Raw genomic sequence first — 144179 nt, 5'->3', positions numbered from 1 at the left:
GAGGCCACATTTTTGCAGGACTAAAATACACTCTTAGAAAAGTATACTGTTAAATAACACCCCACTTCAATATGTGGTATTGGGGGGCCACTGGTCTATCACACCAGTTGTTGAAAAAAAATTGGCCAGTGAGTTTGGCACTGTGTGTACCAGACTTTACTCAGCAAAAGAGGCAAAAGAGGCAATATTGTTGCAGGACACAAATACACTTGTAAAAGTATACTCAGATAACACCCCACTTCAATATGTGGTATTGGGGGGCCACTGGTTTATCACACCAGTTGTTGAAAAAATTGGCCAGTGAGTTTGGCACTGTGTGTATCAGACTTCACTCAGCAAAAGAGGCAATATTGCTGTAGGACACAAATACACTTGTAAAAGTATACTCAGATGACACCCCACTTCAATATGTGGTATTGGGGGGCCACTGGTCTATCACACCAGTTCTACAAATAATTGGCCAGTAACTGTTGTCACTGTGTGTAGCACAGTCAACACAGCAAGAGAGGCCAAATTTTTGCAGGACGAAAATACACTCTTAGAAAAGTATACTGTTAAAAAACACCACACTTCAATATGTGGTATTGGGGGGCCACTGGTCTATCACACCAGTTGTTGAAAAAAATTGGCCAGGGAGTTTGGCACTGTGTGTATCAGACTTCACTCAGCAAAAGAGGCAATATTGTTGCAGGACACAAATACACTTGTAAAAGTATACTCAGATAACACCTCACTTCAATATGTGGTTTTGGGGGGGCCACTGGTCTATCACACCAGTTCTATAAATAATTGGCCAGTAACTGTTGTCACTGTGTAGTATTGCTGCAGCAATGCTCAGTCACCACACCTGTCACAATGCTGCACAGTGCACAATAATACTACTAATCCACTATAATATGCTTTCTACAAAGAATATTATACTGTGGATTAACCCCCTCCCCCCCTTATTTACTTTTTTTTTACTTTTTTACTTTTGTGGACATTAACAGAGCGATTTGTGTCACTGCTGACGATTAGGGATGATCGAACTTTTGAAAGGTTCGCTTCGACCAGAACACCCAAATTTTCCAAACGTTCGGCCCGGATTTCAGAACCCCATTGAAATCAATGGGACCCGAACTTCGGTAATCAAAAAACACAATTTTTAAGCCCTAAAACCCAATAAATGCCCCTAAAAAGCGCCTAGGGTTCTGGGTCATGCCCCATTAACTATTAATCACACAAAAAAAAGTTCTTAAAAATTGTTATTTTTGATAAAAAAGCCAATTATTGAAAAAATAAAAAAAAAAGAGAGATTTTTTGATTTTTACTTTGGATTTAGTATCTGGGGGGTCTAAAAGGTGTGCATGTGAAGTTTCAGCTCTGTAGCATGTCCAGAACCATGAAAAAAAAAAAGATAATTTTTCAGTAGAACAGGGATGTGGGCGGGACCCTCCTTTAACTTTAACACCTATATGATCTTTTTTTCTGGTTCTGGACATGCTACAGAGCTGAAACTTCACAGGTACACCTTTTAGACCCCCCAGACACAAAATCACACAAAAAAAGTTCTTAAAAAATTGTCATTTTTGATAAAAAAGCCAATTATTGAAAAATTTAAAAAAAAAAAAAGAGAGACTTTTTGATTTTTACTTTGGATTTCGTATCTGGGGGGTCTAAAAGGTGTGCATGTGAAGTTTCAGCTCTGTAGCATGTCCAGAACCATGAAAAAAAAGATTGTTTGTATTAGAAAACTTTCAGCACATGAGGTTGGCTCCGCTGCTGTAACACCTTGCCGGTTTAATAGAAGGCATTTTTTTGGGTTCTTTGCAGTCAGGAAAAACATCTGAACTTGTGTATAGTGGTACTGTGCACAAGTTCTGATGTTTTGCCTGCCTCCAAAACCCCCCAAAAAATGCCAGCAAAAACACACCTGGGCATTTTTTTTTTGGCGCTAGCGTTTTTTTTGGCATTTTTTGGGGTTCTTTTGAGGCAGGCAAAACATCTGAACTTGTGTATAGTGGTGTATATACACACATCCATATATTTATATACACACCTAGACATATATAGGTGTGATAGTAGCAGAAATATATGCTTGCGCTAATTAAATCATTTACAGTAATATATTTCTGCTACTGTGGACATTAACAGAGCGATTTGTGTCACTGCAGATGACGATCTCTAACTGCCCCTACAGCATAGACTGGATAACATGTCCCTATACTGAAGAGACACTGGACCTATACCGAAATACCAGCCCTGAAAAGGACTTTTGTGGACATTAACATAGCGATTTGTGTCAGTGCAGCCGATCTCTAACTGCCCCTTAAGCACCGACTGGATACCTCTCCCTAACCTGAAAAGAGACTGTAGAAGGCCTATACCGAAATACCAGCCCTGAAAGTACTTTTGTGGATCTTCACAGTGCTCTCCCTGATGAGCACAGCAGACCTCTCCCTACACTGGCAAAAAGCGGAATGGGAAATGGCCACCAGGTCAGGTCTATTTATAGGGTAGGGGGACTGTCCATGTGCAGGAATGTTTCAATTGGCTGTCCCGTTCAACCTGACGGCTGTGTCGTGGGTCAAAGTTCTCCCCAATGTAAACTAATATGGTCGCCGCGAATGACGCCATGTGTTCGCAAATTTGGCGGGTAGCGAACAAGCAAAATTTGCCGCGAACCGACCGCCAGGCGAACCGCAAGGCCATCTCTAGTGGTAGCTAGGAGCCCATTGGTGTGTGCCCTATTCAATAAGCAAGAGGTCCCATATTTATTTATTCAGAGGTCGCTGTCATGGAATATAACTTCTATGTGCAAAGATTTGGAGCCTGAGAACAGCTGGACCCCTGGTGGCGGTACGTATGAGTGGCCTATAATCTGCCTATCCTAGTGGAAGACATCACTTCGGTGAAGATTCAGATCAAGGATCAGGTGGTGAAGCGGGTCAGCACAGTTGTGACCCACGGTCCAGTTAAAGGAGTTGTAAAGTTAGAAAGTTTTTTATCTTAATGCATTCTTTGCAATAAGATAAAAAACCTTCTGGGTGTAGCAGTCTCCCGTGCACCTTCTAATACTGACCTGAGGTCCCTCTCTGCCTAGCGATGTCCACGAGTCCCTCGGCCATTCGGGACTCTCCCTACTGATTGGCTGGGACACAGCCGCGGCGCCATTGGCTCCGACAGCTGTCAATCAAAGTAAGTTGGCCAATCAGGAGAGAGAGAGGGGGCGGAGCCGAACGGCAGCTCTGTGTCTGAATAGACACAAGGAGCTGCAGCTCGGCTCAGGTGCCCCCATAGCAAGCTGCTTGCTGTGGGGGCACTTAACAGGAGGGAGGGGCTAGAAGCAGGGAAGAGGGAGGGACCCGAGAAGAGGAGGATCCGGGCTGCCCTGTGAAAAACCAACTGCACAGAGGAGATAAGTGTAACATGTTTATTATTTTTAAAAAATAAAAAACTTTACAATTACTTTGACTCTGCAGTGCCTGTGGTGCTGGGCTTGAACATTTTGAGGGACTTGCCCATCCTGCTAGCCAAATATGAACACTCTGGCCATCAGGCCCATGGCTGCAGTCTGCAGGCAGTATGGCTCAAGGTACTTCAGGCTTTTGAGGCAATCGGATCAATAGGGGTGGTCCTACCGCTCCCAAAGCAAAAGTTAATCTTGGCACCCATACAAGAGGTGGTCTGGTCCCTCCCAGTAGGAGCCCACAGGAAGCTACAGTGGAATAGTTGGCAAACTGCACCTTATCTAAGGATAACCACGAAAGACTGTTGGTGCAGCTCGTCAACCTAGGAACACCTCAGCAGGCTGTGTTGGCTGACTTATACACTGTACCTCATCACTGTATCCCTGAGGCCCAAAGTGTCATTTCTTCAGTGTTGTCACATGAAAAGATATAAAAATATATTTACAAAAATGTGAGGGGTGTACACTTTTGTGACATACTGTACATGTCTTGCTCATGTTCCAAATCACTGTTTTTGAGAGTCTTTAAAATGGTAGCAACTTTATTCTCCCTGAGCTTGGCATTTCTTTGGCATAGCCTCATATGCATTTTTTGGTAGAGCTTTCATATGCAGTGTATTTAGTGTTTTAGATTAACATTTTCAGTATGTATTTTTTCAGTTTTAAACATACGCATATATATACAGTATATATATATATATATATACAGGGGGTACGGAAAGTATTCAGACCCCCTTAAATTTTTCACTCTTTGTTATATTGCAGCCATTTGCTAAAATAATTTAAGTTCATTCTTCTTCCTCATGAATGTACACATAGCACCCCATACTGACAGAAAAACACAGAATTGTTGACATTGTTGCAGATTTATTAAAAAAGAAAAACTGAAATATCACATGATCCTAAGTATTCAGACCCTTTGCTCAGTATTTAGTAGAAGCCCCCTTTTGATCTAATACAGCCAGGAGTCTTTTTGGGAAAGATGCAACAAGTCTGTCACACCTGGATTTGGGGATCCTCTGCCATTCCTCCTTGCAGATCCTCTCCAGTTCTGTCAGGTTGGATGGTAAACGTTGGTGGACAGCCATTTTTAGGTCTCTCCAGAGATGCTCAATTGGGTTTAAGTCAGGGCTCTGGCTGGGCCATTCAAGAACAGTCACAGAGTTGTTGTGAAGCCACTCCTTCGTTATTTTAGCTGTGTGCTTAGGGTCATTGTCTTGTTGGAAGGTAAACCTTCGGCCCAGTCTGAGGTCCAGAGCACTCTGGAGAAGGTTTTTGTCCAGGATATCCCTGTACTTGGCCGCATTCATCTTTCCCTCGATTGCAACCAGTCGTCCTGTCCCTGCAGCTGAAAAACACCCCCACAGCATGATGCTGCCACCACCATGCTTCACTGTTGGGACTGTATTGGACAGGTAACAATAAAAACAAGAAAGTGGGATTTTGAATGAGGTTACCTGGACGAAGGAATTTATTAAAAGATACACAACATATAAACATGTTTGATTGACATAGTACACACAGAGATGTAGCACAAAATTGATACAATTGAATACAAATAAATTGCAATACTTATCGGATCACATACGGATCTCTCTAACATAATTGAGTACAATAGGACCTCATGATCTCTGTGTGCTCATAGTTTGGACGCATGGCTTGGACTGGACCTACCCTCATTTTCATAGACATACTCTATTCGATGCAAGCCTTGGGTAAATTTCTCTTTTCTTTCTCTGTCTTTCACTATTGATCTATCTACTCACCTTCTTGTCACATGGCCCGTCCCAAGCACCTTCTGGTCACCCTGGTCTTCAATAGCGCAGTGTGTCTTCTTTTACAGTTCTTCACCATCTGTTTGGCACTTTCCCCCTTTCCTGGCAGCTCATGCGTCTTTTTATGGCGGGATCAATTATCACTTTAACTCATGCACAGATAATAGCACACTTTGTCTAACACAGTCAACTTTCTTTGGGCACTTCCCCTCACATTTTGGTTTCCCTATGGGCTTTACCAGTTTATCCTGGTTTTCTCTATACCTATGTGTTATCTTCCTGGTGGCTTTTTTGGCACTACTTTGTGGGTTATGCTAGTTATATTTTTGACAAAGTTTGGTTCTGAGATGATTCTCTCAGCATATCTTTTCTTATAGTATTATCATTCAAATTTTATACATCTTATAGACCCTGCCTGTTGATCTACAACGTGCCTCACCATCAAATGTATAAGCAATACACCTGGAGCTCTCCAAGTAGCTCTGTTATGGTCCTCTTCCTCCCTGTGTCCCCTTGCCGGTTTCTTTCCGCGCCTCAGCCCCGGGTCAGGCGTCTCCCGGATCTCCTGTGGTCCCTTTTTCCTGGACTGGATTGCTCACGAATCGGGATACTACTTCAGGTAGTGTCCTTTCTTATATACACCCTTCATTTTTATTAAACGAATCAGTACATTAATACAATCTTTACTTTTACTTTCTAGACATATATCTAAAGCTCCTGATGAACGGACGGAGGTCCGTGAAACGCGTCGAGCCTACGATCACTCAGATATATATATTTTTATACGTCTTCATGCATTATGACACATCTTAAACTATGAGCACACAGAGATCATGAGGTCCTATTGTACTCAATTATGTTAGAGAGATCCGTATGTGATCTGATAAGTATTGCAATTTATTTGTATTCAATTGTATCAATTTTGTGCTACATCTCTGTGTGTACTATGTCAATCAAACATGTTTATATGTTGTGTATCTTTTAATAAATTCCTTCGTCCAGGTAACCTCATTCAAAGTCCCACTTTCTTGTTTTTATTGTTATGTGATATTATAGGGATGGAGGTCACTGGACAGGTTATGTGGTGGGACATAGACGAAATTTCTCCTTCGCATGTATTGGACAGGTGATGAGCAGTGCCTGGTTTTCTCCACACATACCGCTTAGAATTAAGGCCAAAAAGTTCTATTTTGGTCTCATCAGACCAGAGAATCTTATTTCTCACCATCTTGGAGTCCTTCAGGTGTTTTTTTAGCAAACTCCATGCGGGCTTTCATGTGTCTTACACTGAGGAGAGGCTTCCGTCGGGCCACTCTGCCATAAAGCCCCGACTGGTGGAGGGCTGCAGTGATGGTTGACTTTCTACAACTTTCTCCCATCTCCTGACTGCATCTCTGGAGCTCAGCCACAGTGATCTTTGGGTTCTTCTTTACCTCTCTCACCAAGGCTCTTCTCCCCCGATAGCTCAGTTTGGCCGGACGGCCAGCTCTAGGAAGGGTTCTGGTCGTCCCAAACGTCTTCCATTTGAGGATTATGGAGGCCACTGTGCTCTTAGGAACCTTAAGTGCAGCAGAAATCTTTTTGTAACCTTGGCCAGATCTGTGCCTTGCCACAATTCTGTCTCTGAGCTCTTCAGGCAGTTCCTTTGACCTCATGATTCTCATTTGCTCTGACATGCATTGTGATCTGGAAGGTCTTATATAGACAGGTGTGTGGCTTTCCTAATCAAGTCCAATCAGTATAATCAAACACAGCTGGACTCAAATGAAGGTGTAGAACCATCTCAAGGATGATCAGAAGAAATGGAAAGCACCTGAGTTAAATATATGAGTGTCACAGCAAAGGGTCTGAATACTTAGGACCATGTGATATTTCAGTTTTTCTTTTTTAATAAATCTGCAACAATGTCAACAATTCTGTGTTTTTCTGTCAGTATGGGGTGCTATGTGTACATTCATGAGGAAGAAGAATGAACCTAAATGATTTTAGCAAATGGCTGCAATATAACAAAGAGTGAAAAATCTAAGGGGGGTCTGAATACTTTCCGTACCCACTGTATATATATATATATATATATATATATATAATGTAGATTTTTTTCCCCTTTGATGGCTGTTATAATAGGGTTTTGTAGTTTTTTCAATAACTCTTTTAACCCATGAGTTTCTTTTTAGATTATTTTATTGAATTGTTTGTTTCCGTGTACATTATTTCAGTTATATACTGTACAGTATATATATAATGGTGCAATAGCATCTAACCATGTAGAATCTGATAATATTACTTTTGCCAATCAACCCATTGCACCTGATCACTTAATATCTGATATTCCCTAATCTTTTCATCTTCCTTTCATTGTATGTATGCATGTTTGTGAATATGTGGGTATTTTTGGATGCACGTATGTGCACACGTATGTATCCATGATGTTTTAGGATTTTTAGGCTTATACATTCATCAGTCACAATTTATATTTACATTATATCATGTTTTATTGTAGCCCTGATAAAGAGGGAGTTATTTTGACCCCCGAAATGTGTTGGCTGTCTTTGAACAAGTAGTGCCCCCCCCCCAAACCTCCAGAGGCCTGGTGATGACCCCCAGAGACAGGAAGGGCCGACATTCCTCCTCAGGGTGCAGGTTACTAGGCATAGTGGGTGGTGTACAAGGTAGAAAGATGGGCAAGAGTCACTTTTATGCTTGAACAAAGAGAAGTTTATTTCTCACAACAGGAAAAATCTGGGAGAGAGGGTGAGGGCACAGGACACCCTTAGTCAAAAACAGCAGCAGACTTGCGGATCGGCAGACTCCTTAGACAAAAATGTAGAAAAGGCAAACCGCAGTACAGAAAAAGAGCCTTTAGGCTGGAACCAGCAATCTGTACTTTGTACCTATAGCAACAATATTAAATTTACAGCATCGTATGAAATTTTCTTGGATGAGTTTTCTCTTGAAGTTTTCCCAGCCACTTCATAGTCCCCGTCTCATGAAGAGTCATCTCTGGTACTTCCTCATTACTCTATCCTTCACTGTATTGCCTCCAAGTAGTGAGCAGGCTCTCCCTTGCAAAGCCTTGAGCACATGGCTAGGCCTCAGGCTTTAGATCCACCCAGCAGCAGCTGTTCCAGAAAGGACCAAGACCACCTGATGACTGCCTCCAAATAAATACCTTCTCCCAGCATAAATATCCTTAACCTAGACTCACTGTAATTCAACAAACGAATGCCAATGGTAACAGTGCCACAGATTGAGAAAAGGGAGAAACCACAGCTAAACCAGGCTTAGGAAGAAAATACAATGATCACAAAGACTACAAATTACCCAGGCTAGATAACACCTAGCACAGCTAAATTTATTAGCAGCCCTGTTTAGGACTATGGTGCTACATTCTCCCCCTGCCAAGGAGATGACGTTCTCGGAGACTGCAAAAAAACATATGCTTACAAGCCTGAGAGCGGATGCCCTGGCAAAATGTGGCTAGAGAAGGGTACAGGAAAGGATAAACATTGAATTACAAATACGTGTGGCATTCCACACGAAAGCAGCTGAAAAATTCAACAGACAAATTACATTATATCCTTAACTATCTATCTGATTCTAACTACACTCTAAGTAGGGTAAAGCAATGTTGTTATACCAGCTTAAGGTACTGTCTCTCCTCAGCCAAGGAAGACATGGTGTGTATAAGAATTTGGCAACACACTATAGTATAATCTATTATTAAAGCAATATCTTAATATACAGTACTTTACTCTTTTAGCAAATAACTATACATAGAAATACCAACATTATGAAAGAGGCCCCACTCCCTAGAGAGTGACACATTCTTCCAAAAAGTATATGTACACATTATACCCAAAGCATTCAATTCCTAAGCATATTATGATAAAATAAAGAGCTTACTGCTCACTAAGATTTGTCCTGCTGACACCATCTGGTGACAGCAAACAGAAAAAGTTTGCATGCAAAATTTTGTAGTCCATGAAGTATAGGTTTCAGATGTAGGCTTGCCCCAAGGCAAAAAAGCACAGCCTACCTGACTACCTAGCTAGAATATCACATTGTCTCTGTAACCTCAGAGTCCAATGGGCACAAACTTAAAAATGTTCCTCTTATCCAGATATCAAGTGAACCGACCAGAATTAACTGAAGATTCATACTGCCTCTGTATCCCCAGAGTTCAGTAGGCACAAACTTTAGTGTGAACATTCTTTTTGGCTCTGTCACACCAAAGTCAAACAGACACTTTCCTTGGTTTTACTGGCTCTGTCAAACCAAAGTCCAGCAGATTATCATCCTAAAACAACAATTTGTTCAGGTGAAGAAGAACTTCCTGTGGAACTAACACAGCCAAACTGAGCAACATAGCTGTGTTCCATGCTGACTCGGAAACAGGAATGAACGGCCTGTGACATCACCAGTAGTAACGGGGATCAGGTAGTTGAATATGATTCCCAGATGATCCAATGGTAGTGATGTAATGCTGCACATCAGCTTGGTTAGGCCTTCTGATAATGACACAATCTGGGTAAATGTAACAACCATAGTCCCAAGTCTGAAAGATGTTAGTGTATCTTCCTGCATGTCTAGGTGACAATTTCTTTACATCACAGTGAGCAGGAATTTTTAGATAGTCTCTGATAGCGGCATCACGTCTGCATTGTATTTCAGCCACCAGAGTCTCTGACACATACGGGTATAGGGTAGACATACTTCTCAGCCACCTTTTTTTTAATCACAACTCGTTGCAACTTGGACAATTTTGGTAGAAGTTTAAGGTCCCCACAGCCAGGCAGCACTGGAGTATCTGGAGTGCACATTCGACAGAATGACCTGCTATTCTGTCTGGCTTTTGAGGAGTACTTGCAGATAAAGAGGACACTCGCACAGCAACATTAGTGGTTTTTAAACAGTGAGCCTACCTCTCCTCTTGCAGAGAACTTGCAAGACAGGGAACAGGTGATGTGGATGCAGACAGCTCAGGCCTAATTCTGGAGGTATAGGTGGGTGAAAGAACATCCTCCTCTGCAGGTTCAAACTTTTGCTCAGCATCGCTATCAGACCATCCCCGACCAAAGGACACAGTGTCAGAAAACATTTCAGAAATTCGATCAGATAGGATATCAGAATCTGACTCTGTGGAGAACCCTTCAACCGGGAGTAGGTTAGGCTTTGAAAGTGCAGCAGCAGTCTTTCCTGACTCTGCTCCTATGGTGGCTACTGGTTTCACTGTCCCAACAGGCACACTGCCCTCACTCACATCAGGCTAACCCGGCTTAGAAGGCTTCTTCCTAGGAGGTTCCACCAAAAAGAAATGTAGGTGACCTTGACCGTGGGCTGTGGGAGGTCACTGATGTCCCTGGCTTTGGAGCAGTCACTGTAGTTAAAGTAGCGGCCATTTCAGCAGAAAAAATAATGGTGGCAGTGACCACAGGAGCCTATTCTGGAGCAGTGGTGGTGACACACTTGACCAAGTCCACTTGTAGCACCCATAGTGGTAAGACTGGCAATACTACCTCTAGTAGTGATTCCCCGCAGTGTCCACAGGTGATCCAGGGCCGTTTATTGGTAACCAGTCCTGAGAACTTTAAACACAACAGCCCAATCACTTTGTAGCCTCCCGCGCAATGACCTCTTTGAGCCTGACAGGACCAGGACCGATACCCGGTGCAAAGACTTTGAAGTCAGAGGTAGAGACTCAAAGATGAGCCATGCTTCTCACTATGTAGCAGTCTCGCAGCACGTGGATCAAAGATGGTTGTGCACATGACTGTGATGTCATTCTCTCCACGTTGGCTCAGTAACCCCTCCCCCTGCCAAGGGATTGGTCTGGCTGCTCTGCAGGAACTTCAGCGCCTGCCTCAGCACAGCAAAACTCTTCTTAAGTCTGCCCTAACCCCTTCAGCACAGGCGTAAAGTGACAAAAGACCAGGCTGACGCACTCCCAAGTGCAAAAAGACAATTTGGTTCTTCCCCACATGGTTTAAAAGGACAAAAACAAATTCTCTGAGGAACAAAGATATTACTTGCCACTTTCCCACAGAGCCAAACTAAATTTCTGTGTAATTGCAGTTCATTGCTAGGGGCGACCACAGCAAAAATAACGTTGAGCCCCGCGTTGGGCACTAAAATGTAGCCCCCCCCAACCTCCAGAGGCCTGGTGGTGACCCCCAAAGACAGGGGGGCTGACATTCCTCTTCAGGGTTTTAGATTACTAGGCATTGTGGGTGGTGTACAAGGTAGAAACATGGGCGCCAGTAACTTTTATGCTTGAACAAAGAGAAGTTTATTTCTCACAACAGGAAAAATGTGGGAGAGGGGGTAGGGCACAGGACACCCTTAGTCAAAAACAGCAGCAGACTTGCAGATCGGCAGACTCCTTAGACAAAAAATGTAGAAATGGTAGACAGCAGTACAGAAAAAGAGCCTTTAAGCTGGAATCAGCAATCTGTACTTTGAGGCATAAGTTGTCTCCTATAGCAACAATATTCAACTTACAACATCGTACAAAATTCTCTTGGATGAGTTCTCTCTTGAAGTTTTCCCAGACACTTCATCCCATAGTCTTCATAGTTTTGATTCATGTAAGGCTAGCTTAAAGCAGAAATTCACTGAAAAATGGAAATTCTGCTCTTACCCCTCATCCCCCCCCTCTCTTTTTCTGCTTTTGGAACATCATTTTTTTGGGGAAAGGACCGGGAACCTAGTTTTGACAGGTACCCCATCCTCACTTCCACTGGAATCACCTAGATATTACGCCTGATGAAGACATGTGACCCTGTGTCGAAACGCGTTGGGGAGGGGCAAAGACAGTGACGGTACCCGGCAGCTTGGTCGAGATAGCAGCCTGGAGTGTGAACTAATGGCTTGTATACACAGATGAGACCATCAGAGGGGAGTTTTATGCACATGTAGACTAGTGCACTGGAAGCACCAGAAATCTATGAGTACCTTGCATTTTGTTTTTAATGAAGAGATGTTTTAAGGGTATAAGCACTATTGAGTTTTTATTCATCTGTGATACCGGAATAGGATTGAGAGGAGAGGGGTGACGAGACATGGAGTAATCATTGAGGGCTTATTGGATACCTATTTCCTAGCGCAGGAGTGGCTAAAAAGCACATTTTATTCAAGCTTAATTGCAAGGTCGCATTATTGAAGGTGAGGGTGATTTGCTTATTCATACCTCACTAAGGGAGAAGGAAGAGTGTGGACTTTGAACAATTAAGGAGATCGGTGATGGGAAAGATTGTCACAGTTCATCTTTAATTGCACAGATGTGGACTTATCATTTCATCATACTTGTATTTAAATTTCATTTTGATCACATGCATGGTTTTATATAAGCACTTGCTCTATATTGTATACACTCAATGACTTTTGATTGTTTGCAGGAATTAATCTGTATATAATTAATTTGTGTGATATAGTTTTGTTTGCAGCGCAGCACTATTTGAGATTGAAACTTGCACAGCACTTATGAGATGGTGATTGGTGCCTGCAGCTCTTGATTGATACAGTTTTATTTGTAGTGGCTCACAGGTTCTTCTGTTATTTGTAGCAAAATACAAAACTCCTAGACTGGCCATTTAACGAGCAGAAGAGTATGTGCATCTGGCTGTGTGAAAATACTCTGTATCTGGCTGTGGAGTAATCAGTGGGAGACCCGGGCAAACTAATACTTACATGCTTATTGTTATTATTATACAGGATTTATATAGCGCCAACAGTTTGCGCAGCGCTTTACAGTGTGGGGGAAGACAATACAGTTACATACAATTCAATACAGGAGGAATCACAGAGGGCCCTGCTCGTTGGAGCTTACAATCTAGAAGGGAGGGTAAAGTGAAACAAAAGGCAGTAACCGAGGGGGGTGGGCAGATGGATAAAATGGAGGTAGAGTTGTTAGGTGTGGGTAGGATAGGCTTCTCTGAAGAGGAGGGTTTTCAGAGATCGCCTAAAAGCTAATAGAGTAGGCGATAATCGGACAGATAAGGGTAAGGAGTTCCACAGGATTGGAGAGGCTCTGGTAAAGTCCTGGAGGTGAGCATGGGAGGAGGTGACAAGGGAGCTAGAGAGCAGGAGGTTTTGAGAGAAACGAAGAGAGCGATTAGGTTGGTATTTTGAGACGAGGCTAGTGATGTAGCTGGGGGCTAAGCTGTGGATGGCTTTGTAAGATGTTAGTATTTAGAATTTGATTCGTTGGGTGAGCGGAAGCCAGTGGAGGGCTTGACAGAGAGGAGCGGCGGACACTGAGCGATTGGTAAGATGGATGAGTCTGACGGCAGCATTCGTGATGGATTGAAGGGGGGATAGCCTGTGTAGAGGTAAGCCAATGAGAAAGGAATTGCAGTAGTCGAGGCGCAAATTGACCAGGGAGTGAACTAGGAGCTTTGTTGTGTCTTTGGTTAGAAAGGGTCGTATTTTGGAGATGTTGCGGAGGTTAAGGCGGCAAGATTTGGACAGCGATTGGATGTGGGCCTTGAAGGAGAGTTCAGAGTCCAGGACAACACCTAAGACCTTGGCATGCGGGGAAATTTGTTGTCCAACAACAATGTATAGCAAGATGTAAATCAGTTTTTATCTATTTATTATTTAATTTGAAGCTCTGCTCCAATTGTAAAGGATCAAAGTGATTGTAAAGGATCACATTTTATTTTTTTAAATTATACTTAAAGTGGTACTAAAGTCTTGTGTTTTTTTTTCCTTTAAAATTAACAAACATGTTATATTTAACTGCTCTGTGCAGTGGTTTTGCACTGACTGTGGAAACTCCACACTGGACCTCATGCAACTTGGATTCTGTGCCTCTCCACTCCCACTCTTCCTCCAGACTCTGGGACCTTGATTTCCAAATGAAACACAAACTTTCTCACACACAGTGATGAATTAGATTTAGTGAGAGAGAGAGAGAGAGAGAGAGAAAATGGGGAATTACACGATCAAAAAAAAAAAAAAACAATTTCCCCGCATGGGAAATATGCATTAAGGCTAAATAACTAATGCATTTAGCAAAAAAAAAAAGGGGGGGGGGGAAGGGGATTGTTATAGTGCAGTAAGAAAATATGAGAGCTAAAATAAAATAAAAGCTTTAAAAAGTTATTGTAGAAGACTTTTTAAGAAAAAGTCATACAAACATTTCAAACATTTTAGAATAGGTATAAAAAAAGTATTTTAAAATAATTTATTTGCGCTTTCATTTTATTTTAGCTATCAAATGTTCTTACTGCACTATAACAATCCCCTTTTCCCCCTTTTTTTGCTAACTGTATTAGTTATTTAACCTTAATGCGTATTTCCCATGCATTTTAGGGGAAAGAATTTTTTTTTTTTCATCATGTAATTCCCTATTTTCTTCACCCCCCCCATCCCCCCCCCCCAATGTTTAGAGCTCTCTCAGGCTCTCCTAAAAAAAAATCAGTCAGTACATCCCCTGGCTGTGCGGAGACGCATACAAAGCCAGCATCGGCTTTGATCGGGTCTCTGCTATGTTAACCTGCACATGACATCACTTCCGGTTTTCCTGGCTGTCAACGGCGCCATTGTTTTGAAAATTGAAAGTATTCACAAACGCTGATCTTGGTGTTTTGAATGCTTTCAAGTGCAAAGTAGGGATCTGAGGTCTTATTGACCCCAGACCCCTCCATAAAGAGTACCTGTCACATGCCATTTGTTGTCACAAGGATGTTTACATTCGTTGTGACAGCAATAAAACTGGTAAAAACAGTGTAACAAAAAAAAATAACAACGATACATTAATAACAATAAAAAATAAAACAAAAATGAAAGTACCCCCCCAAGCTAACGTACAAAGGCGAACACGTGCCTCGGTCCCGCATGCAGGCAAAAGACAATCGTCCCACACATGTGAAGCATCGCCGTAAACATCAGATCATGGGCCATAATTCACACCAGACTTCCTCTGAAGATATAAAGTGGTAACATGTAAAGACTTTTACGTCGCCTATGCATGGTAAAATTTACGTCGTTTGCTGCCGCTGCGCGGGTGTGTGTATTTTTAGTATTCAATAGTTTTTATTGAATTTTTACAAAAGAGTAAAACAAAAGAAAGGGGTAGCATACAGAAAAGTGCCACACACCACAACAGTGTGTGTAAGCATATAAAACATTGGCACATCGGCAACAGATAATGCAATAGTGAGATACATGACATTACAATACACGAGGTCCCGTAGCTGTGCTGCTTCAAAGGAGGCATGTTCTGAGTCTATAAGACCAACTAGGCCGGAGGACAAACGGGCAAGCAGAGGCCCCGTTCCACTTAGATCTGTACATAGTGGAGCGGACCAGCCGCCCCCCCCCCCCCTATGCCAGATCATGCGCCTGCCATTGTTTTAAATCTTGAGCCATGGAGTCGAAAAGGGGTGTATAATTCACACCAAATAAAGAGGTGATGTCAGGTGTCAGCCGAACCCCCAAGCCCGCTGCCACAGTAACAGCATCAAGGTTTATGTTTAATGCTTCCGACTTGAGCTGGTTAACCTTCAGACCGGAGACCCCCTCAAATCGTGATAAAAGCGCAAACAGGTTGGGCAAGGTGGTGACAGGATCCATGACAAAGAGCAATAAATCATCGGCAAACAAGCCACACTTATGACTCAGACCAGAGCTCTCGACACCATGTATGTTAGGATCAGATCTTCCCCTCGCAATCTTCAACGAATCCAAGACACCACCATGCCCAACAATATTGGCCGGCGGGTTATAGTATAATGCCCCCAAAATATTAAGAAAAGTCGGGCCACAATTCCACTTCAAGAGGACTCGAAAAAGAAAAGTCCAAGACAAAGAATCAAAGACCTTGTGAAGGTCCAATGACAAAAACATTCCCTGGCAGGGAGAACCCCCGTCCCAATTAGATTGTAGCACAGTGGTCAAATCCACTGCTCGTCTGATCTGATCCGCCGCTTGTCTCCTGGGGACAAAACCCACCTGATCAATATGTATATATTGTGCCAAGAAAGTGTTAAACCTGTTGGCATAAATTTTCGTCAAAAATTTAAGATCAGTGTTGATCAGGGATATGGGCTTATAATTAGTCGCGTCGGTATGGTCCTTGCCCGGTTTAGGTATATAGTTTAGGTTAGACATATATTTGCTCTATTGGCGTCCGCATCAAGAGTTGCACCCTCCCGCAATGCTTGGAAAAAAGTAAGCAATTGTGGGGCAAAGTGGGCAGTAAATTTTTTGTAGTAGGCGGCTGAGAAGCCATCCAGACCCGGGGTCTTAGAGGGTTTCGCTTGCTTGATCACCTGTAGGATCTCCGCCATCGAAATGTCCCCCTCTAGGAGCTCCCGGTGGGAGTCCGAGAGGGAAGGAAAGTGGACATCCTGAAGGAAATCGTCCACAGCTTCTGTCGTTACTTTCCCCTGAGCACTATACAAAGATGAATAGTACTTATGGAACAATGACATAATGGTCTGCGGATTTTGGGTCAGCGTACCGTTCGCCCTCCCAAGCTTGGGGGGAGCTACCTGACGCAATCGGGGAGTTAGCTTGCGGGCCAGCATTGTCCCCGGTTTATCCTTCAGAGTGTAAAAGGTGGCTTGCGTCCACCTCAAATGTTTTTCCGCCCTGGTAGTCAAACAGAGATTCAGTTCCAACCGTACTGAATTTATCTTATCTCTAAGATCCAAATGTGGATTTTGTTTATGGGTGCGTATTAGATCAGACAACTCCCCCTGCTTTTCCTTAATAAGAGCGTGTGAGTTACTTTTTAATCGGGAAGCAATTCGGAGTAAATTCCCCCTAATAGTGGCCTTATGGGCCGCCCAATTAATGACCGGAGAAGTATCGGCCGGTTTATTAGAGGCAAAATAATCTTTAATGTTTTGTTCAATCTCAAAGCATACTGTAGGATTGCTCAAAAGTGATTCGCTCAATCTCCAGGTAGCAGGTCCCCTCCTGACAACCAAGTTGTCGCAGGAAACCCACACCAGGGAGTGGTCTGACCATGTAACATCCACTATTTTACGGTGTTGAAAGAGGTGCGCCGACCCAGGGTGGATTAGCAGATGATCAATCCTGGAATAGGTCTGGTGAGCATGTGAAAAGAACGTATAATCCTTCCCCGAAGGGTTTAATTCGCGCCAGAGATCAATCAGATTATCATAATGCAACATTTTGGCTAGTTTGGAACCTATCTTAGGATAATGTCTAGAAGAGGATGTTGGTTTAGACGTTTTATCAAACATGGAGTCTAGGGCAACATTAGAGTCGCCCTCATAGAGTACCAGGCGCTCCAATTGGGGGGTGAGCGTATGTAACAAAGAGCAAAAGAAGGGCAGCTGACCAGAATTAGGGGCATAATAGGAAATTATAGAAACTGGGGAACGCTCCAACCCCCCCACCACTAGTAAGAATCGTTCCTCAGGGTCGCTGATCTTTTTTTCCAAGGTGAAAGACACCCGTCTGGAGAAACAAATTGCCACCCCTCCCGTTTTGCCCGGGCCATTAACTAATAGAATGTGGGTTAATGGTGGTGTAAAAAATTTGGATTATAATTTGGTGGGAAATGCGTCTCCTGTAGGAGAAGCACATCCGCGTGTAGGGACTTGTAGTGTTGAAAGGCCTGCCGCCTCTTAATCTGAGAGCTCAGACCCTTCACATTATGTGTGACAAATTTCACAGGAAGCTTAACAGTAATGTCAACCATAGCGCACAGGGAGTTATACCAACGTACTCACCCGACCTCAAGGCAATTCGAAGAGATAGCTCAAGTCGCAACCCCAATGCAGCAGTCGGGAGCCCGGCACCGGGAGGACGAAAGAAACAAACAGAACAAGTAAAAAAAAGAGGGTTAGAAAAGACACAAAAGAAGAGAAGAAGGAGATCGAAGACTGAGGAGTCTCTCAGGAATAGAACTAACCTGAAAATAAAAATTTGTATAAGTTAGACAAGAAACCAACAGTAATATAAATAACTGTATACCACCAAGGGATATACCCTGGCGAACCACCAACGTAGCACTCTGCCAAGCCCAGGAGTGGGTTTGACTTTGTCTCACCCGCGAAGGGTGGGAAACAAAGACAAACAAGGTGCATGACCACCACCGCCAGCCCTCACCCGCCCAAAACATATATAGCATTCATCAGCAAATTAGTAACAACAGCTGTGGGAGTCGATGACCCAGAGACCCCAGGCCCAAAGCAACACAGAACACCCCGAGGCTGGTTGGTCTCCGGTCCCAAGGCCCCCGCCCCCACATCTAGCAACAGTATGTCAGGGTTTCCCGACCGAAAAACCCCACTTAAGATCCCGCCCAAGGATCAAGAACTAAGAAAACAAAAGTCAAAAAGGAGCACCAAAAAAGGTATCAAAAAGAGAGATTGAGTCAAAAAAAAAGTGACTGAAGATTAAGGAAAAAATTATTTTGCACAAGGTCACCGAGGACCTGGAGTCTCTATCAGTCCATCAGGGGGGCTTGCTTTTCATCCTGGCTTGGCTTCTGGTAGACCGCCACACTTGAGGCAATGAACTCTGTGAGGCCCTTGCTGCAGAAGATTTGGATTGAGGAGTAAGGATGATCGAACTTTTGAAAAGTTCGGTTCGACCAGAACACCCAAATTTCCCAAAAGTTCGGTTCGGATTTCAGAACCCCATTGAAATCAATGGGACCCGAACTTCGGTAATCAAAAAACACAATTTTTAAGCCCTAAAATCCAATAAATGCCCCTAAAAAGTGCCTAGGGTTCTGGGTCATGCCCCATTAACTATTAATCACACAAAAAAAGTTCTTAAAAATTGTCATTTTTGATAAAAAAGCCAATTATTGAAAAAATTAAAAAAAAAAAAGAGAGATTTTTTGATTTTTACTTTGGATTTAGTATCTGGGGAACCATGAAAAAAAAAAGATAATTTTTCAGTAGAACAGGGATGTGGGTCGGGACCCTCCTTTAACTTTAACACCTATATGATCTTTTTTTCTGGTTCTGGACATGCTACAGAGCTGAAACTTCACAGGTACACCTTTTAGACCCCCCAGACACAAAATCACACAAAAAAAGTTCTTAAAAATTGTCATTTTTGATTAAAAATACAATTATTGAAAAATTAAAAAAAAAAAAAAAGAGATTTTTTGATTTAGTATCTGGGGGGGGTCTAAAAAGTGTACATGTGAAGTTTCAGCTCTGTAGCATGTCCAGAACCATGAAAAAAAAAGATAGTTTGTATTAGAAAACTTTCAGCACAGGAGGTTGGCTCCGCTGCTGTAACACCTTGCCGGTTTAATAGAAGGCATTTTTTTGGGTTCTTTGCAGTCAGGAAAAACATCTGAACTTGTGTATAGTGGTACTGTGCACAAGTTCTGATGTTTTGCCTGCCTCCAAAAACCCCCAAAAAATGCCAGCAAAAACACACCTGGGCATTTTTTTTTTTTGACGCTAGCGTTTTTTTTGGCATTCTTTGGGGTTCTTTTGAGGCAGGCAAAACATCTGAACTTGTGTATAGTGGTGTATATACACACATCCATATATTTATATACACACCTAGACATATATAGGTGTGATAGTAGCAGAAATATATGCTTGCGCTAATAAAATCATTTACAGTAATATATTTCTGCTACTATCACACCTATATATGTCTAGGTGTGTATATAAATATATGTATGTGTGTATATATACCACTATACACAAGTTCAGATGTTTTGCCTGCCTCAAAAGAACCCAAAAAAATGCCAAAAAAACGCTAGCTAGCAAAAACACACCTGGGCATTTTTTTTTTTGACGCTAGCGTTTTTTTTGGGGTTCTTTTGAGGCAGGCAAAACATCTGAACTTGTGTATAGTGGTATATATACACACATACAACGGAAAATTCCTATCATACTTACCGTAATTTTCCTTTCCTGATAGTCTCCATGGCAGCCTACGTGTGGGTTAACCCCGCCTCCACTCCAAGGGTATAGGACCCCCCTCCCATAAATTTCAGCTCTCAGGTACAGCAGGTGTTCCATATCTTAGCCGAATCCAAGAGGAGAGGGTGGGTACTCCGGCTGCCATGGAGACTATCAGGAAAGGAAAATTACGGTAAGTATGATAGGAATTTTCCGTTTTCCTGTTTGTCTCCATGGCAGCCTACGTGTGGGAAATAACTAGCTCACTCCACACGGGTGGGAATGCTTTAGCAAAGAAAATTTTAATTCATGCTATTTGCAGACAAAACAGTCAAACCAAAATTAACTGAGGACAGAGAAGCAGGCTCTACACAATAGTGGGTCATAAAAGTATTGACTGATGACCACGAAGCCGTTCTGCAAATCACATCTGGAGCCACGTGCCGCGAAGCCGCCCAGGAAGTAGAGATACTCCTTGTAGAGTATTCAGCCTGGGTATTAGTACTACCCGATCCGGGAAAAAAGTCAAGAATGGTTCTTTACATCCGAGAGAACTTAATTCAGAGACCCTTTTAGCCGAAGTAATGGCTACCAGGAAGACAGTTCGGATGGTCAGGTCCTTGATAGAAGAAGAGGAATCTATGCCCGATTTGGAGAGGGCATTTAGGACAAGAGGTAGATCCCATTTTGGGAACCTTTGTCTTCTCTGAGGATTGAGCCTGACTGCTCCTTTGAAGAATTGTTGAATCAGTGGGTGTTGGGCCCACATGACCCCGGAGAAGGCCGACAAGGCCGAAACTTGAACTCTAAGAGTTGCCACTGAAAGGGGCATATCCAGACCAGCCTGAAGAAAACTTAGTATTTCTTGAATCCCAGGGACTGAGGAAGACATACCTTCAGGATATGCAGACTCCATGAATCTTGCCCAGATTCTACAGTATACTTTATTAGTACTTGGTCGTCTAGCATTCATCAAGGTGGAAATGGCTGTAGATGGGCAGCCGAGCGATTCCAACCTTTCCCTCTCAAGAACCAGACCGTCAACCGGAGAATTGCAGGGCAGGGGTGCACTGATGTTCCCTGAAGAAGCAAGTCTGGTCTGAGGGGAAGAGGGACCGGGTCCTGGTAACTCAGTTGTAGGAGTAGCGGAAACCATGGCCTGTTCGGCCAGAAAGGCGCCACCATCACTATCTCCACATCTTCCGCTTGAAGTCTTTGCAGGAATTTGAGAATGATGGGTACTGGAGGAAAGGCGTAAGCCCTGCTGAACTCCCACCTGTCGGTTAGTGCATCTGTCCCGTAAGCTTGAGGACACTTGCCTCTCGTGACATACTTCTCCAACTTGTGGTTGCAAGGGGAGGCGAACAGATCGACTTCGGGAGATACTCCCAACGACAGAATCCATTTGAACGACTCCACATGGAGAGACCATTCCTTGTGGTTCAACTGGACCCTGGACAGAAAATCTGCTTGAACATTCTGTGAACCTGGAATGTAAACTGCCGAGATGTTTACTAGGTGAGTCTGGGCCCAGGACATTATCGGGTCTAATTCTCGTAGCAGAGAGAGACTCCGTGTCCCACCTTGTCTCCTCACATAAGACACTGCCGTGGTGTTGTCCATCCGAATCATTACAGATTTCCCCTCTAGCAGGTGTTGGAAAGATCGAAGACCCTGGTAGGCTGCTCGGAGTTCCAGTATATTGGAGACTGGAGTGTGTCTCTGAAAAGACCATCTCCCCTGTGTCATCTCTGTCAGACAATGAGCCCCCCAACCTGAGTTGCTAGCGTCTGTTGTGATTATAGTCCATGAGACTGGAACCAGAGAATGACAGTTGAGCAGATTCCTGCGTTGCAGCCACCAAAGAAGACTGTATCTCATGCTGGAGGATATATGAATGTACTGATCTTTCTCTTCTGTGTTCCATTGTTGTAGGAACCCTTTTTGGAAGGGCCTCATATGCCAGAGAGCCCATTTGACCATTGGAGCCGTGGACACCATGGTGCCAATGATTTTGAGGCACTGAGAGGCTTTCAGCCGAGGAGAGGAAAGAGCCGGAAGGATTCTCTCCCTCACTACCGGTATCTTCTCTAATGGGAGAGAGATTGAATTCTCAACGGTGTCGAATTGCGCCCCAAGATAGACTAGGCGCTGAGTGGGCTCCAGCTGACTCTTTTGTAGGTTTAGCAGCCAGCCAAACTCTTTGAGGGTCGATATGACCTGATCTCTGTGTGCCAATAACTGATCCTTTTCTTGAGACAGAAGCAGAAGATCGTCTAAGTAATGATGTAGACGTATACCTTTCAATCTTATGAAGGCTACCACTGCTAGAAGAACTTTGGTGAATACTCTGGGTGAGGTAGACAGGCCGAAGGGTAGGCAAATGAATTGCAGATGCTGATTCTGAACACAGAAGTGAAGATATTTGTGGAAGTCGGTTGCCACAGGTACATGAAAGTACGCATCTTTCAAATCTATTGAGGCGAGCCAATCTCCCGGCAGTACTGCCCTTTGAATAGTTGAGAGTGTTTCCATCTTGAATTTTTCGTTCTTTATGAACTTGTTCAGGTATGTGAGATCTATAACAGGCCTCCAGGCCCCGTTCTTCTTCTGGACTAAGAAGAGGGGTGAGTAAACCCCTTGAAATTTTTCTTGTTCTGGAACCGCTCCTTGAGCCACCAAAGCGTCTACATAGGCGAGCAAGACTTCTCTTCTCTCTTCTAGACAGGGTAAATGAGTTGAGATGAATCTTGGAACTGGATCTGCCAGAAATGACCATCTGTGGCCTGTAGAGACCGTCCTGACGGTCCAAAAGTCCGTGATTGAGGCTGCCCAGACATGCTGAAAATGGAGAAGACGTGCCCCCACCTGACATGCCTGGACGGGCCCAATCTCAAAAAGATTTAGTGGAATCTTGTCCAGCAGGCGCTGGATTTTTTGATGACCTCCGAGTAGAGGATTGACCACCTCTCCAGTTTCTTCGAATATTTAGATTAGGCAGGTAAGAGCGTGCATCTCTTGATCTCTCCGTGTATTGCCTCCTAGGTTGAGGCTTCTTCTGACCAAATAGTCGTCTGTCTTGCGGGAGGAAACCTGACTTTCCGCCAGTAGCCTTGGCAATGGCGCTGTCTAGTTTGTTTCCAAAAAGGGAAGTACCCTCAAAAGGGATCTTACACCATGCCTGTTTAGAAGCTGGATCTGCAATCCACGGGCGAAGCCACAAGGCTCTCTTTGCTGTTACTGAGGATAGCATTGATCTGGACAGAAGACGCAGAACATTGATAGATGCTTCTCCTAAAAACACTGAAGCCAGCTTGAGTTTGTGAATAGGGGAACTTTCTACGGCTTCTTCCGAGAGACTTCCAAGTTTGGATTCTATATCGGAAACCCAGACTTCCATGGCTTTAGACATTGTTGCTAATGCCATCACAGGTTTGCAGGCCGCGCCGGCCATCACAAAGATCCTCTTTAGGTCCAGATCTATCTTCCTATCCAAAGGGTCTTTGAAAGAGATCGCGTCATCTAGTGGCAAAGTGACATGCTTTGCTAATCTTGTAACTGCCGCATCCACAAGAGGAGCAGATTCCAGACGGGCAACATCTTCAGGTTTAAAGGGATATAATTTCCCAAGTTTGGAGGATAAGAAAGACTTACTATCCCCTTTACTCCATTCTTCAGTAATCACCTCTTGTAATTCAGAGAGGGAAGGGAAGTTGATACGCTCCTTACCAAGGTGCTTGAAGAACTTCCGCTGCTTTTTCTGAGGAGACACAGGATCCTCCCATCTGAGAGCTTCTTTAATGGCTCTGATCAGGGGTGAAACTAGGGCGAACTCAAAGCCGCCTACAGCCCCTTCTTCTTCCGAATCACTGTCAGATGATTTTGCAGAAGTAATGCTCAGTTGAGAGGGGCCTTGATCTTCCTGCACTTCCGCTGGACCAGGTGGGACCGCTGTGGTGGGACCAGGTGGTGGGACTGTACCCCATTCTTTCAGGGACTGTCGTACTATTCTCTTCACTAGAGATTCCAATCCTTGATCCTTTTGCCCCCTCTCACCGGCTGCATGAGCAAAACATGGCTCACATAGGGACTTGTCCTCCGGGACATGCGCCCCACAACCCCAACAGGCTCTCTGGCATGTGCGGTGACTCTGGTATTGTGTATGGTGTCTGGGGGAGGAATTAGAGCGTCTCCCTTGCTGCCTACTCCCTGATGGAGATTCACGGCGTTTAGATCTGGAGGATGAACTCCCACAAGGTCTGACAGGGTCTCTTTCTTGTGGTAAATCAGGCCTGGAAGAGCTGGTGAAAAAAGAGAAAATCTGGGAGACACTGGATTTAGCCATGACCTAGGGACCAGCAAGCCCTCCCCGCCCCCCCCCCCTCTGAAAAATGCCAGCACCCACCTGTTGTGAGAGGGCTGGCCACAGGAGGGCGGTGACGCAGGATCCATACTTCAGGCCAAACAACCAGACTGATAAAGAAAGGTAATACATATCAGACACCATGTCAGAGATACATTGTGAGGTGACAACCCTCCGCCCCCCCCCCCCTCTGCAGTCAAGTCTCCATTGCACATACCTGTAGCAAGGAATCCAGAGACACTGGGAAGCTGCCGCAACGCCCACAGTACATTCCCAAAGTACAGGGGAATCGTCAGCTGTTTAAATCTCCCGCCGGAATGACGTCAGCGGTGATGCAGACACGATCGCTAATGCGCATGTGCGAACCAAGCCTCAACTTCGCTCGCGGTGCACTGCGCATGTGCGGGACCACGAAGCGTCTACCGATTGGACGCTAGAAGCAGAGGAGGAAGAGGAAGGGTTTGTTGGAACGCAGGAAGGGTTTGCTGGAACGCAGGAAGCGTTCCAGCGCCATTGGGCCAAACAAACATATTGTACAGTGATAGGAAAAGAGACAGACAAAGTGCACATAAATAACAAATACCGCTGCCATGAAGGGAAGCAATGCGAATCTTCAGACCCATGTCAGAGAATGCCGATCAAGCTTCAGTCAACCGCAGAGAGCAGGGGATTTTAAATGTCACTCACCCGCCCGTGGCTGGGCTCTGGACATGCAGACACCATCCAAAGTATCCTAAGGTAAGCTGGACGTAGTAAGACATCAGAAGTGTAGGTCCTTGGAGGAGGACAAAAAATGAACACCTGCTTTACCTGAGAGCTGAAATTTATGGGAGGGGGGTCCTATACCCTTGGAGTGGAGACGGGGTTAACCCACACGTAGGCTGCCATGGAGACAAACAGGAAATATATTTATATACACACCTAGACATATATAGGTGTGATAGTAGCAGAAATATATTACTGTAAATGATTTCATTAGCGCAAGCATATATTTCTGCTACTATCACACCTATATATGTCTAGGTGTGTATATAAATATATGGATGTGTGTATATACACCACTATACACTGGTTCAGATGTTTTGCCTGCCTCAAAAGAACCCAAAAAAATGCCAAAAAAACGCTAGCGTCAAAAAAAAAAAATGCCCAGGTGTGTTTTTGCTGGCATTTTTTGGGGGTTTTTGGAGGCAGGCAAAACATCAGAACTTGTGCACAGTACCACTATACACAAGTTCAGATGTTTTTCCTGAGTGCAAAGAACTCAAAAAAATGCCTTCTATTAAACCGGCAAGGTGTTACAGCAGCGAAGCCAACCCCCTGTCAGAAAGTTTTCTAATACAAACAATCTTTTTTTTATGGTTCTGGACATGCTACAGAGCTGAAACTTCACATGTACACTTTTTAGACCCCCCAGATCTGAAATCCAAAGTAAAAATCTCTTTTTTTTTTTTAATTTTTTCAATAATTGGCTTTTTTATCAAAAATGACAATTTTTAAGAACATTTTTTGTGTGATTTTGTGTCTGGGGGGTCTAAAAGGTGTACCTGTGAAGTTTCAGCTCTGTAGCATGTCCAGAACCAGAAAAAAAAAGGATTGTATGTATTAGAAAACTTTCAGCTCAGGGGGTTAGCTTCTCTCCACACCTTGCCGGTTTAAAAGCAGGCATTTTTTTGGGTTCTTTGCAGTCAGGAAAAACATCTGAACTTGTGTATAGTGGTACTGTGCACAAGTTCAGATGTTTTGCCTGCCTCCAAAACCCCCCAAAAAATGCCAGCAAAAACACACCTGGGCATTTTTTTTTTGACGCTAGCGTTTTTTTGGCATTTTTTTGGGTTCTTTTGAGGCAGGCAAAACATCTGAACTTGTGTATAGTGGTATATATACACACATACATATATTTATATACACACCTAGACATATATAGGTGTGATAGTAGCAGAAAGATATTACTGTAAATGATTTCATTAGCGCAAGCATATATTTCTGCTACTATCACACCTATATATGTCTAGGTGTGTATATAAATATATGGATGTGTGTATATACACCACTATACACAAGTTCAGATGTTTTGCCTGCCTCCAAAACCCCCCAAAAAATGCCAGCAAAAACACACCTGGGCATTTTTTTTTTGACGCTAGCGTTTTTTTGGCATTTTTTTGGGTTCTTTTGAGGCAGGCAAAACATCTGAACATGTGTATAGGGGGTATATATCCACATATATGTCTGAATATATACCCCTAGACATATATAGGTGTGATAGTAGCAGAAATATATTACTGTAAATGATTTCATTAGCGCAAGCATATATTTCTGCTACTATCACACCTATATATGTCTAGGGGTACATATTCAGACATATATGTCTATATATACCCCCTATACACATGTTCAGATGTCATGTCTGACATCAAACATGTCCTCAAAAAAGCACTGGCAGTGGCAGCCCCTGCAGCATAAAAAATGCTTGGCTGGTGAGAAGCTATATGGGTGTGCCGAAGCTATTCAGAGAAATGATCTTTTCTCTATAGCGGTCACCCTGCTATGGAAGGGTTTTGTCACCCTTCCATAGCAGTCACTGTCAGTTAACCCTACACTACACTACGGTCCCCTTACACTTAACACTTTCCCTACAGAAACTAAATTTTTGAAGCTAACTTAAGTGTAAAGGAGCACTAACTACACTAGATATCCCTTTCCTCACACTAAAAATAGCTAAATGACACTTTTAAAGTAAAATTAACAGAACTGCTTCCACTCTCTTCCATGTCCAGTATAACAATGCTAGGAATATGGCGGGGCGATCTTATATACTGGGGGGCATATTCACTAATGATTGGTCTAGGGACCCCCTAGTCACTCCAATCACATTCCTAGCATTCTCCTGCCCCCTCAATTGGCTTTTGCTAATGGTTCTGGTCCAATCACGGGCTTTTAAAGCCCATTTCCTGAAGCATTGCATTTTGGGCGGTTCTGGTTGCCGAATTCTGAACTTTTTGGGCAAAAAGTTCTAAATTCGGCCGAACCTCGAACACCCAATGTTTGGGCCGAACCGATGGTCGACCCGAACTGTTCGATCATCCCTATTGAGGAGTAGAGGGGGGCCCATCTGGATCCGTGGAGACTAAGCCTAGTCGCTTCAGGAGGGCTTCCCCCTCAGGAAATGTGGCAAAAGAGTGTTTCTTGTTACGATAAGTGAAGTTTAGTCGAAAAGGAAACGCCCAATAATACTTGATATTCTTAGCTATAAGTGGTTGTAGCAACGGTTTCAGGTTCCTGCGTTTCTGAATTGTAGTTGGCGATATATCAGCGAAGATCTGGATTTTGTGGTTGCGAAGCTGTAAATCAGCGATGTCCCTAGCTCTGGACATAATTTGCTCTTTAATCTTGTAATAGTGAGGTTTCACAATTATATCACGTGGGAGACCATCATCACGTGGCGCCGTCAGGGCCCTATGCGCCCTACCCAATTCCAGATTTTGGGGGGGTAATATCAGGGATGAGGTGCGCTATAAGCTCCTTGGCGATAGCTTCGGCATCACTAAAGGACTCTGGGATACCCCGCACCCTAAAATTATACCGACGAGATTGGTTTTCCAGATCATCAATTTTATTCAGTGCCTCGTCCAGCCTGTTGTGTAAAGTTTCAATGCATTCTGTGTTCTGGTTTGTCCTAGCCACAGTGTCTTCCAAGGCAGATTCAATAGACCCCATGCGGGAGCCCAGTGCCTGAAATTCCTGTTTCAGGTCAGAGGTGATGCGCAGGCTAGCTTTTTCAAGGCCCTGTTCCAATAAAGTAGAAAATTTGGCCAGTAAAATAGGGTCTCCTGAATATTCCACTGGTGGATGAGGGGCTGCTGTCTGTGCACCTGATAATGGGGGAAAGCTGTCTCCTAAACTCCCCTGACTCAATGCAATGTCACAGAAGGCCCTGTCCAGGTCAGATTGAGAAGAAAAAATGTCCCTCTCTGGGGAAAATGAAGATGCCTGGGAGCCCCCTTTATCCACATCCGCAGCCGATCCCTGCTGCAGCGGTGCTGGGAGTGCTGACATACAGCCTTGCTGCAGTTTCTGGGCATCGGTCGGGGCTGCCGCCGCCATCTTGGCTATGCAGGCTGCGGCTCTAAGAAGCTCAACAAAACGTCCCGGGGGCTGCTCCAGCTTACCCAGTGCCTGATTGCGGGTCCCGGGGGTTTAAGACGTCCAATCTGGTGCTCAGGAGGTGCGGGCGGGATCGCTGGAAGCACGGACGAACTCTAGCAGACCGGCGGGGATCGGAGCTGAAGGATCACGCCGCCGCCATCTTCAGCTGCGCGCATGCACCTCGGTGTGTGCATTTTTAAAGCGTGACATGTTTGGTATCTATTTACTCGGCGTGACATAAGATTTTATATTTTACAAAAAAAGTTAGGTTATATCATGTGGTTTTTTTTTTTTTTTTGCATAAAAACTTTAAATATTGTATTTTTTCCCAAAAATTGTGTTTGGAAAACCACTGCACAAGTCCCACGTAACATGAAAATTTTAAAAACCCACCAATTTATTCTTTAGGACCTCTGTTTTTTTTTAAAAAAAAACTAATGTTTGGGGGTTCTAAGCAATTTTTTAGCAAAAAAAAAAAAAAAACTAGAGTTTTTTCAACTTTGGTGCAAAATTAGCAACTTGCATGTGATGGAAAAATTTTCAACCTTTTCTACACTTTCCGTAGACCGTTCCTTATGTACTTAAACTTTACTTTTTCTCCCTCTGAGCATTTTAATCCCATCATGCAACGGGCCAGGATCTCTGTAATCTGTCAGGCTGGAATGTGTTCTTTCTCCTTGTGTCCCAGATAAGAACTGGAATGTGGGAATGGAGGAAACCAACAACAAAAGGTGAGCTTCACAATTTTATTTCATTTTTCTGCAGCTCTCCGCTACTCTTGCTAGCCCTGCAAAACTTTTTATGAACCGATTTATGTTCATAAAAGGTACAAATTTACTATGGGGTAGACGTTATTGAAGACAAACGTGGTTATGTTTAAAGTCCAGATTGGGGGAAGGGGATGATTGATCTGATTTTTTTTCTTCTTGAAATTCACAAGAGGTTTAGCAGACTTTTTGCTGTGTTAAAATGTTTTCCCGCTTGACTCGGTTGTTATTTTAAAGCTTAAAAATGGGACATGTGGAATGGAAATACAATTAAAGAGGTTTACTTTTGAAAAACCAGGTCCACTATATTAATTACTAATAACTGTTCAATATGATTTTTATTTCATTGGTTTTTATATGTGGGCATTTGATCATTGTTTGCATAGGAATAAAGGTAATTTAGATATTTTTGTACATAACAGTTGAATACTACATTTGTAAGGGGGAGTATTCTCTATAAAATAGTAGAGGGGAGCATTACATTCCATTATTTCTTTAAAGCTTAGATATTTCTGTTTTCACCCATGAAGGCTTTTTTTTTTATTTTTCACTTTTTTTTTTTTTTTTAGTATTGTTAGCTAGGTTTTCTTTGTTCTTTATAAGGTTAAACAGCATAGACAGTTTGTACGCCATTTTTTTTTTTTATTATTTTTTAATATAACAAAAATATAGTATAAAAATAATATAAAATATAATATAAAATTAATATACTGTAAAAATATTATAATAAAATATAAAAATAATATAATAAAATAATATTTTGGAAAAAAATATATAATAAAATATAATATAAACATTATATATTAAAATAAAATAAATTATATATTAAAATAAAAAGAAATATTGTAATATAATGTAACATAAAAATAATATTTAAAAATGTAATGTAAAAACAATATAATGAAATATAATACAAAAATAATTTTATATTATTTAAAAAAATAAATCTTAGTTAAACATTCTGTTTCCATTCATACGGCAATGATGTTTTCTTCAAGTCTATTGTTTTGGGAAAACAATCCATTGATGTGAATGAGGTGTATGAGGGACACCCCAGTAATACAAGCCTCTGTCAGTGGCCAAACAATTGCACATACCAATGCCGAAAAAAAAAAAAAGTAAAAAAATAGGGAAGCCTTGTCCTACTTGTATACAGCATAGGGATTAAGGTGGAGAACAAAGACTAGCAGAATGTACTCCATTAACTGGTGTCAGTGCTGCATTGTGCATTCAAGCTACAGCAGAAGTGCGTCTCAGCAAATTGGAAATGGCTCACTGTGCATGTGCCAATGCAATTTCCTTCCCAGGTCATCCAAAAGAAAAAGATAACTACTAGTAAAAAAAGGTGAACCATCAGCTATCAAAATACATGCAGTGTATGGTATAGCAGTACCAGTGGATGGTATAGCAGTACCAGTGGACCACAAAATAATTTTGCATGTAGTCTAAAGAACTATGGACAAGTATTATGGGGTAGCAATAAATGAACCCTATTAAAATATTTAAAAAAGTGTAAAAAAATATTGAAATGAATAAAACAAAAAAATATGAATTTTAAATAAAGTAGGCTTGTTTAATTTCTGTCTGTCCCAGCTCAGTAGATTCACCCTCTCTATTGGTCATGTTTATCATTGTGTCAGAAAGTAATGTGAAATCCAAAATTGTGGGTTGTCACCAGAATAGGAATAGATGTGACATGTTCTAGTTGGTATATTTGCTTCGGTGATAACTTTCTATGTCTCTCACTTTGGAAAGATTTTCTCTTGCTTCCTTTTGTCTCTACAAAACAGAGAAGACTCTCCAATAGGGGAAAAAAAACAATTGGAGATTACCATTCCCTACTCCATCAAAATTAAAAAAGTTTTGGCTTCAGATGGACTTTTAGTAGAACTGAAGCCAAAACCTTTTCTATTTTGGCTAAAGGGTGGGCTATACCCCTGTTAGTTAGTTTTTGCCATCTGTTTCCCATTGTAGAGATTTCCTTTAACCTCCTGTCCCATAGTCAAAACAAAGTGGGAGGTAATCCCTCAAACAGGAGGAAATCCCTGGTTGTCACCAGAACTATTATCCTCATTGAAATTTCTCCTCTGTTCCTGTTCTGGTGACCACTCAAAGGTTGGGATTTTCTTTCAGTGATAATAGTAAGTAGGGCAAACAGTGAGTTTAAATGTCCCTAATGGGATACACAGACAGCAATACAAACTGACAGGTGTTCTAATCCCTCTCCACTCTATCCAAAGCTAAAAAAGGTTTTACCTTCAGTCATACTTGCAGCTTGTTTTTAAACAAGCAAAGAATTTTGGGGGAGCATACCCATGTATTTCTAAAGCTGGTGCAGCTATGAACCAAAAGACCTGTATATTAAAAAAGAATAAAAAGAAAAGGGGACGAATGGCCTCTTTTATTTATGGGGAAGTGGCAGGTGAGGATAGCTTAGAGTAAGGAATAGGCTGAGTTAGTGTTTAGGCAGCTTAGAGCCTGTCAGATGAGAAGAAAGCTGATTGGCTATAGGGGATAGTTAGTTTACCCAGTATCCAGGGAGAATAAGCCCCTTACCAGTTTGAGCCGGGTTTTTCCCGCCTAGAAGAGTTGAATCTGATTGGTCAGAAGAGTTCAAGAGGTCCTATTTAAGGGGCCCCCTCACAGATGAATCGTCACGTCGCCAGTCAACAGGAGAAGTAAGAAGTCAGCCCAGCGGCGAAGATTGGGTCCGGCGGTGTCTCGAGCTGCCGCTCGTCGCGGAATCCGGTAGAGCGGCGGGAGAAGATGGAGCGGGACCGGCATCGAGAGCGGCCGCCGGAAGTGAAGTCGGACGGGGATCGGCTGACGTAACGGTCCCGGACGGAAGAGCGTCATCCTCGGCGACGACGGGCGGAGAAGACGTCACGGGAAGCGGTGTGAGCAGGCGCGTCACACCCGGAAGAGCCGGCCAGGGGATCGGGCCGGTGAAGAGGCGGCGCAATCCGCGCCATCGTTTCTCCCCTCCGGTGGAGGTCCGAAGAGCCGGGAGGGGCAGCGGAGCATCGCCAAGGAGCGGCCAAGCGGGAAGACCTGCTCCGGGTGACGGAGCGAGGGCCCAGTCGGCGGTGGCAAGATCGGTCGGCGGGACGAGGAGCTCGGAGGGGATCGCGCCGGCAAGATCAGGTGAGGAGATCTTCGTGGAGACTGTGGTAGCCCCCTCCCTGGTCACTAGGCCCCCTCGAACACTGCACATGGAACCGGATCACACCACCAGGGGCGCTGTTGCTCAGGACAGCGCACCCCTGCCTGCCATGTCAGGATTGTTACAGACTTTCCTGAAGGACTTTAAGTCCTTATTAGAAACCAGCACAGGTGCTGGGTCGAGTACCCCTGCTACTGTGCTGCCATCCCCAGCTGCCATGTCTGCCCCCACTACTACTATATCGGGCGACATGGTGGCTCCCCAGCCTGCTCCTTCACCTAGAGATGTATGGATTCCCCCAATGGGCAATTTGGAGGTTGAACCTCATAGGCCCCAGAGTTTACATTCCGATATGTCAGCTTCTTACCTCCTAGCTAAAGCGCAGAATCTGCCGGAGACTTCCCTTAGGGAAACTCTCACCTGTGAGGTGTCCCCGTTAGGTTTCCACTTATCTGAGTCCGTTAAGGAGAGGATCTGGCAGGGACATTTTATGGATATGTTGTCGCTATTACCTTCAGCTAAAGATTTTGTTGCTAGGGCTGATAAGAAGGACGATGATGAGCGGAGGCGCCCTATTTCCAAGTCTTTCAACAACTGGTTGCAGGGCTTTTTTATTTTTTCGTCGGTTATGTGTGAACGTTTCCCTGCTAAAAGCGTCGGGTTGTTTCAGCATGCCGATATTATACTGGAAGCGTACAAAAATTTCGGCGGAACCTCCTGGTTTCAGTACGACGTGGCTTTTCGCCAAAAGCTGGCGGTGCAGCCCGCTATGAAGTGGGGAGTAAAGGATGTCAGCCTTTGGCTGGACCTTTTTCTCCCACAAAGGTCAATTTTTCCCAGGCAGCCCTTTCCGAGTCAGCAGCCCCAAGCCTCCTCCTCGGGTTTGCAGTTTAGAAAAGGAGTGTGCTTTAACTTCAATGAATCCGTCTGCAAGTGGCCGGGTTCATGCAAGTACAGGCACGAATGCGCTTTTTGCTCTGGGGCCCACCCCATCGCAAAGTGCTTTAAGAGGCAAGGGGGTCAGGCCACGGGTGTTCTGCACAAAGGCGGTAACCCCAGTGAGCCTCACCGCCATGCTCCCGTGGCTTCAGCGTTACCCAGACAGGGCGAAAGCCAACCTCCTCACTGAGGGTTTTACAGATGGTTTTCCCCTGCCCAAGTTTTACGGTCAGGGTTGTAGGTTGGTGGACAATCTTAGGTCTGTTGAGGGTTTGGAATCAGTCGTGGAAGAAAAGGTGAGTAAGGAAATTGAATTGGGTAGATTCGCTGGCCCTTTCTCGGTCCCCCCCTTTAGGAATTTTAGGATCTCCCCTTTGGGCATTGTCCAAAAGAAGGAGCCTAATACTTACAGGCTTATTCATCATTTGTCGTTTCCTTTCGGGGATTCTTTAAATGATGAGATAAGCGAGGATTTAGCTACGGTCCAGTATTCCTCATTTGACGATGCCCTAGTGAAATTAAGGGGCCTAGGGAGGGGGGTTTTGATGGCCAAGGCTGACATTAAATCGGCTTTTCGTCTGCTGCCGGTACACCCGGACGCATTTAATTCCCTGGGGTTTTTCTTTTCGGGCAATTTTTATTTTGACAGATGTCTCCCTATGGGATGTTCATTGTCATGTTTTTATTTCGAATGTTTTGCAACCTTTTTGGAATGGGTCGTTTCGACATTTTGTGATTCGACCGACATCGTTCACTATTTGGACGATTTTTTGTTCTTGGGGCGGGCGGGATCTACAGACTGCTTGCGCTTACTGGATGGTTTTGTACAGTTGTGCGAGCTTTTTGGGATCCCGTTGGCTCATGAGAAAACGGCTTTGCCGTCTACCTGCATTCAATTTTTAGGTATCACCATCGACTCCGAGGTAATGGAGTTTAGGCTCCCGCAAGAGAAAGTGTCCAAACTCAAACATTGTCTATTGTCTTTGATCCGGAGGCGTAAGGTTCGTCTTAAGGAGATGCAGTCCTTGCTTGGTTTGCTGGCATTTGCTTCCAGGGTCATTCCCCTGGGTAAGCTATTTTCCAGGAAGCTGTATGCGACGATTGCGGGTCTCAAGTCGCCCAATTCTCATGTGAGGTTAACTCAGGAGGTCAGGGAAGATATGTTGGTGTGGTTCCAGTTTTTGTCGGATTTCAATGGCAAAAATGTTTGGCAGGAGGAATTTATCCTGGACAAGGACTTTTGTCTTTTTACGGATTCAGCGGGTTCGGTTGGCTTCGCCGCCATTTGGCGCACACACTGGTGCGCCGACCGCTGGTGTCCGCGATGGGTTCAGTTGGGTTTCACACGCAACAGCGTTCTTCTGGAGCTCTTTCCAATTGTGGTGGCCCTGGAAGTCTGGGGCCATCACTTTCGGAACAGGAGATTGATGGTTAGGACAGATAACAGGGGGGTGATGTTTGCTATCAATTGTTTATCTTCAAAATCCCCTCCTGTTATTGCATTATTGCGTTATCTTGTGTCTAAATGCTTGTCCTTTAATATTTGGATTAAGGCGACTTTCGTCCCGGGCAAAGATAATGTTTTGGCGGATGCTTTGTCTCGCTTACAGATGGAACGCTTTTTTACGCTGTTTCCGGAAGCGGACGAGCTGAGCTGTCATTACCCGAGCCACTTGTGGTACATAGTTTAGACTTGGTGGCAAGGAATGTATTGCGCTCTTTGGCTCCGTCGACCATGGCAGGATACCAATCTGCATGGTCTCTATGGGTGTCGCATCTTCAGTCATCGGGTGTATCCCCGGATAGTTTTTCAGAACATTTGGTGCTGTCATTTCTAAATTTATTATTCCATAGAGGGTATGCATGGTCTCACGTGAACAAAATTTTGGCCGGAGTATCGTTTTTCGTTAAGTTACGGAATTTCCCTTCATGCGTTTCATTTTTTACGGTGCGTCAAGCCATGAAGGGATATCGGAAGGCGACTTTTTTGCCTGATTCCAGGAAGCCTGTCACTGTCTCACTTTTGGTGAATTTGTGTTCAATTACGTCGTCCGTTTGCTTTTCTTATTATGAGTCGGTCCTTTTTCAGGCGGCTTTTTCGTTGATGTTTTTTGCGGCACTGAGAATTTCTGAGCTAGTCCCGACTAATAGGACGTTTAGCTCCGGTCTTTTTGTCTCGGACGCAATTTTATCTGACATGACCTGTAGCATTTTGATACGTTTCTCTAAGACGGATCAGTTGGGTGTTGGGAAGCGTGTCGAATTGCACAGGTTCCGCAACTCGTCAGTATGTCCGGTGCGTTTACTGAACAAATTTTTGGCTATTAGAGCGGACGGTTCCGTATTCTTGTTCAATCATCAGGATGGTAGGCCATTAACTGGCTATCAATTTAATGCTGTTTTTAAGAAGTGTCTCGTTCAGTTGGGGCTGGATAAGGAAAGGTTGACTTCCCATTCCTTTCGTATCGGTGCCGCTACTGAAGCTGCGAGATTGGGTCTTGATGATCAATTTGTCAAAAAGTTGGGTAGATGGAAGTCGGATGTTTTTCAATCTTATATCCGCCCTGACACTGTTTGTTAAAATTTTCAGGACGATGCCTGACCATATGGATCATCGGACACTCTTTCGTGCACTGGGCTCGTGCACGAGCCAGAAGACGTTCCTACGGTGAAAACCTTGGCTTAGATCCCAATTTTTATAGGATTCAGTGGTTTAGCAAGAGAGGAATGCTGTGGTCGGAATTTCGTCCCGAAATTTTTAGACTTCTGCAGTTTCTTCCCCCCCCGGATATACTGGTAGTACACCTTGGGGGGAATGATGTAGGTAGAGCTAGGACTTTGGATCTGATTTTTGCAATCCGGGATGACCTACAATTGTTAAAGTTGTCGTTTCCTTTTATGACTGTGGTTTTTTCGGAGGTCATCCCGAGACTTGCCTGGTTCAAGCACTGTTACTTGAGACCATTTGAAAAAATTCGTAAGCGCGTCAACAGGGCTCTGGAAAAGCTGCTGCGCGTCGTCGGGATTTTATCTTTCAGGCATAGGGAGTTGGAGGGTGGTACTAGTGGGCTGTACAGGTTTGATGACACCCACTTGTCGGATATTGGCCTTGATACTTTTAATGCCAACCTGAGTACTAGCATTGAAGAGGCCGCGTGTTGGGGGTGTGCCAGGCGGGTGTGAGCCGCCTGCCTGTTGGATGTTTTGATATATTTATTTGTTAATGGCAACCTGGGTCGTTGGGACCGGGTTGTTTTTCTATACTGCTGTTTTATTCAAGTTTAAAAAGATTTATCGATCTTTATGTGTGAAATAATAAACGGCCGCGGCCTCTTTAATTCCAAAGTTAAAGTCTGAAGGTGTCTTATTTAATATTTTAAGATAAGGTTAAGAAATCCTGCCTACTGCCCCATAAAAAGAAAAGGGGACGAATGGCCTCTTTTATTTATGGGGAAGTGGCAGGTGAGGATAGCTTAGAGTAAGGAATAGGCTGAGTTAGTGTTTAGGCAGCTTAGAGCCTGTCAGATGAGAAGAAAGCTGATTGGCTATAGGGGATAGTTAGTTTACCCAGTATCCAGGGAGAATAAGCCCCTTACCAGTTTGAGCCGGGTTTTTCCCGCCTAGAAGAGTTGAATCTGATTGGTCAGAAGAGTTCAAGAGGTCCTATTTAAGGGGCCCCCTCACAGATGAATCGTCACGTCGCCAGTCAACAGGAGAAGTAAGAAGTCAGCCCAGCGGTTCCCCCCCCCCCACCCCCCCCTGTTTTTGTTTGTCGCGGTCAGTTTGTTATTTTAGGGTCACCTTCGGTCACAGCGAAGGGGGACGTTATTTTATATTTGTGATTGGATGTTTTGATATATTTATTTGTTAATGGCAACCTGGGTCGTTGGGACCGGGTTGTTTTTCTATACTGCTGTTTTATTCAAGTTTAAAAAGATTTATCGATCTTTATGTGTGAAATAATAAACGGCCGCGGCCTCTTTAATTCCAAAGTGTCTTATTTAATATTTTAAGATAAGGTTAAGAAATCCTGCCTACTGCCCCATAGCGCACACATGCAAAAGAAATTACCAAATTTGAAGACAATCCATAAATAAAAATGGGGATTTGGTCCCACCATATGGCCATATAGTGCTCAAGCCCACCACTGCGTCAAAGTACCCCATTATCAGTGGGTCCTACACTATCCATGAAAAAGAGATGAATCCAGCCTTTCTAACCCTTGGAAGGGATGAGTTTGGTTTGGTCCAAACCCATAAGTTAAGCCTCGTACACACGCAACGATTGTTGGCCGGGGATTTTCGGCCAACGTCCGATCGGCCGATTGTCGGCTTGTTAGTATGATGCTTCCGACAACCGACTGCAACTTTTCGGCCAAACAAAATCTGGTGTGCATGCTTTAAAATTTTTGTTGGCCGTCAACAGAACGGGCGATTTTCCATCAGTCAGTACAGATTTCGGCAGACAAAAATCAGATGAGCAAGACTGGGCATGCTCAGAGAAGAAAAAGCACACGGAAAGTAAACCAGCACATGACATCACTTCTGAAGTTGGTTGTTGTTGGCGAGAAAATTTGTGTGCAGTCTAGAGCACATTTCAACCAACACAACAACACTGGACAAAAGACGGCCGTTCGGTCGGCCAACAATTGTTGCGTGTGTACGAGGCTTTAGCTGTCATTATTGAGACAATGACCTGGAGGTAGAAGATACCGCACCCTGCCGTGGCACGTATACAAAGTGGCAGGAATGTTTGTAACAACATTGACCTAATATGTTGGCCCCTAAAGCTGATCTTTTCCCCATTACTGACTTACCACACCTTGTATCTGTGTGGAGGTGGTCATCTTGGTAGAAGCAGGGGTGGAGTTCCATTTTTTTATAACTTCACATTATTCTCCAAAACCAATCTGAATCATTCCATAACCTTCAGGCTGGGTTCAAACTTATGCCAATTCGCAGGGCAGGAGACTGTGACTGGCTCTCAATAGAGCCATTTCACACACCTCCAGGGCAGCCGCCGTCCCCATTTGGAAAGGATCCTGTGCGTCTTTGGTTCCGAATCAGGTGCAAATTCAGGCAGAAATTCAGACTTGATTCGCATCTGATTCGGTGAACAGGGACGCATTGGACCCACTGCCGTGAGCTGCGGCCTCAGCATGTATGAACTCAGCCTTAATGTGTCTACTGAAATTGCTGACACCAAAAACACACACTTACAGTGGGCCAGGTAAGGTTATGATGGTAAATAGCAGCAGAAAACTACCTGTGATGAACCTCCTAATTACAATTTTGGATTTTAACCACTAGTTGACCAGCTCACTGCGAGCAGGCAGCAGCTGCAGGCACCGCAACATACTGGTATGTTGCAGTGAGCAGGTGCACGGGCATGTCCCGCTGTGTCCACGGTATCATGTCATTGTTATGATTGGTCATAGTGATCACATGATTAGAATGTCAACAAAACTGTCATAAATGGCTTACATCCATGACTGTTTTGCTTAGTATTGTGATACTGCGAGTGGCCCAAAGCTTTTACGTGGTACCTGGGCCAGTCACACCACCCTGTACCATGGTATTAGCTGTAGCCATTCACAGATCACAATAGTATTCAAGCTGTCATGAATGAAAACCATTAAACCATTGCTTATACACATTTAAGGATAAAGTGTCCCCAAATTCCCCAAACAGGGAGATTAGGGGAATAGGGGGATATTTAGCGTGCCTAACAATGTAACCACAAAGAACAATATTGATAAAAATATACTATTTATTTAACACAATTCAAATATTTTTTTACTGTCTAAGATCATGTAGTACACGCTACCAGGCATGTCATATGAATAACAGAGCTTCAAAATATTACGAAGAGTGGTAGGATCAACGCGTTTCACTCAAAAACGGGCTTCTTCAGGATCCACTTCATTTTCCAAGCTTTCTAGCTGGTAGATAATACAGGCAATACATTATTCTAACACGGTGTTGCTATAAATTATTAATTTCATATGCTAGAAAAAATGAAAAAATAATCAGAACATTATACAAAAAATAGGGACACCCAGAGGGAGAGAAAAGAGAAAATAAAAGGATTGAAATAAGGATTGAACTCCAATTGCTTATAACAGTAATCACCATTGTTATAAGCAATAATAGTATAAAAAAAATCCCTGATCAACCCCCCAGAGTAGTACAGTATAACTATGGTGACGCTGAACTACTCTGATGCCAGGATGTAAAAAGTTAAAAAAAATATAATTTTTTTTTTTAACATACTGTCAGCAGTCAGTATTCCTGATCACCACCACACTAGTCATATGATGATGTTACTGCATCGGTAACAGTATGTAAAAAAAAAAAAAAAAAATTGTAAAAAGGAATGTTATTTAATTCTTCACTGTTCAAAAAATTGAAATTACAACTTCAAAAAACTCACTATGCCTTTTACTAAATGCTTCAGACTGTCTATTTTCAAAAAAGAGGTAATTTGGGGGTTATTTGTACTTTCCTGGTATTTTAAAAAAATTAGTACATAAGAATTGATGAATTCTCAAATATATATTTGCGTATATGCCATAGTTTGTAGACGCTATACCTTTCACACAAACCAATGAATATACACTGATTTGGGTTATTTTTACTAAAGAAATATAACAGACTACATATTGGCCTAAATTTATGAAGAAAGATTATTTGCTTGCAAAATTTTATAACAAACTAAAAAAAGTGTTTTTTTTTTTTTTTTTTCATAATGTTCAGTATTTTTTCGTTTTTACAGAAAAAAATAAAAACCGCAGTACTTGCCGTCCGTCCGCCGTGTATTTACTATGGCAGTGTGGCTCTATTGCATGAAACGACTTACTTGGCTAGAGGGGATGTCAATCAGCATGTCTTTCGGCCACCAGAAATCATCCCCGGGAGAGGCAGAACGGTGGTCTGCCTGTGTAAACAAGGCAGATTGCCATTCTGCAAGGGGACAAGATGGAGATCTTGTGTTCCTGCTAAGGAACTCAAATCTCTGTCTTCCCCCAATCAGTGTACCCCCTACAGTTAATAGGCACCCCCTAGGGACACATTTAACCTTTTGATCACCCCTGATGTCAACTGCTTCCCTGCCAGTGTTATTAGTGCAGTGACAGTGCATTTTTTTTTTTTAGCACTGATCACTGTATTGGTGTCACCGGTACCTAAAAAGTGTCAAGTGTCAGTTAGATGTCCAACTTGTCTGCCGCAATGTCGCAGTCCAGCTAACAATTGCTGATTACTAGTGAAAAAAATAAATTAGCTAAAAATATTGCATCGTTTGTAGACGCTATAACTTTTGCGCAAACCAATCAGTATACACTTATTGGGATTTTTTTAATCAAAAATATGTAGCAGAATACATATTGACCTAAATTCATGAAAATGTGATTTTTTTACATTTTTTTTTTATTGGATAGGTTTTATAGCAGAAAGTAATATATATATATATATATATATATATATATATATATATATATTTATTTATTTTCAAAATTGTTGGTCTTTAATTGTTTATAGCGCAAAAAATAAAAACCAGAGGTGATCAAATACCACCAAAAGAAAGCTCTATTTGTGAGCAAAAAAAAGAACATAAATTGTCAGTTAAAGCAATTGTCAGTTGAAGTAATGTAGTGCCATATCACAAAAAAATGCCTGGTCATTAAGGTGGAAACCCTTCCGGTCCAGAACTGGTTAAGACCACCAAAAAAAGCTCTATTTGTGTGAAACAATTATATAAGCTTAATTTTCATACATTATTGCATGACCAAGCAATTACCAGGGAACCTCTCCATGCCAGCTGAATGCACATATGAGGCCTCTCAGTGTGTGGGCCTTCACGCCCAGTGGTCGCATATACACAGCCCTGTGCAAACCACTTACCGTGCTGAGAGCACGGTCCTAGCACAGTAGGCGGCGGTTACCAAAAAGCATCCGATGCATGAATGATTGGGAGCTTTCTGGTAATATGGCCGCAGTGACAGCCAATCACAGCGGTCACATGACCCAAATGCCTCCTGGGGTTTAGAACCCTTAAAGGGCTGGGAGGTGGCTGACGCAAAGAGGTTAAAGTAGCACAGTGCTCAATAGCAAAAAATGCCCTGGTCATGAAGGGGATAAAACCTTCCGGAGGTAAAGTGATTAAAGCCCAGCTCCAGCCAAAATGTTTTCTTTGGTTTTGGATAGAAAGAGGAAGCCGCAAAACTTTCCATCAGGTTTTTATTTCTATGTGCGTCACTACTGGGGACCGGTGCCAGATTAAAGTCTGTGGAGGCCCCTAGGCAGGCGAAAGCTTGGGGCCCCCTCACAGGTTTGTGGAGGTTTCTTGTGCCCACACTCTAGTGGGATAACATTGAACTAAGTAGTGTGCATGAAGGGATGAGACACAGCTGACCACTAGCTCAACAGGTGGAGAGGAATGTGAACGGCCTGCACCCTTATGGCCGGAATACACAATTAGAATATCGCCCGATCATTCGACCACCGACTTTTGAAAAAGTATTTGTCGGTCGAAAACGTTGCCAACATACACGGCCCGAATATCGCCCGACCGGTGCCCGCCGACTATCGAAACAGTGTTTTTTGGACATGCGTGATGAGGTTAAACTGAACGACCTCAACATCAACTATAGAATATCGTTCTTTCGCAAACGAGACGACAGAATTTTTCGGGTTTTTCAAACGGTATTTTTCGTTCAGAATATCGATATCGCTCATTGATGGCTGGACATTAACAAGTAGAATATCGGCCGATCACTCGCTGAACGGAAATTTGCGTCCGATATTCTTATCGCGTATTCCGGCCATTACACTGCTGTGAGACACCAGATTTTACCACCAGAGCACCATGAGTGGCACTACAAGAGCTTACAAGGTATTTTAAGTACAGTAGTGTGTATGTCAACCACTAGATGGCGATGACCATCACTACTGTACATTACCCATTCAAACCTTGGATTGCGAGCAGAATTCGTTCCGGAAACATGCTTGTAATCCAAAGCACTCTTATATCAAAGCGAATTTCCAAATAAAAAATAATGGATGATTCGTTCCACAGCCATTTATTCATAAGTCTTTCAGTTTGTAGTCCATATAAAAAGATTATAGCAATGTGATAGGTTGTGTAACCATAAAATGTCCATTCACAAATGGCAGCCTCCACAAGAGGATTAGTAGCAAAATCCAGCCGGAGCTAGAGTATAAAAGAGAAGAGAGGCGCCTCCAAGTATTTAATGAAGGTACAACATTTAGAAACTCTCATGGTTGATGATTTAAAAAGGCACATCTAAGAATGCAGGAATCCGGGGCAAAGCTGTCCACTTAGACCAGGCATGTCCAACCTGCGGCCCGCAACTGCAGCCAATGCGGCCCACTGCCCCCTGACAATTTGTATTTTTTTCTGGGCAGGAAGGAAGTCGAATCGGGGACAAGGCCACAGTGGCTTCCAACCAACTGTAGGAAGAGGCTGCAACTGCATTGGATGGGCATGCACTGGTGAGGCTGCATTGGATGGGCATGCACTGGTGAGGCTGCATTGGATTGGCACTGATCAGGCTGCATTGAATGGGCACACACTGGTGAGGCTGCATTGTCTGGGCACTGTTTAGGCTGCATTGGATGGGCACGCACTAGGCTGCAAGTGCCGTGCGATCTCCCGGCTGCTGCGAGAGACTTAGGATGTCTGCAGTCAGTGACAGAGCCACTGTATAGTTCCAGCTCTATCACAGGCAGAGTGATATGAAATGCACTCCACTTGTGACAGGAGCCATACAGAAAGCAACAGCTCTGCTCTCTACTGCAGCCGCTGCATTATTCAGCAGTACCAGCATGACCAGAATTACCTGCCAGCAGTAACCACCAGCATTACCCACCAGCAGTAACTGCCAGCAGTACCCACCAGCAGTAACCACACCAGCTGTTCCCGCCAGCAGTCTGTAAAATAAGTAGAAAAGGTATGTGCATTAGCGTGTGTAAATTGTTGCAATATGTTTTTTAATAACTAGTTTTGTCATAATATGTCATGTCCTTGTCCATACATGTATGAATAAGGACATGACATTTTCTGGCTGCCTAAGTCACATGTGCTAGGGGTGGACATTTAATGGTTACACAACCTTACCATCACATTGCTATAATCTTTGGACTACAAACTGAAAGACTTATGAATAAATGGTTGTGGAACAAATCATCTGAGTTTCCATTATTTCTTATTGGGAAATTTGCTTTGATATTGGAGTGCTTTGGATTACAAGCATGTTCCCGGAAACAAATTATGCTTGTAATCCATACTGTATGTGTAATGTATATGGAAGATGGACTATGTGGACAGCTTTACCCCGGATTCCTGCATACTTAGATGTTTCTGTTTTAATCATCAACCATGTGAGTTGCTAAATTTTGAACCTTCATTAAATGTAACCATTTTGCTACACTTAGAGGCCTCTCTTCTCTTTATATTCAGTTGTGATGTAAAGCTACTTCCTTCTTCAGTGATGATCACTGAAACAGCAATGTTTTGAACTGTCATGAGTGGTGTGCTGCATTCTCCTCAGCTGGATGACGTACATGTAAGTGATCCAGCCTGCCCATGTCGCAGTAAATGTACTGTGGCCGGACGGCAACCACTTAATGTAAATCTTTAATTTCTTTGCGTTGATTACTTTTTTTCTAAATTTTGTAGAACAATGCTTCAATGTAATTTTCTTTCAAGATCAAATGAATATTATTTTGATATATTGTGTCAAGGCCCTTAAACGTCATGGGGCCTATAGGCCAGTGCCTACTCTGCCTATTCGGTAATCCATCATAGCTAGGGACAATTCGCCTCAATCTCTGTCAGGACAAGAAAGCCTCTGTCAGTATTTTATTTCTATGTGTGTCCCCATAGGGGATATTTTCCCTAAATCCCTGGCAGGATAAGAAAGATAAGAATTTACAGACCAAACAAAAACACAAGGTTGGTTTACTAAAACTGGAGAATGCAAAATCTGGTACAGCTCTTCATAGAAAGCAATCAGCTTCCAGGTTTTTTTTTTGTCAAAACCTAATTGAACGAGCTGAAATTAGAAACTGATTGACTACCATGCACAGCTGAACCCGATTTTGACTGCTCAAGTTATTTTTTTATTTTAATGGAAAATATCGCATATTTATTTAAAGAAAAGAAGTTAAGATTATCAAAATTATTTGAAATTCATATTGTTTTTTGGCCACTGAAAGTGACCTGGTACAGGCTGAGGTAGTAAACATCATCCAGACCTGCAATGGTGGGTTGTGTCCCACAGTGGCTGGGGACACACTACAGGGGGGAAGCACACAGTTATCACTTGTTCTGTTGCATCCTGGCAGCTTTGAAATTTGAGACTCTTTTGGCCCCCTCTTCGTGGGACTCCTCACCCTTTTCCTGAATGTTGGGCAGAGCCGGGTGGTCAATGCTTGTTATGGGCACAGAAATAGAAAACGCTTCTTTCTCTATGACAGTTGAAAATGCCTCTGATGGTCCGAACACAGGCGACAGCTTTTTATGCATCCAGTTGTCGTCCTCGCTGTGGTAATTGAAAGTGCAGTCTTCCATGCTTATGTTCCTTTGGTACCCTCTTCTGTCCTCAAGCTCATGCAAACCATTCTCGCTGATATCGCTGCACACACTGTTCTTGCGGCTGCGAGACTTCATAATGGATTTTCGAGGGACATACCCTCCGTTCACCAGGTCAACTAACACTCTGTATATGTCCACTGGCATCTTTATAACTACCAATTCTGGAGTGACCGTTCCTATTACTGTTCTTTCTTTTCCTTTTGGCTTCTTTTTTCTTTTCGCTGAATTTCAAAGTAGTGTTTTTTCCAGTGTTTATTCTCACCCTTTTTGGTTCATCCATATGGGAAAAGTAGATGGTGGAAACTGAGTTTTTACAGCTTGCAGAGTCTTCATCATTGCTGTGTTATGAATAAGAACTGTTCACACAGCCTGAGATGAACAATTCCAATTTCGCAAGACTGGCTGCAGCGAGATGATCTTTTTTCACGTTTAGATCGGTCTTCAGGTTCTCCTTATCGTCTTTGTAACAGGAAAACCTGCCGAGGGGAGAATCTACCGTTACTTCTGCAAGTTCTCCTCGCAGCTCCTCTTGTTTCTCCATCTCCTCTATTTGGGCCCAAAGCGCCACATTGTATATGAATATGTCTTTGGACTCTTCTTCTCAAAAATCCACCTCAGAGCTGGTCTCAGCCTTTGGTTTTGAGTGAGGTTTGTGCGCTGTACAGTGTTTGCCTTTCATGGAAACCGTCTCTTCACTGACTTCTTCCCTGATATCAAAGTATTCACAGGATGCCTTGCTCATTTTCTCTAGGTACTTTGTGAACTCCATTACGAACTCAAAATTCTTCATGACCTCCTCCAGGTCTTTCTGTGCTTTCATGACATGTTTTTTTCTGTGGTCAACTAAGCCCATGGCTTGTTTGGCTGAACATTTCGCAAACCTGTTGTACCTGGGCAAAACGGTGACTTTGTTGGTTTGGATGCGTCGCCCTGGCATAAATGCTAGCGGGCCAAAGGGTACCATGATATCATAGGACAACTTCTCGGGCAAAGACCCAAGCCTCTCCTAGAGAAAATCATAATTGCTTTCTAACTTCTTCCAGTGCTGAATTCTTCCTTGGCAGCTGCTGACTACCTTGTTCTGCTCCTCCTGCAGTCAGGTCACCTCCCTGGAGCTGTACAGCCTCCCCCCCTCCTCTGGGTGCTCCATGTTCCACCTACCCCGGGGGTTCCTCACTCTCCGGACAGAAGCCCCTGACATCATCCTCGCACGAAACCCAGCGAGGAAAGCATGGGCAGTCCCAAGTGGAGGCAGGGGGCGGAGCAGCTGCGTCCTTCTTCAGTTTTAGTAAATCAAACTCAATATCAGTAGAAAGAGGATAGTATATAGTTTTATTACTGTCTGCAACTTTGTTCACTGGTGACAACTGCACCTCCAATATCTTGTACAGAACGGGAATTTCTATATATGTTAACCGCTTCCCGACTACCGTCCGCCTTTTTATTGCGGCAGGATTGCTCTCCTGCGTAAACCGACGCTGAACTACGACGGTCACGCGCGGGAAGCTAGGGGGCGAGCGCGCACCGCCGGCAGCATGCTCCCGCCCCCACTCGGCAGGGGGGAAGCCGATGCACGGGTCAGGCGGCTCCGATTGCCGCCTGACACCCACGATCAAGGGTATGAAAGCAACAGACTAGGTTCACAGGAAAAGTGCTGGGTAGAAGAGGCAGCTGGGGATAACGCTAGAGAATAGGGAAGGTAAGGAAATCTTGGGCACATGTTATCTTCTATATAGAAAGGGTTGGGGCAAAAAATAAAAGTTACTCTTTAAAACTGGAACAAAAGTGATGCCAAAGAGTTATAACTTTAGTTAATAAACATGCAAAAAAACCCAAGGGATGGGACTAAGAAGGCAAAACCTCATTCAAAAAAGCAGAGTACTAAGTATAATATATAAAAACGTAAATTCTTCTTATTATTAATTATTATGTATACATTAAAATAGTGGTATATCAACAAAAGATACAACCATGTATAAAAACAAACCAATGGGGCTCATGGTAAAAAAGGATTAGGATAGGATAGGATTAGGATATAGCTGGCGAAGCATATATGGTCGGAAATGGCCCAGCGCGTTTCGAGTAAAGATACCCTTCTTCAGGGATCTATCATTAGGCAGATAAATGCTTCCTATATAGATCATAGAGTAAACACAATATTATAATAAGAATATTTTAAGTATTGTATATCTTATAGTGTTTAGCTTTTAAGTCTAAAACCAAATACAAGGACCTATACATACCAAGAATATATATCGCCTGTCTAAACCAAAGAGCCTGATAGGCTCCCCTCTTTTTTTGGGATTCTTGTGGGAGTTATTTGTCAGCCTTACCACGCTGCTGCAGCTATCTATCCCCTTTGAGACATCTATCTTAGCCTTCCTAATATGCTATGACCTAGATATTCCCTTTGAACCATTGGTGTGCAAATACCTGTATTCCTGTTTCAGGCTCCTTGGTTTAGACAGGTCGATATATATTCTTGGTATGTATAGGTCCTTGTATTTAGTTTTAGACTTAAAAGCTAGTAAACACTATAAGATATACAATACTTAACATATTCTTATTATAATATTGTGTTTACTCTATGATGTATATAGGAAGCATTTATCTCCCTAATGATAGACCCCTGAAGAATGGTATCTTTACCCTAAACGCGTTGGGCCATTTCAGACTATATATGCTTTGCGGTATCACCAGCTATATCCAAGAATCCTTCTTTACCATGAGCCGCATTGGTTTCTTTTTATACATGGTTGTATCTTTTGTTGATATGCAACTATTTTAATGTATACATAATAAAATGTACTTTTTATATATTATACTTAGAACTCTGCATTTTTGAATGAGGGTTTGCCTTTACAGTCACATCCCTAGGGGGTTTTTGCATGTTGATCTAAACAATTAGGGACGATGGCTACCCTCATTCAGGTACAGCATGATGTGGTAATTTTTTCTCTATAACTTCAGGTCATTGACCATGGGATAGGTAGTAAGGAGAAATCGCTCCAATGGAGACGTGAACAACAATAAGACTGCTCTTTTAATAAGAAGGGAAACATTAGCACATTTGTTTTTTTTATTACAGTCTTTGTGGGTCCCAGGACAAGTAGCAAAAAAATCTACGTCCTGTGTAGTCACCAGGACAGAAAGTAAGGGAGAAATCTACAACAGGGATACAGACAGCAATGAAAACCCTAGATGTTCTAACCCAGAAGTGTCCAACCACAGATCTAGAGAGTTTGGCATGCAACCCAGGAACATCTGGAGATACGCTGGGGATGCCATGCAAGCAAAGAAGCCACGGCGGCTGACACAGACAAGCCTGGCAATTTCAGATCTGTAGGGACGCTGTGCAAGCATAGCAATGACAAGCCAGGCAAATTCATGTCTTTAGGGATGATGGGAATGCTGGGCAAGCATATTATTGACAAGCCAGGCAAATTCATGTCCATAGGGATGCTGTACAAGAATAGCATTGACAAGCCCATCTGGAGAGATGCCAGGGCTGCCTTGTTTGCAATAGCACTGACAATAGGGAATGCAGGGACACCAGGTGAGTATATGCTACATGGCCAGTTCTACTGTAGGGGGGTGCTGGGATGGGCTGCATCCCCCCCCCCCCAAAATCCTCCCTTCCACAACCCCCCTCTACCTCCCACACAGCACATACATAGGCTACATTCATGCCAGTGATTAGGGCCAGTGCAAATTGTAGCAGCAGTTCCTCCCGTGGCTCTCAGCGAGTAGTTGGGGCTGTGCAGAGAGCCGCAAATAGGTGGACCTGCTGGCGACCTGTCATTATAGTCAAATGCCTGCTAAGAGCTGAAGGAGGAACTGCTCATCAGCTATCCTTATTGTTGTTTATCAAAAACAGTGTCAAATATTGCACTCGTTTTATGTTGTCGTATTTTACTTTATTAACTTATTATTAGATGGGTACATTATCTACTGTAGTGATAGTTAACTTGTGCTTTGCCCGACGTTTTCTACTCAGTCATCAGCTCATCGTGTATTTAAAGAAGAAGTAAACCCTCCTCTGACACTTTTACCTATAAGTAAGCCTATAATAAGGCTTACCTATTGGTACTGTAAATATCTCCTAAACATGTACCGTTTAGGAGATATTTACCTTACATGCAGCCAGTGACGTCACTGGCGCATGCGCTCTGAAGGAACAGCCGCTGGTGCCGTTTCTTCAAAGCCCCGTGCCGTGACTGTCGGCTCCCGCCCGTCATACAGGTAAGCGGGCGGCACGGCGGGGGCTTGTTCTAAGGTAAGTATTTCATAATGAGCTAGTATGCGATGCATACAAGCTCATTATGTGTTTCTCTTACAGGTTGCAAAAAATAAAAAGTTGTATGGGTTTACAACCCCTTTAATTTGTGGCTCAAGACAATTCCTCTGCTTCCAATGTGGCCAAAGAAGGTCAAAAGGTTGGACACTCCTGGTCTATCAATTCCCCACTGTAGCCAAAACAAATTACCTACTTAAACCTCGTACACACGATGAGAAGGTTGGACAAATGATCATCCATTTTTTTTCTTGCATGCTAGTCTCATATCAAAAATGAAGAGGTTACTAAAGTAACTAGAATTCTCGTACAACATAATACAACTTCAGTAGTGATGTAAAGTGTTGTAATGTAATGTATTCTTTAATGTTTTAATGTTTCGTGGTCTTGGTCTTCCGAATTTTTTTTTTTTTTTTTTTGGGGGAGGTGAACACTGTACTAATAAATGATAATGGCTCGTTCTGGCATCATGCGGGGAAAAAACGTAATGTTTGTCCCCTCAGATAATTTTGCATGGACTGTCATGATCGGCTCTCGAAAGCTGTGTACTAATGACCCGATTTTCTGATTGTGTGTACTATGCATTAAACCCCTTCATGACCAGAGCTTTTTTTTGCGATTCAGTACTGTGCTAATTTAACTGGGAATTGCGTGGTCATGCAACACAAATTAAATTTAAATAATTTCTTTTCACACAACTAGAGCTTTCTTTTGGTGGTATATATTTTTAGCACTGTTTTGGATAAGCGCATTTACAATCTATACATGGTATTTTCCATTGTTATGTGCAATATATTTAAGTGCTGCTATTCCCATATTGGTTTGAAGTCACATATATGTACATATTTGTTTTGATGCCTGACAACTTGATGTTTCACATATTATTTATATACTAGCGCAAATATTACATTATTTTCTAATTTCTGTTATAAAATATATCCAATAAAAAAAATGAAATTTATTGATAAAGTCAGGCCAAAATGTATTCTGGTATAGAATGCAAAAGAAGGTTTACCCACCTGTTCCATGGTCTAAAGTTCCATTGATGGCGAACCTTGGCACCCCAGATGTTTTGTAACTACTTTTCCCATGATGCTCAGCTACTCTGCAGTTCCAAAACATCTGGGGTGCCAAGGTTTGCCATCATAGACTGATCTGCACTTTCTTGTAGACCAAAAGGCCTCTTCACATCAGACATTTTTGGTTGTGTCAGACTCCAGAACCTCTGTCACTACATGACATTGACCGAGGTCAGTGAAAGAGGTTACAATGGGGGGGGGGGGGCATTTACTAAAATTCGAGCACTCAGAATCTGGTGCAGCTGCACATGGCAGTCAATCAGCTTCTAACTTCAGCATTTTCAATAAAGCTTTGATGATAAAACCTGGAAGCGAATTGGTCTCTATGCACAGCTGCACCAGATTTTGCACGCTCAAGTTTTAGTAACCCCCCAATGTGTCAAACTGAGAATCTTCTTGCAGCTGTAGCTATGGAACATAATAAAGGTCACGGGAACGGTCGTATAAATCCTTTTCTTTTGCACTTTTGCCTTTTTTTTTAACCAGCAGAGTAGTGTTAAGGTTCATACTGTCACTTTAATCACTTGTCAACCGCAATACATATATATACATTGTGGCTTTGAAGTGGGGTTACTAGGATTATGGCTGAAGCCATCACCCATAACCCCAGTACCGTTTTTTGCATCTGGTGGATGGCTTTTTTATGAACCACTGGAATGCTTTCTGAAGCGGCAGGAGGGGATGCCCCCCGCCGCAGTTTCTCGGGCTTTGATATTTTGGTATATCTAATTAATACTGGAAATGTAAAATCTTAAAATTTGATATAATATGTCGTAATTTCTTACCATATCCCCCAGCAATAACAGGATCCCCTGATGAAGCTACAAGCGAAACGCGTAGCATTCCTGTGATACTTTGAGATACCCGTGGGACCTGAATACTTTCAATATCTATCGCAAGATTTGCGCATATATTTAAAACGGGTATTTGCATAAATCTCCCTGGTGCACCTTTGTTATCACTGGGAGAGATTTTGTTTCACAATGGGGAGATATTGTTCTGTATTTTTATACATGTACTTTCGTGCATTGATTTTATATTATATTTTTAATGATGTTACAATAAACTGATTTTTTACTGATTTTAGCACTTGAGTTCTTCCATGGGGTTATCAGTGGCTACCTTTTAAAGTCCCATCTTCCTTTTCTAGAAGGGATATTTACATTCCTTGTAATAGTTTTAAAAGTGATTTTAAGAAAAATTAAAGGGACAGTGTAAAAATAAAAAAATAAGGAAAAAAAAAATTGAAAGTGCTCCCAATCCTCCATGCTCGCATGCAGAAGCAAAAGCCTATATAAGTCACGCATGTAAATGGTGTTTGCACCACACATTTGAGGTGTCGCCATGAACATTAGAGCGGGAACAACATTTTTAGCGCTAGACCTCCTCTGTACCTCTTAACAGGTAACCTATAAAGGTGTTTAAAACGTCACCTATTAAGATTTTTTTTTTTTTAAATCAGAAAAGTTTTATTGAAAAAAAAAAAGTACAGTGCAGATCATGAAACATTGTATACATGTAAAGCAGGACAGATACAGTTCTATGAAGTATATCTGTACGCACTTAACAGATATAAATCATGAAAGAAGGCTCAAAATAGGATAACAGGCTGCCTATTGAGATTTTTAAGTACATAGTTTGTCGCCATTCCACTAGTGTGCACTATTTGAAAGCATGACATGTTAGGTGTCTATATACACGGTGTAACACCATCTTTTACATTTTACAAAAAAAATGGGATGTATATTGTCTTGCTTTTTTTAAAATTCATTAAATTGTATTTTTTCAACAAGTATATCAAAAGAGAGGCAACAAGTGTATCGAAAAAGAGGCAGAGCTAATAAATTTTACAAAATTTGGGAGCCCTGGTTATCAGTTCCTTGTTTAACCCCCTTCTTTTTAGTGTCTTATAGATTACTGCAGTGCTAACCGGTAGGGTTGAGCGAACCCGAACTGTAAAGTTACTGTATGTTCGGTATCGAGTTCAGTGTTTGGCAATGGCGCATTAAAAAAAGCTTCAGGGCAGCCAATCAACAAGCGCTTAACTTGTGTGCCCTTAGAAGCCATCACAGCCATGCCTACTAATGGCATGGCTGTGATTGGACAGTGCAGCATGTGACCCAGCCTCTATATAAGCTGGAATCACGTAGCGCCGCATGTCACTTTCCTCTATCTAGCGTAGGGAAAGCCTGCGGCTGCTGCTTTAAGGGGGAGAATAGGAGTGGACAAAATTTGAGTTGAGCGGACACCTGGATGCTTTATTCTTTAATCAGAACTCAGACAGCATGCGATCTACATAGATTTTGTTGTGTGGGTGCAGTGCACAATCTTTTTACTCTGCCCTGAGCCCAGTGACAAAGAAAAAATACTTTTACTGTTAGTTAGGTGGGTGGCGGGGGGGGGGGGGGGCATTTTTATGCAAGCTCAATGCTCCAGCACTGCATATGTGCTTTTGTGACATTTTTTTTTTACTTATACATTTTTATTGGAATTTTAATTTAACAGTTTCAACGATAACATTTACAATTATTTGTTACTTCTGACTCTTTGCTTGGTACATGTAACAACAGTTAGGAAAATGAAGAAAATTACGAAAATTACAGGAGCACAAGGTAACAGTTAAAGGAGAAATAAATACAAATAAAATATATATATATAAAAAAAATAATAATTAAATAAAACACAGCATGCCCAATCCCTTTTGCTTTTGTGACATTTTTGACACCCTTTTTTGGCAATACCCTCCATCTGGGGCCTCTGCCGTATTATTCAGTGTGCATTTTAAGCTATATATCTATAATTTTCTGGGATTTTGAAAACACCCTTTTTGGGCTAAAATCCACAATTTAATAGCCCTTGCTGCATCTGTACGTGTAGAATTGAAGCGTTATATACTGCTGTCATATTGTGTTAGTAAAAAAAACACCCTTTTTTGGCAAGATACACAATTTTACAGCCCTTGCATGGTGCATCTGTGATTAAAAACAAGCTTGAAATACTTAAAGAATTTTCATGCTTTGAAAAAACACCCATTTTTGGCAATACCCTCCATCTTTGGCCTCTGCCGCATTATTCAGTGTGCATTTTAAGCTATAATTTTCTGGGTTTTTAAAAACACCCTTTTTGGGCTAAAATCCACAATTTTATAGCCCTTGCTGCATATGTACGTGTAGAATTCAAGCGTTATATACAGAATGAGTACATGGGAGGACCATCGCAGCACGTCTCGGATGATGACGAAACACAGGTGCCAACTGCTGCGGCTTTCGGAATTGTGCAGACCGACAAGGAGGCCAGGGGTGAAGACTGGGTGGAAGATGATGTGGATGACGATGAGGTCCTCGACTCCACATGGAATCAACGTCATGCCGGTGACCTGTGTGGTTTGGAGGAAGAGGCGGTGGTCGCACAGAGCCACCAGCACAGCAGAAGAGGGAGCAGGGTGCAAAAGCGGAGCGGCCGTCCCCTAGACAGTACGCCTGCTACTGCCCAACGCAGCAAGAGACCGAGCACACCAAAGCCAGCTCAAAGGAGTTCCCCAGCGTGGCAGTTCTTCAGACAATGTGCTGATGACAGGACACGAGTGGATTGCAGGCTGTGCAATCAGGACCTGAAGCGAGGCATAAACTTTCTCAACCTGAGCACAACCTGCATGACCAGGCATCTAAGTGCAAAGCACGAGCTGCAGTGGAGTAGACACCTCAAAAACCAAGAAAGGTCTCTGGCTCCTACTGCTTCCTCTTCTGCTGCAGTCTCGGCCTCTTCATCCACCTCTGTAGTGACAGTGGCACCTACCCCCCTGCAAACAGAGGATCTGCCAGCAATGCCACCACCTGGGTCACCAACCATCTCCACAATGTCCCATGGAAGCGTTCAGCTCTCTATTTCCCAAACAATGGAGCAAAATAGGAAGTACCCACCCCCGATCCCTGGCCCTGAATGCCAGCATTTCAAAGTTACTGGCCTTTGAAATGCTGTCATTCCATCTGGTGGAGACGCAGAGTTTTAAAAGCCTTATGGTGGTGGCTGTCCCACAGTACATCGTGCCCAGCCGCCACTACTTTTCCAGGCGAGCCATCCATTCCCTGCACAACCAAGTGGGGGACAAAATCAGGTGTGCAATGCGCAACGCCATCTGTGGCAAGGTCCACCTAACTACAAATACGTGGACCAGTAAGCACGGTCAGGGGCGTTATATCTCCCTAACAGCACACTGAGTAAATGCAGTGGCGGATAGCAGTTTGGTGCATGTCCTTCCCCCACCGAGTTTGCCTCCTGTTCCTAACTCCCCCTACTCCGCTTCTTTATCCTCTACCGCCTCCTCATCTGGTCAGTGTAACACCTTCACCACCAACTTCAGCACAGCCAGGGGTAAACGACAGCAGGCAGGTTTAAAACTTGCCTGTTTGGGGGAAAAACCCCACACTGCGCAGGAGTTGTGGAGGGCCAAGGGCCCGTTACAAGGACAATGTACTGTCCTTAATTCACTCACTGGAGTGTGATCGTAAGATGCGCGAGTACAAGCGCATGCTGGTAGACGCGATGCTGGTTGCATTGCCACCTGACAGCGGGGGCACAGCGGAAGCACAAGGCGAAGGTAGAGGAAGAGGTAGCCAACGCAGCTGGGGCACCACCAGCACCTCAGAAGGCAGGGAAGCATGGCTGAAATGTGGAAAAGCTTTGTCAACACTCCACAACAACCAGCACCACCAGCTGATATGGAACGTCTTAGCAGGAGGCAGCATTTCACCAACATGGTGGAGCAGTATGTGTGCACACGCCTAGACGTACTGAATGACAGGTCTGCCCCCTACAACTTCTGGGTCTCCAAATTTGGCACATGGCCTGAGCTTGCCCTTAACGCCTTGGAGGTGCTGGCCTGCTCTGCAGCCAGTGTATTATCTGAACATGTATTTAGCACGACAGGGGGCGTTGTCACAGACAAGCGCAGCCGCCTGTCCAGAGACAATGTGGACAAGCTCACGTTCATTAAAATGAACCAGGCATGGATCCCACAGGACTTGTCCGTACCTTGTGCAGAATAGACATGTATACCGGCCTTACCCAGCCATTGTTGTATTTTTGATCTTTCTCACTCTTTTGGGGTGTACCCTAATGGGATAGTAGACAGGACTCCCTAGATTATTAATAAATAACAGATGAGATAATACATTTACAATAATGAGACACCACACAACATCTGGTTGGAAAATTTTTAAGGCCGCAGCTGTTTATTATTCGTTTACTTAAACAAACGTGATAAGATTTTCAACAATACAGTAAACCCCCATTGGGGGGGTTACATTCCGGACCCAGCCGCGAAAAGTGAAAACCCGCGAAATAGAAAAACCCTATTAAAATGCATTGTAGGCATGTTTTTTTTTTACTGTCACTGTACGTGTAAAAGCATTTTAAGGTCTTTAAACACACTTTTAAAACAATAGAAACTCATTTAAACACATAAAAGATACTGAGAGACATAGCAAGAGCTATGGAAAACACAAAAATATTTAATTTTTAATGATTTATATAGTAAAATAACATTACAAAAAAAACGCAATATATCGGGACCGCAAAAACTGAACCGCGATGGAGCGGGGGTTTACTGTATTATAAAACACGGAAAACAACCCGGTCACTACGACCCAGGTTGTAAGAATAAACAAATTCAACTTAAAAATATACATTGTCCCCCTTTGCATAACCCTACAAACCTTTGCAAAGGTGACCCTACAAATAATACTGGCCGCGACAAAACAAGGAAGGGAGGGAGGGGAACACCACAGCTCCGTTCCAGTGAGGTGGCTGAGCCCTTAGCTGAAGGGGTCCCTCTTAAATAGCCCTAAACCGGGGGTTTAGGTGGGATTTTTCAGCGGGAAGAGGGGAAAACTCAACTTATCTCCCCAGATACAAGGGAATTTGAGCGAGAAGAGGGGGAACCGGCCCAATCTCCCCAGATACAGGGACAAATTTGTCTATAAACTTTAGCTTTCTTCTGAGTAACCCAGCTAATCTAAAACTGCAGGAATTTTAATCCTATTAAGGATTTTAACTTTCATGTGCTGGAAATTGCAGACTACAACAGTTTTATATAAAGCTATTTTAAGTTTCAGAAAGGTATCAGCATAAATATATAATGCTGTAGGCCTTTTACTTGCAGACAGTACAATATGTTCCTGAAAATATATGATAAACCATATTGTCTTTATTTTATTTTGTAACAACCTATAAGAAAATTGCTTGTGTGCAATAATTTATTTATTTCACAAAAATCAAAAACAAAATACATCCCTGAGAACACAAAAGTATAAAAAATGATAAAAACATTACAACAAAAGTCATATATGTGCTGCACCATATGCGTCAATGTGACCTTCACCTTTTTAATGCTGTCCAGCAAATACTGTGAGGAGGGAGGACCGGGGCAGAGTCGCTCTATGTGTGTCTATAGACATAGGCAGCAGCGCTGTGCAGCTTGGGAGTGAGCCCACAGGTGTGTCCCCATAGCAAGCTATAGGGGGTATACAGAGAAGAGGAATATCCTGGAGCGCGGGGGGGGGACCCCAGGGAGACCGCAGAAGAGGTTTAGGTGCTGCACTGTACAAAACCATTGCATAGAGTAGGTAAGTATAACATGTTTGTTACTTTAATAGAAAAAATTTTAAACTTCAGGATATCCATATTAGGAGATGGATTGTGGGCTGAGCAAGAAGGGGAGGATCAGAGAAGACAGGATCAAACAGCCTTTTTTACACAACACCAAGGATTAACCCCTTAGGTTCCGCAGAGAGTATAACAAGCACGTTTTATTGCAAATACAGACTGATTTTACTGTCGTGGGCTTAGTAACACTTTAAGCTTAGTGCAGCAGGGGTTAGCAGCGGCAGGATTCCTCTTGCGGGTCTGTAATCAGTGTCCTTGGGACTTGGATGCCTCCCTCAGGCAGACAGTCTCCTCTCTGAAACTTCCAGACTGGATCCTCAGTAGAACCCCTCTCTCAGCTCCAAAAAGAATTCACAGTAAGATAGGCCCCCAGCTATGCAATGCTGGGACCTCAATAAGAATCACCAGAACTTGCTGGACCGCAGTCCATGAACTTTATAGGCACCCCAAACATTAATATATATATATGTAGCAGAATTTCCAGCCTTTGTGCTGGATGTGGGTCTGCCAGGGTTAACCCTAGTAACAACAGCACATTTAAGCATGTTCTCCAAGTGTGAGCACTGAGACAAGAAACAGTCCAGTATCTTTGGTTTTTGTATTTATTTTAGGGACTTGGATGGGAGAAGGGAATGAGTGGGATACTCCTCTGGCTCGACTATCCACTGTATTGGGACAAATGAGAAAAATGCCTCTTGACGCTAACTTGACGCCGGCCAACGCCGGTTGGCGCTTTTTTACGCTGACTTGCTGTCTTGTTAACACCGAACTGACTTTGACACTCCCTGGTGACACAAAGTCCTTTGCACAGCTCCCTTTAGCCCTCCTGGCTGAGGTAGCTACTTGTAACACTGCTGCAACTCTTAACACTTCAGGGCTCTCACCGGCACCCTCTCTCACTGAATTCTCTTCAGGGCTTAGACTCAGGCACCCCCTGTCTAAGCTTCCTCCTGGTTAGCTGGCTCCTGGATCCCTCTGACCTCCTGGAGTGGTCTCCTATCCTAGGTAGACCCCGGGGCAGTTCACAGTACTAACGACTCTGCTTTCCTGGAAACTCCAACCCCAACAGCTCCACTTGGTCCTCAGCACACTGGATACCTCTCTGCAGCTCAGCTCAACCTTCCATCCTCTAGGCCGACCGCCAAGGACACCTTTCCTCACAGACAGCCGTCACCCTCCTCCTGGGACTCTGCTTCCCACCAAAGACCTTCTGTCATGTGCTCCCCTCAGACTTATACCCCCTCCCAGGATGCATTACGGAATATTCTGCCCTCTGGGATAGATACAAGCCCTGGTGTGCTATTGGTCGGGTTTCCTCCACTGTCCAATGAGAGCCCTCATTAACCACTTTACCACTGGAGGATTTTGCTGTCTTACGTCCAGGCCACTTTTTGCGATTTGGCGCTGTGCGACTTTAACTGACAATTGCGCGGTCGTGCGATGCCATACCCAAACTAAATTTACGTCCTTTTTTTCCCACAAACAGAGCTTTCTTTAAGTGGTATTTGATCGCCTGTGCGATTTTTACTTTTTGCGCTATAAACAAAAAAAGAGCGTTTATTTTGAAAAAATAACAATATTTTTAACATTTTTTTATATGAAATTCCCCCCCAAAAAAATGTAAAAATCAAAATTTTTTTAAATTTTTGGCCAATTTGTTTTCTGCTACCTATGTTTGGTAAAAAAAAAATCACAATAAGCGTATTTTGATTGGTTTGCGCAAAAAGTTATTGCGTTTACTAACTAAGGGAAAGATTTCTGTCATTTTTGGTGTTTTTTTTTTAACGCATAATGGCGGCGATCTGCGAGGACCCTTGACTGACATTTTTGACACTTTTGGGGGTACAAGTGACATTACTGCAGTAATCAGTGCTATATATATGCACTGTTACTGTAAAAATGACACTGGCAGGGAAGGGGTTAATTTTATTGGAGAGGGAGGGGTTAATGTATGCCTGGTGGGGGGGGGGAGGTGACTGAGTGAGTCAGGGACAGATCGCATGTTCAGCTATGCTGAACACTGCAATCTGTCACTCCTTGTCACTGAGGAGATCCGCCCGCTCTGTTTAGACAAGCGGGCGGATCTCCAAACTAGATTCCCCGACGATCGGGGAAGAGCAGTGGCGATCGCCGCCGCTCCTCCCCTGGCCCGACTTCCGCTATGAATGAAAACAGCAGGAGCGCGCCTCCGGCGGCGCGCGAGCGCTGCCTACAGGGGGAGGAGTCCAGCGACGTAGGTCTACGTCGCTGGACGATAACGAACCACTTTGCCGCAGTACAGTCAATGTGGCTGGTCGGCAAGTGGTTAAACACAGTAGGGAGATTCCCCAAACTCAACAGACACCTGAGAGCACATGACAACCTACCTGAACAATTAAGGCCCCCCTGATAAGCAGGCAGGGTCACCCATATACTTTTCCTAGCACCCACCTAGGAGAGTGCTACATATATATATATATATATATATATATATATATATATATATATATATATATATATATATATATATATATATATATAAAAAAAATACAAAAGTTTATTAATGCACAAATTAAAAACACAGTAGCATTCTGCACCCTATGTCGAATTGGATGGTGGTTTAGCTCATAAATAGCAATATAATAATCAATCAGAGCTGTATACATGATAGAGGACTCCACCATCCTTTTGCATAAAGCTTGACATGTTTCACGTAGCTGCGCTTCTTCAGGAGCAGAAGGTGCAAACATAGAAATGCTACAACAGCATTGGCAGGGCAGTAGCCCAGATGTCACACATAAGGAGGGGTAAGTAAAGGTTCAGGGTCCCATATAGCATCAGACATCAAATAAGTATCAAGTTTAATGTATCTATAGGTATAGGAAGCAGCACTTTATGAATAAATCTGATCATTTCCAAGTGTGAAACAAGCTAGAGTTCATCATATCCACCCCTTTGGGGCGAATATGCACCAACCATACCACCACAGAAGACTATGTGAGAACGAGAATTCTAGAACCATTATTCATAGCTAACTCTAAATTGATAACCTGTAAAGGCTTTTAAACTGTCCCCTACGGAAAATTTTGGGAAGTATTTTACTATTTCACAGGCACGCACAATTTTAAGACTTGACATTTTTGTTATCCTTTTAACCACTTAAGCCCCGGAGGATTTGGCTGCTCAAAGACAAGGCCCTATTTTGCGTTTCGGCACTGCGTGATTGTAATGGACAATTGCGCGGTTGTGCGATGCCGTACCCAAATGAAATTGACGTCCTTTTTTTCCCACAAACAGAGCTTTCTTTCGGTGGTATTTGATCACCTGTGCGATTTTTACTTTTTGCGCTATAAACACAAAAAGAGTGACAATTTTGAAAAATTACAATATTTTTCACATTTTTTTTATATGAAATTCTCAAAAAAAATGTAAAAATCAAAATTTTTTTAAAATTTTAGGCCAATTTGTTTTCTGCTAAATATTTTTGGTAAAAAAATCGCAATAAGCGTATTTTGATTGGTTTGCGCAAAATTTTTTGCGTTTACTAACTACGGATTTATGATTAAGATTTATGTCATTTTTATTGTTTTTTTTTTAACTAGTAATGGCGGCGATCTGCAATTTATTTTGCGGGACTGCGACATTGCGGCAGAAAGATGGGACCCTTGACTGCTATTTTTGGCACTTTTGGGGGTACCAGTGACATTACTACAGTAATCAGTGCTATCAATATGCACTGTTACTGTAAAAATGCCACTGGCAGGGAAGAGGTTAACTTTATTAGTGATCAAGGGGTTAAGTGTGTCCCTAGGGGCATGATTCTAACTGTCAGGGGGCGTGGCTTGTTAGATCATCACAGAGACATACGATCCTACATAGCAGGATCGCATAGCCTCAGTGATGATCTAAGGGAGAATGACAGACGGCTGTGTTTACATTAGCCGTCTGTCTTTCTCCCTCTCCTGCGGGAGATTGCGAGTGGCCGGCGGACATCAGAGCTGCCGATCACACACGCGGGGATGTCCGTGAACGAGGGGGGGGGCGGGAACGCGCCGCCGGCGGCGTGCAATTGCCCCCTGGTGGCTCGTGGGCGAGTGACGTACCCATACGTCACTTTGCCCAGGAGAGGCTGACTGCCGCAGTATATAGTCGTGCGGCAGTCGGCAAGTGGTTAATCAGCATAACCCTATCTTTTTTATTTGACCAAAAATGGGCATTATATTTTGTTTGTGTGTACCAAAATTATTATTTTTTATTTTTTTCTAAAAATGATGCATTTGCACATAAACCACTACACAAATATTGTGAGATTGCAACTGCTGCCATTTTTATTCCGCAGGGCCTCAGATTTAAAAAAAAAAATATGTATTTGACCACTTGAAGACCAACCTTTTTCTGGCACTTTTTGTTTACAAGTTTAAATCTGTATATTTTGCTAGAAAATTACTTATAACCCCAAAAAACATTATACATTTGTTTTTTGTTTTTTCAAGCAGAGACCCTAGGGAATAAAATGGCGATCATTGCAATTTTTGTATGTCATACAGTATTTACGCAGTGATTTTGCAAACACAAATCTTTTGAAAAAATTCAGTTTAATGAATAAAAAAAAAAAAAATTATATATACCCCAATTTTATTTGGGTAATGTGAAAGATGGATGGTACCCTGAGTAAACAGATACCTAACATTTCAAGCTTTAAAATTATGTATGCTTGCGGAATGACAACAAACGGCGGTACTTAAAAAAGGCAACACCTTTCAAATTTTTACAGGTTACCTGTTTAGAGTTACAGAGGAGGTCGAATGCTAGAATTATTGCTCTCGCTTTAATACCTGTGGCAATACCGCACGTGTGGTGTGAATACCATTTACATATGCGTGCGCGACTTATGTATGTGTTGGCTATTTTCTTATTTTACTATTTATTAATACACTGTCCCTTTTTTTTATTCACTTTTATTCCTATTACGAGGAATGTAAACATCCCTTGTAATAAAAATAAGGATGGAAGGTCCTCTTGATGGAGAGATCTGGGGTCAGAAAGAACCCAAATCTCCCCTTTACCTTTTAAAAGCAAAAAAAAAAAAAGTTTTTTGATCTTTTGCTTTAAAAGAAAAAAAATGTTTACTTCCACCCTTGACCGAAAGACGTCCCGCCAGTCCTCCAAGGCCATGGAGTTAAGATATATATATATACAGTGCCTTGCGAAAGTATTCGGCCCCCTTGAACTTCGCGACCTTTTGCCACATTTCAGGCTTCAAACATAAAGATATAAAACTGTATTTTTTTGTGAAGAATCAACAACAAGTGGGACACAATCATGAAGTGGAACGAAATTTATTGGATATTTCAAACATTTTTAACAAATAAAAAACTAAAAAATTGGGCGTGCAAAATTATTCAGCCCCCTTAAGTTAATACTTTGTAGCGCCCCCTTAGGCTGCGATTACAGCTGTAAGTCGCTTGGGGTATGTCTCTATCAGTTTTGCACATCGAGAGACTGAAATTTTTGCCCATTCCTCCTTGCAAAACAGCTCGAGCTCAGTGAGGTTGGATGGAGAGCGTTTGTGAACAGCAGTTTTCAGTTCTTTCCATAGATTCCCGATTGGATTCAGGTCTGGACTTTTACTTGGCCATTCTAACACCTGGATATGTTTATTTGTGAACCATTCCATTGTAGATTTTGCTTTATGTTTTGGATCATTGTCTTGTTGGAAGACAAATCTCCGTTTCAGATCTTTTGCAGACTCCATCAGGTTTTCTTCCAGAATGGTTCTGTATTTGGCTCCATCCATCTTCCCATCAATTTTAACCATCTTCCCTGTCCCTGCTGAAGAAAATCAGGCCCAAACCATGATGCTGCCACCACCATGTTTGACAGTGGGGGGATGGTGTGTTCAGGGTGATGAGCTGTGTTGCTTTTACGCCAAACAAAACGTTTTGCATTGTTGCCAAAAAGTTTGATTTTGGTTTCATCTGACCATAGCACCTTCTTCCACATGTTTGGTGTCTCCTAGGTGGCTTGTGGCAAACTTTAAACGACACTTTTTATGGATATCTTTAAGAAATGGCTTTCTTCTTGCCACTCTTCCATAAAGGCCAGATTTGTGCAGTATTCGACTGATTGTTGTCCTATGGACAGAGTCTCCCACCTCAGCTGTAGATCTCTGCAGTTCATCCAGAGTGATCATGGGCCTCTTGGCTGCATCTCTGATCAGTCTTCTCCTTGTATGAGCTGAAAGTTTAGAGGGACGGCCAGGTCTTCGTAGATTTGCAGTGGTCGGATACTCCTTCCATTTCAATATTATCGCTTGCACAGTGCTCCTTGGGATGTTTAAAGCTTGGGAAATCTTTTTGTATCCAAATCTGGCTTTAAACTTCTCCACAACAGTATCTCGGACCTGACTGGTGTGTTCATTGTTCTTCATGATGCTCTCTGCGGACGGACCTCTAAACGGACCTCTGAGACTATCACAGTGCAGGTGCATTTATACGGACACTTGATTACACACAGGTGGATTCTTTTTATCATCATTAGTCATTTAGGTCAACATTGGATCATTCAGAGATCCTCACTGAACTTCTGGAGAGAGTTTGCTGCACTGAAAGTAAAGGGGCTGAATAATTTTGCACGCCCAATTTTTCTGTTTTTTATTTGTTAATAAAGTTTGAAATATACAATAAATTTCGTTCCACTTCATGGTTGTGTCCCACTTGTTGTTGATTCTTCACAAAAAATTACAGTTTTATATCGTTATGTTTGATGCCTGAAATGTGGCAAAAGGCCGCAAAGTTCAAGGGGCCGAATATTTTTGCAAGGCACTGTATATATATATATATATATATATATATATATACACAGCCCTCAAAGCCTATGGTGAGTGTGGAGCCAAATCGGAGGGTGGGGGGGGGGGCGCTGCCAGCAGGCGGGGTTAAAAGGGAGCCGATTCACCTCCGAGCGAAGCTAGGAAACTGTGAGGAAAGGAAAGCTGGCCGGATCACACAGAGAGGGAAACTCCTTCTCTGACACAGCTTGTGTCTGAAGTGCTGGCTGCTGTCAAACAAAGTCCCACCTCCTAGACCGGCTCCTATGATAGACAGCACACTGATCCAGCGCTGGGAAATTGAAGTAATGTGATGTCTTTCATAGGAGCCAGTCCAGGAGGTGGGGCTGTGTTAGACAGCAGCCAATGTTTCAGATACAAGCTGTGTCACAACGGGAGATCCTCTCTGTAATCTGGCAAGCTCTCTTCCCTATGATTTTCATGCAGAGATAGGCTGCGTTCATGGGCACTGATGAAGCTGCCTTCATGGGCACTGATGAGGCTGCTTTCATGGGCACTGATGAATCTGCCTTCATGGGCACTGATGAGGCTGCCTTCATGGGCACTGATGAGGCTGCCTTCATGGGCACTGATGAGGCTGCCTTCATGGGCACTGATGAGGCTGCACTGATGAGCACTGATGAGGTGATACTGAAGGGTACTGATAGGCTGCATTGATGAGGACTGATGAGGCTGCACTGATAAAGTTGTTGTTGTAAATATTTATTTTTCTAACTTAATTATGCATAAAACATTTAACAATATAATTATATGAGATAAAGGTATGATGTTAAGATGTTGAATTAGGGATGGGGCAGGGATTAGGTGGGGCAACTGGTGGCAAAAATCTCTTAAGGCCTGGCTAGTAGCTCAGGACTTGAAATTTTGAGCCTCTGTAAAAAAAGTGGTAAACACTGCAATACCTCAATATAATATACAATACCTCAAAATATGCACTCATTAAAATAAACATTACAATTCAAAGAAAGTATTTTTTCAGGTGGCCATATACATTAGAGTGCTTAAAATGTGTTTACGCACATAAAATTACATTCTGTACATCTCTCCAATACATCTACTGTAAATTTCCCACCATATCCAAAGACAGTACAGTACATTACATTTTTTACCTGGAGTTTACTATGCTTTAATTTACTACACTTTAACATACTCACACCTTTTTTTTTTACCCTCAATGTGCACTATAATTTCATCATCCTTTATCCGTGAATGTAACACTCACCAGCCACTTTATTAGGTACACCTGTTCAAATGCTTGGTAACACAAATTGCTAATCCCCCATCACATGGCAGCAACTCAATGCATTTTGGCATCTAGACATGGTAAAGACAAAATGCTGAAGTTCAAACCGACCATCAGAATGGGGAAGAAAGGGGATTTAGGTGACTTTGAACATGGCATGGTTGTTGGTGTCAGACCGGCTGGTCGGAGTATTTCAAAAACTGCTGATCTACTGGGATTTTCACGCACAACCATCTCTCGGGTTTACAGTGAATGGGCCAAAAAAGAGAAAATATCCTGTGAAAGGCAGTTGTATAGATGAAAATGCCTTGTTGATGTTAGAGGTCAGGGGAGAATTGGAAGACTGGTACAAGATGATAGAAAGGCAACAGTAACTCAAATAACGACTCATTACAACCAAGGTATGCAGAATACCATCTCTGAACACACAACACATCGAACCTTGAAGCAGATAGGCTGCAGCAGCAGAAGACCACACCAGCTCCTGTCAGCTAAGAACAGGAAACCGAGGCTACAATTTACACAGGCTCACCAAAATTGGACAATAGAAGATTAGAAAAACGTTTCAGCTGCGACATTCAGATTGTAGGGTCAGAATTTGGCATAAATAACATGAAAGCATGGATCCATCCTGCATTGTATCAACAGTTTAGGCTGGTGGTGTACTGGTATAAGGGATATTTTCTTGGCTCACTTTGGGCCCCTTAGTACCAGTTGAGCATTGTTTAAACTAGTGATCAACCGATATCGTTTTTTCATTGCCGATACCGATATTTTGGCCATCGCGTATCGGGGTCAATATTTTCCTACATTTGAAAAAAATATGTTTTTCGTTTTTTTTACTTGACAGGTACTCTTGTGGAGGGATCTGGGGGTCTAAAAGACCCCAACCCCCTCCTCTGCAATTAAAAGCATTCAAAACGCCAAGTTTGGCTGTTTTGAATGCTGTCATTATTTTTAATCTGGCGCCGTCATGACATCACCTCCGGATTTTTGCATGGAGACCCGATCAGAGTCTAATGTGGCTTTGATCGGGTCTTCGGCGGCCATGCAGATTGGTTGCCCGGGTCACCAGGTGGGACGAGAGACCGGGGCAAGCCGTGTGAGGGGGGCGGATGTCCCCTCCCGCTTCTTGTAATCACAGCTGATCGGCTTCTCCGCCTCATTGGTTGTCATTACAAGACAGCCGACTGTCGGCTATGGACGCCGATACCGGGGTGATGCCTCTAGCTGCAGGCATCACTCCGGTACAGCACTTTCCGAAATATCGGCAATATCGCCCACCTTGGTGGCCAATTCCGATATATCAGGGAAAGTGCATATCGGCCCTCGATATATCGGCTTTGCTGATAATCGGTCAATCCCTAGTTTAAACGCCATGGCCTACCTGTGTATTGTTCTAGCAGGATAATGCACCAGGTCACAAAGCTCAAACCATCTCAAACTGTTGAATCTATACCATTAATATTTAAGGCAGTTCCGAAGCCAAAAGGTGGTCCAACCTGGTACTAGTAGGGTGTACCTAATAAAGTGGTGGGTGAGTCTACATTTTTTCCTTATCATTTGGACCAGGTCTTGGTACATCCAAATGATGGTGCATCTCAACCAGCATGACATCTACATAAAACAAACATATCTGTACTTGAATATAAAACCCAAAAATAAAGTAGAGGGAAATATCCCATGGGGAAAGGGGACCCAATTCTTTTCCACTCTATATAAAATGGGGGAAAAGGTTTGGCTACCCTTTTCATGAGTTCCACATTTAATTATTTTATTGTTTTGTGCTTTTCCATGTACTAGCATTGATGCATTGAAATTTCATGTCCATGCATAAGCGTGAATCTAGTTTTCGGACCACAATGACTCCTTTATAGAGCATTGTAGAGCCCTGGTTCTTAGAAGTCAACATATCCCAGAACAGTGAACCTTACAATTACGCTGTAGCATGCTGGACAGGTGGAGTGTATGACTGATAAAGTCGCGTCATAAGGCCGACATAAAACTTTGTTCACGCCCCTTGATCCATTCCTGTTAATGATTCAAGAGGAAGACAAACGTAGGCAAGGAATGTTTACCCTCTTATGTATCAGTGTGAGGCCTACACGGAAGTAATTATCAAGACAGCAGAACCTCCGTGTCTAAATCTCGGTAAGAACATGTTAATTAAACAGATATTGTCGTATACAGGGTACCTTGGGCAAAAAAATAAATAGGTAATGGACAGGTTTGATGCAGCAGTTCTAAAACTTTCAGGATTTTTATGTGCTGTTTTATGTCTATTATGTTATCTTTTTGTTTAGCAGCAGCCGTCATAATTTTGTAAAAATGTGGTGGTTGTAAACATTTATTATGAAAATTGTATTGGATATTTGTATTGGAACAGACTCTTGTAATTATTTGCAAAACAACCCTACTTGAAAAAAGAGTTTTAACATGGTTATGTTTTTCATGAATTAATATGCTTGTGTTTGTAATTGGAAATGGAGAACATATTTTAGAACCACTTTATGTCAGCCAATGCTATACAATTTTTTTGTTTTTGATAGATATATATACATATACACACAGCTGCAAGAAAAAGTATGTGAACTCTTTGGAATGATATGGATTTCTGCACAAATTGGTAATAAAATGTGATCTGATCATCATCATCTAAGTCACAACAATAGACAATCACAGTCTGTTTAAACTAATAACACACAAAGAATGAAATGTTGCCATGTTTTATTGAACACACCATGTAAACATTCACAGTGCAGGTGGAAAAAGTATGTGAACCCTTGGATTTAATAACTGGTTGAACCTCCTTTGGCAGCTATAACTTCAAGCAAACGTTTCCTGTAGTTGCAGATCAGACATGCACAACGGTCAGGAGTCATTCTTGACCATTCCTCTTTACAGAACTGTTTAGGTTCAGCAATATTCTTGGGATGTCTGGTGTGTATCGCTTTCTTGAGGTCATGCCACAGCATCTCAATCAGGTTGAGGTCAGGACTCTGACTTGGCCACTTCAGAAGGCGTATTTTCTTCTGTTTAAGCCATTCTGTTGTTGATTTACTTCTATGCTTTGGGTCATTGTCCTGTTGCAACACCCATCTTCTGTTGAGCTTCAGCTGGTAGACAGATGGCCTTAAGTTCTCCTGCAAAATGTCTTGATAAACTTGGTAATTATTTTTTCCTTTGATGATAGTAATCCGTACAGGCCCTGACGCAGCAAAGCAGCCCCAAACCATGATGCCCCCACCACCATACTTCACAGTTGGGATGAGGTTTTGATGTTGGTGTGCTGTGCCTCTCTTTCACCACATATAGTGTTGTGTGTTTCTTCCAAACAACTCAACTTTGGTTTCATCTGTCCACAGAATATTTTGCCAGTACTGCTGTGGAACATCCAGGTGCTCTTGCGCAAACTGTAAACGTGCAGCAATGTTTTGTTTGGACAGCAGTGGCTTCCTCTGTGGTATCCTCCCATGAAATCCATTCTTGTTTAGTGTTTTACATATTGTAGATTCGCTAACAGGGATGTTAGCATTTGCCAGTGACTTTTGTAAGTCTTTAGCTGACACTCTAGGATTCTTCTTCACCTCATTGAGCAGTCTGCGCTGTGCTCTTGCAGTCATCTTTACAGGACAAAATATATACAGCACTATATAAAATCAATAAAGTGACAATGTGCTTAATAAAAGATAAAATATAACAATTTATCTTAAAGGTGCATATATAAAAAGTTCATAAAATATATTCCACAATTAAGGTGCAATAGAAAGAGAAGTCCAATCCACAAAATATCCAAAATGTGAGATGTATATAAGGTGCTTGATAGGGGTCTCAATAATATAATAGTGCTCGAAAACACCACCACCGTATAGCCACAAGATGGCCTCTCACCTCATTGAGATGATTTAAATGCAGAAAGATTCAGATCTATGGATACCGTTTGCTGGGCAGGTACTCTCATGGGCTCCATATGCAGGAAAGATATGCAAAAAATACACACACAAGATCTAAGTGCTCACTGCTACGAATAACCCTTTATTAAGAAAATAATAAAATCCACTCACATAGATGGCAAAATATGGCTTGTGCGGACCGTGCAGATGGTTTACACATAAGCTATGAGGAGCCGTGCTGGATAGTCGCCGCTTGTCCGTCAGAGCCTCCGCCCCCTATACGCGTGGCATCATACGCTTGCGTGTCACGACTTCGAAGTCCACGGTCCGCACAAGCCATATTGTGCCATCTATGTGAGTGGATTTTTATCATTTTCTTAATAAAGGGTTATTCGTAGATTGTCTATCGTTGTGACCTAGATGATGATCAGATCACATGACCAATTTGTGCAGAAATCCATATCATTCCAAAGGGTTCACATACTTTTTCTTGCAGCTGTATGTGTGTATATATATATATATATATATATATATATACTGTATATAAACACACATTATATATATATATATATATATATATATATATATATATATATGTAGTACAGACCAAAATTTTGGACCCACCTTCTCATTCAAATAATTTTTTTTATTTTCATAACTATGAAAATTGTAGATTCACACTGAAGGCATCAAAACTATTAATTAACACATGTGGAATTATATACATAACAAAAAAGTGTGAAAAAACTGAAAATATGTCATATTCTAGGTTCTTCAAAGTAGCCACCTTTTGCTTTGATTCAAGATGTAGTCACCTGAAATGGTCTTCCAACAGTCTTGAAGGAGTTCCCAGAGATGCTTAGTACTTGTTGGCCCTTTTGCCTTCACTCTGCGGTCCAGCTCACCCCAAACCATCTCGATTGGGTTCAGGTCCGGTGACTGTGGAGGCCAGGTCATCTGGCGCAGCACCCCATCACTCTCCTTTTTGATCAAATAGCCCTTACACAGCCTGGAGGTGTGTTTGGGGTCATTGTCCTGTTGAAAAATAAATGATGGTCCAACTAAACGCAAACCGGATGGAATAGCATGCCGCTGCAAGATGCTGTGGTAGCCATGCTGGTTCAGTATGCCTTCAATTCTGAATAAATCCCCAACAGTGTCACCAGCAAAGCACCCCCACACCATCACACCTCCTCCTCCATGCTTCACGGTGGGAACCAGGCATGAAGAGTCCATCCGTTAACCTTTTCTGCGTCGCACAAAGACACGGTGGTTGGAACCAAAGATCTGAAATTTGGACTCATCAGACCAAAGCACAGATTTCCACTGGTCTAATGTCCATTCCTTGTGTTCTTTAGCCCAAACAAGTCTCTTCTGCCACTCGTTTTCCTGTACTTAGCTGCTTTTTTCTTGCTATAATACAAATTCCAACCAGGGCCGTCTTTATTCTTGACTGGACCCTGGGCAAAAATTTTCTTGGGCCCTCTTGAATCCACTTATCAACTATTTGGGGGCTCAAGGGGCAGCTGCTTTGCGCCCCACAACAATGACTAGACCCGGGGCAGCTGCCCCTTTTGCCCTGTGTTAGACAGCCCTGATTCTAACAGTCTATTCAGTAGGACTATCAGCTGTGTATCCACCTGACTTCTGCACAACACAACTGATGGTCCCAACCCCATTTATAAGGCAGGAAATCACACTTCTTAAACCTGACAGGGCACACCTGTGAAGTGAAAACCATTTCAGGTGACTACCTCTTGAAGTGTGACTCTACAATTTTCATAGTCATGAAAATAAAGAAAACTCTTTGAATGAGAAGGTGGGTCCTAACTTTTGGTCTGTACTATATATATATACACACACACACACACACACACACACACACACACACACACCTAAATACACACACACACCCAAAGCAAATGAAGTGGGTGCAGGTTGCTTTGTCCATTAAACATACTTTTTGAAGTGGTGGCAGGTTGTTGGTTGTTATAATATTATGCATGTGGAATGTTTGAATCCTTGAACTGAAACCATTAGATTAAGGGTGTAAAAAGGAATCAGAAGAACAGTGTTCTCAATGTAAAGCTGAGATCAAGAGCTCAAATGTTCAAACTGAAACTAGCAGGAGAATTCTAAGAATAACTTTGGGTTTGATGCACACTGGACTTAAAAAACACCAGGTCCCTTGGCAGAAAAAAAACTCTTGTATAGAGCGTTTTTGTACACAGTTTAGGCAAGTTTAGGAGTGTTTACGCTTTTTTCAGCCAGAAAGCTCCAATCAAAAATGCAAAACCAGAAGAGTTTTTTTTTTTCCTGCCTCTAGACGCTGCACTTAAAATATGCCTGTAATCGTCCTAATGTGCATGGACACATAGGATAACATTGAGCTGCAGCTACAGACAAAACACAAAACTGTAGAAATAGAGATTTTTTTAAGGCAGTGTGCAGGGACGCTTAGAAAGCATTATTTCACCAAAAGAGTAGTGTATGCTAGGAACAGATTTCGAGCGGTGGTAGTGAGTGCTATAGCCAAAAGACGGCTACTGGGCGGTCGTCCAGTTCTGAGAGGGTGTCAATAAACGTCCTCCCAGAACTCCGCTTTGGGCACGCTCTGTGACTAGTGTGTCCTTTGGACATGGCTGATCACAGATCAGGTTCAAGGGACAATCACAGCGGCCCTTTACCATATGACCAGCTGTGTACAATCACAGCAGATTACATGTAAACAGACTTGCCAGTTGTCGGAATTCCTTTATTCCCATGCTTTGTCTGTGGGAAGAAAGGAGAGCCATTAGTCGGCAAGCCTGTCAGAACATCGTTTTCACTAAATCAGGGCACTGATCATCGGTGCCCCTCTTAAACAGCAGCCTGCAAAACTTTGCAGCCAAAAGAAACCTCCGCAGATGCCAAAGTATCTACCTTATAGAATTTTGTGAAGGTATGCCCTGACGACCAAGTGGCCGCCTTGCAAACTTGCGATATTGATGCCTGATGACGGAAGGCCCAAGAAGCATTCAGTGCTCGAGTAGAATGAGCCGTGACAGGGAAAGTGGTACCTGGCCTTTAATGGAATAGGCCTGAGTCACCGTCTGTCTGATCCATCTGGAGCTGATAACCAAAGAAGCAGCCAGATCTTTTTCGATTTTTGATTCCCCTAGAGGTTCTCCTCCTAGTGAGTAACTTGCAATAATATTCTTAGCCCCCAAGTTCATCACTTTACATTTTTCAACATTAAACCTCAATTGCCATGTAGTTGCCCAATCCTTTATTTTTTTGGACCTTTTTGTAAAGTATCAATATCCTGCTGAGAAATTATTGCTCTGCTTAGAGGTTCCCCCAGAGGTTCTCCTCCTATTGAGTAACTTGCATTCATATTCTTAGCCCCCAAGTTCATCACTTTACATTTTTCAACATTAAACCTCAATTGCCATGTAGTTGCCCAATCCTTTATTTTTTTAGACCTTTTTGTAAAGTATCAATATCCTGCTGAGAAGTTATTGCCCTGCGACAGCAAATACAGAGATTGATCCCAAACCTCTATATCATTTATGAATAAAGTAAACAGAATCGGTCCCAGGACAGAATCTTGGGGTACCCCACTTACCACTCCAGACCAGTCTGAATACTCATATTTTATCAACACCCTTTGGACACGCTCCTGGAACCAATTTTCTATCCATGTACAAACCCTGTAGTCTATGCCTTTGGACCTCAGTTTGTAACTTAAATGTTTGTGGGGGACTGAGTCGAATGCTTTTGCAAGATTCAGGTACACCACATCCACAGCCTTCCCTTATTAAGATGACAGCTCACTTCCTCATAAAATGTTAACAGATTGGTTTGGCAGGAATGACTTTTCCTAAAGCCATGCTTATTACTACTAACGATACTGTATTCACCAGTGAAATCTTGTATATACCAGTAGTCTTATTCCCTCCAATAGTTTACATACTATCGATGATAGACAGACTGGCATGTAGTTTCCAGGTACAGGTTTCTGCCCTTTTTTAAATATTGGTACCACGTTGGCCCTTTGCCAATCCGCTGGCTATAACCTGACCTAGTTTTTTGAGGACTCTCGGGTGTATATCATCTGGTCCTGGTGATTTATTTGCATTTAGCTTTTCAAGTCTTTTTCGGACACTGGCTTCTTTAAGCCACAAGGGTACACTCTGTGATGTGTTACTAATAAAACAGTCATAAATACTATACCCTCCTTTTCCTTAGTAAAAACTAAGGAGAAGAATACATTTAGTACAGATGCCTATTCTTTGTCATTTGTAACCATCTTCCCTTCATCCTCCCTTATGGGACCAATATGCTCCGACTTCGCTTTTTAACTATTAATATATTTAAAGGATTTTTGGGGATTTTTTTAATCTCCTCTGCTATGTTTCTCTGGTCGTCTAGCTTAGCAACCCTGATTGCGTTCTTACACTTCCTATTGCATACCTTGTAATGTTTGAATGCCAACAATACCCCCTCTGCCTTATACTTGTGTACTGGGCCTTTTTCCCACCTTCCTGCCCTGGCCAATTTTCAGCTTTCAGTGCTGTTGCACTTTGAAGGACAATTGTGCGTACATGTACGCAAATTGAATTTTTTGGAGACAGAGCTTTCTTTTGGTAATATTTAATCACCACTGGGTTTTTATTTTTTGTTAAAAAAAAAAAGAAAAAAAGACCGAAAATTATAAGTAAATATTTCAACTTTTTAAAGTGCAGATTACTGCATTCAGCTGCTGTCATATACAAACATTTGCGTGAATATAGCAGAATATTAATAAAACAATCTACATACACGTGTCTACATTTGACATTCTGCTAAATATTCAAAAGTGCTTCATGTTCAGAAGTGCAAACGTATAATTTATTTAGGTGCATATTGTATAAAAAGTGCTAAAAACTGTTCCATCTCCTGTGTATACAGTTCACCAAGTGTGCTTTCTAAGTACAGCCCCAATTCCAAAAAAAATTAGGATGCTGTGTCACGACTCTCTAAGATGCTCTTATTATACCCAATCATGTTACTGCCTAGCTGACAACCTTATTAGTTGCAAAATGTTCTTCCAGATCTTCCTTGTTAGTACCACTTACTTTGCCAGCTTTTGTTGCCCTGTCGCAACTTTCTTGAGACACGTTGCTGCCATCAATTTCAAAATTGCCATGTCTTTTTTGTAGCACTACCTCTGCAGAGGCTGATGTAAACTGGCTCCCCAATTCCTGGCACAGCCAGGCAACACGTATTCCCCACTTGCATCCAAACACAAGAAGTCAGCGCCTTGGCTTTGTTTTTATGTTTTATTAGGGGTAACAACTTGGATGGGGTGAAGGGATTTATGGGATGCCCAACTTGAATCAAGGAACAACTCAAGGGGGACAACTTCCTTCCTCTGTACAAAGGATCCTGGGCTGCTTTCCTTCCTGTACACACACAGTCTTTTGTGGATCAATAGCAAAATTCCATTACAGACTAGGACAGTGATGGTGAACCTTGGCAGTGGCACCCCAGATGTTTTGGAACTAAATTTCCCATGATGCTCCTGCACTCTGCAGTGTAGATGAGCATTATGGTAAATGTAGTTCCAAAACATCTGGGGTGCCATCACTGAACTAGGAGATCTTAGCCCCTCTTGAAAATAGCACAAAATGGAGGCAAACTGGATGCAGGAGTATACCCCTTCCTAATGGAGAACTGCTCCCAGCTCCACTGTTTGCAGGCACTACCAGCCCTCCAGGCTTCTCTGAAGATCTCTCAGGGCAAGGACAATGCTGTCATTTTAGAAAGCTCACTAGATGTGGCAGTCTCTCCCCTTGAAAATCCCTGGCTGTGCCGATGTACTCACTCTGTCCTCCTTGCTCCCACTGTTCTCAAGTGAGATTCCTAATCAAATCATGATGTTTAAGGGATCCTACTAAGCCAGCCAGAGCACAGCCTGTGGCTGTCTCCTGGCCAGTGGTCCTCAACTGAAATCCTCGGGGCCCACTAACAAGCCAGGTTTGCAAGATAACTAAATTACACCACAGGTGATCTCATTTGCTGCTCAGTGATTGCAGTATTCTAGTCTGCATCTCCCCAAGGTAATACTTACAATCTGGCCTGTTAGTGGGCCCCGAGGACCGGAGTTGAGAACCACTGTCTTAGGCCACCGACAGCCTTCTCAGCACTCTATCCTCCTTTTGACTCCCCTGCTAACATGACTCATCCATATTTAAGGGCTGACCTAGCCACCATGCCAGAACAGTACATCTGAGGATTAGCCAGGTTCCCTTAAGTGTGCAGATCAACCCTCCTGTCCTCCGCCCACTAATTTCTAGAAGTTTCTATAAACTTCCAGATCCAGAGGGAGGCACCACAGACCTACCTCTGAGTCATCTAGCCTGACCCTGCAGTAAACCTTGACCCAGATTCAGACTCATACCTACCACAAGTTCATACATTTGCCTGCACTAGTCCAAAAGCACACTAGAGGGTGCTACATTTTCTTAAAATCGTGCATTTTCCCAGTATAAACATTTGATAGGTTTTCCATTTTTAATTGTGAATAAAATATGAAAATATTTTGGAATTGGGGTGGTAGAATATATGATAGGCTCTTATCACTAAGAAGTTCTAATATGCTTTCCTTCCTGTACACACACAGTCTTTTGTGGATCAATAGCAAAATTCCATTACAGACTAGGACAGTGATGGTGAACCTTGGCAGTGGCACCCCAGATGTTTTGGAACTAAATTTCCCATGATGCTCCTGCACTCTGCAGTGTAGATGAGCATTATGGTAAATGTAGTTCCAAAACATCTGGGGTGCCATCACTGAACTAGGAGATCTTAGCCCCTCTTGAAAATAGCACAAAATGGAGGCAAACTGGATGCAGGAGTATACCCCTTCCTAATGGAGAACTGCTCCCAGCTCCACTGTTTGCAGGCACTACCAGCCCTCCAGGCTTCTCTGAAGATCTCTCAGGGCAAGGACAATGCTGTCATTTTAGAAAGCTCACTAGATGTGGCAGTCTCTCCCCTTGAAAATCCCTGGCTGTGCCGATGTACTCACTCTGTCCTCCTTGCTCCCACTGTTCTCAAGTGAGATTCCTAATCAAATCATGATGTTTAAGGGATCCTACTAAGCCAGCCAGAGCACAGCCTGTGGCTGTCTCCTGGCCAGTGGTCCTCAACTGAAATCCTCGGGGCCCACTAACAAGCCAGGTTTGCAAGATAACTAAATTACACCACAGGTGATCTCATTTGCTGCTCAGTGATTGCAGTATTCTAGTCTGCATCTCCCCAAGGTAATACTTACAATCTGGCCTGTTAGTGGGCCCCGAGGACCGGAGTTGAGAACCACTGTCTTAGGCCACCGACAGCCTTCTCAGCACTCTATCCTCCTTTTGACTCCCCTGCTAACATGACTCATCCATATTTAAGGGCTGACCTAGCCACCATGCCAGAACAGTACATCTGAGGATTAGCCAGGTTCCCTTAAGTGTGCAGATCAACCCTCCTGTCCTCCGCCCACTAATTTCTAGAAGTTTCTATAAACTTCCAGATCCAGAGGGAGGCACCACAGACCTACCTCTGAGTCATCTAGCCTGACCCTGCAGTAAACCTTGACCCAGATTCAGACTCATACCTACCACAAGTTCATACATTTGCCTGCACTAGTCCAAAAGCACACTAGAGGGTGCTACATTTTCTTAAAATCGTGCATTTTCCCAGTATAAACATTTGATAGGTTTTCCATTTTTAATTGTGAATAAAATATGAAAATATTTTGGAATTGGGGTGGTAGAATATATGATAGGCTCTTATCACTAAGAAGTTCTAATATGCTTTTACTTCTTCAGGAGTTAACCTTACTCTCCTGATGCATTACACCCCGAGAATCTTTAGGACAAGTGTTTAGAACAGAACACATAGGCAAAATCATAGTGCTTTCTGTAGAGTTTATTAAAACACATTAAAAATAGATAAAACACTTACATTGTCCAACGCACACGTGCATGAAATCAAGCACCTATGTAATTTCTTTGAAGGCAGATGCCGGTGGTCCCTTCTGACTGCTCCTTCTCCTCCTGCACCAACATAGTGATATCACATTGACTCTGCCCTATGCGTATTGGCATTGACTTCGTCAGGGGCTCCAACTTCTCTCCTCCTCCTCCTCCTCCTCGATTTATGTGCTTAGAGAACAGATCAGCATAGTTTTCCACTCTTTCCTGTGAAGCAGAAGAGCTTCCAACTACTCTGCAGCGATGCAGACCGGTTTATCCTGTTTTAGGTTCCGAATGACATTGGAAGCATCCACTTGCAGGTTTTTAAATTATTCTCTGTCTTTTTATGGTGTCTGCCACCTTCCATTCTTCCTCAGCCTGTATTGTTTGATCTGTGAAGGTGTCAAGGTCCTCTTTCCCCAAGGATATAGGGATCTTTCTAAAGTAAAACCCCAGCTTTTGATATCCATAGCTAAAAGAGGCAGACAAACTCTTCAAAAACTTTCTACCAGTCTCCCTATGTCCACGAAGAAAGAGGTGGACAGGAGTCCTAAAGGTGGCATAGAAGCTGTAAGGATTACCTGTGTGTCAGGCACCATCTGACTAGGACTTTCGCTGGAGCGCTTGGATGAATCAGTTGAACCTTTTTTTTGTAAATTCAATGTTTATTGAGAAAGGAAAAAGGGCATACAATATAATACAGCACAACAGAGCATATTGATAAATGTCAATAACTGTAAGTGGAAATGTAGCGGGTCAGGAAACAAGCATAAAACAATGACACACGTGTAGTCTTGTGCTCCCAGACCGCTATAGTAGTAAATGGAGGTTCAAAAAGGAAAGTGGGCTATGGTGCGTAGTTCAACCAGGCAGCGCCCCCCCTCCACCGGCATCTCTCAAATGGCCGGTCTGGTAGGAAGAGGAGGAACCAAGCTGACCTTCCAGGCACCCTGCAGCCATCACAACATAGGAAGAGTAGAAATGCCCAGGGGGGGGGGGTAGTTTTCCATATGGGGGAAGAGCAGAAAGAGGAGAGAAGAGAGGGGAGGAGAAGTCAGCAGGGGAGAGGGGTGAAAAGTGGTACAAGAGGGGGGGGTAAGGGGGAAAGACAGGATGGGAGAGGGATGACCAACCCCAGCGCCGCAGAACCGTCAAGCGATCAGGTCTTTGTATTCATCGGAGAAGCTAAACTCATGCCAGTAGTACCATCGCTCGAGGAACCCTTCACGCGACCCCCGTGCAGTCGCCACCAGATCTTCCATTTCATTAATATGCGCTACTTTTCTCAACCACAGTGCCACCGTGGGGGGCTGTGACTGTTTCCAGAGAAGAGGAATGCAACTCTTGGCGGCCGTGAGTAGGAGCGGCAGGATCGACTTCCGGTAAGATGAGCGTGGAAAGCTATTGTGGTGGAGGAGGAAGAGTGCGGGATCCAGAGTGAGGGGATGGTCCGTGAACTTTTGCGAGACGCGCAGCACCTCCCCCCAGAAGAGGCGAAGGCGGCTGCACGACCAGAAGATGTGAAGAAGGGACCCCACCTCTTCCCCACAGCGCCAGCAAAGGTCAGAGCAAGAGGGGAACATCCTGTGTAACCTGGCCGGGGTGAAATACCATCTGGTCAGGAGCTTGTAACCGGATTCCTGATATTTGGAGCACGTAGAGGTCTTGTAGGTGAAGAAGAAAATACGTTCCACCTGAAGATCGGACAGAGAGAGCCCCAAGTCTTTTTCCCAACGGGTCAAGAATAGGGGTCTGAAGGCGGGCTCCGGGGCCGTCAGGAGCTTATACAGCAAAGAGATCGTGTGGCGCAACGGAGAATCCGACGAACAGAGTTCCTCAAAGGGAGTGAGACGCCGCATAAAGGAGGCCGCCGGTGGCAGGGAGCACAGGAAATGAGCTAGCTGTATCTTGTGCCAGAAGGACAAGGTTGAAAAGGTGCTATCCGAGAAGAGAACCCGCCTAGAGACCCATTGTCCGTTGCGAACGAAATGTCTGGCCTGATAAAGGCCCTTGGTCTTCATGTTTCGGAACCCCGGGTCTGTCAGGCCCGGGGTGAAGTCCCGATTGTCGAGCACCGGAAACAGAGGGGAAGGCAGAGTCGCCATGACGCCATCCCTGAGCATCCTACGCCCCAGTCCCAGCGTGGCCCCAATGGTCGGGTGGTCCACAGCCCATCTAGGCAATGCGGAAATGCCCCAGAATAGGGATTCCGGTGGGGAGTCTCCAATGCCCCGTTCAATGCGCACCCATTGTTTCAGGGAGCCATGCACATGCCAATCCAAGACCCGGGCAAGATGACAGGATGCGTAGTACATCGTTGCGTCTGGAAAGGCCATGCCGCCACTCAGCTTGGGCATGCGAAGAACCCGCAACGCCAATCGTGGGGGACTTCGGAGCCAAAGAAATCTACGAAAGGCTTCGTTAATCTTCCGGAGGAAGGCCTGTGGAATATAAATTGGCAGGGCTTGCAGGACATAAAGCAAACGGGGCATGACGTTCATTTTGATGATGTTACAGCGCCCAAACCAAGAGAACATACCCTTCTGCCAATCCTCTAGGTCTTTTCGAATACGCGCAAGGAGAGGTGGGAAGTTGCATTCAAAGACACGGTCAGGGCAGTTAGGAAGAAATACCCCCAAGTACTTGATGTGGGAAGAACTCCACTTAAAAGGGAAATCCCTCTGGAGAAGGCGCAGCGAGGGCGGGGGCATAGAGACCGGCAAGGCCTCCCACTTCTGGTAATTGATTTTGTACGAGGACAATGCCTCATAGGCACGGAATTCTCGGAGGAGATTAGGTAGGGAGAGGAGCGGTTTAGAGAGAAAGAAAAGAAGGTCGTTGGCGTAAGCCGCCACCTTCGGGGTGAGCGAGGGCGAGACCTCGATACCACCGATATCAGCGTTAGCTCTTACCATGCGCAGAAAAGGTTCAAGAGTCAGGACAAATATCAGCGGGGACAGGGGGCATCCCTGTCGCGTTCCATTTGAGATATCCAAAGGACTAGAGAGCCTGCCGTTGACCTTGACACACGCCGACGGCCGGGAGTAAATTGCGCCGATCCAAGACATCATGCGCTCCCCGAGTCCAATGTGTCTCATAGTTTCCAGGAGGAAGTCCCAGTTCACCCGATCGAACGCCTTTTCGGCGTCCATCGAGAGAAGCAGCATGGGGGTCTTCCGGGCACATGCAACATGTAAGATGTTTAGAGCTTTCGTGGTGTTATCTCGAGCCTCTCGGGAAGGCACGAAACCCACCTGGTCGTCCTGGACCAATTGTGGGAGCAACGGAGCCAGGCGGGATGCCAAAATCTTGGTGAAAAGTTTCAGGTCCACATTCAGGAGCGAGATGGGCCTGTAGCTCGGGCACAGAAGAGGATCCTTGCCCTCCTTCGCTATCACCGTGATATGTGCGCGAAGCGAGTCTGCCGGAAACTCCGCCCCCGAGCCCGTAGCATTGTAGGCAGCAAGGAAATGTGGGGCCAGAATATCGGCAAAGCATTTATAATAAGCCAGAGAGTAGCCATCAGGCCCCGGTGCCCTCCCACTCTGAGACCCCGCAATGGCTCCCAGGAGTTCATCAAGGCGAAGCGGCTCCTCCAGTCGTTCCAGTTCCTCTACGGAAAGGCTAGGAAGACCAGAGGTCTGTATGTACTCTTGAATCCTAGAACGGAGGCCCACCCGGGTGGGCGAAGACGCGTTCGGGGTCAGATTGTATAAAGAGGCGTAATATCGCCGGAAGGTTTCTGCAATTTGCTCCGTGGCCTGCACCCTCTGACGGGGCGCCGCGAGAATCTCCGGAATAAAAGTCGACGCTCTTTGTTGACGTAACGCACGGGCAAGGATCCTACCGCACTTGTCGCCATGTTCGTAAAAAACACGTTTGCACTTTGCCAACGAGGCTTTTGCTCTAAAAAGGGCCAGGGAGCGTAACTGCTCCCGAAGCACAGTCAGCTCCCGTAGAGCAGACTGAGCCAGTGAGCGCTTGTGTGCAGCTTCCAAGGTAGCAATGCGTCGGACCAGGTCCTCCACCTGGCGGGCTCTTTCCCTTTTGCACTGAGTCCCAAGTTTGATCAGGACCCCTCGCATGTAGCTCTTATGAGCCTCCCAAACCATCAAAGGAGGGCTTTCCGGGAGGGCATTAGCTACAAAGAACCTTTCCAATTCCACTCGGAGTTCCTTCAAGAGCTGAGGATCCTGGAGGAGACCATCATTGATCCGCCACTGCCACTGGCGAGCTTCAGGGGTTCGCAGGTCTAAATCAAGAACCACCGGCGCATGATCAGAGATTGTGATGGAGCCGATAGACGATGAAATCACACGGCCCAACATAGTTTGTGGTAGAAGGAAGTAGTCAATGCGCGAGTAGGAATCATGTGGGGACGAATAGAAGGTGCAGTCCCTGGAGGTCGGATGAAGCACCCTCCAGACGTCCACCAAGTGGAAGGCATGAAAGCTCTTCTTCAGACGTTTCAATGCTGCGTAAGAAATGTGGGAAGCCCCCCTAGAGGCGTCCAATATTGGATCCATGACAAAATTAAGGTCGCCGCCAAGGAGGACCTGGCCCTCAGAAAAGTCGTGTAGTGCGGAGAAAATGGATTCAAGGCACGACACCCGCTCAGTGTTAGGGAGGTAGAGATTAACCAAGGTAACTACCCCTGCGCCCAGGCGACCCTTAACAAATAAGGCCCGGCCCATCTCATCACTCCATGAGTCCAAGAATGTCCAAGGAGTTCGGCTGCTGATCAGTATGCTGACCCCTCTAGATCTGGAATCAGGAGAACAGCTGTGGTAGACCGCTGGAAAGTGTCTACCCCCCAATCGAGGGAGCTTGGCGGATCTGAAGTGGGTCTCCTGCAGGAAGGCTACATGGGTCCGCAAGCGGCGAAGGTCAGTCAAAACAATGGTACGCTTCTCCGGAGTGTTGAGCCCCTTGACGTTGAGCGATACCAAACGAATCGGGTCGGCACGGGGGGAGGCCATCCCCACCCGACCGAGGGGAGAGGGGCAAGGAGGGAAGGAAAGGGAAGGAGGAAGGAGAGTTGGGGAGGGAGGGGCAAGGGGAGAGAGGTAGAGGGAGAAAGAGAAAGAGAGAAAAGAAAACAAGGAGGTAGGATAGAAGGAGGGGAAGGGGAAAGTAGAGGGAACTGAAAAGCTACAGTGCCAACGGCACAGCGAGAGCAAAGCTCAATTCACCTGGGGTTCCAGACCCACCACCCAAGAACCGAGTGGAGTGTGGGGGACCCCGGGGGATAACCCTATAGGGGGTACGGGGAAGGTCACCACAAGAGGAGGAAGGCGACCGCTCCCCGCCCTCCCCAAGTCGGCTTGTAAACAGAAACAAATGAGTAAGAAACGTCCGAAATTGCTAGAAACATGAAAAAAAAAAAAAAAACACCTGTCATATAGCAATAGCAGTCAGGTGCGATCATTAAACAAGGCAATACCAAGATAACCCAACAACTAGGAATTTAGAAAGGGCGGGCCGCGGGGCAGACCCATGAACGGTGCTCCCATCCGGACCCAGGCGGCCCCGAGGGCCCCATCCCCAAGAGGTTCCACCCAGGACCCACCCTGGAGCACTGAAGGAGCAGACAAGGGAAAAGGCCCAAAACGAAACAACAAAAAAAAAAAAAAAAAAAAGGGGGAAAGAGGGGGGGAGGGGGAAAAAGGGGGAGAGGGGGGAGGGGGAAAAGGGGGGAAAGGGGGGGAGGGGGAAAAGGGGGGGGGGGGAAAGGGGGGAGAGGAGGGGGGAGGGGGAAAAGGGGGGAGAGGAGGGGGGAAGGGGGGGGGAAAGGGGAGGAGGAGGGGGGGGGGGAAGGGGGGAGGAGGGAAGGGAGAGTGTAGCAGCGCGGATCCCTGTAGGCAGCTAGCGTACATGCTGATCTTCTAACAACCTCCGCCACTGCGACCTGCGGGGGGGAGGGGGGAAAAGGGGGGGGGAGGGGGGAAAGGGGAGGAGGAGGGAAGGGAGAGTGTAGCAGCGTCGGATCCCTGTAGGCAGCTAGCGTACATGCTGATCTTCTAACAACCTCCGCCACTGCGACTACAATAGTAGGTGCTGAACATCATATGGCCAGCCAGGAGAGGGGGACGGGGGGGGGGCACAGGAGGCGCGCAGGACTGGCCTGCAAGGGACCGGCATGGCCGGCCGCCGTCCACGTCACCGGCAAACTCCGGGAGGAGTCCGCACCAACAATGACTGCAGTGGGTCCCACCCCCCGACCCCCCCGCCCACACCCCGACAAGGAAGACAGCGGGGAGGGGCCCAGGGGGACCCGGCTCCACCCCCCCAGGACGCGCCAAAATACGGCGATCACGTACAAGGAGGGGAGGAAAGGCAGACCCCCACCGGTACCTCCGAAAGCACGAGGCAACAGAATTCCCCCATACAAATACTGCCATAGTACCCCAGTGGAATAAAAAATAAAAAAAAAAAGGCAAGATATACAGCACAGTCCTCTATTTCCTCATGAGCGATCAGTTCCTTCGCCGATTGCAGGCAGCAACAACCCTGCCGGCAAGCCGGGTCTTATAGGGAGCAGGTGGATGCACGAGTGGCTCGGGGCGGCATGTACGTGGGGACCCCAGAGTCAAAGCGATGCAATGCGTCCCCTGGCCAAGGGGGCAGGGGGGGAGCCCAATGCACAGGGTCAATAAAGGGGAGCCGGGAGCAGAAAAGAGGAGACTACCATGTACATGGAAGGTCAGCAGTCTGGCACTCGGGCAGCCAGGGGGACGCAGGGCAACGAGGCATATCCAAGGGACACAGGTAAGGGGCCAGTACGTCCACAGGTCCCAGCGGTGGCAGGACAACAAAAAGAAATAAAGAAATAATAAAATAGGAAAAAGGGGGAAAAAATGGGCCAAGTCTCGGGAGGGGGCCATACCCGCGAACCGTCCAATCGGGATCCTCACGTTTCAGGAGCTGCGACCTCCGGGCCCTGAGCTCCCAGCAGCGGTCCCCTGGAAGCCCGGCGTTGTCTACGAGGCAGCTGGGGACCCGAACCCCGGGATCCATGACGGGGGTCACGATCCGGCAGCCAGGCCATCCAATCCGGGAGATCCATGTGCGCTATGCCCAGAAAGTCACAGAGGGCCGGGAGATCCGCTCGTTTGCGAAGCACAAAGGAAGAACCATGCCTCCGGACCGTCAGTAGCTGGGGGAACCCCCAGCGGTAGGTGATCTCCGGAGATTGTAGTCGTGCCAGCAGAGGCTTCAGCATTGCCCTGCGCTGAAGGGTTCCCCGAGCCACATCCGGATAGATCTGGATACGAGCTCCGTCAAAGTCGATCGGTCCCTTGGTCCAGGCCTCCCTGAGAATCCGCTCCTTCATGGAATACCGATGTAGGCGACAGATAACGTCCCGGGGCCTGTCCGGGTCCGTCGGGCGGGCACCCAGGGCCCTGTGGACCCTGTCAAATTCCAGGGCCGGTGCAGGATCTGGCGGGAGGAGTCGGGATAGGATCGCGCTTACAGTCACGGTGAGATCTTCAGGCCCGGTCGCCTCAGGGATGCCCCGGAGCCGCAAGTTGTTTCTGCGGCTCCGGTTCTCGATGTCCTCCATCCGCAGCTGATGGGCGGCCAAGGCGTCACCATGGGACCTCTGGGTCTGTTCTAATAGAGCGAGTCTGGCCTGCAGATCCTGCACCACCGATTCACCCGATGTAACCCTGCCATCCAATGCCGCCACTTCTCCGCTGAGGTGCTGAAAGTCCCTGCGGTGTTGTTCAGCTACCTGGGCAACCATAGCTTCCATGTCCGACTTCGTTGGCAGGGTGCGGAGAAGAGCCCAGATATCCCCCATCTGTACCGCCGGAGGATCGTGCTGTGTGGCAGGAGGGCTCGGAGCAGCTGCAGGACCCGGCATCGTCGGCGGTGAGAGGCTTCGGTCGGGTGTGGAGCCCGCCACAGGTCTAAGGGCACCACGCGGCGTGAGCTGGAGGGCCCGCGGAGTGGGGCTCGGAGAGTCCGGGAAATATGAGCGGATTGGGGTCACCGCAGAAGCCCTGGAGGACAGGACAGAAGCTGGTTTAGTCTTCCTTTTCTTTCGGACGCTCATAGCAGCTAAAATTAGCGGTGAAAAGCCGACAGGGGCAGCGGGAGAGCGGGAGCGCCAAGATGAAGCGTCCTCACACCGCCATGTCCAAGCCACGCCCCGGAATCAGTTGAACCTTGATATCACATGTCAACAGTGTCTCATCTTTGAAGCAGGTCGGGATTCCACACCTCCACTCCAGTAGTGCCTAGAAGTGGGAGGTGGACCAGTTCTATTTTGTGTCCAAGATGAATCCTCGCTGTTCAGGAGCTGATGCCATCACTGCTTGTCAGATCTGTTCCTTTGTCCAGGCGTCTCTGTAGATGTCAACCATTACACTGAACTCCAGCCATCTTGTTCCTTGCATCATTTGATGGTAGTCCTGAAGGAGCCGCTGATGTATGAACTCTCGGATTCCAGATGACAACAACCCTTCGGGCAACACCACACCCTCTGACACCAAGGCTGAAGAAAGAATATTTATTCAGGCTACACATTCAACAAAGTAAAAGTAAAGGCAGCAACAGTAAACGGCCACAATCTAAGGCAAACTTACATGTTACAATGACAGCGATGTGTAAACCAGATGTTGCTGAACCCAAAATTCCCAAGGTACTAGTGTCTTGACTCTAGTAAAATTCACACCTCCTAGGTCCTGAACATAGGTGACAGCCTTAAAGTGGATGTAAACCCTTCCATATAACCAGTGAAGTGAGAGGCCTCAGGTGATACACAGAGATGAAACAAATCCCCCTACATAAGTTGTACCTGTTCATTTGCAGTCTTCTCTTCTATTAATCTGTTCAAAGTGGGTGTCAGGAAAACTTGTCAGAAGCGTAAATTTATGCTGATAGCAGAGGAACGAAGCAGCAGGCAGAAATGACAGTTAGTGCTCTGGACAAGTACACACTATAGAGGGATATGCTTTGTTAATATTTCAGGTCTGAGGTTTACAACCACTTTAAAGTCCCAGTTCCTATTTTACCCCTTCCATTGGCCAATATTACACTTGATGTTGGATGCTGCCTGGTAATATAGTGAGCCCTGGAAGTTTTTCCAGTTCAGCAGCATAGACACCAGCCATCTTCTCCCGCTCCCCACATGGGACTGACCCGAGCCCAGGCCTTTCCTTCCTTTTCCTCTTCCCACAACATACTGTCCTCCTGGGACATATAGCGGGCTACTTCCGGCCCCATTGTAGACACAGTGGTGGTGAGTAGGGCTCTCTGGCACCTGTTGCTCTCTCCCCTTTCAACCGTTCTTCCCTTCACTTGCATGCAGGGAGTGGTGACAGCTGCTGCAGCCCATGACAACCTCCTCTTCTCTCACTCCCTGTGAAGCCGCTCTGCTTGATCACAGCCCTCACTGTAGTCCTGTCAGCACTGCAGACTGAGGTTACATGAAACTAACAATATTTAACATTATTTAAAGTTATTTTCAAAGTGTTTGTTACCCCAACACTTCATATTCCTGATATGTGCCTTCTGTACCATGCACTTGTATGAGAAAGTCTCCTGTTCTTTGTATGCTTCTTTTGTGTGATATCCCTGGATTTCCTGTCATTTCCTCTACTTTCCTATTAAAAACTGACCATACTAAGCAGAAGAACACACCCTGGTCAGCTCTCTAGCTTTGCCGCTGAGAACAGAGGGAATGTGATCACTTTAAAAAAAAAATAAAAAGGAAAAAGGTATTTATAATGTTTATATATATATATATATATATATATATATATATATATTGTAACATGGGGGGACCATTAGCTCAGTGGGACATGCGTTTTTTCAGTGATTCACTGTAGTCAGGACTGTGGTTTAAGGGCATGGCAGCCCATTTTTATTAAAACGGTATAAATACAGTCCATACCATATGTTTCCCAGGGGTTCTTCTCCAGTCAATATATCACAAACTGAAAATGCTAGCCCACCTGGCGCTCTCACTTATACTCAGTTTTTCAATAGCAGTACCTCTGCTCTTTTCGCTGGTTCCCAGACCATGAACTCCACGAAGCTGGCAGCTTCACTCTGGCCTTAGTCCTTAGGCCGTGCACTGGCTGCCACCTGCATCCCCTGTCTCCCAGAGAGTATTGGAGTCCTCCTGACTCCCCATGAACAGACCTCCTGTCTGTTGGATGAAACAGTCTCCAACTGGGAGCCCTGTGGTCTAGACCTTCATTATAAGAGTTGGAGATTCCATCCCTCCCAAGACACTATGAAATCTCCAAACTATAGAGCCCCATCCAGGTATACCAAAACCTGGAGAAAGCCGCAAAAGCAGTCTTCTCCACTGCACATCTACGCTCTGTAGTCCTGCACGGGGCCAATGTGCACACTCTGTGTCCTTTAAATGACCACTTTAACCGTGACAGAGTCTCCACCTGTCACAATATATATATATATATATATATATATATATATACAAACCCAAATCCGAAAAAGTTGGGACATTGTACAAATTGTGAGTAAAAAAGGAATGGACTAATTAACAAATCTCATAAACTTATTCACAATATAATATAGATAACATATCAAATGTTGAAAGTGAGACATTTTGAAATGTCATGCCAAATATTGGCTCATTTTGGATTTCATGAGAGCTACAGATTCCAAAAAAGTTGGGACAGGTAGCAATAAGAGGCTAGAAAAATTAAATGTACATATAAGGAACATCTGGAGGACCAATTTGCAACTTATTAGGTCAATTGGCAACATGATTGGGTATAAAAAGAGGCTCTCAGAGTGGCAGTCAAGATGTGCAGAGGATCACCAATTCCCCCAATGCTGCGGCGAAAAATATCAGAAAGGGGTTTCTCAGAGAAAAAATGCAAAGAGTTTGAAGTTATCATCATCTACAGTGCAGAATATCATCCAAAGATTCAGAGAATCTGGAAAAAAAATCTGTGCGTAAGGGTCAAGGCCAGAAAACCATACTGGATGCCCGTGATCTTCGGGCCCTTAGACGGCACTGCATCACATACAGGAATGCTACTGTAATGGAAATCACAACATGGGCTCAGGAATTCTTCCAGAAAACATTGTCGGTGAACACAATCCACCAAGCCATTCACCGTTGCCGGCTAAAACTCTATAGGTCAAAAAAGAAGCCATATCTAAACATGATCCAGAAGCGCAGGCGTTTTCTCTGGGCCAAGGCTCATTTAAAATGGACTGTGGCAAAGTGGAAAACTGTTCTGTGGTCAGACTAATCAAAATTTGAAGTTCTTTTTTGAAAACTGGGACGCCATGTCATCCGGACTAAAGAGGACAAGGACAACCCAAGTTGTTATCGCCGCTCAATTTAGAAGCCTGCATCTCTGACGGTATGGGGTTGCATGAGTGCGTGTGGCATGGGCAGCATCTGGAAAGGCACCATCAATGCTGAAAGGTATATTCAAGTTCTAGAACAACATATGCTCCCATCCAGACGTCGTCTCTTGCAGGGAAGACCTTGCATTTTCCAACATGACAATGCCAGACCATATACTGTATCAATTACAACATCATGGCTGCTTAGAAGAAGGATCCGGGTACTGAAATGGCCAGCCTACAGTCCAGATCTATCACCCATAGAAAACATTTGGTGCATCATAAAGAGGAAGATGCAACAAAGAAGACCTAAGACAGTTGAGCAACTAGAAGCCTGTATTAGACAAGATTGGGACAACATTCCTATTCCTAAACTTGAACAACTTGTCTCCTCAGTCCCCAGACATTTGCAGACTGTTATAAAAAGAAGAGGGGAGGCCACACAGTGGTAAACATGGCCTTGTCCCAACTTTTTTGAGATGTGTTGATGCCATGAAATTTAAAATCAACGTATTTTTCCCTTAAAATAATACATTTTCTAGGTTTAAACATTTGATATTTCATCTATGTTGTATTCTGAATAAAATATTGAAATGAGAAACTTCCACATTATTACATTCTGATTTTATTCACAATTTGTACAGTGTCCCAACTTTTTTTGGAATCGGGTTTGTATGTGTATATATATATATATATATATATATATATATATATATATACACACGCACAAATGTTTTGCAGTTCATTTTTATATTTTAAACTGTATGGGCTGTTTTACAAGGTGATCGTTTACACTTTAAGGCTTGTCTCACATATTTAAAGGGATAGTAAAGTCTTGTTTTTTTTTTTCAAATAACAAACATGTTATACTTACCTGCTCTGTGCAGTGATTTTGCACAGAGCAGCCCAATCCTCCTATTCTTGGGTCCCTATTCGGCGCTCCAGTCCCCTTCCCTCCTGTTGAGTGCCCCCACAGAAAAGCAGCTTGCTATGGGGGGCACCCGAGCCAATGGCACTTCACTGCTGTCTCAACCAATGAGGAGGGGAGTCCCGGACAGCCGAGGCTCTCGTGCAACATCGCTGGATCGAGAGGGGGCTCAGGTAAGTATTGGGGGTGGCTGAGGGGGCGGCTGCACACATTTTTCATAGTAGGTAATCTTTCTCCTTCATTATTATGCGTGGATGAGGCTCAGGTGGGACTGCACTGATAATCAGGACACTTTAACACAAGTCAGTTGTCAGCTTTCTTCTCCTTTACTTAAGCGGTCAGCATGAGGAAAGAAAATCCGAAAACTGGCTTGTGTTTACATCGGTGATCAGTTGTCATTGGACACAGCTGATCATGTGGTAATGAGCCGCTGTAAATTGGCCCATTATCCTGATCACAGAGCGCTCCACAGGGGGATGCTAAGGCAGCGTGATCACAGGAGGTGGTCTATGGATACCCCCCTGGCAAAGTAAGCCTGCGCTGTAACTGTTTTTCGGCTATAGCACGGGCAGGAAGTGGTTAAAGTAAATGCATTAGAGTGTATGCAAACCTTAACAATTAAAGTGATTGTAAAGTCAGGTTTTTTTTTTCTATAAAAATAATAATGTTATACTTACCTGCTCTGTGCAGCTGGTTTTGCACAAACAGTCCAGATCCTCCTCTTCTCTGGTCCCTCTTCGGTGCTCCTCGCAGCCCCTCCCTCCTGTTGAGTGCCCCCACAGCAAGCAGCTTGCTATGGGGGCACGGAGCTGATCTGCAGCTCTGTGTGTCCATTCAGACATGGAGCCGCAGCCTGGCTCCACCCCCTTTGTCTCCTTATTGGCTGTCTGACTGATTGACAGCAGAGGGAGCCAATGGTGCAGTGCTGCTGTCTTAGCCAATGAGGAGGGGAGTCCCGGTCAGCCGAGACACTCCTACATCATCGCTGGATCTAGATGGACCTCAAGTAAGTATTTGAGGTTCTGAGTGGAGGCTGCTGCACACAGAAGGCTTTTTATCTTAATGCATGCGTTAAGATAAAAAAAACTTCTGCCTCTTCAACAACTTTAAGCCTAAATTTGCCCAAAGATGGGCATGTTATTGACAAAGAGAAGCCACTACAGACCTAATTTTCTAATAAATGGCTTAAAGCTGAAAAAATAGAGATACTTACCCAATCTTCCCCACGCAAGACTGGTCCCTGCAGTTTTTGACCCCCCTGTGTTTTAGCGGTCTTGAGCAGTAGACTGTTCCTGACATCATCAAGCCCAGAGCAGGCTCTACAGACCTGTTCCAGACATGAAGATGCTAGAAACATTCTCCTACTGGACCGTAGGGGAGCGGCTTTTTATGGTGGAGGTACAGGTAAATATAAGGCTTTCCCTTCTCCCCTGGACAAAACGAACACTTAACCCTTGCTGTGCAGGCAGTCTCTTTTTTTTGTTCCGAGTTAAGTATGAGGTTGTCACAGAGTTTCCTGCCAAATAAGTAGCTACTGAGATTTTTAGTCACACACTAAGGCAAGGCCATCTAGACCCCAAGACTACCCTGATGTTTGAAACTTTGCCCCCTATCCCAGAATGCACAGAATGAGCTTCTTGATATGTTGCTAAGGTATCTGCTCTGTTTTGTGGGAAGTGGGTGAACATTTCTCTATGATACGAAGCTGGCTGTACACATTACAACTATGTAGTGTGTGAGCCTCTTTGAATGTAAGGTGAATGGATTGCTCAGGTGGGCCCTTTGAAACACCTAAAGGAGATAAATTGTGCAAATATTCTCTTCAATTATCCAATCAAGGTTGGATAGGTTCATTGAATCCTAACTTATTTTATTGTGTTAACATTCTCACATCCTTTAGTAAATCATAATAAAGAGGGGGAGGTTTGGGACTTTGAGTGAGGCGCACAGTGGGAATTGCCGTGCGTCTCTATCCCTATTCAATCGAAGAAGAAGAGGAGGGTTGGGACTGTGAGTGAGAGACATGACAAAGCTGGCGGGAAAAGATTTACACATTTATTGGTACATACAAATGTAAAAACATAACATATAAAAAATAAAATATAGAGAGATCCAAAAGATAAGGGAGCTAGTAAGTAGTCCCCAAGTCCAAATTCATAAAACCAACAGGGCAAATTTCCAAATAGTAGTAGAGTAATTTGATATCCGCTTGCCGACCGCTGCACGACTATTTACTGCGGCGGTCAGCCCCTCACAGGCAAAGCGACGTAGGACTACGTCGCTAGCCTGTGAGGCTCTAGGAAGCTCTAGAAACCGGAGGCGCGCTCCCACTCCCACATGGTCACGGACCCCCCCCCGCCCGTGCGCACTCACGATCGTCCGTTACACCGGAAGAAAGGCAGGCGGCTAATGTAAACAAAGCCGCCTGTCATTCTTCCCTGTGTAAGAATGGAGATCACACGGTTCTACTATGTAGGACCGTTGATCTCTGTTCTTACACTAGTAGCCACATCCAATCACAGTTAGAATCACGCCCCAAGGGACACACTTAACCCCTTCCTCTCAAAAAAGTTAACCCCTTCACTGCCAGTGTCATTTTTACAGTAACAGTGCATATGTATAGCACTGATTACTGTAGTAAAGTCACTGGTAACCCCAAAAGTGTCAAAAATGTCAGTCAAGGGTCCAATCTGTCCGCCGCAATGTCGCAGTCCCGCAAAAAAAAATCGCAGATCGCCGCCATTACTCGCTAAACAAAAAAACAACAAAAATGACAAAAATCTTTCCCTTAGTTAGTAAACGCAATAACTTTTGCGCAAACCAATCAAAATACGTTTTGTGCGATTTTTTTTACCAAACATATGTAGCATAAAACAAATTGGCCTAAAATGTTAAAAAAAAATTGATTTTTACATTTTTTTGGGGGGGGGGGGAATTTCATATAAAAAAATTTGAAAAATATTGTTATTTTTTCAAAATTGACGCGCTTTTTTTGTTTATAGCGCATGATCAAAAAATCGCACAGGTGATCAAATACCACCAAAAGAAAGCTCTGTTTGTGGGAAAAAAAAGGACATCAAATTAGTTTAGGTACAGCGTCGCACGACCGCGCAATTGTCCGTTACACACAGTGGCGAATGGCAAAATAGGCCCTGGTCAGGAAGGGGGTAAAATCTTCTGGAGCTTAAGTGGATATATTCGCAGCATTGATTAACTCAATTTCCAAATAGTAGTAGAGTAGTTTGATATATTCAAAACATCACAAACTCAATACATTTCGTGGACCAATATCACCACTTCATCAGGAGTGGATGTATGATACATCTCTGATGCCATTGCGCCGACAGTCTCGTTCCATCTCCAGTGTACTTTAGATAGCCCGCGGGACGGTCATGCCTTTGGCGTCTACTGTCCCTGCAGTTTTTCCTATCTACACACTAGCGTGACGCTGGGCTCACAGAGATTGGCGTTCTTTGGCAGATACGGGGCACTATGTGTTGGAGCCTGAGGTCCTTTTATGGTACTTTTCTCGGACATCTCCCCTTTATCTTCATTATTTTTTTGTCACTCTTCCTCACTGTTAGGTTCCTGTCCTGGCTTTCCTGCTTTTTTCAGGGTCCATTTTGATTCACACCACTTCACATCCCCCCTCTGTAGTTTCCATTCACAGGTGTTTTTTTTACTTTATTACGTGGTTTCACAATTACTGTCTCTGATGTATCAGATGTCTCTGCCAGCTTCGTGGAGTTCATGGTCTGATAAACTCTTCAATCTCATTCACATTATTCTGTCTTATAGGCACACTTTTCTTATCTATTTTTTACCCTTACTATGCAAGCAAGCAGCACAATGGTACTCTAATTTATTATATACACATGTATTACATTATATTATTTTTTTCGATAGACTTCCTTCCACGATGCTGCATTGGCCATCTTTCACCTCATTTATATCAGCCCACACCCACCATGTGTGTGGCGTGTTCTGCCTTGTTCGCCGGCCTTGTGCGCCCTCAACTCCCGTGGGAGACAATCAGGGTCATGTTCCATCTCCAATGCCAATAACTACCTGAGCTGCCATGTAAGTTTTAGGGAATCGAGGGGCTTTGTCTCCCCCTCCCTCCTCCTTTTTCATTATTTATCATCATTGTGGCAATTTCCTTACATATATATTTTTTATAGATATGTATCATACATCCACCCCTTATGAAGTGGTGACATTGGTCCACGAAATGCGTTGAGTTTGTGATGTTTTGAATATATCAAACTACTCTACTACTATTTGGAATTTGAGTTCATCCATGCTGCGAATATATCAAATTACTTTACTACAATTTGGAACTTTGCCCTGTTGGTTTTATGAATTTGGACTTGAGGACTACTTACTAGTTCCCTTATCATTTGGATCTCTCTATATTTTTTTTTTTATATGTTATGTTTTTACATTTGGATGTACCAAGAAATGTGTAAATCTTTTTCCGCCAGCCTTGTCATGTCTCTCACTCAAAGTCCCAACCCTCCTCTTCTTCTTCCTTTAGAAAATGAGTCTCAAAATGTTACAAACAAAAAAATGGGGGGTGTGAACAGAATAACCCCCCCCCCCTCCAACTCCGATGGTCCCTGATCCACTTGTTTCACTGCTTTTTGTGCTGCTGATGAAAAGATTACAAAAATGGCTAGGATGCTTAATGCCTGGTACACACGATGAAATTATCGGACGAATGATTATCCGTTTTTGGGGGGTTTTTTTGCATGCTAATCTTATATCGAAAATGAAGAGGTTACTATTGTTAAGAAAATTCTCATACGACAGAACAATATTATGGAAGTAATGTAATGTATTGTATTTTTGAACAAAACTGTATTGCTTAACTGAAAATCGTACTATCTGGTATCGTACGAGAAAAATTGTTGTGCTTGTCCCATCGGATAATATCGGATGAACTGTCAAGATTGGCTCTCGAAAGCTGTGTAATAACAATCAGATTATTGTACAATCATTTTGAAAGGAGTATTATTTTGTCCACTTTTCTGATCATGTCTACCGGCCTTAAGCAATAAATCCTACCAGCAATTAATCTTTTCTATTTGTGCTCATGTTTCAGATGATTTAATCTTACTTCATGTGACAGGCCTGGTGACCAAGTAAAGAAATGGAGACTGTGGTCATTGTGGCCATTGGGGTCCTAGCCACTATATTCCTGGCTTCCTTTGTGGCTCTGGTTGTAGTATGCCGACAACGTTATTGCCGGACCAAGAATCTTTTGACACACTACAACAACAAGTAAGAACAGGTTGTCAGGGGATTAATAGGTGTGAACTATTCTCATGCAACAAATTTAAAGGGAATCTCCCCTTGATGGACCATTACATTTTTGCATTTCTTTCTTTAGTGCAATGTTTCTAATGTGAGGAGTGTATCAATGAAATTACTTAGCCAATAGCTGGCCATAGATGATTGTTATTAATGAATGAAAATAAACTAAACAAATTCATCTACAAAATCAAAGTAGCAGACCCGAGTCTTTCAAGCATCAACGGTAGAGGATAAGGTTTAGAACAGCAATCTTCTTAACACATGGTCAAAGAGAAAGATCCTTTTTTCCCACCAAAAAAATATTTCTGCCCCAGCCTGAGAAGTGGAAGGATGGATGAATCCTTTTCTGGGAGAAGATTAATCTAAAACAGAATTTCAGCACCAGGAAGCAGTTCTTTTGGGCAGTCATAAGTTCTATGTGGTGGAAGAATCTTAGCTCATTGCTTGTTTAACACATCCAAAAAATAATGGTAAGTCTCAGAAATTTATTGGCATAAAATCGGTATCAGAGTTTATACATACACTAGCTGGCCAAAAAAAAAGTTGCCACCTAGAATTAACTAAGCAACTAACTAAACTAAGCATGCAGCTACATGTGCCCAAAGAATGAGGTCAGCTGACTACCTGAATGACCAGGTTATTCCATCAATGGATTTTTACTTCCCTGATATCACGGGCATATTCCAACATGACATTGCCAGAATTCATCAAACTCAAATTGTGAAAGAGTGGTTCAGGGAGCATGAGACATAATTTTCACACATGGTTTGGCCACCACAAAGTCCAGAACCTAACCCCATTGAGAATCTTTGGGATGTGCTGGAGGAGGCTTTGCACAGTGGTCCGACTCTCCCATCATTTGGTGAAAAATGAATGCAACACTGAACGGAAATAAATCTTATGACATTGCAGAAGCTTATCGAAATAATGCCACACCGAATGCGTGCTGTAATCAAAGCTAAAGGTGGTCCAACAAAGTATTCGAGTGTGTGACCTTTTTTTTAGATGGTGATTTTTTTTTGTTTTTCTGGCCGGGCAGTATAGTAAGGATAAGGATTGGGTAGATGACTCTTGAAGACAGTTTAAAATGGCCACTAGAGTAGTTTTAATGCTGAAAATATGGAACTGAGTGCAATACAAATCCCTATCTTACACATTTTTTAGTGCTACTTGGCTTATAGATATACTTTATAGCATAATGGTTTATGGCCAAAAACACCAAAGTTTTTAGGGAACAAATAGGGTCACTAGTATTTGCTACCAAATATTTATAATGCTCTCTTTATTAAAAGGCCAACCGTGGATTTAATTGGAGCAATGGAAACCCAGTCAGAGCCATCCGAACTAGAACTGGATGATGTTGTCATCACAAATCCCCAGATTGAAGCAATTCTGGAGGATGAAGACTGGATTGAAGATGCCTCGTAAGTTTACAGCATTGACCAGTATTTTATAGACAAACTTTTCCTTTTTCAAAAATAGCTGTTATCCATTTTACTACATGCTTTACGTGTTTTTTTTTTTTTTCCTTTTTTCAAGCAGCCCTCTCTATAGGAACAAACTGGCTTGATTGTAGGCTGGTATTCACTTTGTCCTCTATAAGACATTGCTTTATCATGGCAATTCTCTCTCCTTAAACAGAGTCTGCACACAGTACATGTAGGCATTTACACAGGGCTTTTTTTTCTCAGAATAGGTGCAAGAACTTCCCCCTCCCGAGTCACCCCCTTGTCTCCACTCCCTACCCACCTCTGAGCACCGTTCCTTGGTTCCACCTCCCAGTACCGCCCCTTTTAGAAAATACAAAATCATTTATGGTGCTAAGTAATTTGTATGTAATTTAATAACAAAAAAGGAGTATAACAGATCCCAGGTAGCTAGCAACAACAGATCCACCCCACCAATGATAGACTCCCAACAGCCAGCAACAATGGACCCCCCAGTGACAATAGATCCACCCAGCAACAATAGACAACCCCCTCAGCAACAATAGAGCCACCCCAGCAAAATTAGACTCACAACAGCCAGTTTCAATTGACCCCACCATCAACATTAGATCCCTCCCAACAATGACTGACCCCCCCAAGAAACAATAGATCCCCAGCAGCCAGCATCAATGGACCTTCCGCCATCCCTTTCCATTTCGTACATTCAGTGCTGGAGGTGCCGTTCCCCTGAGTTCCTGCTGAAAAAAAAAGCCCTGTATTTCCATATGAACATACGTAACAAGCAGTAAATGAGCTTTTAAAAAAAAAAGGCCCTCACTAACCTCTGTAGTTGCAGGCACTGTGGAGCAATTAGCAACAGAAGCACTAAAATCCTTTAAAGCTGATCTCCAGGAATGAGACAGAATCTAACCTTGTAATGTGCTTAGAAATGGGTGTGTGCTGGTGCAAAGAATTACCCAGTGGCTTCTTGTATAGCTTTGAGGCTCCACTCTCCATTATTGGGGTCAGATTTTTGTGTAGTCAGCTTAGGCCATGGTCTAGGTTCACAGGTTTCAGAGGCAGCACATAACCAGTTCCATTTGATATTGATGATTAGTAACATATTTAAGCCTGCCATGCCATGCCATCCAGCCCTGTCCTCATTGTTGATGATAATAACCCTCTACGCTTATTGAATTATTGCTGGTGGGATCATGCACTGCTTATTTATAGAGTCAGTTTAAAATCAGAGTCATGAAAATAAAATCATTTTTCCTTAAAAAAATGTTCATGTCTAAGAAAACTATGTTTTTAACAAAAGTGGCTTATATTAAAACAAATTTTTTCTCATTTTGTAGCGGTCTTGTGTCGCACTGCATTTCAATTCTAAAGGTATGTACTGTATATGAAGTGCCTATTAAAGCTGAACTCCAAGCAGATAAAACACACCAATTATTGCAGCTATGTAATTTAAGAAATTATTTTTAAATGCTTCTGCTGTAAATATCTGAATTTGACTTGTTTTCAGGCTCTTGCAATGTTCATACAGTAGAACTCAGATTGGGAAGTAGGGGCAGCACTTGGGGCCAATAAGGTGTTGTGTAGTGCACATGTGTTGACATGGTTCATGCTGAGAGGAGGAGAGAGCAGAAAGAGATCATCAGTCTGTTCCTGCTTCTCCAATGTCCAAGCCTGGAATAGAGGTGAGGAGGTGACCTAGCTGTGTTGTTTAAATGCAATATGAAGAAACCAGGTCACCAGGCTGACATAAATCAAAGTACCGAAGAGATTGAAAAACAAATATTTTGGCTGTTAAAGCAGTTTCCATAGATGTATTTCAATTGTGTATTTACTTTTTTGCCTGGAGCTCAGCCTTTATTACAGTATATGTTGGATGTTCTAGAAAGGAAAGGCCCAAGGCAAATGAGAAAGGGGTAGACTTTCTGAGGCCCTCATCTGAGTCTACAGCGATTACACTACTAATCTCTGGTGCTGGACCTCTCATGTATTTGGCCAGACACTCATGTCACAGTCTAATTCGTTTAAAAAACTTCTCCAGCAGTTTTAGGCCAGGTTCACCTATGTGCAGCCTCTCAGTTTTATAGTATTAGAGTTCTGCCACAGATACTATAGCTTTAAGTTGGCTCTGAAACCTGCATTCCCATTCTATACTGCCACAGATTTAGGCCAATCAGCATTCCGGACACTGTCCCATGGTATATAAGGCCGTATCTGCAGCCTTGCCATCTACAGTGCCTTGAAAAAGTATTCATACCCGTTGAAATTTTCCACATTTTGTCATATTACAACCAAAAACGTAAATGTATTTTATGCGATAGACCAACACCAAGTTGTACATTATTGTGAAGTGGAAGGAAAATCGTAAATGGTTTTCAAATTTTTTTACAAATAAATATGTAAAAAGTGTGGCGTGCATTTGTATTCAGCCCCCGGGTCAATACTTTGTAGAACAGCCTTTCACTGCAATTACAGCTGCAAGTCTTTTTGGGTATTTCTCTACCAGCTTTGCACATCTAGAGAGTGACATGTTTGCCCATTCTTCTTTGCAAAATAGCTCAAGCTCTGTCAGATTGGATGGAGAGCGTCTGAGAAACAGCAATTTTCAAGTCTTGCCACAGATTCCGAATTGGATTTAATTCTGTACTTTGATTGGGCCATTCTCACACATTAATATGCTTTGATCCAAACCATTCCATTGTAGCGCTGGCTGTATTTTTTTTTATTATAAAAGCTTATTATAAATACTAGACATTAAGCCCGTTAAATTAACGGGTGCTAGAATATATGTAGCGTCCCTGTTGCCCTAGCAACATCGGGGACACGCGCAGAGCAGACCGAGCAGCTCTCGCGTGCGAGCGTGCACCCGCCGCGTGCCCGCGCACACCCGCCGCTTGAATATTTTCGCCCGGCCGCCCAAAGTCTCTGTGCTCCAAGTCCCAACGGCTGTCCGTGGGGCACATGCGCAGTAGCGCAATCCCACGGACACAGGGACTGGACGCAGAGACACTTGTACTTTATATAGTAAGATTACAATGGGGGGAGGGGGGTGACCTGTCTGTGTAATGGGGGGGTCTCCATGGTGACGGTGAGGTGAAGTTGTGTCGGGCCGCTCACCTGCGTGATGATATGACAGGAGGAAGGGGGAGGGGATGTCGCTTACCTGTACAGTAGCGGTGTACAGCCCTGTATCCGGGCGGCGGCAGGCCCTCTCTGGATGGTGATATCCGCCCTCCTCGCCCAAGCTCCTCAGCGCTCCCCTGCCGCTCACATCCTAGCCGACTGCCTCGTCTTTGTCTGTCTCCCGGCCGCCATGTTGACACTCAGCACCGTGCACCTTCCACCCCCCCACCTCAACACTCTCTCTCTCACACACACACACAAACACACACACACCGACTGGCCGAGCGGCCCCGCGGGGGGAACTCTTGGAGTTGTAGTTCCCCACACCGCCGGCTTCTCCCCGGGGAGCGAGGCGCCAGGACTACATCTCCCAGAGAGCAGCGCGGGCAGACTGGGTGGGGCATTATGGGGGAGGCGGGGCTCAGGTCATGCCCTAACAGACTGAAGTAGGGCGGGGCGAAGGCGCTCGCCGCTTCAACATTTTCGCCCGGCCGCCCCAAGTCTCTGCGTTCCAAGTCCCAATAGCGGTCCGTGGGGCACATGTGCAGTAGCGCAATCCCACGGACACAGGGACTGGACACAGAGACACTTGTACTTTATATATTAGATTCGCAAATACAGAAAAAATTGTAACAAAAGTTGAAAGAACATTGTAAAAAATTGTACAACATTAACAACGGATAATACAAACAATAACCACCAGAATATGTTGGTCTTGTCTCTTGTTTTAACATCTCAAGGAAAAGATAATTAAGGATCTGGAGTTATTCAATAAACTAGTGTCTTACAGAGAAGGAATATAAGTAACAAAAGTAAATAAAAAAAAAAAAAAAGAGAAGTCAAGAAGATAAATTGTTATGTTGGGCACCTACTCTGCCTCTTGAGGAGGCGCCCATCTACATTATCTCATGAGCACGATGGAGTAACAATTTTATTGTTTATGAAAGGGTTATGCCTAACCTGCTAATCAGGAGAATATCTTAGAGTATCTTTAACTTATGAAATCAGGGAGCATTTATAAAGGTACCAGGGGGTCCATTTTTGGTCATATATTTTTTTAGAGTTCGTGATGGTATGATGATAGTATTCCATTGATCTGATATCCTCAATTCTATGAAGTACTTGAGCAAAGGGAACTAATAGTTCTTTCCAATTTCTAGTGATAGACCATAACATTGCTACACAAATAGTGTGTGTTAAACGGGTAAGATGAGTGAAAAGTTCTGGGATACCTTTTAAATAGTAAGCATTGTGTAGGTGATAAAGTAAGTTTTTCCCCTGTTACTTTCTCAATCAAAAGGAATACCTCAGACCAGGTGTTTTGGATCTTGGGGCAATCCCAGAAAATGTGTTTCAGAGAGCCTGACACATTGCAGCCTCTAAAACAATTGGGAGAGACGTCTGGGTAGAAGTTATTTAGATTTCGGGCATGTAGTGTAGTGTAGTACCATCTCGTAAAGAGTTTAATAGCCGTTTCTCTTACTCCCAGCGATTTGGTAGATCTACGTAAATTAAGCCACATAGCTAGCCAGTCTCCCGATGATAGGGATGTCTGTAGTTCTATTTCCCGTTTGTCATATAAATAAATAAAGGGGTCTCTCAGACAAATATGTTCAAAAGTGCTAAGAGATGATCCTGATGGTTTAGTGTGGAGTAATACAAAGTATCTCTTAATTAGTTCATAGTTTGAAATTTCACAATGAGGAATGTTTTTCATGCTTACCAATTTATCAAATGAGTGGAAAACACCTATATCATAAAGGTCAAAAATTGTGGTCATCCTATTGTCAGACCACCACGCGAACTGTTCAGGGGTGTTAAATGCTTCCTGGAATGTGGGGTCACCTAGGAAGGACATGTCAAAGGGAGGACTAGATGTGAGGGTCCATTTTTTATTAATAAATCTCCAAATTTTAAGATTGTCTGATACAATTGTGTTGCGAGAGGAAATTTGTCGCATAGGAATCGATGCGTCCCATAATAGACCTGCTAAATTGAAAGGGGCAGCTGAAATTCTTTCAAAGCATACCCAATGTGGATCTGAGATACAATTATGCCATAGTGCCAACTGAGTTAGTCTACTACTGATATAATATGTCCATAAATGAGGGAGACCTAGGCCTCCCGAATGTTGGTGATGGTATAGAATGTTGGCGGCGTACCTGGGTTTTTTGTTGCCCCATATAAATGTATTAATAGCAGATTGAAGTTTAGTGGTATAAGCTTTGGTGAGATATACAGGTAAGGCACGGAAAAGATATACGAGTTTTGGAAGGATGGTCATTTTGATGGCCGTTATTTTACCGAGAAAGTATAAACGGTAAGAGGACCAAATTTGGAGAATGTTACGTATTTTGGACTATAGTGGCGGGAAATTAAATTAGAAGAGAGATTTATAATCTTTACTTAGTTGGATGCCGAGATAGGAGATTGTCTCTGAAGCCCATACAAAGGGAAATTAAATTTGTTTTTTAAAGTTATGGTGTCTAGTGTTGAGAAGTTAATTGGTAAAGCTACTAATTTTAACATATTAATACTGAGTCTGGAGACCGCTGCAAAGTTTTCCAATATCATCAGCAAGTTGGGTATCGAATGTAGTGGGTCTGGAATAAATAGTAAAGCGTCATCTGCATATAGACTCAATTTGTAAGATTCTGTGCCCTTACTGTAGCCTATCACTCCGGGATGTCTTTTAATTGCTCTTAAAAGTGGCTCGATGGTGAATAGTAGTGGGGATAGGGGACATCCCTGACGAGTTCCTCTACCCAGTGGAAAGAAAGAGGAATTGCAGCCTCTAATCTTTATTCTTGTTTTAGGGTTATTATATAGGGCTGTAAAGCCATTTAAGAATTCGCCGGTAAGGCTAAATCTAGGTAGTATTTGTCTAAGATAAGTCCAAGAGACACTGTCGAAAGCCTTATGGATGTCTAGGCCTAAGATTAATAGTTGTTTTTTAAATAAGTTCGCATCTTGAATAATATTGCATGCTAGTCGGATATTATATATTTTATATATATATATATATATATATATATATATATTTGTCGGTTTGGGATGAAGCCTGACTGAGATGTGGAAATGAGTTTGGGGATCCAATTAGATAGTCTAGTAGCTAAAATTTGACTGAATAGTTTCAGGTCGTTATTGATAATTGATATCGGTCTGAAATTTTGGGTTTTGGATAAGTCTTTGTTTGGTTTAGGGAGGAGGGTCATGTTCACTAGTGACATTTCTTCTGGAAAAGCGTTGCCTTTTAGTATGTGATTAAACAGCTGTGAAAGTTTAGGGGAAAGTATTTGTGAACATTTTTTGTAGTAGATAGCTGTATATCCATCAGGACCAGGTGCAGATGAATTTCGAAGGCATTTAATATTCTGTGCCACCTCAGTTTCCGTGATGGGTGCATTCAATTGCTCTGTGTCTGCAGATGAAAGAGATGGGAGTGGGATATCCTCAAGCCAGCTTTGGGAATTAATGGGGGCTTCTGTAGATGGAGGTGATAGAAGGGTTGAGTAAAATTTTTCAAAAACACTCAAAGCCTCTTTGGGGTGAGATGTAGTCATACCAGATGACGTATTTAATTTATAAACATGTGGGGGTTTGATTGTTTGATTACGTTTCCTAGCTAGCATTGTGGAGGCGAAGTTTCCGTACAGAAGAAATTTAGATCTTGAATATCTGAGAAATTTCTCCGCATTCTCAGAGAGAATGCTATTTAATTCCATTCTTTTTTGGTCTATTTGGTGTCTTACAGTTTGGTCATGTAAGGTATTATGGTTTTTGTATAGTTGCTGCAATTCTTTGGTAATTTCCTGTATTTTGTTGGTGCGTTCGCATTTTTTTTTTTTTTAACTGCAATTGCGATAAGTTTGCCCCTAATAAAAGCCTTGTGAGTGACCCATGTATTTGGAATTGAGGTATCCTCAGTGGGGTTAAGCCTGAAAAATTCTGTGATTGCGTCAGATCTCCTGAGACTCTAGGTTGCCCATCAATAAGGAGTCATTAAGTCTCCATGTGAACGGTGTAGGAGAGAGACCAATACTTTTTGTGTCATAAATTACCATGTGATGAACAGACCATACACATGGAAATATATCTGCAGAGACTGAGTTAGCTAAGATTACCTTTGAGGCGTATATGTAGTCTATTCTTGCCAACGAATTATGTGGGTTTGAATAGAATGTATACTCTTTAGAGCCCATATTTAAACATCTCTAGTCCACTAGTTGCAAATTACTAAGTCTGCGCTCAAGAGTTTTTGGAAATGTCTTGGATGCAGAGGAAGGATTGCTTCTATCCATGGTTGGATGGGCCACCATATTGAAGTCCCCTCCTAGAATTATGTGGAAGGAATGATATTTTTCTAACTCGATGAAAAAATCTAAGAAGAATTGTACAGAGTCTCCGTTCGGGGCAAATGTGTTGGCTATAGTCAATTCCTTTCCCATGATGCATCCTTTAATAATTATAAAGCGACTCTCCGGGTCCCTGCAGACCTCCTGTACCTCAAAAGGAAAATAATTGTGAATAAATATTGCCCCCCCCCCCTCTATATGTGATATATGAATATGTGGTATAGAAGGCTTGATTGAAAGATTTATTGAAAAATTTGGGGTGGTTGTTTTCAGCAAAATTAGTTTCTTGGAGTAATAAGATTTTGGCGTTCAGATGCTTATATTGATGAAATGCTTTATTACGTTTGTTTGGGAAATGAAACCCCTGAAAATTACGTGAAATAGTTCTAATTGCCATTTTTAAGTGAGGTTTTGGAATTTTGGTGGTACATTATTAGGGTGACGGAAAAATGTAATACCTTAATAAGGATGGCCAATTTATAGAAGGTCTGCGGATCTGATATGAACGCACCATGGGAACAATGGTTCCTGTCAATAGGCGTATCATCACCCGTGCCCAGATGAGGCTAGTCTGAGCACAAGATTGACATGAGAATTTGAAGATCGTGAGGATGTTGAGATAAATAAAAACATATGATAATAGACTTAAAGAGAAATAAAAAAAAATAGAAAAAAATAAATTAACCGAAGTAGAAGAACAATGATTCAGTGAACCAGTTAGGTACTGATAACTAAAAAACTGAAATAGAGGACAATTTCCTCCTAAACAGACGATCGAGAGCCAGCAGCCCAACAAAAACAGAAGGGGTCTCAAATAGGGGAACAATAAGGTGGAGACCCCTCTATATAGGCTGGTGCCCATCAATCGGCTGAATGGGTACAACATGTACAGGCATGGAACCATAGATATGGCCATTTGAAAAATTTCTGAGAAAACTAAAAGGGAAAAAATGGGAAGCTTCCAGTGCGATGCCTGATAGTTAATTAACCTGGGAAAGCCTAAGTTTGAAAAAAAAGGAAAAAATTAATTATGGGGGGGGGGGATTTTAGAAATAGCGTTAATTGTATGCTGCAACATTAGCATTTGAGGGTGTAAATTCTTATGATAACCGTAATATAGTGGAAGGATGATTTAAGACTAGGGTTAACATAAAAAATGAGTGTATCCAGAATACATTATAGTTATGGGGTAAGTGTTACTTGCATATCTGAAAAAGGCCACTGGGTGTCAGTAGAGGATCTGATGTGTAGATGATGGGTTGAGAGTGAATTTTTGCTTGAGAGAGTTTCCTGTTGATCTGTAGCCGGCCAGTAGATGTCACCATCCATCCATAAAAGTGGAAGTTGAGTGATCTAATTATTCTGAAAAAAGAAAAAAGTCAAAAAGGGAAAAAAGAAAAGGGAGTAGGGGTAGAAAGGAACAAAAATAGAAAAAAACATAGTTAATGATTATGGGCTTTCCAGGGGGATCTTGCATAGCCGCCAAAAAAAACTCAGAGATTGTGAGAAGTAGTTTCAGTAAGCACAGTCAGATAATTTCAGCCCGCGTCGTTACGCGTTCTTCTGCGTCCTCTTCTGGAAGCCGGAGTCTGCCAAAGTGGTGATGGTCGAGGAGCCGGAGAGGGTGAGGGAATTGTGGCAGGATCAATCAAACCCAGTTTGATGAGGATTTCATGCCCCTTTGGATGTTAGTGACAACGTATGTAGATCCGTTGTGGGGGATGATCAGCTTAAAAGGGAAGCCCCATCTATAGCGTAAACGGGCCGATTGTAGCACAGTGGTGATTTCTTTCATGCTGCGTCTCCTCTCCAATGTGGCCTGTGAGATGTCAGGGTAGATTTTTAATTTATGGCCATCTATGAGGATGTTGGGGGTGTTCCTTGCAGCTCTGAGGATTTCCTCCTTAGTGATGAAGTCTTTCATGCTCAAAATTATATCTCTTGGGGGTTTATCAGTGGGGGGGGGGGGGGGGGGTTGGGGCGGAGAGCACGGTGGATCCGGTCACAGGTGAATTGGGAGTCAATAGCATCAGGTAATAAAGATTTAACCTCCCTGGCGGTATGATTCTTTTGGATTTTAGGTGCTGAAAGCGGTACCATTATTTTGCATGTAATTCTTGTGAATGAGCAGCCCAAACCAACTGTATACATTTATTATATATATATATATATATATATATATATATATATATATATATATATATATATATATACACAGTTGGTTTGGGCTGCTCATTCACAAGAATTACATATATATATATATATATATATATATATATATATATATATATATATATATATATACGTGTGTGTATGTGTATATATATATATATATATATAGATAGATATATATATATATATATATATACCATGTGTGTGTGTATTTATATATATATATATATATATATACATATATTTACATAAAAAGTACAGTAAAACTGCAGGAAAGGGAACTGGGGGGCAATGTAATGTGATTTTATTTTATTTTGAATGGTATCAGTGTGTTTGGTGTGTTTTACATTTGAATTTGCTGCCGGTTCCACCCCCCGGCGGACGTCACGTCGCCGGAGACGGAAGCCGGGGCTCGCAGACGATCGGGAGGAAGCTCCACCGCCGCATACCGCCCGCATTCTTCGCTGGATCCCGGAGAAAAGGTAAGTAAAACCTCTTCCAGGATCCAGCGATCTTCCTAGCGCTACCCCGAGTGTGGCTCGGGGTTACCGCTTTTGGCTCTAAAATCTAACCCCGAGTCACGCTCGGGAATACCGCTAGGAAGGTTAAACAAGCAGTTTACTGTAGGTATGAGATCTATATAAGTCGCTGGGATACCTCTCAGCCTCAGGTTGTTCCCTCTGTTGCGGTTGTCTAAATCTTCAACGTGTTCTTGTAATTGATCAAATGCTGTATGAAGGGATTTATGATCCCTACTCAATTCTTTATAGGCTAGGCAAAGCTCATCGTGTTTAGTTTCTAGCCTGTCAGTTCTGCCTCCTAGTGTAGACATCTCTTGGGTAAGTTTGTTAGCGGTTTTTGCAGCTCTGTCTGGACTTTTGCAATCAATTTGGTGTACATAGCCTCCAGGCTATTGTCCAAGTCAGTCTTAGTAAGAGGGATAGGGTACTCACTGTTTATAGTGGTGGCTGAGGATGGTGTAGTAGCTGAAGCTTGAGGGCTGCTTCCTACATGTGCAGGAGGGAGGCCGGCGCCATCTGTATATGGCTCCATCCACCTTCCCATCAACTCTGGCCAGCTTCCCTGTCCCAACTGAAGAAAAGCATCCCCACAATATAATGCTGCCACCACGTTTCACGGTGGGAATGGTGTGTTCAGGGGGATGTGAAGGTATTAGTTTTCGGCCACACATAGCATTTTGCTTTTAGGCCAAAAAGTTCAATTTTGATCTCATCTGACTTGTGTCGGAGCGACACAAGTCGCTCCGACTTAGAAAAAGGGTCCGGAGCTTCTTTGGGGCGACCAGGAGGCGACCGCCATAGACTTCAATGTTATGAAGTCCGTGGCGGCCGCTCTGAGTTCGCGGCGCGCTGCTCGCACCGCGACCTCCGAAGTAGCGTCGCCCCTATGTGAACGGGGGCTTACTAATGTAAACGTTCCCTTATTTACGAAGCTCCAGAGCTTACTAAATAAGGGAACGTTTCACTTTACAAAGAATACATATGCACATGCAAAGAAAAAAAAAAATAATTTCTTGCACGTGATTGGATGATGGAAGTCAGCAGAGCCTTTCCTAATTTACTAAGTGCTGGAGCAACTGAACTTGCAAAGTCTATTTGCGTTTAGTAAATCAACCCCAGTGTGTTGGCAGATTCTTGGAAGTCAAAGATGCAGAATTTTTTTCTTTGAAAAAAGAAAATCAATAAATGTATATGGAGTAGGACAGAGAGGGGTGAGGAAATGCACAATACTGTGGTCCAGCAGGGACCAACGACCCTGGTTGAAATTTCAGTGCAAAAAAGGCATGTGCTGTCATCCCAATCAGGAAGTTAGGAGCACACTGGATTTCTGGTAGGTCGAAGTATTTTTATTATACTTGCAGTTTTTTATTTTTTAAGGAATAAAACTTTGGGGAATGTGCATATATTGCAGAGATGCATTAAATGTGTTTTATTATATTGCCCAGACATAAACACTATATCACCAAAAGTATTGGGACATTTGTCTTTATACGCTCAAAAACTTTAATGGCATCCCAGTCTTATGCCTCGTACACAGGCAACGATTATCGGCCGACCGATCTGCCGTCTTTTGTCCAGTGTTGTTGTGTTGGTTGAAATGTGCTCTAGACTGCACACAAATTTTCTCCGCCAACAAAAACCAACTTCAGAAGTGATGTCATGTGCTGGTTTACTTTCCGTGTGTTTTTTCTTCTCTGAGCATGCCCAGTCTTGCTCATCAGATTTTTGTCTGCCGAAATCTGTACTGACTGACGGAAAATCGGCCGTTGTGTTGACGGCCAACAAAAATGCACACCAGATTTTATTCTGCCGAAAAGTCAGAGTCGGTTGTCGAAAGCATCATACTAACAAGCCGAAAATCGGCCGATCGGACGTTGGCCAAAAATTCCCGGCCAATAATCGATGCGCGTGTACGAGGCATTAGTCCATAAGGTTCAATAATGAGTTGGCCCACCCTTTGCAGCTATAACAGCTTCAACTCTTCTGGGAAGGCTGTTCACAAGGTTTAGGAGTGTGTCTATGGGAATGTTTGACCATTCACCCAGAAGCGCATTTGTGAGGTCAGGCACTGATGTGGACGAGAAGGCCTGGCTCGCAGTCTCCACTCTAATTCATCCCAAAGGTGTTCTATCGGGTTGAGATCAGGACTCTGTGCAGGCCAGTCAAGTTCCTCCACCCCAAACTCGCTCATCCATGTCTTTATGGACCTTGCTTTGTGCACTGGTGGGCAGTCATGTTGGAACAGGATGGGGCCATCCCCAAACTGTTCCCACAAAGTTGGGAGCATGAAATTGTCCAAAATTGTCTTGGTATGCTGACACTTCAACCACTTGCTGACCAGCCGCCATACTTACACTGCAGCAGGTCGGCTCTGTCCTGTGAAATGACGTACCTGTACGTCGCTTCGTAAAAAAGCTAATTGGCCACAGAGGGGCACAATGTCTGCCGGGCACCTTCGATCGCCCCCCCCCCCCCCCCCCGGAGACAGAACGGCGGTCTGCCAATGTAAACATGGCAGACCGCTGTTCTGTCAGTGATAAACACAGGGATGCTGTGTTTCTCCTATTTAGGAAAGCAGGTCTCTGTGTTCATCCAGCAAGTCCATCCCCCACACAGTTAGAAAGCACCCTCTAGGAACACATTTAACCTTTTGATCGCCCTGGTGTTAACCCCTTCCCTGCCAGTGTCATTATTACAGTAACAGTGCATATTTTTAGCTCTGATTACTGTGGTAACGTCACTGGTCCCCCCAAAAGTGTCAAAAATGTCAATTAGGTGTCCGATTTGTCTGCCGCAATCCCACTAAAAATTGCTGATCGCCGCCATTACTAGTAAAAAAAAAAAAAAAAGACAAATCTTTCTCCTAGTTTGTAGACGTGATAACTTTTGCGCAAACCAATCAATATGCACTTATGCTACACAAATGAAAAAAGTCAGAAAATTCAGAAAAAAACATTTTTCTTAGTTGGGGGTTTTAAAAATTTGCAAATAGGTTTTCTCCTTCATTGCGCTAACGAGGCTGCACTGATAATCAGGACACTGATGCGCAAGTCAGTGGGCGTGGTTTTGGGAGGATGTCCATGGCAATCTCCTGAAACGAGGGCGCCATTCTGTAAACTGGCTATAGCGCATTTTTAAAGTGGTTAAGCATAAGAATTTTTGATTGATGGAATTTTAAATTAAGGTTTAATAATTGAAGCCTTTCCATTCCTAGATATACAGCAGTACATACATGGGCTGAACAATGTGTGTAATCTAATCTATGCAACAGATTTGGCCATTTGCACTACCGGATGTGGGCGCAGTACAGTGGTCCTATCAGAACTTTGCACACTACAATGTTTACTTTTTTCCAAATTATCATATACCACCACATTTACAACCCTTTTGTACAATTTATTTGTAGATCTGCCACACCCTGACAGAAAGACTAGTGGCTATGACAATGGGATCTGGAGCTAAAATGAAATCTCCATCCAGTCTTAGCGAAATCATTATTGTTGCCAAGAGGATCAGCCCACGGTGAGTCTCTCTGTGTATCTGAAAAGAAAAAAAAAAAAATAATAATAATGCACGTTATGGAAGTTGTCTCCTAACTTAAAAGTGGTTGTGACAGGCTGAACACAAAATTTTAAAGCTGAACATCAGGCAAACGGCTTATTACATCCTTTAGATGGGAGCGGATTACCTACCAAGCTCTTGCTCTCTCTCTGCTGCAGTTTCCCTTTTACCTATAGGTCTTCTCCATAGCCTGTTACTGGACAGTGAAAAGAGAAGAGTAGAGTAGGATAGGGTGAGGGTCTAATACCAGCCCCCACAGGTCTATGGCATAATGTATTAGGAAAAGTTTCATAGAATTATTTACACAGAAGTAAATTCTAGTACCTGTGTAAAAATATAAAGTGCCGAAAAATATAGATACCTTACCTAACTTCAACTAAAACATTTGAATAGAGTTGGGAAGAGTTAAGGCTTCTTTCAAATTTCCATGGGCACATATGATTTCTAGAAGCACTTAGGACCCACAGTATTGCACTGATAGTATCTCTTGGGATATTCAGCATTAAGGTCAGTAAATTATGAGTAGTCCACTATTAACTTGAAAAGATTCAAACAAAGTTTAGAGACTATAACCGTCCTTGATGGGAAAGAAAAATTGGGCTTTTAAATGGTAACTCCCATGAATCAATCACAGATATAGTTTGTTTAAAAAGTAAAAAATGCACTTATTTATTATTATATCTAATAGACAAACGGGTAATATAGAGCCCATAACATTTTGCGCATACAATGACATCAAAACATTATGTAACATCTAATCATGCAAAAATTGCTGACATATTTTGCTGTATATATCTTCAAGGCTTTCTGTTGTTTGCATGTGATCCTCAGATGTCTAATATGTGTATAAAGGAAAAGAAAGCAACACATAAAAATCATACATTGATTTACAAAACATATCACAAGAAAAAGAAAAAACCCACACCACAATAATCAGACATATACCTTTCCTATGTATATTGTATACGTTCCAGTTGGGGGGGGAGAAACCAATCAATAGTATAAACACATCCCAGGCCAAAGGCGTACACAGTATCAAAAATTGGCTAGCGGCACAGCTACAGCTTCACTATAGTGGACAAATACTGCCACAAGCTGCACTATACATACAAAGAAAATACACAAACACATATATATATATATATATATATAAATTGTTCTACCCATGGGTATAGCGTTTAGATGTATTTCCTAGCCATCCAGTACATGTAACCACACCCCAGTGTCTTACCGTAAATCCAAAGATAAGGCAGGTAACAACCCACAGTTGCGGCAACATGCTTCTCCACAATGGGATGTCTGGGTCTCCCGAGGCCCCACCAACCCAACACTGGAGAGCCCTGCATATAGGCAGTCCCCTAAGTAGTCAAAAGAGGCGGTCCCATGGATGGGGTCTCTCTAGTTCAGCAATCCATAATCAGTAACTTACCTCTATGGGTTAGACGTTCAAGGGCAGAGAGAAGTCAGCAAAGAATCCCACCACAGGTGGGGAAAACAAAGTTTGTTGAAATTCCACACAATACCAAAAAACTCTTGAACTTTAGATGGCAGGCAATGGACATGCAGATACCAAATTAAGCTTTTAAATAAACCATATGCTTGTGCCACAATTAGGCTTGTGCGCCAGGTCTGGCATTTACATGAGCCATTGTGTGGCAACAATGATGACACCCCAGCAGGTTACCATCCAATGGACAGGTATGCCCCTGTGTTACTTCCATGCGGCAGGAAGCACTCCTCATTTCCTTAACTGGGGCCACAATGGAAGTGATGTAACAGGGCCACCTGTGCGTGGCGGGAACCAGGTGAGGAGTACAAAGACAAGTGTGTTATGCCTACAGTCAAGCATGGTGGTTGGAGTGTCTAGGTCTGGGGCTGCATGAGTGCTGCCGGCACTGGGGAGCTACAGTTCATTGAGGGAACCATGAATGCCAACATGTACTGTGAAATACTGAAGCAGAGCATGATCCCCCTCCCTTCGAAGACTGGGCCACAGGACAGGATTCCAACATAACAACCCCAAACACCTCCAAGAAGACCACTGCCTTGCTAAAGAAGCTGGGGGTAAAGGTGGTGGACTGGCCAAGCATGTCTCCAGACCTTAACCCTATTGAGCATCTATGGGGCATCCCCAAACAGAAGGTGGAGGAGCACAAGGTTTCTAACATCCACCAGCTCCGTGATGTCATCATGGAGGAGTGGAAGAGGACTCCAGTGGCAACCTGTGAACTCTGGTGAACTCCATGCCCAAGGGAGTTAAGGCAGTGCTGGAAAATAATGGTTTCCACACAAAATATTGCCACTTTGGGCCCAATTTGGCCTTTTTCACTTAGGGGTGTACTCACTTTTGTTGCCAGCGGTTTAGACATTAATGGCCGTTTGTTGAGTTTTTTTAAGGGGACAGCAAATTTACACTGTTCTACAAGCTGTACAGTCACTACTTTACATTGTAGCAAAGTGTCATTTCTTCAGTGTTGTCACATATAATAAAATATTTACAAAAATGTGAGGGGTGCACTCACTTTTGTGAGATACTCTATCTATGCACCCTCCTCATTGTGGATTTTACCCATGGCAATTTATGAAACTTTTTTTCACTTCTTCTGGATTGTCGGATATATGCGTCATGATATACTTGCCTGAATTGATGCATTAGGCATCATACTAGCACCCTCTTGTGGACAATCTTTCCAGGCACTCTGGGTTCTACAAAGATAAAACAATGCAACAACCTTCTTTTTGTTCTTCAGGACCTCTGCATTCAGCAAATATATAATGTTTTGGGGGTCAAGTCATTTTCCTACTATATAAAGGAAGACTGTTTAATGACTTTAATATAATAAACAATGTTTGAAAGGATTATGAAAGGATGGTGATCAACAGTGTTTGCCAGTTGAAATTACATTTTGTTTTTGTTTTTTAGAGTCGATGATGTGGTCCGTTCTATGTACCCTCCTCTAGACCCAAAATTGCTTGATGCAAGGTACGTATGAGAGCAGGCCAATATGATTTCCCTAACAAGCAATTCATATGATAATAATTTAGCTGGACTGATGAGCAAATAAAAAAAAAAAAAATAGGACTTTATACTTGTCCGTAAAATCTGTTTCTTGGAGTACAGTTTGGGACACAGAATCTTTAGTCATTAATATGGGACATATATGCAGATATCTCCAGTTGATTGGACACTGGACAAAACGAGAAGTCTGCAGGAACATCTTACATAATTCCACTTCCGGCTAGCCTCAGTTTTGTAGCAAGCAAAGATAGAGAGAGATTACAAGAACAGAGGAGAGGGACCTGTGTTCCGGCACTGTACTTCAAGAAACTAATTCTACTGGTCGAAAATCCAATTTTCTTAGTTGTACAGTACGGGACACAGGATCTTAAATCATTAGCGTCCAAAAAGCAGTCCAGCTGAGAGGTGGGTAACAAGTGCTAACAAGGCTACGTAACAAGTGGGATTAAGATAGGCTTGACAGAAAGCAGCTTATAGCACCTTATATCACACTGGCTTCAGAAGAGGCCTAAACATCGTAAAAAGCAAGTGAAGCACCAATAGCACTGGTAGAATGCACCATGATATGAAAGCGAAGAACCATAGCCTTTTAACCATAAACTTGAATGACAACTTGCGCAATCCACCTAACAATGGTGGAATGATGAAAGAAGGTCTCTGCAGAAACCCTAGGGAAGTATTAAGAGGCAATCTATTGGCCTAAAAAGGGGTAGTACCTGAAAAGGTGCATGCCTCGTTAAGACAAGATAAGAGAAATTTTTTGGGGTGTTTGAAGCAGGACATAAAGCAGAAAGGACAATGTCTTGGTTGAGGTGGAAAGAAGATAACCTCAGGGAGGCAGGGGGCTTTATGCCTCAATCCAATCCTGTCTTTCTGCAAAACTAGGAAGGGCTCCTTATGGCAAAATGCTCAGATCCTCCACACAGAGGTGATCGCAACAAGAAAGTCCACCATACGAGGGAAGGGTGGCCCTTGAAGGGTCGAGAGTAGATTAAAGGTCCCATGGAGATCAAGGGGAGTGTACAGGGGGGAGATGTGTATGACACCTTGTATGAAAACATTAGCTAGGGTGTGTGAGGCCAAATGTCTATGAAGCAAAATTACCAAAGCCGAGATTTGTCCTTGATGGTACTCAAAGCCAGATACTGATCCAAACAAGACTGGAGGAAAGATAAATAGGTTCCATTGAGTATTTGCTAGGGTAAAATTTCTTTTTTTTTTTTAATAATATTTTTTATTGAAGATTCAACAGAGTACAGAGAACAATAAATGCACACCAATAATCACAAATGGAGACAACGAAAAACTTACAGCATACATTAGTGTCCAACCAGGGGGAGTAAGGGAGAGGGGGAGGGGGCTGCTGCTCCACAACAGGAAACCGTACACACAACTTATAGCTACAGTAACTCCAATATTCTAAATTAAGCCTACTGAACGACTGAACCGCCCATCGCACATGTACCACCGGTACCAAGAGGTACGAAAGGGTACAGGTTATCAAGAGAAGCAGGAGGCGGGAGGGGATAGCCCCCCCCCCTAATGTGGCCCCCAAATGAGAACATAATCGCCACAGGAAGGAGCACCATCCCACCCCATCTCCCCCGAGCTCTCAAGGGGACCAAGTTAACCATATCAAGGTAGGTAATTCCAATATTGCCAGTCTTCCTCAAATTTAGAGTAGTAAGGGCATTGACTGCCAACGCTCGTTCACAGAGGTAATTCTCATTCACTAAGTTAATTACGTCAGTGAAACTCGGGATCACTAGGGATCTCCAGTTACGGAGTATCAGCGTCCTGGAAGCCAGTAGAATATGTGTAATCATTCGCCTAAAACACTTAACGTAGTTGTCGATGTCAATGTTCAGTAAGGCCATAGCTTTCCTGGGTGGGTGGAGGATACCTGTACATTCCGCTATGCAGCGAAATATCCTAGATCAATAGCTAGTCAGTGAGGAGCACTCCCAAAGCACATGGGCTAATGTGCCCGTGCTACCACACTCTCGCCAGCACTGGTCGGAGACACCGGGAAATATCCTCGAGAGCCTGATGGGAGTGTAGTACCACCTGTTAGAGATCTTAAGCGTTTGTTCCCAATGGGAGGTACAATGGGAGTAACGGTACGTTGACATAAAGGCTCGGGACCACTGCTCAGGGGTGTATGTGCAGGCCAGATCCCTTTCCCATCGCAACATAGGAATTGTTTTAGAGGGATGGGGCCCTCCAAGAGTCATTCGTAGAAGAGTGATATGCCCTTGCCCTGGTTGACAACACTGTGCAGATAGTCCCACACACCTTGGGGGAAGGATCTAGACGTCATAGGATGCTTTGACAGAAGGCTGTGTACACGGAGTACCGTGAACGTCGAGGAGACAGGGATCTGATAGATCTGCGTCAAGGAGGATGGGGAGCGGAGGGTACCAGACAAAAAGAAGTGGGATAGCGTAGCCAGGCCTCTCCGTATCAGTTGAGAAACGGTAGGTGGGCTCCTAGGATGTCTAAAGGCAGGGAGGTTGAGTCATAGAAAAAAAAGTCCTGCCCAATCCCCCTCTGCCACCCCCAATCTGCGCCACGCCAGAAGGGAGGCCCGCATGGGAGGAGAGATTCCGGAGAGGTTCCAGGGAATCCAGAGGTCGCCCAGGAGGAGCAGGCGGAGGTTCCGAGTCGGCGTCAAGTGTCTCTTAATCTGCATCCAGGGGAAGTCGGAAGAGTCAAGAAACCAGGGCCTGAGCTGGTCCAGTCTCGTAGACCAGTAATAGAGAGAGAGGTCGGGCAGCTTTGCTCCGCCCAGACACTTAGGTTGTGTCAAGACGGAGGTGGCCACCCGAGCCCTCTTTCCGCACCAAATAAACTGGCACATTCCCCTCGTTAAAGCGTCTAGGCATTTCGTAGGGAAAGTCAGGGGGACTGCTCTAAAAATGTACAGGATTTGGGGCAGTATTGACATCTTGTACGCTGCCATCCTTCCACTCCAAGATACAAGTTCCGGGGTAGGGTGTAACGTGCTGGGGTCCTGGGCCAGATTATATAGGGAGCCGTAAAAGTCTGCAAACTCATTGGCTATGTCTCGGGGGGGGGTGACAGCCTAGCGCCTGTGGTTTTGTGGGAAAGGTAGGAGATACGGGAGATACGGGAGGTACGGGAGGTGACCCGGCGTTGTTTAATGCGAAGGGCCAGGGTTTTACCGGCCCTGTTGGCATGGGCGTAAAATTTAAGTTTAAGACTTTTGAGGTGACGGTCATAACGGGACATAAGATGAGATTTTAGGGATTCCCTTTTTTGGGAAAGTTGCGAGAAGTCTGATATCCGCCAAGAGGGTGGCTAGCGTCTTATTGTAGGCCTTCCTCATCCTTGCAGACTGTTGGATGCAGACACCGCGGATAAACGCCTTGTGCGCACCCCACAGAATCCAAGGATCCGAGACAGAGGGGGTATTCAATTCAAAGTAAGTTGGTCCTTGATAAATTTACCCGAAGAGGGGTCCTGCAATACCTTAACATCACATCTCCAAATTGACGTACGTTCCCTGGGGCCAGCCTCCTCCAGCACCATTTCAACCGCTGCGTGATCTGACCAGGTGATGCTCCTGATGGCGGAGGAGGAGACTTTACCTATCGATTCGCGAATATGAACAGTGTCTGGGGGAGTAATAGGAATAGTCCTTTTCGGAGCCATGTAGGCACCGCCAAACATCATAAAGCTGTTCCCTCAGCAAAAGGGAGTTGAGGGAGAGTTGTCGGCCTCGGGCAGGCGCCGAAGCATCAAGCCCGGGGTCGACCACCATATTCATATCTCCACACACAACCAGATTACTGTAAACATTTGAGGTGACCTTCTTCAGAAGCCTGTGAAGGAAACGCTTTTGATGACTGTTCGGAGCATAAACAGCAACAAGGGTCAGGGGAGTGGAGTTAAAGTCACCTTGAAGAATAAGAAAACGTCCATCAGGATCCTGGGTGAGTGAGCGAAGCTGGAACGCCACAGTGTCCCTTATTGAGATCATCAGTCCCCTCTTCTTTTCAGGAGCACTAGAGAAGAACAGAGCAGGAAAGTTCTTGTGGGAGATATTCGGATGACTGCCAAGTTTGAAATGGGTCTCTTGGATAGAGACAACATCAGCTTCATTGTTGCACATTTCAGTCCACAAGGAGAACCTCTTGGCCGGGTGGTTGAAACCATTAACATTCATGGACAAAAACTTGATGGTCATGGTGGATTCTTAAGACAAACCGGAGGCTTCTGGATGTGTGAGGCGGGAGACAGAGGTGCAGGGAGCAGGTGTTCAGTAGCACAAGACGACAGGAACCATAAGGGAACTCTGGAGCAGCGGAGCAGGAAAAAAAGATCAAGGCACAAAATGCGCTGAGCGCAGGGTAAAGCATAAGAAACAGTCCAAGGGCAGGCCAGACCTGCAACAAGAGAACAGGGGCCATATAGGTCAGAGACGCTAACTAGGCCAGGGACAGAGGCAGTGTCAGCGGGGTGTCTTTCCCACCCCCAGGAGAGAAGTTCCTAGCATTGGATCTCTTGCGGGAAAAGACTTGCCAATCTCCAGAAGATGCCGAGGAGGGCAAGGGAGCCACAGGGGGGGGTAGGATGTTCCGTAAGGATTCCCCATCTGGTCAGCAGAGACATACCCTCCTCCAGTGAAGAGAAGGTCACCGTGGAGTTCTGGTGCGTGATGGTGAGCAAGGCAGGGTGCTTCCATTTATGGGGTATACGGTGATTGCGCAGAGCCTTGGTGATGGTGGCCAGATTTCTGCGTTTTTGGAGCGTATGCCGAGATAGATCCGGGAGGATTTGGACGTTGGGGAAGTTGCCAGGCATAGCTTGAAGTTGACGGGCAGCTTGGAGGACTTTGTCCTTCGCCTGGAAAAAATGCACCCGAAGGATGACATCCCTGGGTTTGTCAGGGGCTATAAAGCCCGGCTTGGGGATCCTATGTATCCAATCAATCTCCAGGTCAGAGGCTGAGAGGGAAGGAACCAGAGCAGAGAAAAGAGCAGTGGCTACATGCCTGAGGTTTTGTGGCTGGACCGACTCTGGGATCCCCCTCAGCTTCAGATTGTTCCGACGGGATCTATCCTCAAGATCCGCCACCTTGTCTCTCAGCCATGCAATGTCCTCAGCATGGCCGTTGTGTGCAGAAACCATAGTGTTGAGCGAGAGAGTACATTTCTCCATAGAGGATTCCACAGCATCCACCCTGGTTTCCAATTGCTTCACCTCTCGTTTGGTCTGAGTGAGGCCTTGAAAGAGATCAGAATGGTGGGAGGACCACAGGGAATGAAGCATGTCCTTAAGCAAAGAAGCTGACACTGGCTGATCCCCAGCGGGGAATGCTGCAAAGGGATCCATGGAGGGCTGTGCAGGGATCCCACCATGCAGGGGAGAAGCTGCAGACTGATCCATCCCACAGGCTTGGTCAGGGTCCGGTGGTGGGGAGCTCCATCTGGGCTTCTGTTTGGCAGGGCTCCTGGCCGAGGGCGAGAGAGGAGTGGAGGAACCGGATGAATTGCCACTGTCCGGATTAGCTACCTGGCGCAGTGGCAGGCCGCGATTCTCCCGCCCGCCGGAGGTGTGGGAGGCGTGCTGTTGCGGCCTACCCACACCATGGTGGCGGAGGCCCGCGGCGGAAGAAAGGAGGAATCTGTCCAGCCGATTCGCCTGCAAGGAGCCCTTCTTCCCCTTCATGCTTCCTGGAGGCTACAGGAGTGTCGTGGAGGTAAGTAAACCTGCTGTGTGGGCTGCTGTGAGCTGAAGTCCCGGATGGCCGAGCGGAGCTGCCAGTCTAAGCGTCCATCTTGCAGCGCCGCAGGCCATGCCCCTTAGGGTAAAATTACTTGACATGCATCAAACAAGCTGGACTGTCAAAGCCAGCGACTGAGAAGGCCTTCTAGCTGTGATGGTGAACTACAAGAATTGGATTTCATAGCCTGCAAGAGGGTAGGGAGGGCCAAGTCTAAAAGACCTAGGTCTCTCAGGATCTTGGCTTTAGCAGCTATGCCAGTAAAGCCAGAAACAAAGAAGCAGAATGGTGAACTGGTCCTTAGGATAGAACAAACAATCAAGGAGGGAGAATGTCAGAGTCCAAGTGTGTCAGTTCTTCCAAGACCATTTTGGTGCAATGAGAATCACTGAACATTCTCCATTTTGACCCTGCAGATCAGACAAGAGAGAATCTGGGCAAGACGTAGATAAGAGTGAACTGATCCCATGGCATCATCATAGCTTCCACTGCAATTGCACCAGATAAACCTGTACAGTTTTTTTTGTTAAATCTGCAAGCCAGCTGATCCACATCCAGTGTTTTCCATCTAGGGCAAAGAACTTGAGCCCATTCCCCTGAATCCAGACACCGATGTCTGAGAAAGTCAGATAATCAAGACAATAAGGGTCTGACAAACTGCGAAAGAAGCAACCACAGGCTTTACGACAGGGCCTACTAAAGAGAAGGGGGCTTTAAAGAAGGCCTTATCGACTGGGTCTTCCACAGGGGCCATATGGGTCCGGTTAAAGTCAAGAAAAAAAAGGAACTACTACAGGAACCACCCATTTTTGCAGGAGAAACTTTCCTCAATGTGATATTGCCGTGCAAGGCATTCTGGACGCAAACTGCCACAATAATCACCAGAATAGCCTCTGACTCGATCCAGTTGCAACAGGAGCTTCAGTGAAGGAAAAGCATAGATCAGACAAAATTGATTCCTCTGAGTTACACAGCGTCTATTGCATAAGTTCGAGGATCTCTGGAACTAGCAGTAAACTTGCCCAGTCTTTTGTTGAACCAAGATACCAACAGGTCCACATCTGGTGTCCCCCACCTACTAAAAACGTATTGAAAACATCTCTGGCTGAAGGAACTACTTGGTCCAGGTGCTGATGGCTGAGGAAGTCGGCCTGCAAATTCCCTATGCATGAAATATGCAATGTGGTCAGGGCTAGAATGTAATGCGCCACCCAAGTCAGAATTAAGTCCATTTCCATTTAGGCTGTGCAGCTTCTTCTGTCTCCTTGAAAGTCGACATAGGCCAGCTTGTCCAGAGACTTCGGACACTTGTCTCATTTGGCCAAGATCTCCCTTTGCAGGGACCTCGTATGGAACTGTGCAAACAAGACAGTCTTGAAGGTAGAAACCATCAGGCCCAGCACCCTCATACAAGTCTAGAGGGATGAACACCTGCTGGACACCAAGGGATGAATCGCAGCATGCAACTTCTGGAGTTTGTCCAGAGGAAGGAACACTCTGGCTAGAGCAGAGTCCAGAATCAGACCCAGATAGTCCAGTTTTGTGGGAGGAACCAGAGCAGACTTCTGAGAATCCAGAAACCAGCTGAACTCCCTCAGAGTCCGTATAGTGATATCCCTTTTGTTCATCAGAGCAGTAGGAGACTCTGCTCGCAAGAAAAGGTCGTCCAGATAGCCCAGCACTGTGATTCCTCGCTGACGTAACAACACCAGCACCGGAGACAACACCTTTGTGAAGACTGAAGACCCGAGGAGAAGAAACAATACCAAAAGGGTAAATCCACAAACTGATAATGCTCCTCTCCCACAGCAAAGTGGAGGAATTGTTGGTGACAGACAAATATTGGAATGTGTAGATAAGCGTCCTTGATGTCGATCGAGGCACAGAAATCCCACTGATGCAAGGATGCCACCACCGTTCGAACAGACTCCATTCTGAACTTCTGCACCCACATAAACCAGTTCAGGGCCTTAAAATCCAGATTTGGACGCACCTTGTTTTCTTTCTTAGGGACCGTGAACAGGTTTGAATAAAACCCCTGAAATTGTTCTGGAGTTGGAACCGGAACAATTACCCCTTGAAGTAACAGGTCTTGCACTGCCCCAAAGAGGGCTTGCAATCGGTCCAGGGACAGATGCACACTGGAAGGAAAGAACTTCACCGGAGGGTAAGAACGAAACTCGATCTTGTAGCCGGACTGTTTCACTTCACGGACCCACTTGTCTTGTACCAAGGAGGTCCACGGGTCCAGAAACCAGCGAATTCCAGAGATTCGTAATGACCGGTTCTGGTATTAAATGCGGTCTTCCACTTGTCGCCATCCTTGATCCTTACGAAGTTATACGCGGCCCATAGGTCAAGTTTGGTTAAGACTGTTGCTCCCTTGAGGAAGTTGAACAATTCAGTAATCAAAGGAATCGGGTATGCATTCTTGACCGTGATGTGATTGAGGCCCCTATAATCAATGCAAGGTTTCAACTCACCCCCTTTTTCTTTACGAAGAAAAAACCGGCACCCGCAGGAAAAGTGAACTTGCGAATGTGCCCCCCGGGCAAGCGCATCCGCAACGTACTCCTCCATAGCCTTATTCTCCACAACCGAGAGGATAAACCATGCCACGAGGGGGAATGGCACCAGTTTGCAAGTTTATGGCACAATCGTACAGACGATGGAGGAGGAAGAGTACCAGCGTGCACCTTGTCATATTGATACTCACGATATTCAGTAGGCAACACGGAATTCTAGGAGGTACGAAGTACCTTAACAGGCCAATGGATACAACGGCGCCACGCTGTGGAGACCAAGAGAGGATCTCGACCGACTGCCAATCAAAGGTCAGATTGTGTTTTCTGAAGCCAAGGGTACCCCAAAACAAGGGAGTAGTGTGGGGACGAAATAACCTGGAGACGACTATGTGAACAGCCCCTATCGCCATATCAACTGGAACAGTCTCGTGGGTAACCTGTGCTGGTTGAAGGGGTCTGCCATCAATTGCCTCGATTAACTAGTGGAGAAACACGAGGCTGCAAGGGTATGGAATTCGCAGTAGCAAACGTATTGTCAATAAAATAATCACCAACACTGCAGTCTACCAACACCTAAGTAACCACCAAACCAGCTGCCCAGGAGAGGACAACTGATTAGCGGTTTATCTTTACCGGAAACTGGGGATGAGGAAATTACACCTAAGATCTGCCCCCGACAGGACCTTAGGTGCGAGCGTTTCCTGGACGGGTCGGACAATATTTCAGGAAATGCCCACCAAGACCACAATACAGGCACTGGCCCTACCTCCTCCTAAAGGCCCGCTCAGCCTCAGAAAGGCGAGTAAACCCCAGCTGCATGGTTTCACAGCCAGGCGCACCATCCCCAGGAGGCATGGGAGGTGAGGGAGTAATGGGGGAAGAAAACGTAGGAGCCAATCTGGTAGTAGGTCTCCGCAGGGGCTCCTTAAACGGTGGTCTCTCCCTGAGCCTGGTATCGATCAAAAATCAGGAAGTAAATCAGAGCCTCGACCTTGTTGGGGAGATCCTTGGCCGCAATCCCGTCCTTCAATGCATTGGAGAGACCATGAGAGAAGACAGCCAACCACTGGCCTATCAGCACTAAGAGCGAGGTGCGCTGTGCCTGCAAGCAACGTCAGCAACGCCTGAGTGAGCTGACCCAAAAAGGTGATCCTGTTGATCAAGCCTGGTAACCAGCATGGGCAGCGTAGGAGCACCTGCATCATCAGGATTCATGGCCCTTGTGTACTGTCAGGGTGCCAGGAAACTAGACCACCAGGGATGCAGGTAAAATAAAGCAGTTTATTGGAGCAAACAACAATAAATGCATAGCAAGAGTGAGGAAGTGGGAGCAGGGTCAAGTCCAGAAGCGGGTAGTCATCCAAGCCGGGGTTGAGTCCAGAAGGTAGTCTGCCGATGCGGGGTCTAGAGCCAGGAGAGTCGTCAGCCAAGCCAGGTCATACATGAAGGAACACGGAGAACACAAGATTGTTAGCAGAGTTGGAGCTTGGAGCACAAACACAAGATCAAAGAATGCAACCCATCAGGTGATATAGTCAGGTGTGCAGCATCATCACTGTGTGACACCCAGGCAGCAGGCAAGTGATGATGCAAACAGTCTATAAGAGGCAGCAGTCTTCACATGTCCAAGATGGCTGCCAATAGTAGGGCAAGGTAAGACCTAGACACTGGTGTCCCACAACTCATTTCCAAAAGCGCAAAGGCAATGCTCCAGAAGACGTAGGCTTGATCCTATCTCACCATACGCACGTTCATCTCGCCGTGATTTAGATCAACGCAGCCCTGGATCCTCATCTACTCCACAGAGAGATTGCCTGGAGACTTAATGCTCTAGAATGCCTATAACTACTGGTCTGTAAGTCCCTTTGATGCAAATGAACATTCAGTTTGTTTCTTTTCATCCTGTCATGTTCGCACCATGGACCGACTCCTATACTCCACATGCGGATTTATGCTGCAATTACCATACACCTGTACCCTTATCAAAATGCATGCAGTAACCATACCTGTTTTGTGGACAACTGCCCTTCAATCTATTGCACAGGTGCCCACCCTTGTAACAACCTTCTGAAACCCAGCAAACTGGTATTGGTTTTCTATCCTGCCAACTATCTGTTTGGGTCTCGAGAAATCGTACCCACAACCAATATACAGCTCAATCAGGATAAACTGCTATGTACTCTCAGACAGAGACCTCCTATCCCCATACCCCATGCATGGGGTTCCCCCTCCCTTTTTTTCTGCACTGATCTCGCCCAAGAAGTTGCTTATTCATTTTTTTAAGCCTGAGGGACAAGGAGAGGGAGGAATGACCCAGGTCCCACTGAGAGTCTACTAATCTATGTTGCTGTACCCACTTAGCCTCTTACCAAAACACACAAATTCAAGTCATACACCTAGAGGCTTAGGCATTGGCTATCCTGGAAGGTGGATCTCATGTGTACCACTGCCTACACGGCATTCAAACAGAAGCTTTCCCCTCCCTTGCAACAGTAAAACGTAGATTGGATCTCTTCTGGGTGGGACTCGAGTTCTTCTTACATTGCTGATGACCTATAGAACCATAACAAATAACATAACTGTCAGCCAACCGTTGGCCAACTCATTCAGGAGTCCAGTGCATACAGATATGTTCTCCTTTGGGTTCTGTACTATTGGTAATATTAAAATGGATTATTTACTATGGCTTTCTGTGACTAAGTATTTGTATTTTTCAGATTTCTCCTAAGGATGCGGGAGTGTCCCTATTGTGGATGGCCGCATTACCTTACTTAATAATAGCTATATATGAATGCAGATACCCAGTATATCTTACACTCTGCTATCATCGCTGTCTATTATGAAATTTATATTTTTTTCTGTTAAAAAACCTATACCAGCGTGGGATCGTCACATACTCCAGGCCTCCTTTCACAGATGTCTTATCAATGTAAGATTACCATGGGTCTGTGGTACGCTAAGAGGTTGGAGCTAATATATGCAAACTGGACCTAAAATCTTCAATTTAATATATTACTCATAGGGGAAAGATTTAAAGCACCTTGATCTTGTTCTTCCAAGAATTCTGATCACTATCCATTATCCAGATTGCCACACAGTTAAGGCATGTTTGTTGATATGAAACTAAAATAATATGCATCATTGGGTCTCTCCCAGTATAAGGTTGCACTAACTGGTAGTTAGGTTCCAGTTCATTTTACATTTTGTTCCGGAGTGTTGGGTTGAGGTTTGCCTCCACATGATACCCACAGATTCATAGTCCCACGACTAGTTAGGAGAACTTCGCATATTCAGAATGCCCCCATCTTTTTACTCTTGAACTCCCTGCTACACCACTCTTTTTAATGCCTTTGCGCTTGCAACAGCATGTGAATCTTGTCCATACTAACGCCCCCAACATCAGTTTCACAGTGCATCTGCTGACCCCCCCCAGCCTACTTTCGTTTAGGTGGAATAGTTTATCACCACCTCTGATATTTCTCTTCCTCCTAACTCTACGCATTCTTTTCTTCTTCTGTTTATTTTTTTTTTTTTTAACACTTTCTTACTTTATTCCCCCCCCCCCTTTTTTTCCTCTCTCTCTCTTCCCCAGGCCCTTACCCTCTCGATCCCTCTGTAGCTTAAATCCTCGTGTCTAAGGACACCCATGCAAGTAGTTTTGAGGGTTAATAAGCATACTCATTCGTAAGTTTAAATCTGAAGGAGGGAGGGAAAGGAAGTAAGAAAAGGAAGAAAAAAGAGGAAACCATTTTATTACACCATGCAGAAAGCTTTCAGGAGTAAAGAAGCTTTTTTGCTGAAGTGCGTTTTGCTCAATGTCAAGGTCTGAACGTGCCAGAAAAAAGAACGCTAGTCTTATCCGCCCTTGCCAAACACAGAGCCCAATTTCTTTTCCCCCAGGAAACCCACTTTTGCTCTGACTCCATTCCTAAACTCACTAACCATCTTTATCAAACAGCAGTCCACTCCACAAACCCTTCTAAAACTAAATGGATGACCATATTAATATCCAAACTAGGTAAATTCCAAATGTCGGACTTCCTTATGGATCCAGATGGAAGGTTTGTTTTTATTAAAAATCTTTTCGTTTCAAAACCAATAACACGTGCAAATATTTACTGTCCAAACGAACACCAAGTTTCCTTCTTTAGGAAAATAGGTGATCTATTGCTCTCATTCCAGGAGCGAACAGTCCTTTTGGGAGGAAACTTTAACGTACTATTGAATCCTGTTATCGACACCTCCTCAGGAACTCCCACACTGACATACCGCGCACTGCGCCAGATCAAACTACAACTTCAGGCTTTGTCCTTACATGGAGCACTTTATTCCCCTCAGTTAAAGACTATACTTTCTATTCCATCCTATTTCAAAAATACTCCCACATAGAATTTCTTCCTTTCTCAACCAAACCTGCCTTACCTCAAACAAGCAACAATAGAACAAATGTTTCTATCGGACCACCACCCTATCTCGGTCACCCTGAGTTTTCCAGAATCAATTCCCAGGACAAAAACCTGGCGACTAGACTAGTCACTACTAAAAGACCCAGCTACAGTCTTCCAATAAGAGTCCCGTCTCCAACTGTATTTTACAGAGAATTTTACTCCAGAGATTTCTCCTATTACTTTATGGGAGGCTCATAAAAGTGTGATTCAGGGGGAACTTATAGCCCTAGCTGCAAAAGCCAAAAAGGAGCATGACCAGAGGATTAGAACACTGTTTGACAAAATTAGCTTAGAAGCGTCCCACAAACGCTTTTGCTCACAGCAGCCCTTGCTACATACCCGCTCTCCTGTTGGAGGAACTTGGGAAACACACAAGGCGATGCTATGTGCTTCACCAGAAAGTGTTCCACGAACACAGCAATAAAAGTGGAAGACTTCTGGCGCGTTCAGCACAGACTTCCAAATCCTCCCTCACAATTAATCATATACGTGACGTGACCTTTAGGGCACATATTTTTCCAGTAATGAAAATATAGCAAACACTTTGAACGTTACTTATTATTCAAAACTTTATAAATTGAAATCTGAGATCTGGCTCTCAACCTGGAGCTTGAAACGCCTCCTCTCTACAGAAGAGCTGCAGACCGCCATTAAAGCAAATAAAACCTGGTAAAAGTCCTGGGCCAGATGGACTCACACTTTAATATTACAAATACTTCCTAAGAGTTTTGTCCCCCAGGTTGTTATCAACTTTCAATGCCCTCTCCATTCCTAACACCAGTAGGTTGCATGCTGGAGGCCCACATAACGGTTATACTGAAGGATGGTAAGGACGCCTCACAAGTCTCAAATTACAGACCCATATCCCTCAATGTGGATATAAAATTATACGCAAAGATACTGATGATCGAGGGCGAATACAGCTGCACAAAATGTAAGCACGTTGCTTCCATGGAAACTCAGGTCCTGAATCTAGGGAAGCAACTGGCAACACTAAGAAGAATGTCCATACTGAAGGAGAGCTGGGAACGTACCCGTCAGGTGTCGGCAGGGGCCAGCACAGAGGTGGGTGGAGAGACAAGGGTGCAGGCATCAGAGCAGAGTAGCTGGGTGACAGGAAGGGTAGAAAGGAACGAGGCAAGGAGGCCAGTCCTGGGCTGGAACATTGCAATAAATACGCCCTGTTGTGTGATGTTGAAGAAACCAGTCAGGGACCAGCATTGCTGGAGTAGAGCGACGCCCCTTGCTGTCAGGTGTTGAACTCCTCCAGTGAGGGCGAGAACAAGGCTAAGGGTCAGAAAAGACAGGTTCTGGTGTTAGGGGACTCTATTAGAAGGACAGAGAGGGCAATCTGTGAAAAAGACCGTAAGTGCCGAACCGTTTGTTGTTTACCGGGCGCTCAGGTTCGGCACATCACGGATCTGGTGGACAGATAATTGGGTAGGGCTGGGAAAGACCCAGCTGTCATGGTACATGTGGGTACTAATGACAAGGTCAGAGGGAGATGGAGAGTCCTAAAAACAAATTCAGGGACTTAGGAGCTAAATTGAAGTGTAGGACCTCCAAGGTAGTATTTTCAGAAATACTACCTGTACCTCGAGCCACGCCAGAGAGGCAGGGGGAGATTAGGGAAGTAAACAAGTGGCTGAGGAGCTGGTGTAGTAAGAAGGGTTATGGGTTCCCGGGGGAACTGGACCGACTTCTCAACTGGTTCTTGAGTAAGGACGGTTTGCACCTAAATGGGGAGGGTGCAGCCGTACTGGGAGAGAGGATGGCCAACAAGTTAGAGGGGCTTTTAAACTCGGTGATGGGGGGGGAGGGTACAGATGTAGAATTAGCCAGCGGGGAGCAAGGTTCAGCGGGCAGAAATGGGGGCATTAGCAGTAGGTTACTCAGAGTTCCTAAACCCATGTTGAGTAGGGGGACAAATCGCAAGTGCAGCCTAAAAACATTGAACGAAGATACAGTATGCAACCAGACAAAATTACGAGGTTTGTATGCCAATGCTAGAAGCCTGGCCAACAAGATGGGAGAGCTGGAGCTGCTAATGTATGAGGAGGATTTCGATTTTGTGGGAATTTCAGAGACTTGGTTTGACAGCTCTCATGACTGGCTGGCGACCATTCAGGGGTATTCCTTATATCGCAGGGATAGATAAGGTAGAAAAGGGGGAGGGGTATATCTGTATATTAAGAACAGTATAACAGGATATTGCTGCGCTAAAATATGATATAGATAACATATAAGACGAAAAGCAGCCAACACAAATCTTAGAAATACAAGATCAAAACAATATATGGCAAAATGTAGCGCTAATCTTAAACTGTCTACACAGAATGTCTTTAAAACTTCAGAGGGGAAACAGCAGTCCTTATGTTCTCCACAAAGAATGATGTGAAAAAAATATATATATATCTTTGGATAGTGAAGATCCTCAGTAGTAAACCACCACCAGACACCGCACACACTGGTCCTTACCAAATGTAGGTGACCCTCATCACAAAGGTCATAATCGCATGATAGTGCCTGAGCCCTGGAAACCCGGGATCCTTCACTGCTCCTTCCTTGAATAGGTCAAAATAGCAGGCAAACTCCACTCCACATGGGGTCCCCAAAAGAAGAAACAGAACACCGCCTCATAGTGTATACTGCTTAATACTTTATTGGCCCCAAAGGATAAAAAATAACTTACTGGATGGCCGCTATTAGAGAGCGTTGCAAGTTTCTCCTCCTTAGTTATGGATGCTGCTGCATCCCACCATCAAAATGGCCGCCGTGTCCCTTCCACGTGTGGCGTGCGTCGCCGTAAGCTCCACCCGACGCGCGTTTCGTATATAAAGAGTAAGAAAGCGAGACTGGAATACATTGGCCCCTTAAAAGACGATGAAGGGAATCTGGCCACAGAGGACAGAGAGAAGGCGAAAGTACTAAATAAATTCTTCTATTTGCGGACGATACTAAGCTAAGCAGGCCAACATCTTCTATGCAGGACGTGGTAACCTTACAAGCAGATCTGAACAAAATAATTGGATTGGCAACTACATGGCAGATGAGGTTTAATGTTGAAAAATGTAAGGTAATGCACTTGGGTGTCAGAAACACGAATGTAAGTTACTCGCTAGGGGGGGAACCTCTGGGTGACTAAGATGGAAAAGGACCTGGAGGTCCTAGTGGACAACAGGCTTGGCAGTGGCATGCAATGCCAAGCCACTACAAGCAAAGCCAACAGAATACTGGCATGTATAAAAAAGGTGATTCACTCCAGATATAAAGAGATTATTCTCCCACTTAACAAGACTCTAGTCCGGCCACATCTTGAATATGCCGTCCAGTTCTGGGCACCGGTCCTCAGAAAGAATGTGCGAGAATTGGAGAGTACAGAGAAGGGAAACAAAGATAATTAGGGGAATGGAGGACATCAGCTATGAGGAAAGACTACAAACTTATACTTTCTGGAGAAGAGACACTTGAGAGGGGATATATCAATGTACAAATAGTGTACTGGTAACCATAGCATAAGGAAGAAACTTCAATAAGGGAATTCAGTAAGACACGGGACCACTCACTAAAACTAGAAGAAAAATGGTTTAACCTTAAACTACGGAAGGGGTTCTTTACTGTCGGAGCGGTAAGGATGTGGAATTCTCTTCCACAAGCAGCGGTATCAGCAGGGAGCTTCGATAGTGTCAAAAAACTATTAGATGGGAACCTTAAAGACCACAACATACAGGGGTATACAATGTGCGGTTAGCAGCAAACACACACATATACATTATGGGTTGAACTGGATGGACTGATGTCTTTTTTCAACCTCGCTATGTAAATGGCTATCAGATTGCTGCTGTTTCTACCTAAACCTATCTCTTTGGATCAGGTGGGCTTTATCCTAGGGAGGGAAGCCAGAGAATACTATTCAAGCATTGAACTTTCACCACTGGCTCACATCCTCTGAGACCCGAGGTTTCTTTATATCTTTAGATGCGGAGAAGGCGTTCAACAGGGTGGCCTGGGACTACATGCAAGCAGTACTTAAAGCGATCGGACTTCGTGCTCACATGCTGGCTCATATCTTAGCATTGTTCTCCACTCCTTTCGTGAGTGTATGAGTCAATGGTCACCTGTCGAACGCCTTCACTATTAGTAATGGAACCCAACAGGGATGCCCCTTATCCCCCTTGATTTTTGTGCTATCACTAGAACCTTTTCTCAAAAGACTGCGCTCTAACCCTGATAAAGGACTTCAAGTAGGAGACAGGAACTTTACAGTTGCCGCCTTTGCGGATGACATCCTTCTCTCCCTGACATCTCCTTGAATTACTCTACCTAATTTGCTGAAAGATATAGACCACTTTGGAACCCTATCATATTTAAAAATCAATTACACCAAGTCACATGCCCTGAATGTTTCACTTACACCACAAGGAGGTAGACAGTTGTCAGAGCTCCTTTCCATTTCTATGGAAAAAGGACACCATTACTTATTTGGGTATCCAGATTACAACCAAATTACCAGATCTATACTGTATAATCAAAACTTTCTTGTAGCCTGGAAAAAGGCTCCGCAGGACCTGAAGGAATGGGCAAATCTTAACGTTTCGTGGTGTGGCCGCTCAGCCCTGCTTAAAATGATTATCCTTCCGTGTTTCCTGTACTTAAAACGGTTGTATCCTCAAAAAAAAAAAAAAAAAAAGAAAAACCCTGCAGGACAGGCTTCGCATACTAGCTCATTATGAAATACTTACCTTAGAACGAAGCCCTGACACGGTCGCCCGGACACCACTGAGGGAGCTGTCATGTTCCCTCGGTGTCTCTTCCAGGTTCGGTGGCTCCAGCGCTGTGAGTGGCCGGAGCCACGATGATGTCACTCCTGCATGCGCGCGGAAGATCACTTTACGGCAAGAAGCTCTGAAGGTCCGCCGGACCTTCAGAGTGCATGCGCCGCTGGTGTCAGCGGCTGCATGCAGGGCGAATATCTCCTAACCGTGCAGGTTTAGGAGATATTCATTTTACCTACAGGTAAGCCTTATTAAAGGCTTACCTGTAGGTAACAGTTAAGTATACTCCGATACTTCCACTTTAATGCAGATGATCCCGATTCATTTGCCGACATCTTTTTTGCAACTTACCAGGCCTGTTTAGCATTTATCTGGAGAAACTCTCCACCTCGTATCAAATACGCCAGATCCGCTCGAAAACTAAGGGGGGATTGGATTGCCAGACCTCCACAAGTATTATCTGTCTTGCCATCTGACAAGAATTGTGGACTGGAACATTCATGAAGCCAGGAAACTTTGGGGGACCACAGAAAAATAATTTACACAACCCCCTATGTGTAATCTACCATGAATACTCCCCCCAGTATTGGCCACGGGAGATCTTGATACACCCTTTTATCCAACCCTCTCTAGTGGCCTTAAAACAGGCGGCAAAATCTGCAATGTTATCCTCTGTCCCAGGGGTGTTAACTACAGTAAGTGGCCCTCTAATCATGTATGAGCAATTTTTCTTAAATGGAACCCCTCGCTCGTATGAGAACCTAGTGTGTCTCTCACTAGCTCTTTCCTGTTTTGGACATACAGACAGCTACGGCACTTTCTCAACCCAGGCGTTAACCTGGACGAGGCAACTTACGCCATTTGAATCTTTATGTACACGTACTACCCCACAGACACACCAATTTCTTATATATATATATATATATATATATATCTCCTTTACACTTTGAGGTCCCTCCCACCAGGCTGGACTCCACGTGCACATCCTGGGAAAAAAGATCTTCAGATCTCCCTCTCAGATGATGAGTGGGATACTATTCATGAAAATACGCATAAGGGCTCCCTGAATGTAGCCATTCAGGAAAATTCCTATAAAATTGAAACCCGATGGTATACTCCATCCCGCTTGCACAAATTCTCCCCATCCATATCATATACTGTACATGCTGGAGATGTGAGAAATCAGAGGGTACTATTCTTCACATCTGGTAGGATTGGGAGTCTCTCCAACCTTTTTGGAAGGAAGTCCATAATCACTGGCCATGCATATGGTGAATGCGGCTGGTACACTGGTCATCTACACATTCCAACGATCAGAGAGTGGTTTACCAGGCTCTCTAAAATAGAAGAATGGAAGAGCCTATCTACATTTCCCAAGAGCGATTAACAAAATTCATGAAAATATGGGCATGTTGGACCCACTTTAACACTACTGAACACTTTTAAGCCTACAATCATTAAATTAACTATTGATAGATATTCTCTTAGTAGATGAAGAAGTAGATAGCTTAAACTGAACTGTCAAGCAAAAATGAGGGAGCAGGTACAATTCACGCAATAGCCACACCCTTTATGCACCTTATCTCCCTATCCTGTCCCCCTCTCCCCTGTATCTCTCCTAAGCCCCACCTTTTTTTTTTCTCTTCCATCTTTCTCCTCTCTTTTCCATCTTCTCTCCTCCAGTCCAAGGTCTTGCCCTTTCAGCTCTTCCATAAGGGTCTTAAGGGCCCCCTTTCTGGTTATGTACAGTGGAATTGAAGTGAATATATACTGAATAACATCAATGTTCCATGTTACATTATATGACTAAAGCTTTTGTTTGCTCCAACCCTTAGATTTAATGCACTATTCTGTTTATGACGTGGCTTGCTAACTGTTGTATATTCCTAAGTCACGCAATCTGTACAAAAACTGTTCTAAAGCTCTTGATTTATGCCCTATTCTTTATGCTTTCAATAAAAACATTGGGGAAAAAAATAAAATAAATGTAATCATGGCCATAAGCTGTCAAAAGTAAAATAAAATGCATCATAGGGAGAGAGAAAGTGGAACCACCGAGTAGAGCTGCTGCACCAAAGAGGCATTTAAAAATCAGTGCCTCAATACTCCCCTAAGGTATCCCTCTCTCTGTAAAGAGCAAAACAGTTTCACCTTCACTCTGTCCATTATTTCTTTTGTAAACTAGGTCCAACATAGGAAAAAAAATAAAAGCCATTCAATGGATCCCCTAAAAAATAGGCAGAGAGGATTGGCAAAGGACAGATTCTTATGGAAACAGGTCCCTTACCTGTGGAAACCTGGCCACTATATGTAAAGGGGAAATGCATCCCAGCCCCCCCCCCCCTTAGTTTGGAGTAGTATATTGCCAAAGGGGGTCTTAAGGGACTGGATCACACCAGTTCGGATCGCTATTGCCCTGGATCTCAATAGAACCCTGCAGCGAACTCTATTTGCTGCACAACATGTGGAACACTTAATGTAGGTTTCAGTGTCATTCTGGAGGGGTCTGGTTACGGTCCCAGTTGCATGCCTATGGTATCTATAAGGAGCTAGAAGGGTTTTTACGTAGCCAAGTTGGAGCAGAAAAAAGGAAAAAAAAAAGGAAACCCTCAGAGAAAAAACATCCCTCACCTAAGGACACTGACTTCAACTGTCAGTGGGAGGGATTATATGGGGGTCCTAACAGTTCTGTTTGCCAGTGTCAAATTACCAGAAGGATAACCTAGTTAACTAAGACTAAGGGTCTTGTACTGTACTGTGGATCAAGAAAAATCCTTAAACTCCAATTATGCATTTATTTTAAAAATCATTAAGGGAATATGTCATCCTTTTAAAATCTAAGACTAAAAGCTCCCATCTAAGAGCAAAGAATTCACTTTACTACTGAGGGTTTAGCTTTGGACCTTAAGGCATTCCCTCCAAAGTTCCACCATTCAGTGAGAGCCTTAGTGGCCAAAAGGGACTGATTGGTGTCTAGCCTTGGATAGGCTGTCTCACTATCCAAAGTCTGGGAAGTTGAGAAAAAAAAAAGATGTTTGGGAGCCTGCATTTTCACATAATATTCAGACCCTCCGTGTCCATGTGATAAAATAATAGTCAATAACTAACCAAATTTCCAAACTGACCAGCTATTATTCTATATTTACCTTCTAGTACATGATTTCTCAGACCTGTACTTTCCACCGACATGTCAATGTGGATATTCACAAAAGTATCTAAATCATCTTCCTAAGATACAGTTGTGTTCAAAATAGCAGTCCAACTACACTAACCAGATCAATCACTGTTTTTGGTATAAATTATATTTCTATATGCCAAATAATTTACTAGTAAGTGTAGTAGAGTTAAGCTGGTCATACATTACACAATTTTCTTGTTCAACTTCCTTTAGATTTACCTTCAACTATCTAGTACAAGGGCTTGTCTGATTGCATACAAAATTGAAAGTGTTTAGGTGTGACCTCATATATAATTTTGGAAAATCTAAAGAAAAGTTTTCGAAGAAAATTGTATAATGTAGGGCCAGCCTAATCGATAACCAACAGACCAAACCGTCATGACATGCATACTGCCGATTCTGTGTAATTGAATCATTAATTGAAAGGTGCATGTTCAAAATAATAGCAGTGTGGAATTCAATCAGTGAGGTCATTCAGTCTGTGAAAAAACAGGTGTCAAACAGGTGGCCCTGTTTGGTGGTCAAACAGGACGAAGGCAGCAAATGTACATGCTGGGTATAGTAAATTTCTCTCTAAAATTGGGAGTACATTGGGTCATTCCAGACACTGTTCAGAAGAACGGCATACTTTGATTTAAAAGTTGATTGGAGAGGGAAAACAAAGTGCAGAAACTGTTAGGCTGCTCAGCTAAAATGGTCTCAAATGCTTTAAAATGGCAACCAAAACCAGAAAGATGTGGAAGAAAACAGAAAACTACCATTAGAAGGAACGAAAAATAGCCAAAATGGCAAAGATTGAGCCAATAATCAGCTCCAGGCTGATCAAAGAAGCTTTAAAGTTACCTGTGAGTACCTGTTAGAAGATGCCTATGTGAAGCCAAGCTATCGGCAAGAAGCCACTGCAAAGCCCCATTGTTGATAAAAAACGACATGTGCTAAAGAAGTTACAATTTACCAAAGAACACGTTAACTGGCCTAAATGGAGCAACATTTTGTGGACTGATGAAATCAAGATTTATTTTTTTTGGTCTAGGGGCTGTAGACAGTTTGTCAGCGAACCCCTAAACACTGAATTCAAACCACAGTACACTGTGAAGACAGCAAAGCAAGGTGATATCATATATCAAGCATTATGATATAGGGATGTTTCTCATACTATGATGTTTGGCCTATTTATCGCATACCAGCGAATAAGGATCAGTCTGAATACATCAAAATACCTGAAGAGGTCATGACGCTCTATGTCAGAGGAAATGCCCTTGAATTGGGTGTTTTAACAAGACATCGACCAAAAACACACCAGTAAGCGATCAACATCTTTGTTCCAGACCAACAAGATTAACGTTATGGAGTGGCCAGCCCAATCTCCGGACCTTAATCCAATATAAAAACTTGTGGGGGGAATTGTGGAATGTAGTGCAATTGTCCTGGGCTGGAATACCTGTTCACAGGTGGCAGAAGTTAGTTGACTCCATGCAACACAGATGTGAAGCAGCTTTTTAGAAACAGTGGTTATACAGCTAAATATTAGTTTGGCGATTCACAGGACAGCTAAATCTTCAAGCATTTTTTCAGTTTATACAGTAAATGTTTGAGTTTTTAAAGAAAAATGCAGACACTGCTATTTCTTGGAAAAGCCTAATATTGCTTTCTTCACCTTCTGTAAAAGTAATAACAAAATTAAAACATTTTTCTTCAGGTTTTGATTTTGAATACAGTAGACTTTATTGTTCGCAATGCATTTACTTCTAAAGAAATAAAAGCCATTATAAGAATTTGGAGCTTCACCCACTTTTTTAAACACACTGCTATACATTTTAACACAACTGTTATGTAACTTTTGGTGGTACTTGACATGGATGTGGGAAACCACTTCTATGACCAGAAACTACAAATGTGTAGTATGTAATATTTAATTTTCTTTTGCAGAACCACCGCTCTTCTCTTGTCTGTCAGCCATCTTGTATTGGTGACCAAAAATGCATGCCACTTGACAGTTGGGCTGGACTGGATAGATCAATCATTGTCAGCTGCAGAGGAGCACATGCAAGTTCTTCGAGAAGCTGCTATGGCCACAGAACCAGAAAGAATCATACCAGGAACTGAAAACTTTCTGCAAGAGCAGTCAACAATCTAACATACGATTATACCCATGCTGACATCACATGGAACCAAGCACAGATACTTGCATTTGAGAATTTAAATTTTTACTCATTGGAATTTTGTTTACCTATGGGATTTGTAGCACATTTTTCTGGTCAGTGTCTATGTCACAATTCTGGATGATGAAGTTATATTTCTCAAACCAGGTCATCAGGGAATATTGATTATGCTTATAATTCAACCAAAATGTAAAACAAGGGTTTTTCATAGAGTGGAAGGTGTAGAACCTCTTGACAACTCTAATGTTCTATTGGGGAGATTATGCTTCATTTTTTTTTTCTCCCAATGACATAGCAGGAAATTAGAAAACCTTAACAGAATTGGTGATGAAAAAAAAAAACCACGAGAGGGTTCTGAAACTTCCTCTGTCCACTAATGTTAGAGTTGCTGTGACCCTACTTTATGTTGTGCCACCCATTCCTGCCCAGGTGTCTCAATAGTAAGGTGCATCAGCCCAAATGGGACAGAGATTCCAACCCTCCCACATTCTCATTAAGACCTTAAGTTCTAAATTGAGATCTTTACATTTAGGTTTTAAAATGGAGATTAAGGTGAACTTGTGTATGGGAATACTAAACAAACAGGAGGAGTGGACAGCTGACAGGATAAGCTGTTAACACTTACTATATTAGTCTTCTCTCTTGTACCAGCCCAATAATTCCACAAAATAAACAACTTTAATGATAATGGCCATTGTTAAAATAAACATAGTTCATTCTCAACAATAATACTGGGGGCAAAACAATAATGCTGGGGGCTGCTGAACATATTTTCTCCACTACCATAAAATAGAGTTGGTCATGTGCTCCAAGAAGCGGGACCACACAGCTGCCTGGCTATACCCTTTATAAAAGATATCTAAAGTTGTTCACCTCACAAGAACCTGTTTGATGTAAAACCTGGTTAATTTATTACCTTCAGGGTTGTCACTTGGCCAGAAACTGAGCCCCTAAGAACAGCACCCCACACTCACAAAGGACCCCTGGTTGTTCCAAGACCAGCCTAAGGCATCTGTAAAAGGTGGGGGGAAAAAAAGGAAGAAAAATACTTCATTTTGAAGTTTTCAGGATCCAGATCTATCAGGGCTGCAGAATGAGAGTGTAATAATTTTTTTGTCCAGCTTTCATAAGCAAGGGTGCACTTTTAAAAAGTGTTGAGTTGACGTAGACACATCTACTTGTAAATACTCACACTATTAGTAATTACAGCACTTCAGTTTTTCTTAATGAATAAGGTAGAACATGCTTTTCATTTACTTTGCTTAAGTGCTTTTCTTTGTACGTTTTCTTGTTTGTATAAATATATATTTTATGTAACTTCCGTTTCTATTTCTTGGTTTTACTTTAATGTTGCATCTTCAATGTTCACATTCTTTATTAGATGTAAACCTTTTCACAACTTTACATTGTACAGAATTAAAATAAATTATGCATTTCAAGACCAGGCTGTTTATTTACACCAGATGCATGAATCCGGTTAGCTTTTAAAATGAGTACTGCCTTATTTTAATTAGTTCATACCCCATATGTTTACATTTTCCTCACCCACCCTCTAGATAATGTATTTTATCTTCTTCAGACAGCAACAGGAGCTTTGTGTTACCTATAAAATCTATTTCTCTGAGTACAGAACATAGGTAGAGTTTGGAGGCTAGAAAACAGGATCAGAAAATCGTACAAAAAAACACACTTTCGAAGCGATTGCACAATAACCTGATTGATAGCACACAGCTTTTGAGAGCCAATCATGACAATTCATCTAAAATTACCCAAAAGGACAAATACGAAAACATCTCGTACTAAACTAGATAGTACAATTTTTTCCTAACCACTTATACTGCGGCAGACTGGCTCAGCTGCGCAAATTGCTGTACCTGTGCGGCGATCTGCGGGAGCGCTCCTGGGGGTGCCCCCACTAGGCAGCGGGGATACTGATCCACCCGCAATTGCTCCCCGCTGAGAGAACAGCAGTCAGCTGTTGTAAATACAGCTGACCGTTGTTCTCTCTGAAATGATCAGAGCATCTTTGATCCTTCTACATAGAAGCACAGGTCTCTGTGATCATTTCACAAGTCCCTCCCCCCCACAGTTATGAAAACACTGCCTTATGCTCACAATGAACCCCTTTGAGCACCCCTAGGTTAACCCCTTCCCTGCCAGTGTATTACACAGTAACAGTGCATATTTTTAGCACTGATTACTGTAGTAATGTCACTGGTCCCCCCAAAAGTGTCAAAAATGCCAGTTAGAGGTCAGATCTGTCCGCCGCAATGTCGCAGTCCCGCTAAAAATCGCAAATCGCCGCCATTACCAGAAAAAAAAGACAAATCTGTCCCCTAGTTTGTAGACGCGATTATTTTTGCGCAAACCAATCAAAATACGCTTAGAGATTTTTTTTACCAAAAATATTTAGCAGAATACGAATTGGCCTAAAGGGATTAAAAAAAAAAAAAGAATTTTTTAATTTTTTATTTTTGGTAATGATATAGCAGAAAGTGAAAAAAAAAATTCTCTTTCAGAAATGTCACTTTTTTGTTTATAGCGCAACAAATTAAAAAAAATAAATAAATCGCACAGGTGATCAAATACCACCAAAAGAAAGCTCTATTTGGGGGGAAAAAAGGACATCAATTTAATTTAGGTACAGCTTCGCACAACCGCCCAATTGTCTGTTAAAATAACGCAGTGCCGAATCCCAAAAAATGGCCTGGTCATTAAGGGGGCAAATCCTTCCGATCCAGAACTGGATAATCAGTACAGGTTTTTTTCCAAAAATAAAATACATCACTTCTAAAGTTGTATTCTGTCTAAGAGAATTCTTGTAAGTCGAGTAACCTCTTCATTTTCGGTATGAAGACTAGCGTGCAAAAACCAAAAAACGAACAATCATTTGTCTGATGTTCTCATCGTGTGTACGAGGCTTTAGACGCCTGGGTTACAGGATGATAGCCTTACTGGACTGGAGGCTGGCAGAAGCAGAGCTTAAAGCGTAACTCCACTTTAGTTGAGAAAAAAAACATTCCCCTCTAGGTGATCTGTGTACATTGCAAGGATAATACAAACCTTTGTTGCAGATTCTTACATTTTGTTATTCTGAAGAAATCGCTGTTTGTTCCTCTGTGCTGAGTGGGTCTAATGGGAGTGGATTCATAATTATCAACCAGCTGTGCCGCTGCAGCGCATTAATGCGGAAATCTGCTGGGCCTTCACCCCTTTAAATGTGTTCCTATTGGGAGTATCTCACCAAAAATGACATTTTTGTTGCAGGGGATGCCTGAAATCTGACTTGCATCTTTGGCAGACTTCTGGGAAAATTGGTGAGCCAATCACAGAAGCAGGAAACTATGTTTCTAGGGTGTGTTCAGAAATGTTAACATTCAATTACAATAGTACTTGTGTTGCAATTGTATACGTATATTATTTTTTTTTTATTTGCTTCTTCCCCTTGAAAGTGGAGTTACGGTTTAGGGACTCCCATATGACTCAATATGTCCTGTACATTTCTTCAAAAAACAGATTTTGTAGACAAGACAAAAATCTAGTTTTCTTCCCCATACAGTGCAAACACAGGCAGAGTCTTAAATAACTGGGACATACAAAAGCTATACAACATGAGGGGTGGACAACACAGCAAGCACCAACAGGCCCAAAAAAAAATCAAGGGACTCAATTTTAGAAAGCAGCCAGGATGACTCTGGGGCCAAAGTAGCAGAGGCCTGGGCACCCATCTGGTAAATATTTTAAGACGAGGGAACGGTCTTGCACATCTGTAAAACAGATTATTGTAGCACACGAGGCACCTAACAACCTGGTTGAGTGTGCCTTGATGGAAAAGGGTGATGCCTTAAAATCGGCAAGTATAGGCTGAAGCACCTACCTGTCTAATCCACCTGGCAATGGTGAAAAGAGAAGCAGGAAAACCCCCTGTGAGAAATCTCAAGAAGGACAAAGACAATCTGGTTGCCTGAATGAAGCTTTAGCCAAGGAGGTAAACCCATAGGACCATGTCCAAACAGTGTAGGGAAACCACTTTAAGATACTTAGCATATGGGGAAAAAAAGATAGGTCAATGCCCTGGTCGAGGTGAATATAAAAGAGACCACCTTGGCCAAATATAAGGACTCATATTGTATGGTTTTGGTAAATCTAAAAGGAAAATGGTAGATTGTATAATGTATGGCAAGTCTTAGGTCTTGAACCAACCTGCTTCTTGTGTAACACCAAGAATGGTTCCTTACAGGACAAGGCTATCAGATCCTACCCCGCCTAGCAGAGGCCATTGTGACAAGTAAAACCAACTTGTGTGCAAGGTCAGCCAAGAGATCTCCGTAATATGCTTAAAGGGAGGCCCAGGAACAGATTCAAATCCCACGGTTGACACCAGAGAGCGACTCCTTAAACAAAGCCCTTCACCAGGGACCACCATAGACTGACCTAGGAGGAGAAAGTGGGGCCTGACGTCCTTCACAGGGCAGTAATCTTTCTTATGCCTTTTGCCATAGAGGTGGAAAAATCCTTCCTGCATAGGAAGTTGAAATGAGGGTCACCTGAGGGACCTAGGGAGGCATGAGAGGCAGGTAGGAATTAGGAAAGAAGAAAAGATGCCCTGGCTATCCAGCACAGGATCCCCAGGGAGTGTGAAGAACCTCCTACCTGACCCACTTGCGGAGAGGTTGCATAAAACCCCTTTGTCACATCCCCCCTCACCTTCAAGTTGTCGGGGCTGTGAGGTACCAAAAGCGTTACTCCTAACTTGCTGTGGCAGAAGGTGTTTACAGCTGTCCAGTGTATCATATCAGGCTGTGGGTGCCCAGTTATTTAGCCCAAGCATTTGCTACCAGTCATGTAGGCAGCAGGGAGCCCAGAGAATGCATGGCTGCTCAATAAAGATGGCAAAGAGCCTGCCCAAGGACAGATGTTTAAATTGTTATGGCCATTACCAGGGTTGTGACACACACAACCATTGCAGTACTAACTCCCAGCCCTTCCTCAAGGGATATGGTTTACAGGCAGGACTACTCTCCAAGAAATGCCCCTGTAGCGGAGGAGAGCAGAAGCACAGGGGACAGCAATAAGGTCCAGGCCCAACTTACCACTCCAGGTGGCTGACATTATAGTAAGGGGGGGACAAGGTACATCCACTTCAGAAAAGTATATGAATTGGAGTCTTCAGGGACTGACATCTGTCGTGAGAATGTCCCAAGTCATTAAAGAAGCTTCCAACTGCAACACTGCCTAGGAAATCAAACAAGTTACACCAGTTCAGATTGCCACAGCCCTGGACCCGAATAGTACCCTGGTTAACTCCATGTGTTTCACTACGTGTCAAAGAGGAGCACCAAATGCAGGATCCAGTGCCTGAAGGGACTTAACAGGTCAGCCGCACATCTCCACCACATCATCCCAGTGGTGTGCCTAAGGTACCAATCTGGAAGCTGTGCTATTAGCTTGTGTTGCCAATGTGCAGCAAGATATTTAAAGCAGGAATCCAGAAAGGGGAAACATTCCAGTAAGTGGCATTTAACTCCCTAGAAATGAGACATCTATCACCTAAAGTCACAAGCAAACAAAAACTGTAGATTGCTCAGAGTGGGAGGAGTTCTATGGGGGTCCTTACGGCTCTGCATTGCCAGTGTCCAATCACCTGAAGGAACCAGCATATAAACAAATCAAATCATCTGCCTGTGTTATATATATATATATATATATATATACATACACAGGAGCAAGAAGCAGCTTGTAACATTTTTGCAGGGGCAGCTGCTGGGAGGTCAGTGTAAGGCATACCTATTGGAACATCTCATAACACACGGCTTGATTTACTAAAACTGGAGAGTGCAAAATCTGGTACAGCTGTGCATAGAAAACAATTCGCTTCTGGTCAAAACTTAACTGAACAAGCTGAAGTTAGAAGCCAATTGGCTACCATGCACAGCTGCACCAGATTTTGAACACTCCAGTTTTAGTAAATCAACCCTACAGTGTATGAAACTTGGAAATCATGCCAGCAGAATTATTTTGCTGGGTAATAATTCAATATATAAAAAGGTGGAGTGGGACAGGTTATAGGTAGGAGCCCAGCAGGCAGGGCTGACCATACTGTAATATTAGCTCAAACAAAAAGATATAGCACATTGAACATCTGGCAGACCAAGTCACATTCCTTTATGTGCAGAGGGATAAAGCATTTATTTGTGTTTTTTACACTTTAGCCCCAGATCTCTCAGTTGTGGCAGCCGTTGTCTGCCTGGCTGGCAACTGAATGCCTACCAAATGTTAGTCCAAGTACAAACTTGCAATGAATATGTCGCAATCTATGTTCCCTCTAGAGGTAAAATGGAGGTTCACTTATTTATCACATATACACTATCTCACAAAAGTACACCCCTCACATTTTTGTAAATATTTTATTAGATCTTTTCATGTGACAACAAGAAATTACACTTTGCTACAATCTTGTATAACAGCGTAAATTTTCTGTCCCCTCAAAATTACTCAACACAAAGCCATTAATGTCTAAACCGCTGGCAACAAAAGTGAGTACAAACCTAAGTGAAAATGTCCACACTGGGCCAAAAGTGGCAATATTTTGCGTGGCTACCATTATTTTCCAGCACTGCCTAAACCCTCTTGGGCATGGAGTTCACCAGAGCATCACAGGTTGCCACTGGAGTCCTCTTCCACTTCTCCATGATGACATGAGACCTTGTGCTCCTCCACCTTCCATTTGAGGATGCCCCACAGATAATCAATAGGGTTTAGGTCTGGAGACATGCTTGCCCAGTTTACCACCTTTACCTAAGCTTCTTTAGCAAGGCAATGGTCGTCTTGGAGGTGTGTTTATGGAGCACATGGGCTACAAGAAAATGGCGGCCCCACGTGTCCTGCGGAGCTACTGAGGACTCTCGTGGGGACCCCTCAGCCTCCTGAACGGGATCATTGGAAGGCGGGCCCTGGAGTGACAGGTAGAACCCCCCCCTCGGACGATCATTCGACCATCGCCGGCGGCGCGCCCCCACCCCCTACCCCCACCTGTGGCCTAAAAACTCAGACTCAGCCCCCGGAAGAGTAGTCACCCACATCCCAATATCCCCACTAGTGAGGGGGGTATTGGGATGTGGGTGACTACTCTCCCCCCACTAGGTGGGGGGGTACGTGACAGGACAGAAGGGAACCCAGGATTGTGAGGGTCCAACCGTCCCAGGGAGGGGCCCGCGTCCACCCAAAAATCCGCCAGGGGAAGAGGGGGGTGAAGGCTTACTCACCATACCGGAACAGGTGGGCGCCATCTCCTGACAAAACCCCATCTCTGCCGAAGTAGGGGGGGGGCTGTCGGCCAAATAGGAACGCTGCAAGTGAATAGTACCAACTGAAACTACAAAAAATGACTACAAAAAAAAAATTACAAAAAATGACCATGAACTCTGGAGTACCAGCAAGGCCTGATGCCTAACCTTTATACATATACATAGGTCAATCTGAAGTAAATAAAAAAAAATGTAAAAACCTAAAAGGTTAAAGCAACTTATGCAGGTCAGGAATTATCTATAAAATAATTGACATCCCAGTCAACATTTAACTAATGTGGGGTATAGCTTTTAACTAGATATATCTATTTTGCCTCCATCTTAGAAATCACTCTTACACTCCCTCTTCAGTGGGATACAAACCTATCGATGCCCACAAACGGGGTTCCTGATGGATTCCAATTAAATGTCCTAAATCATATTTTCATAAAACACTATATATATTTGATTCATTTTCTGATGTAGGAGATATGTTAATTTAACCTTCCGTTTTATTAAACGGGTGGTATGACCCACGTATTGTGGCCCACATGGGCACTGTAAAAAATAAACCACGTTCACATATCAAGGATATTTACAGCAACTCTTTCAAAGAGGGGACACCTCTAAATACAACCTGAGGTCATGGGTGAAGCATGGGACCTAAAACCCTATAGTTTTGTAAAATGTGCCAAAGTTTTTGAAGAATACTCCACTTTAATACTAAGGTCCAAGAAATGCATTTCTTCTTGGCTAACCTCATAGCTGAGAATGATACCCCTACTCCAAGGAAGGATGTAATTTATATAGCGAGCCAAAAGCACCAATTCAAGTCTGCGTTGAGCAAAGATGACATCCTCCTCCCATTTGGCCTATAACAAAATTAGCCAAACTGAGCATATTTAGCACCAAATAGCCACACCTCTGTTTCAGAGGTAATAATTCCCCCCAACCAGAAAAAAGTTATGGGTGGTTGCAAATTTCAACAGATCCATAATAAACTCCTTCCGAGTGGCTTTATGACCTGAATACTTCTTATCTAAATAGTATGGGACTGCCAAAAAACCTACCGTATATGCTGGCATAGAAGACGACTTTTTAACCTTAAAAACATCCCCCAAAAGTCAGGGGGTTGCCTCATACGCGGGGTATAAAATGTGAACCTTAGAGAACTCCAGGTTTAGGATTACCAAGCTGGCCCAAAACGAACGTTCCTGA

The 144179-nt window shown here is 43.8% G+C and overlaps 1 protein-coding gene and 1 pseudogene across 3 annotated transcripts; one reads left to right on the top strand and one right to left on the bottom strand.

Annotated features, from left to right (window-relative positions):
* The first annotated feature begins 29194 nt into the window (after positions 1-29194).
* On the top strand, positions 29195-135687 carry TMEM98 (transmembrane protein 98). 2 transcript variants are annotated; one of them, XM_082271703.1, is made up of 7 exons: positions 29195-29315; positions 94431-94609; positions 95935-96066; positions 97428-97461; positions 109665-109780; positions 112743-112802; positions 135443-135687. In XM_082271703.1, the coding sequence occupies exons 2-7, from the start codon at positions 94479-94481 to the stop codon at positions 135648-135650; spliced, it is 681 nt and encodes a 226-aa protein (XP_082127829.1). In that variant the 5' UTR covers positions 29195-29315; positions 94431-94478; the 3' UTR covers positions 135651-135687. The 2 variants fall into 2 exon arrangements, with proteins under 2 accessions (XP_082127829.1, XP_082127830.1); XM_082271704.1 differs by lacking the exon at positions 29195-29315 and adding an exon at positions 67209-67325.
* Positions 44794-46231, bottom strand: LOC309566701 (unconventional prefoldin RPB5 interactor-like; annotated as a pseudogene). The gene has a single exon. The product of its transcript is annotated as an unconventional prefoldin RPB5 interactor-like (transcript).
* Positions 135688-144179: the final 8492 nt, after the last annotated feature.

This window comes from Pelophylax lessonae, assembly GCF_965119305.1.
Source record: "Pelophylax lessonae genome assembly, chromosome: 11".
NCBI classification, from domain to species: Eukaryota; Metazoa; Chordata; class Amphibia; order Anura; family Ranidae; genus Pelophylax; species Pelophylax lessonae.
The sequence above is the reverse complement of the archived record's forward strand: the minus strand, read 5'-3'. Positions and strand labels throughout refer to the sequence as shown.

Excerpts from the sequence above, each read along its gene's own strand:
- TMEM98 (XM_082271703.1), top strand. The coding sequence starts at position 94,479 with ATGGAGACTGTGGTCATTGTGGCCATTGGGGTCCTAGCCACTATATTC. Across the intron at positions 109,781-112,742 it reads GCCAAGAGGATCAGCCCACG|AGTCGATGATGTGGTCCGTT; the intron begins GTGAGTCTCTCT and ends TTTGTTTTTTAG. Across the intron at positions 112,803-135,442 it reads CCAAAATTGCTTGATGCAAG|AACCACCGCTCTTCTCTTGT; the intron begins GTACGTATGAGA and ends TTTCTTTTGCAG.